This window comes from Labrus bergylta, chromosome 18 (assembly GCF_963930695.1).
Source record: "Labrus bergylta chromosome 18, fLabBer1.1, whole genome shotgun sequence".
Taxonomy (NCBI): Eukaryota; Metazoa; Chordata; class Actinopteri; order Labriformes; family Labridae; genus Labrus; species Labrus bergylta.
This window is the reverse complement of record NC_089212.1, coordinates 2847314-2990002: the sequence shown is the minus strand read 5'-3', so window position 1 is coordinate 2990002 and position 142689 is coordinate 2847314. Positions and strand designations below refer to the sequence as shown.

The 142689-nt window shown below is 39.6% G+C and overlaps 11 protein-coding genes across 21 annotated transcripts in view; 5 read left to right on the top strand and 6 right to left on the bottom strand.

Annotated features, from left to right (window-relative positions):
* Positions 1-7297, bottom strand: part of sobpa (sine oculis binding protein homolog (Drosophila) a) — a 48385-nt gene extending 41088 nt beyond the window's left edge. For 4 of the 5 annotated variants that reach the window (XM_065966432.1, XM_065966434.1, XM_065966433.1 and 1 more), the window contains exon 1: positions 6940-7295. In XM_065966432.1, the coding sequence (XP_065822504.1) occupies positions 6940-7035 (96 nt within the window). In that variant the 5' untranslated portion in view covers positions 7036-7295. Of the gene's footprint in view, positions 1-6939 lie in introns of all 5 variants that reach the window. The other variant, XM_065966435.1, reaches the window with a different exon arrangement.
* Positions 7298-12351: 5054 nt separating this feature from the next.
* pdss2 (prenyl (decaprenyl) diphosphate synthase, subunit 2) lies at positions 12352-45624 on the top strand. Its single transcript, XM_020643117.3, has 8 exons — positions 12352-12846; positions 20839-20973; positions 28742-28940; positions 37012-37086; positions 38523-38696; positions 41390-41521; positions 42792-42827; positions 45319-45624. Exons 1-8 carry the CDS (start codon positions 12599-12601, stop codon positions 45472-45474), a joined length of 1155 nt encoding a protein of 384 aa, XP_020498773.1. The 5' UTR covers positions 12352-12598; the 3' UTR covers positions 45475-45624.
* An 11325-nt stretch (positions 45625-56949) lies between these two features.
* bend3 (BEN domain containing 3) lies at positions 56950-62047 on the top strand. The gene is made up of 4 exons (XM_020643112.3): positions 56950-57104; positions 58170-58224; positions 58614-58783; positions 59320-62047. The coding sequence occupies exons 2-4, from the start codon at positions 58173-58175 to the stop codon at positions 61549-61551; spliced, it is 2454 nt and encodes an 817-aa protein (XP_020498768.1). The 5' UTR covers positions 56950-57104; positions 58170-58172; the 3' UTR covers positions 61552-62047.
* Positions 62048-62652: 605 nt separating this feature from the next.
* On the bottom strand, positions 62653-65396 carry mtres1 (mitochondrial transcription rescue factor 1). 4 transcript variants are annotated; one of them, XM_020643115.3, is made up of 4 exons: positions 65317-65396; positions 63930-64380; positions 63557-63629; positions 62653-63459 (listed from the first exon to the last, which is right to left on the bottom strand). In XM_020643115.3, exons 1-4 carry the CDS (start codon positions 65381-65383, stop codon positions 63277-63279), a joined length of 774 nt encoding a protein of 257 aa, XP_020498771.2. In that variant the 5' UTR covers positions 65384-65396; the 3' UTR covers positions 62653-63276. The 4 variants fall into 4 exon arrangements, with proteins under 4 accessions (XP_020498771.2, XP_020498770.1, XP_029135016.1 ...); XM_020643114.3 differs by lacking the exon at positions 65317-65396 and adding an exon at positions 65083-65293; XM_029279183.2 differs by lacking the exon at positions 65317-65396 and adding an exon at positions 64934-65056.
* A 756-nt stretch (positions 65397-66152) lies between these two features.
* tmem151bb (transmembrane protein 151Bb) lies at positions 66153-73418 on the bottom strand. Its single transcript, XM_065966380.1, has 3 exons — positions 72835-73418; positions 69313-71100; positions 66153-67008 (listed from the first exon to the last, which is right to left on the bottom strand). Exons 1-2 carry the CDS (start codon positions 72910-72912, stop codon positions 69703-69705), a joined length of 1476 nt encoding a protein of 491 aa, XP_065822452.1. The 5' UTR covers positions 72913-73418; the 3' UTR covers positions 66153-67008; positions 69313-69702.
* Positions 73419-75446: 2028 nt separating this feature from the next.
* On the bottom strand, positions 75447-77375 carry grxcr1b (glutaredoxin and cysteine rich domain containing 1 b). Its single transcript, XM_065947754.1, has 2 exons — positions 76847-77375; positions 75447-75813 (listed from the first exon to the last, which is right to left on the bottom strand). Exons 1-2 carry the CDS (start codon positions 77267-77269, stop codon positions 75769-75771), a joined length of 468 nt encoding a protein of 155 aa, XP_065803826.1. The 5' UTR covers positions 77270-77375; the 3' UTR covers positions 75447-75768.
* A 954-nt stretch (positions 77376-78329) lies between these two features.
* Positions 78330-87810, top strand: utp25 (UTP25 small subunit processor component). The gene is made up of 12 exons (XM_020643086.3): positions 78330-78467; positions 79426-79465; positions 79565-79757; positions 79836-80114; positions 80261-80349; positions 80448-80849; positions 81903-82119; positions 82209-82411; positions 83535-83717; positions 84067-84176; positions 85756-86001; positions 86801-87810. The coding sequence occupies exons 1-12, from the start codon at positions 78367-78369 to the stop codon at positions 87054-87056; spliced, it is 2319 nt and encodes a 772-aa protein (XP_020498742.2). The 5' UTR covers positions 78330-78366; the 3' UTR covers positions 87057-87810.
* Positions 87811-89278: 1468 nt separating this feature from the next.
* zmp:0000001267 (b(0,+)-type amino acid transporter 1) lies at positions 89279-100565 on the top strand. Of its 3 annotated transcripts, none has more exons than XM_020643101.3 (6): positions 89279-90014; positions 96181-96314; positions 97228-97357; positions 98327-98451; positions 98560-98647; positions 98772-100565. In XM_020643101.3, the coding sequence occupies exons 1-6, from the start codon at positions 89316-89318 to the stop codon at positions 99000-99002; spliced, it is 1407 nt and encodes a 468-aa protein (XP_020498757.1). In that variant the 5' UTR covers positions 89279-89315; the 3' UTR covers positions 99003-100565. The 3 variants fall into 3 exon arrangements, with proteins under 3 accessions (XP_020498757.1, XP_020498756.1, XP_029135019.1); XM_020643100.3 differs by lacking the exon at positions 89279-90014 and adding an exon at positions 92316-93504; XM_029279186.2 differs by lacking the exon at positions 89279-90014 and adding an exon at positions 93585-94738.
* adprs (ADP-ribosylserine hydrolase) lies at positions 100160-105686 on the bottom strand. 2 transcript variants are annotated; one of them, XM_029279187.2, is made up of 6 exons: positions 105567-105686; positions 102869-102965; positions 102557-102764; positions 101653-101840; positions 101148-101248; positions 100160-101026 (listed from the first exon to the last, which is right to left on the bottom strand). In XM_029279187.2, the coding sequence occupies exons 2-6, from the start codon at positions 102934-102936 to the stop codon at positions 100635-100637; spliced, it is 957 nt and encodes a 318-aa protein (XP_029135020.1). In that variant the 5' UTR covers positions 102937-102965; positions 105567-105686; the 3' UTR covers positions 100160-100634. The 2 variants fall into 2 exon arrangements, with proteins under 2 accessions (XP_029135020.1, XP_020498758.1); XM_020643102.3 differs by lacking the exon at positions 105567-105686 and adding an exon at positions 103443-103879.
* Positions 104714-138780, top strand: LOC109990850 (zinc finger MYM-type protein 4-like). Its single transcript, XM_020643092.3, has 29 exons — positions 104714-105288; positions 107030-107588; positions 108584-108636; positions 108721-108870; positions 109839-109902; positions 110107-110303; positions 110516-110640; positions 111736-111958; positions 112065-112280; positions 112484-112634; positions 117386-117501; positions 117607-117969; positions 118054-118204; positions 119917-120092; positions 120248-120425; positions 122308-122421; positions 122630-122673; positions 123182-123320; positions 128922-129067; positions 129166-129280; positions 129403-129654; positions 130581-130654; positions 131037-131151; positions 131264-131415; positions 131559-131673; positions 132557-132814; positions 134571-134682; positions 134793-134861; positions 136097-138780. The coding sequence occupies exons 1-29, from the start codon at positions 105250-105252 to the stop codon at positions 136209-136211; spliced, it is 4581 nt and encodes a 1526-aa protein (XP_020498748.1). The 5' UTR covers positions 104714-105249; the 3' UTR covers positions 136212-138780.
* Positions 138781-142583: 3803 nt separating this feature from the next.
* Positions 142584-142689, bottom strand: part of LOC109990851 (tubulin beta-4B chain) — a 3881-nt gene continuing 3775 nt past the window's right edge. Inside the window, exon 7 of the mRNA XM_020643093.3 lies at positions 142584-142689. This exon is cut by the window's right edge and continues 748 nt beyond it. The gene's annotated coding sequence lies outside the window, so the exon portion shown is untranslated.

The following is a 142689-nucleotide window of genomic DNA, read 5'->3' as shown; positions in this document are numbered from 1 at the left end:
CACTGTTAGACCCCACGTGGGCCAAGTCTGCTCTGATTGGTCTGCCGATCCGCTCTGTCGTTATTGGTCAGTTGCTCAGCACACACGTCTCTGAATTTCAACATGAGCTGCAGGGCTTGCCACAACGAGCCAATGGGCTTAGATCAGTGATCTCACTCTGACAATGACGTCGGACTGACACATTTTTATCGAGGGGGGCTAGAACCGAGCGTTCCATGCGGCTAATGCTACAGCTAACAGGAGGAGGTAGGAGAAGCTGCGTTTCCACGGACTTCGAATTTTTGCACATAGGTGTGCCTAAACATGCACAGGACACTTGGAAAACACACTAAAGGGAATATAAAACCAGAAAAAGAAGAATATGGGACCTTTAAATGGCAATAAATAGAATTTGGATTGAAACTCATTTCTAATTCATTGTACTGTATCTGTTAACTTTGATTTCAGTAAGATTGTTATAAGATCCTTCAAATCAAATCAAACAGAGAAAATTAAACGAATGAACTGAGAAAATGTTTGCTGTTGTTGCATTCACAGGCATCAGCTTCAGTTCATAATCAAGCAGAAATTGACAGTGATCTGACAGACTCTAATGTGCAAACCTTGGAAAGCATATCTGAAGCAATTAGCTGAACAACAACGAGGATAAAACCTTGAAACTAAAAAAAAAACTTGAAGGTGAAAATCTTCCTTTTGAAGGAATGATTTGAACCAACCTGAATATAGTCTTAAGTAAAAACGGATGTAGCTGTTAAATAACCACATCAACATCTGAGACAAAATCACAGCTTCTCTCTCTCTCTGTCTGGCTCTTTCAGTCCAACCATCCTGTCCTCTGTGTCACCCCACTACTTTGAGAAAGTGGGAGTAATATTAAGAGTGGAATCTAATCCTGGTTGGCGGCTGATGAAAGCATGCGGCACCAACTCTGGCTCTGGTGGAGCCGGGGAGGAAGAGGCGTTGGAGGCACAGAGACAGCTACAGATGTCTATATCTAACACTGGATGTAAAGCCTTTTGATCCAGTTTAACACAGACTACATCTCCTTTTAGCAGCTTTATTCATCCTTAAGTCTTCTAACAGCTTCTAACAGAACTGAGGTCAACCAAAAGGTCAGTTTATGTTTGAAACTGGAACATGAGACCCCCAAATCTTTTGTTTACTGCTACCATCAATGTCTCTTAAACCCCCTCAGAGAGAAGTACTTTAAAAAAACAAAAACACATGTGGTCTATACGAGCTGTTGTGAGTATTCATATCCCCAGAGAATAGATTCCAATTTTACGGTTTGTTGACTTGTTCAACTTTTTTTCTAAGTAATCAGTCCTTCACAATGAACGCATACATCTTAAAAAGCTGATGGAGTTAAATTCCACTTTCTATTTGGTCGCAGTAAAAGTACAATAGAAGATAAAGGGTGCTTAGTGGTGTCAGCCTTCATTGGGGCGTACATATATGCCCCTTCTTGTCCAAATATTCTCACTTCCACCTTAAAAATGTTGTATAGCCAAAATACCAAAACAGATAGCTTCAATAGCTTCAGAGCAATAGTCCTTAAAGGAGAAAATCACAGTGACTAGGTCAACTTTTATTTATAGAAGAAACTTTCAATTGTTTAACCCCACAATAAGACTGTTAACAGGTCAATACTTTGTCCTGTGAGGTTTTAGAGAGACTGCAGTAGACACGTTAGGCTTCTCACAGGTTTCGTCAATAACACATGTAGCATTGAAATCAGTCAATGCAATGATTCAAAAATATGGAAGAATACAGTATGGTTGAAAATATCTCTCATTATCTTCAGCTTCTGTTTTAGCCAGAGTAGCTATTGTTTATGCAACACATATATAACCCTGCTTTCAAATCCCTGCAGCCCTGTTAAGAATAAGGGGTAGATGAATGCAGTTATATTTTATGATGCACATGATAATATTTTTATATATCTAACTTCTGCATGGATATGAGATGCCAAATGTTGGCTTTTAATGTTTTAGAAGTACACTGCAAGAGTTTTTACAAGTAAAACAGACTGAAAGTCACACTGATGCCACTGTGTGACCTACAAAAGCAAACAAGACCATCAGCAACAAGATTGACTATTTCTACATGATCATTTTTTATTACTTTAACTGCTCCAGCCTGGGTAGGTGTCAGACCAAGGGCTTACCAGCACTCTGCAGGAAACATCCTGTTTTTATGTTTTCCACAGTGAGTGATGCATTTACTTTTTGAAGAAAGCGAGAAACCAATTCTACTTCTTACACATGAAGAGGACAAGATCAGCAGAAGGATAAGAAGTACAGCTTTCAAAATGTCCTGAGAGGAGCTTTAAGTAATACTGCTCCAGCACTTTGCCTCAACCGTAAGAGACTAAGCATGTCCAATAAAAGTATCTGTTTAAACCACTGACAGTTCAAAGTGTTATCCTAACTGTCTTACAACTTTATGTTAAGGATCCCTACAGAGATGGACATTACATTTAAAGACTCAGATGTTATTTTTGAAACCAGAACAAGTTGATCACACAACTCTCATCAGAGCCCCCAGACCTCATAGACAAAATGATCAATTTTATGCAGCAGAAATTTGGGAGTTGCTTAAGATTAACTTTATTGTCCCAGTGGGAGATTTGTCTTGGACTTCACAGAGCTTTGATGCATTAGCAAAATAACAAAATACATTCATTCATCAGCAAAACATGTCAGTTAAATAATCATTAAATTCCATACAAGTGATTTACTAAAACCATAAATATGTAATAGTTAAGAAAAGTGATAAAAAGTGCAGGTACATCTACACATCTTCACACACACGCTCACACCACCTCATACATGCACACATATACACACACATTACAGCTTAGGTACTGTACTATTTCACAAAGGAACAAAGGTATTTGCTTGGGTAAAACTGCACTATTGGGAAGTCTTTTTGTGTTATTGTGTGTCACAAAAGATATTGTGTTGGATATGAACTGAGCATTGGATCCATCAAAATCACTTTGTCACTATGTCAGAGAGGTTTTTAAAACAACGTCAAGGTCAATTTAAATGGTGGAGCTGTTGAATTGTACATTGACCATTTCAGCCATCCACATACAGTATGCATGTTTTGGATTGCATTAGTAGCCTTTATCTGGCATACAAACGTATACAATAGTGTATATTCTTTTAAGTTTATTGTTTACAATTAAAGCTTTTGGTGCAATCACTGATTTTATTGAATCATTTATTGCATGATTGCTTTAACTTTTGATCAATCTGGTATTTTGTTTTCATCTTTACTGTCAGGAATAAAAAAGCTTGACTATTTCCCCTGTTCCTCTTTAGTTTTACCCAGAAACACAGTTCCACACACAAAGCACACAGAGCTGGTTGTTTTGGTCTTCACAGGATAATTAGTGATAATACTCAGAACAGATTCACAGCTGGCACTTCTGCAACAGATTCAGCAGCTCATAATGATAAAATACATTTAAAATCCTGCCTCTCCCTCCAGTAAGACCCCTTCATGGTCAGTGGGGCCTGTGGTAAATGATGGTGGTGGGAATCAGATACCTTGCGGGTAGAAACCAGAGCAGGTCACTGTACACCGTGATAACATTCCCCAATCCACAGGCCAAGTTTCCCTTCGCCTCCTCCTCCTCCTCCTCTTTCTCCACTTTTCCACTCCCCTGCTCTCTCTCTCTCTCTCTTCTCCTCTGCCTCTCCCTCTCCTCTGCTTTCATTTCCCTCTACTTTCCTTGATATCTGATCCAGCAGAGACACTCAGATTACAGTTTTTACAGCTTAGCCAGCCCCGCGCTGTATACATTCCTTTCTCCACTGTTTCTTAGCCCACTCTGCAGCCTCTCATATCCCCTCCATGCCCACTCCCTCTTCTCCTTGATTACTCACCGGGGCTTATTTTACCATGGCACACATTAAGCAGCCAGATGAAGGAAACACTGTCAGACTGTTTGGTTTTTCAGAGTATGATCCTTCACAAGGGCACATTGTGCGTCTGTGTGTGTGTGTCTGTGTGTGTGTGTGTGTGTGTGTGTGTCTGTGTGTGTGAGTGTGTGTCTGAGTGTATGTGTGTATGAGTGTGTGTGTGTGTGTGTGTGTGTGTGTGTGTGTGTGAGTGTCTGTGTGTCTGTGTGTGTGTGTGTGTGTGTGTGTGAGTGTGTGTGTATGTGTGTGTGAGTGTGTGTGTCTGTGTGTGTGTGTGTGTGTGTGTGTGTGTGTGTGTGTGTGTGTGTGTGTGTGTGTGTGTGTGTGTGTGTGTGTGTGTGTCTGTGTGTGTGTGTTTTTTTTCCTCCGGCTATGGTCTGAAATATTGAAGATGAGAGAGGGGAACAAACTGGAGGTTTTTGTCCTTAAGAGGACAAGTTTTTTTTTCTAAATAGAAAAACAGTAAAGTAAACTTAGTTTACTGCAACAATGGCGTCCTTTTAAAAAACCTTCTTTTGTAGGTAGAAATGATGTTGTCAAATGTATAGTTTTATTAGTATCTACTCAACAGTAACTTCATGTTTTATCATGTTGAATCTTCTTAACTTGATTCAATTTGAGCTGCAATAACATGACATTAACAATGAAGGTGTTTAAGGAGAAGCTGCAGCTCGCTGTACTCCCGTACTTTCTATTTCTGTATCAGTGTTCTCCTAAATTAAATTTGCAGACAGACATTTATGTGTGGGAATATGTGCGTGTGTGCAATAGGAGATGAAATCTAAGGTTGTGTAATGAGCTACAATCGAACTTGTTTAGCCTATTAGAGTGCTTTGACACCATAACCACATCTGCTGCACCATTCAGTATCTTCTGCTGGTATTGATGAGGAGATACTAGAGTTGTCATGGGACTGATTAAACTTACGCACCATCGATATCACACTATGTCTGTATTTTGTATTGACATTTCTTAAAATGAAAACGAGCATCATTTGGTCTGGTGAAGCTTGTCTTAACTGTTGGTGTAACCACACAGTGCTTTACAAATGAAGTTATGAATGAAGAGGCTTTTATTAAATGAGATGTTTAACATATTGGCAGAGAAGTCAATCCACTGAAACATGAATAATGACCCTTGTCACTGTATATATCATCTACCAATAAAACTAACTGACCTGCAAATAAAACATCATTTTTGACTGATGAGTGACATCTTTTTTTAATCATCTGATGAATTACAGCCCAAATACATTTACAGTTGTTTTATTTCTAAAATATAAAAACCTGAATATGTGCTAAAATGTGCCCAGAGAACACTTTAAAATGACATTCATAAAGATTTCCTTTATTCTGAATGCTCCACTGAGACCACCTCAAGTGCTCCCCTGATAAAGAGAAATGTGGAAATGTCTCGCTGGAGAGACCCTGACTGATGCCCCCCCATAACCCTGCACCCCTCCCTTGTGTCAGCAGGGCCACACAGCAGCAGGATGGATATGCTGTAACTCATCACAAAATGAACACCAGGACAAATATTCTTTTTTCACCAAATCTAACGAGAAAAAATCCACTCCAATCAGAACTCTCTTTTCATGAAAGAAATTCTCATTCCGCAGACATTCAGTGCATTTTCATGAAACAAGGACAACTCTGAAAAGCATCTGTTCAAGCAGCAACATGTGGACTAAACGAGTTAATAGAAAATCAGTGCTATGCAGCTTTTTAATAGGCTACATTATAATGCAACAACACTGGAGTTTCCTGTTTTCCCAAAAGCTCTATGACAATAAATGCATCTTCTGCAGCGAAGATCACTAACAAAGCACCTACATTTTCATCAATAAAACGAGCAATACTTTTTCTATATTACTGTGAAATACAACAAGCAGAACACACATTGTATTTTGGACAGGTCTAAATACAAATAGGCTTTATTCCAGGGTTGTTTCAGGACTCTGCCTCCATCGCTTTTTTTTTTTCTTCTAAAAGCCTGAAATCACAATTTCCACTCTCCTCGTCGATGTGATCACCTGCATTTCCACCCATAACAGCCTAACACTCGGTGTCCCCGGCCAAATGTGTACAAACAATGACGAGATGAAGACAAAGCGGACACACAGCCTGTGCCTCACACACACACACACACACACACACACACACACACACACACACACACCAATGTCAGGAACACTTTTCTCTTTCTCCACAATGAACCGCGCGGAGCTCAAATATCACAATGTGCACCGAGCAGGAAAAAAAACACGAATAGAAACAACATGTGTGTAATTATCACAGGGGAGAACCGTGCAGTCCGAGACAATGTGCTCTTGTCGAGTGCGTAAAGCTCACAGACGCACATCTGGATCACACGCCTCTGGGCAGCTGGGGCAAAACACACACATATAGGCTACACATTACACACACGTTCACACATACACACATAAACACAAATCCACGCAGAAGGCATATTGGATAGGCGAGTGTTCCCCCATTGATTCATACTAATTATGCACATAGGCTGTTTTCCGCTGCGCCGTACTGTAACAGTATAAATAGTAATAGTAGAGGCACTGTTGACGCCTTCACTGACGCACCGGATTTTCCATTAACTCTGGGCAAGCCATGAAAGGCAGGGCACACAAACGGAGAAATTATGACATGAAGCGTCAGGGACGTGCACTGTTTTTTTTTTCTTCTCAGACTGATCCAAAACTTACAAGTACAACAGCAGCAGTGAATGGGTGCCGCATCCATTGTGCAGGCGGCGTTTTGGCAGGGTGCGCTGCTGAGGCTGGCACTCAGCGTGGATACATGACAATAGAACTTGAGTAGAAAAATCATAAATCAAAGTTTGACTATCATGCAGCCTATTTCACCTGAGTGCATCATATATTTCAACTGAGGACGCCTTCTCAGTGCTTCCACAGACCTGCATGCTCCTCAGTCACAACCACTCTGTTTCCACGCGTAATCACATGCAGCCGGGCACACGGAGCTCTTTTTACCTTCATCTCTTCATTTATTTCCCTCTTCACCGGGTGAGCTGGTTTTCGGCTCCTTTTATTTTCCGGAGGTCTGCCCTCTTTTTCCACCTCTGCCATGTTTTCTCTGTGATACTTCTGTCAATATTTGCGGTGAGGTGGGGGGGGAGGAGGGGGTGAGAGAGGCAGCTGTTTACAGTCGCCAGACAGCGGATGTCTTGCAGCTTTTCAGCGGCCCGAGTGACGCTGGTGATGCCGCCGAGGGCTCGTGGTGCCCGGCTAAGTCAGCCATCTTCTGCCCGTATCTTCCACGGTCCGTGCACCAGTGGTGAGCCGCCTCTGAGAGTCAAAGGAGAGGTTGAGTGAGGGGGGAAAAAACGAGACAGGGGGAGGGGCGTGCGCTGAAACATTATATGACGCGTTGATGATCAGAGGTAGGCTATTTCTTCTCGCTTTCCAATGGGGTGCAATCAGAGCAGTCACATCCACTTAACGCTGCTTTCTCATGGTGACAGTCTGCAAACAGGTGCCCACACAGTCTGCCAGACCCACTTTTGTTCTTAAGGGGAGTCTAACTACCTGTCGATGTTGGGGAAACATGACGTGAAGTTTCTTTGTCAGTTTCAGACTTCATTGCTTCAGTTTGTGAATACTGCACACTCAAAACTCCAGTCTGGAAGTTTCATTTAGATGAGCTGCATGTGCAAAAAGACATTTAGCCATTCAGAGCAACCGTGCATGTGCGGTATAGGTGAAGTGCCTTGCTCAAGGACAGCTCAGTGTCAGTAAATGTTGCAGGAATTATAATTTGTCTTGCAAATAGAAACTGCATTTGTACCTCAGCATGGTAATGCAGTCTTCTGTAGAAAGGGGAAATCTGTGTAATCTAAAAAGAAGAGCAGGCTAAGACAAATACAACGCAGTAAGAAAAGAGCTCTCACTGTAGACAAAGGAGACTTTTCTATATGTTTTGGTTGTGTAATTACTGGGCCATTGTGTTTCAAATTAAGATTTAGTTTACCCTAAAGCCTCTTCTCCATGAGATTGTTCCCTCAGGTTACAATATGACATGGAAACTAATAAGCCTCCAGGTGTCTTACTTTTCTTTCTTTTTCAAATTTCTTCTAATTAAATATGTTAGCAATGCAGTTTGTTTTTTTCATTCTTAGACTTAGGAAAGACAGGCAGGAACGATGTAGGCCAAACACCCACATCACCTCAAACTTTTATAAGTGAAGCAGTTAGTAATTTGATACCAACATCTTCACAAATATACCCAAATAGATGTATAAAAAAATATACAAAACCTGTTATCATCATCATGTGACAGATCAATGAGCATCTCCCACCCTTACTCAGTGTAAGATTGTAAGAAAAGAACTTCAGTTTCAACACAATTTTGGAAAAAAAACTTTAAAATGATGATAATTAAGTAGGTTAAATAGAAACAATTGTTATTTTGTCATTTGAGGAATCCTGCACATACACAAGGAAAACAGACTTATCAATGCTACAAGCCCTTTCATGCAGGACATTTCATTAAAATTTGATTTTCATAAAAATTGACTGCAAACCATTCAGTTTATATTTTATCATGGCCCTTGTGAAAGCATGCTGGTTGACTATTATTGCATAATGCACATAAACACTTGATGGAACATCATACACAATGGGGATGCTGGGCTGTGGCTCAGTGGTAGAGTCTGCCATCTCTCAACCGGAAGGTCAGGGGTTTGATCCCCAGCTCCTGCACAAGTGTGTTACATGTGTCCTTGGGCAAGACACTGACCCCCACATTGCAAATTGCTCCTAAGTGGCACAGCCAATGTTGTGTTAATGGTAAGTGGACTTGAGCTTGTAAAGCACTTTTCTAGTCTTCAGCCTACTCAAAGCTCTTTTATACCGCAGGTCATTAACACTCATTCACACACTGATCGTAGGGGTTTATATGTAAAGTGTCCATCAGTATTAGCTAATCCCATTCAGACATATGAATAATAAGAGTCTTGCCCAAGGACACAACGGACAAGTGGCTGCAGGAGCTGGGGATCAAACCGTGTGACGTGTGAGTTTATATGAATTGGATTCTAGAAACTTTTACCATTAAAAGAAAAATTCACCTGATCGACGATGTGTAAAGGTCTTTACTTTGTATGTACATGTCACAAATGCATATATAGACTCATTCGTATCTCAGCATACACTGACATACAAATGCATTCAGACATGTGTTTTAATTTTCTCTTATTGTTGAAAAGCTTGTTAAAAATATTAAAATTACATGTTTTAAAATGAACACAGGGATATTTCCTCATATAGGGGCTCCATTAACTGTTGATAAAGTATTTAATATGAAACAGATCCAGATCCTATTAATAAATATTTTTGCTCTTGTTATGAGTTTACCTGTTTGAGCTGTGTGCTGTCCTCTTACTTCCATTGGAATAGCAATGAGTTGGCAGGTAGAAAGCCATGGTGAGTGCTCATGGCATTGTGACGCCCATTTGAGCTGGAAAATCAGTGGAGGGACAGGAGCTGTGAACCGTGATGGAGGGTCAGGGTGAGACGGCTTGTGTGTTACAGTGTTGCTCTTTCCATGCCTTCCAAACCAGGAGCTCACCTGACCAGCCCAGTTTCCTTCTCTAAGCGCCCCCCCCCCCCCCCCCCCCCCCAACTACAGCAGGTTGGTTTAGTGTACCTGTAATACTTGATGATTCCCTAAAATCAGCAGCTCTGTGGATAAGAAAATCCTCAGAAAATAATGGCTGTTCCATTATATGACTGGAGTAGCATTCTAAAATATATAATTCAAATTAATCTGTAGCATTTTGGTGTGATTGCTTGCAGTATGTAATTCTGTAACAGAATAAATCCTGAGGATGTTATGTCTATCTTTAACAGCATGGTTTACTGATAATGGATAAATGGAGTTTTTGTATATCATATAGGCTAACAAATGGATACAGCATGTGTTTGTGCTCTACTCAGCAGCTCCATGTTACCTTTTTGTCCTTGAAAGACTTTCACTGCAGTTCAGTAATAAGCAGATGGATTCAATGAAAGCATTGTTACAGTAAACCTGACTCTGAAGGGGCATTCTCTTTTCATACAGTGGAACTGTCATATCGTCACAAGGGTTGCATTACAAACATAAAACATGGCATGCTTGTTTTTAATTTAATAGTATTTGCTTTTCTTCTACCTGGTATTCCAATCTTCTATCTTTTATCTTAGCACAAGAGTTACAGTGAGTTCAAATCTGTGGTTTTGTGATGATGTTTGCCATTAAAGAAACACATTCACATCAGAACAAAGTAAGACTTTCTCCCACATTAGTGTTAAAGGTCAGGTATTATTCTCCATTTCAACAAGTTTAAATAAGTCTCAGAGCTCCCCAAAACATGTCTGTGAAGTTGTTCATGACTTTAAACCCCTCTATTTCAGCCCTGCTCAGAACAGGCTGTTTCTGTGTCTGTACCTTTAAATGTAAATGAGCTGTGTTTGACCACACCCCCTCTCTGGAAGGAGATGTGGCTTGGGCTGTCTCGCACCATGCCCAATCGTTTACAGTGAGAAGGCAAACTCAGAGGGCAGAACAAACACCTAGCTGTGGGAGTGTCACCCACCTGGGGGAGGGGCTACTGCCCTTTGTGATTTCACAAAGGGAAAATATCCAAACGGCCTTGTTGAGCACACATTTTCTGAAAAGTGGAAAAGGGCAAAAGACAGAGAGGATGTAACTAGACAGGCAAATATTAAATACATCACATGTGCCCTTTAAGTCAAACATAATATGATACACCTATTGTCTTGTTATTTAGAATTATTAAAAAAAAAAAAAAGATACAAACTGCTTCAGTGTTAATTGAATGAAAAACAAAACGGTGAGTTAGTACTGGCTGTTCAACCATCAGAAAGAGAATAATGGAGTAAAAGATCAACATAACATTAAGGGGTTTCTCCTCAATGACTATGGGACTATAAATGAACATCACTAATGCATCAGGTTGCATTCAGCAGCTTTGCAAATGTGAAAATAATAACAGCAAATGGAAAGCAGCTGTGACCTCACATTACTTTAGCAGAGATGCTGAGTAACTCCACTCATAAAAGCTCCCTCCTTGATAGCATATTCATCAGGCTGTGCCCTTCTTTACGATATCAGTCCTACATCTCCATGTCAGAATCAGAATCATCTTTATAGGCAAGGTGGCTGTTTCAGTATGAGAGCATATGGTCCTTAACACTTATATAACCAAATTCTTAGTTTGCCCTTTCTATATTGACAAATACAAACTGAGCAGCACTTTATATATATATATATATATATATATATATATATATATATATATATATATATATATTAAATGAGAACTTCAATTTGAATTTAGACTTTTAATAGAGCTTGAAGCTATTTGTTTATCTGTCTCAATTTGTATTGTATAGCCAACCCTTTAATTTGGCCTTTAGGCTTAAATCTCAGCGTATTCATGTTATGTTGAATGTGTTTTAATTTATGGTAGACTATATGTGGGTATATACCAAGACATTCTTTTAATAGGGCTGTTTCTAAAAACTGCCTCTGATGTTTCCTTGCTGTAAATTCAATCACTTTTTAATCAATCAGTATGTATTTTTTTAATACCAATTCATAACAAATGCTATCTGTAGACAAAAAAGCAGGGAAAAGACCTTATCTTTGTTATATTATATTACAAAGACCTAATATTAATCCCTAATGAACACAGCACTAAGCAACATTTAGCAAAGTTACAGTGGCAAGGAAGAACTTGATTAGTGTCTTAATAATTTACAAAAATAAATCAAGTCTGATTGGTTGATGAATGGATTAAAACTCATTTAATCCGTTTAATGCAAATCAAAGACATTGTGAGACCACAAAGTCAAAAGATATTGTAAGGAGCTGCAGGTAGGCTACTATGTGTATTGGACATGAATATCACCCCTGGATGGCATCTCAGTGTTGATCAGTGAACATTTCTGTGGATTCACACCTGAGACGTCTAAAAGAATAAAAACTGTTGCTCCTAATGGCCGAGCATTCCCACAACATTCTGCCCTCCGTTTTTTTATAGTGGACCATGATGATGGATGTGACACAACCACCAGGTTGTATAAGATAAAGTCAAAGTTTGATGTTCTCCAGATGAAGCTATGGAAATAAAAAAAAAGTTTAAATGACTACATGTCACTTTATATTAGGGCTGAGCCTTGACAAACAACAAGAGGACGTAAATCTATCTGACTTCCGGGCGCTGCACTATTTCTTCCCTCTCTTTATTATAATATTTGTATTTAACAAACATGACCGACTAATTTCATTTAATTAATTCCATTAACGCTGAAGGGGCTTTTCCCTCACAGCACGGCGTTGGAATTTAGCGTCAAACGTCATTACGTTTTACAACGTCACGTATTACGTTTTCAAAGATGGCGGCCCGCAGTGTCAGGTCGTGTGTTGTGAAACATCTAATAACTCTGTAAATGACCGAATGAACGAGTTTTTAGGCTAGTAAATACTTGTTTTATGTAAAGAGTAAACATGTGGCACTGTAACGCTAGCTTTGCAATCTGTTGATATAATTTTAAGATGTTAGTTATTACCTGAATGGCTTTTACAGTAACTGTATCATTTTAAAAAGACAAGATACAGTCAGAGAAAATGCTGCCAGCTACATGGTCACGACTGACATGCAAGTATGTGTCCAGCCGGGGACAGAGGACGCTGAGTCTGTTCTCCAGCTCCGTCCCTTCAAACTGGAGTAAAGTGGTGTCTGACGCAGAGAAGATAGTGGGATATCCAACCTCCTTCATGAGTCTGCGCTGCCTGCTCAGTGATGAACTCAGTAATGTCGCCATGCATGTGAGGAAGCTGGTCGGGACTCAACACCCTTTACTCAACACTGCAAGGTAAGAGCAATGATCCTGCTTTCCTCTTTCCTCTTTCTTTCTATACGCCAAATCAAACTGTATTCAAAAACCTGACAAAACACATATCTGTTAGGAAACCCTTTAAAAAGAGGATGCATTTCAAAAACAATATTTAGATTAGAATAGATGTTTATTGCCATTTGCACAGGAACAGGACAGTACAGGTACATTGGCATTCTTGTGCGTTTCTCCCTGAGTCAGCTTCTACAAATAAAAGTTAAAATTATATATAAAATAGAATAGCATTATAAGAATAAGAAAAAAAGAGTAGAAAAGTACAAAAAAAAAATAATAATAAGTTGTAGTAACAGCTGAGTAAATTAAAATAAACTGTACAGAAGCTATACACTGTATTAAAGCAAAGATATAATAGAAATAAATAACAAACGGGAACACTGTACAATGAAATGAAAATATAAATGTGTTTTCTCATTGCACTTATTATCTCTTATTGCACCTGAGGTTATTGCACACATATTTTTCACATTATAGAATTACACAGTTTTTTGTTTTTAAGGTTAATATTGCACACTTGTATTGCACTTGTAAATCACTGTGTTTTTGGATGACTATAATAACCTCAGTTCATTCTAAGACTCTCCACACACACACACACACACACACACACACACACACACACACACACACACACACACACACACAAACCTAAACTTGACCCCGTCTGCAGACGCATAAATATCCCATTTCATCGACACATGAATGTTGGTCAACAACAACTGTGCGAAATCAATAAATCCTTACCACTGCGGTTGTCTGGGTTTCACAGTTTTCAAATAATTTCTGTTAAATAATTTTTGGGTGACCATCTAAACTTGCATTATAGGTTATTTCACCTACGACCGAAATATTCTTTTTTTTTTTAAATTGGAAATAGTGAAGAATGCCCCCTCATCATGAAACTGTATGTTTGTTTCCTGAGTGCGGCTCATGTGTTCACAGTTCAGTTGTAAACATGTCATTTCATAATCGCCCTCTTATACAGCATTACCCTTATTTTTCTAAATAATGTTGTTTCCTGAGCTGAAGGTGATTAACTTGGCAATAAAGATGCACTAATAAACTGATGTTCAAAGGTATTACTCTGATATCTTAAACATTGGACTTACGGCTGAACTGTATTGGAAAAAAGTGACACTACAATACTTTTTTTACTGTGAAATAAGAAGAAACCGGGGAGAGAGAGAGTTGGAGGAATTTGAGCAATTGAGGAATGAGAAGCTGTATAGGAACCATTGGTCAGATTTAAACCCAGATCTGCCTGCTCTTGAGGACCACCGCCTCTGTACATCGGGCAAGCGCACCAGGACCAGGGGTTCCCTGCATGTCAATTTACCTGAAATCTAGAAACACAGTTAAGCAGTGAGTACAGTATGTTATTCTTCTTTTCTCTAGTCCCTCAATTAAACAACTTTTATTCACAAGGGGAGGAGTCAGCCGGCCGTCCCAACGATGTAAACAAAGTGAAGATAGGACTCTGAAAACTCTGAAAACATCACAGACAGTGGGACTCGGGTGTTACACCCATTGTAGACAGTCATGACTCACAGAGTTATTTTCAGAGGATATACTTGATTTCTATTATATTTAAGTGTGAAAAATCACATATTAAGACTTTAAAGCTGTTTGTTGGCCCTTAAGGAAGTTGTTTCCTCTTCTAGATCCTTGCTTGTTTTTGCTCTGATGTATGTCTCTTTGGACAAAAGCATCTGCTAAATGAATCAGAATTGTAGAGAGGCAGAGTTCACCCTGGACACCTGTCCAGTCTATCACAAAACTGACAAAGACAACCGTTAGAATAACGCCTACGGGCAATTTAGAGTCCCCAGTTAACCTAACGAGCATGTCTTTGGACAGTGGGAGGTAGCTTGAGTATTCGGAGAGAACCAACACCAGTATGGGGAGAATGTAATTGGCTCTGCTGGGGGGTTTTCTGAACAAAAGAAGTGCTCATATCCAGTGAGTCTAACCAAAACGTATTGTCTGTACACCTCCAGACTTTACCACAGTTCTCTCTCAATAAAACAGCTGCAAAGAAATATATATATTTTTTTAAATCCATAATCTTTTTTATTGATATTAACTACCGTGCTGTTTGTTCTTCCCTGTCTCTGTTTTTAACTGGAGACCCCTCTGTCCCCCCTGAAACAAAAGTAAATCATTAACATCAATGAGATCTTTAATTATGAGATTTACTAAAAACATTTTCTAAAAACAATCCTACATAAACATGAAAAATGGACCCTCCCACATTTGAGTAGATTTGGGTATTTGACATAATTTAATCCATATTTGTAAGCTCATTTGCATATCAGGCACACTCTTAGGCATGTGCACAACTCATGAATGGGGAACTGCTCATAGGTAAAAACAAGCTAATCTCTCTCTCTCCTGAGACCAACAATTCCACAGACACCATTCAACAAAGGCACTTGTAAACGTCAATCAAGTGCTAGAGCACTCAGCCTTCAGAAATCGAGTTTTCATGAAAAGTATTCCAAGAAACTGTGCCGGAGAAACGAGCTTTCATGGAATATGTTTGAAATAATGGGTCTGAGAATGAAGTGTGTTATCTGTGAATATTTTAAGGCCCCCTGAGGCAGATTTATGAAATTAGACCATGCAGATAAGTTTGAATTGACTTGACAAGGAAGCGATGAACAAAACGCTTCCAGACAGTGGTGATGTTTTACTGTGCAGTGAAAGGCATATTTAAAAGATGTGAATCAGACTAAATGCATGCTGACACTAATTAATTCCCAATTAATTTAATTGAGAAGATTAGATTTCTGGACATCTGGACCTAAATTTCATCTTGCAGAATTATAAAATCTTTAGTCCCTGTCTGAATGCTTTTACTCAACAATATTTTTATTAGTTTTTATACAGATAATTACAGTACAATGAGCTCTTGGAATGAGCAAAAGACACAAAAGGATCAGCAACCCCCTCTCTCATTCCCTCACATCCCTGTCTACTGCTGGATGTTCATATCACTGTGCTTAAATATCAAAATCTGCAGTTAAAGATCAAGTAAGTGCTGGAATTCGGGTTTTATAGACCATGAAATAAAAAGAATGACATGGAGAAACAAAAAAATAAAAAGGACATAAATTAAATAACATACTGTGAGTTGGGAAAAATACAAAAGTAGACAAGTAGCAGAAAAGTACAGAAGAAAGACAATAAGGATTCAAATTGTATGATTATAATATATCACAGATGTATATTCAAAAAGAAAAAGACAAGGAGAGGAGAGTGCTTCTTTAAATTGATGGGAGTTTCTGAATGTGGTCCAGGAAAGGTCCCCACATAGTCGCAGCATCCCTCCACCTCAGAAGCACCACGAGCCTGGCTAGGAGAGAGGCAAAGGACAGAGTTCAGCATTTAATAGGAGTAAGTTTTGCCTCTCTCTCGCAGCTGTTTGAATGTTTTAACATGAGAGAACACTTCAAATATAAAGCAGCCAAAGAGCGATGCTTATTCAAGTGCATCACTTAATGTTACTACTGCCTGTCCCTGTGTGGTCGATAAATCCTGTTTTTCTCTGAAGTAAATACCAGGATTAAGGGAAATGCTCTACATTGATTTCTCCTTCAGGCCAGGGCATAATACACGACAGTTTACTGGGTTACAGCCATGAAGAGACCTGTTTTTTAATATCCAGTATTTGTAACTGCACAAAGTCAATAGAGTGGATTTGGGATGCTGAAGTTGTGTAGTGATGAAGGAGGACCTATACAACAGGTCAAATCTGCCAGATGTAATCTCTTCCATCACTTTATCTGCCCGGGCTGTTTTTGTTTTATCAAAGAAATCAGGAACTTGGAGAACCAAAGAAAGAGAAGAAGAAGAGAGTCCTCAAACTAAACACCGCCATGCAGACGGGTGTGTTGGAAACAGGAGCCCAAGGGTGTAATAACCTATACACCTAAATCTGATATGACAATCCATTTGGGTGTTGTAGCATGGGGGGTGGTGGTGAGGGGGTGACGCAGACCTCTTGACAGTCTGACTCCTCTCTGTCAGCTTGGGTTGGCTGGTTCGTATTTCCCACTGTGTCTCCGCCATAGACACGCTGCCGATAAAAATATCCACAATAGCAGACAGGCAGACCCTCGTGGAGTTGGGTTTCGGTTTTTCCTTTCCTTTCATTCTCAAAAACTGCAGCTCAGCTAACTTTGCCCCAAAGTCTGGAGTTACACCGAGGGGACTGCAGCCCCGGAGAGGAAACTTTACTTGCTTTAAGGACAGTCCTTGAGACTTTGTCTCAGTCTTGTATTTCCTTCTATGGTTATCTTACCTTTTGTATCTGCAGTTACGAGCTCCACTTTCAAAAGCTTCCTCAATGAGATGCGTTTAAACGGACCAGTCTGCATTGGAAGAAGTGTGGAAATCAATTCATATTATTAATAAGATCCTCTCCTACAGAAATGTTTCAAGACATAAAAATCAAAAGAATGGGATATATTCAGGCTTATATGAATAAAATTGAACTTGTTAAAATTTGAAGAGAGTAAAAAAGTGCTTTGTTGCTTTTCTGATTGAGGAACGGATGGGACATCAAACAAGTTCTGCATGGGGCGCCGTATAGCCTGGCGGTTATTTCATCTACCTCATAAATGGAGGCTGTGGTCCGACCTCGGCCCCTTTGCTGCAAGTCGTTCCCAACTGTCTCTTCCCAACATTTCCCGTCTCTCTTCAGCTGTCCTTTCAAATGATCAAATCAAATACTTTTTTTTATCAAAAATTCAAAAGAGTTTGCCTTGGTATCCCTGAAGCCTAGAAGAATGTTATATTTTCACAAATGAACCTTTATAGAAAGATCGCGGCTCCTTGTATATGGATATACTTTTTTAAGTCATGTTTTTATTGATTAAGGTCAATTAAGTCAACTAACACTGTTAAAACCAAGCAGAAAACTTAAGCGTTGAAGCAAGAAGCCAATGCAGAAGTACAAAAAACTGCAGTTCTTGGAGTGTCCACTTGAGCCTGGTGGCAAAAGCCGAGGAATCCCCATCTGTTCCATGTGAAAATGCCGCTCTTTACGGAAGCAATACATACGTTTGAAACCTGGCTCGAAAAACAGATATGGTATCTATAGCTCATTTCTTACTTTTAAAACTAATCCGGTTTGATTCTTCAGCCTAAAAGTTATTCATGAATTTGCATAATCAGATGAGTTGATCAGCCATCAGCCATTACTGGGCTTCATTACTCCTCTTCTGAAACCAATGGGTGATGTCACATAGACTGTGATATTTAGTTACATCTAGTGGGAAGAGCATGCAGAAAAGCATGATGCACAGAAATCTGAAAGCGACATAACCATTACTGTCAAACGTTAACTTGAGAAAATGGTGATGCATACGTTCTCATAGTGAGAATGTAAATAAAATATGTTCTCAGTGTCTTGAAAGCCAGTTTCATGTCTTATCAGGATGCAAGTTTTTAAGGGCAAGCTCAGACCATAAAACACTTTTCTCGGAAACAAACTCTTTGTTGATTTTTCTAAACATATGGACAAATGCATAAATCACATTTATTATGTCCATGTCAGGCATATTCATTCTTTCCTTTTTGCTTCAGGGGTAAAAAGGCAGAAAAGGGATCAATATGTTGCATGCGGTCGTACATTTGCATGCATTCATTCCAGCCCCTGCATAGCTGAAGTCCCCAAATTCCTGCGCTGCAGTTGCAGAGCAGAAGGTGTGGTGACCTGTTCACAACCCTTTAAAAATGACAGCAGCTCATTTTTCTCTCTCTCTCTCTCTCTCTCTCTCTCTCTCTCTCTCTCTCTCTCTCTCTCTCTCTCTCGCTCTCTCTCTCTCTCTCTCTCTCCCACTCTGTAGCACCCACTATCTCTCCTTTTCCACATCATCCTCGTCCCACCCCTTTGCGGGAGGGCGGTTGTGATTGATTGATGTATGCTGGTGTGGGTAGTGACATAAATATTAATCATCTGCCACCCTCAGGCCACTAGCTTACCCGGACTCCCCAAGAGGAGAGCAGCTTCATCATTTTGCCTCTGTAGTCGTTTTGTGTTGAATGGGTGATGCTTCAGCGTTCATGAGTGCACCAGGGAAGACTAGTTCCTACGATTTAGTCGATTTTACAGTGACCACAAACAAATCTCATGAGCTTTCATTATGTTATAGGTAACAACCTTTTTGGGGGGGCTTTGTATAGATTTTCCTCTCAGCACCAGAACACTGTGAACCACTGGGGTATTTCTTCTGTAATCTTTTCTTGCATTCTTATTTCTGCCTGGCCTCCATTCCCTCCATCTCTCTCTAACCCCTCCCTCTTCTTCATGCTTTATCTCCCACATACACTCTCTGTCTCGGGTTCCTCCACCTCCCTCTGTGGTGCAGGGGTGGGTCAGAGAGGGTGGGGGGGAGGTGGAGGTGGGGACTCGGGGCTGGCGGTGGGCTGGTGAAGCTGGTGTCTGGGCATCGAGCGGAGGGGGGGCGTGGCTGCTTGTCTGCCTCGGAGCCCCTAACGAGAGCGTGATTCATGGCACACAGTGCTCCCATAGGGACAGGATTAGAGGTGCTCTGTCTAACTGCTCCCTGGAGAGAGTAAAAAGATATTTAATCTGTGCACCACGCAGGCAGCTCTGTGTGTGTGTGTGTGTGTGTGTGTGTGTGTGTGTGTGTGTGTGTGTGTGTGTGTGTGTGTGTGTGTGTGTGTGTGTGTGTGTGTGTGTGTGTGTGTGTGTGTGTGTGTGTGTGTGTGTGTGTGTGTGTGTGTGTGTGTGTGTGTGTGTGTGTGTGTGTGTGTGTGTGTGTGTGTGTGTGTGTGTGTGTGTGTGTGTGTGTGTGTGTGTGTGTGTGTGTGAATTTGTCAGAAGGTTGTTGGCAAGGGGGCGGGTCTGAACCCTCCCAAACTGAAAAGAAAAATACAGTCCTGCAGCAAAACTGATCAATTATATTCCTGTAATGTATTCTTTTACCATGCACAATGAACACGTTAACAATCCTCTAAAAGAATGGCGTTGTGTTGCAATTCTCTTGTTTTGTTTCATCATTTGTTCAATAGAAAGAAAATGGTCTGCAAGAATAAATCCAAAGATATAAGGAACATTTAGAAAAAAACAAAATAGTATTAGTCAATGTGAATCACTAAGCTTCACCCGTTTAAACAGTGTTTGTAACATCTTTTAATGCCATTCAAATAATACATTTTTTATTCCAACCTTCTTCTCCTTCTTTTTCTTTTTTTTTTTACCAAAGTTCCCCTTGAAGTGCCAAATTGTGAGCCCACCTCACAATTATTTCAACTTTGCTGTAGCACCCCAAATAGAACAACGCCTGTATATTTTGCCCATGTGTATGAATTTAACAGCAAGATCCCATCCCAGAAGCAAACAGGTGACATGGTGTATGACATAACGGCAGGGCAGCAACTTTGCTTTCGAGTCAATTTAAGTTTACAGTGCTGTTACACAATCTTATTGCTTAGAGGGTAAGACCCTATAGGACCTAGTTTTCTCATAAAGTCACTGACATCTCTGGTTGTTTTAGGTTAGCCTTTTACTTTTTCTTGCCTTGAATAGTTTGTGTAAAAGGAGCAGTTCAAATGACTAATCATCAGGGATCCTTCATATACAGAATATGGAGATAAAGTACATGTGTATGTTGGCTGGTCCAGGTTAAACTGGTTTAAAACCAGTATAACAAAGCAATGAATAACCACCTCTAACCTTCAGGGAGGTACTAAGGCTAACGGTGCTAGCACTAACGGTAGCCACACTCGGCAAACTAATGTGACATGGTTCACAGCTAACACCGTTATCCCGTGTTTAGCCGCGTTAAGTAATTGATTAGTTTGATTTTAAATTTGCTTTTAACTGAGTTTTAAATTAGCCGGTAGGAACAGCCATAAATATACTGTTGAATAGATTATCTTTTTCTATTGGTATTTTAATCTGCTGTGTTTGTTTCTTTGCAGGGGCTTTGTCTATGACAGCAAGAACAACCTGCAGATGAGAGGACTGGTTGTACTGCTGTTGTCAAAAGCAGCAGGGCCGAGCCACGCAGCCTCCGATCTCCTGTCTCAGGACATGGTCAGCGGCATCTACCCCAGGTAAACTACCTGCAGCAGCTGTTCCCAGGTTGGGTGTTCAAGAAAACTGTTTCCATTGTTTTTCATGTTTTTTGAGTCACAGCATGGGCAGTAAGGGAATACTGCACTGCTGGTTTACTGATTGGCTCCATTAGATATCCATTAAAGCAGCAGCAGTCCAGTAGGAAGTTCTTCTGGCTTTCCTCTTGTTTGGATTGTTATATCTCACTTCCTGACATCTTTTTCACTTCCAAGACAGTTTGCTTGACTTTACAGCTCAAAGTTGTAAAGTCAAAGTTGATGCTTTGGGTAGCCATATCCAATGATAATTGGAAGCCTTTTTAAACCATTTAAAGGGGACATAGAATGAAAAATCCTCTTCTACAGTGTTTTTGAACATATATTTGGGTAACCTGAGTGTCTACTGACCCACAAAATGTGAAATAAACCCATCCAGTCCTTTGTTTGTGGTCTGCATACATCTTACAACACAGAGAAAAATGCTCTGTTTCAAATTTGTTCAACTTGTGGCATCACAAGTTGGATTCTGGTAAAAAATAAATCCCCCCCGCCCCCTGATATATCCACCCATAGACTCCACCCCCAGCCTTGAACAAAACTTTCAGACCGCCATCTTTATTCTCGCTTGCGAAGGAGTGATGTCTACCAGGAAAACTCTGGGGGGGATTTAAAGGATTTAAAGAGACACACACACCAAAACGGAGCGTTCTGAGAGAGCTGGTTTATACAGGGTCACAAACCTCCTCTGGTGCTTGATTCATGTTATATTTTGACCAAAGCACAGCACAGATGTTTCATTTAGACCACAGGGGACTGTTTGAAAAGGTGGAGAAGGGGGGTAATATGTCCTCTTTAAGGTGTCCGAACCACCAGGTAGTGTATCAGGAAGCATTGCCTGGAGTTTAGGAAATAAATTGTGTTGCTGTTGAGGTGTTTCAGGTCAAATTGAACATAGTTCATGGATTAAATGGTAAAATGGTGTGAGTCCTAACATCAGCATGATGCTCAGTTGAATCTTTCTCCTTTCAAGGGGATTCCCAAAAGTCTGTCTAACTACGCACCACGTTTAATTGGTTGCTATTGCTTTTGTGGTAATTTAGGGAGCTAATTGGCAAAACAATGTATTCAAAGATATTATCCCCTTGAGTCCACCACCAACCTTAATCACAGACACAGAGCGTCATCCTAGGAATAATGGCCATATTGTACCACACTAGTATCCACTAAGCAACTTTTAGTCTTTAATATACAAGCTGGTAATTGAAATCCCCAGCTGTCTGTCCAAACTGCAACCACACACAAATCTCTTCGGCTTCCACATATTTCCATTCTCATGTGTGTGCTGCCTGGGAGAAAACATTGGGCAGTAAACATGGATACAATTGCTTTGTAGAGCCATAAATGTGCACGGCAAGCAGACCATGAAAGGCGATTCCATTTGTGCCCCTGTTACATGGCTCCTGAAGGATAAATATTGAAATCAAATCTTTGCGTCAGGTAATTCTATCTTGTCCTCTGTGGTTATTGTCCATATCAATTCCTGTAAAGGAAGCACTGCATCATCTCGTGAATAAAGAATATGGAGGGAAATACAGACATAGTTTCAAGAGTGGATGATTGTACGACTATATAGAAAGATTGTTGTTAATTGGGAACCAGGCTTTTTATTGGTCCCTTCTATACCCCCTTTGAGGGCACTCTCAAGATGCTGATCTGCATTTAAACTGCTGAGTACTTTTGTGAAAAAGAGGCTGCATTAATCTGAAAAATGGCCATAAAGATATTAAATTTAAACTTACTTAACCAACTTGCCATCATCTGCCCAGGGACAACAGATGGAAATTAGCTAGCTAGCTAAATCTGGTACAAAGCATCTCTTCTCTTCTGAGACTAATGGGGTTTTTTTGTACTCTGTCTCTGATTCAAATAAACGATTAAACTTAAAAACTAACCGCCTGAACTTGTGTTGACTTGTGTCCTTTACAAGACAAAAATGTATACATCCAATCAGCTGAAATACATCAGCCTGACAGTATTATCCTTATTTGGCTGAATGAACTTTGACTTTATACTGTTTATGTATCATCACTTAAGACATGCTATGAGCAGGAATGCATCCCTTTAACATATCAGATATGAAACAGCTACTGTATCTGAGATTTATGTAATTAACTTTTATATGTTCATTTTTGTTGTTGTCTGTTTTTCTGCTTGTGTGCTTCAATTTCTTCTTCATGCTCTGTAATATTATAAAGTTCCTTAAAATGCTCATTTAAAGAAAGACATGCCGGGAGCATTAGACCTGGCAGTGGCAGGTTTTTCAACAAGTTTGAAGTATGTATATTTTAAAAAAAAATGGATGGATGCATTAATTTCCCCCCTTTACAGATCCCGCCCTCAATGTGCTGTGACTGGCTAGTAGCCAAAGGGTTATAGGCAAACATTTAGCTTAACAGTAAACTGAACTTTGGTGACCCCCTTTCATTACATCTTGCCTCATTGTAAGCTCAAAATAGCATTGATCACATCATGTTCAGGTGCATGACTTTAAGGGGCAGTTTTGGTGTTTTTAAGCCTAGAGACTGGTTTTACAAACTTCGGGGTCTAATGTCCTGTTGTCCTGTCGCTGCAGTATATTGCTTTAGCTGGCAGTCTGTTGAATAATAAAACAGGGCGAGGTTTAGAACAACCAGGATTCCCCTTTAACAGTAGCACTACATTTGGCATTCTCATCAGCCTCAGCTTTCATTTGTCATCCGTGCGAGCAGAAGTGTTATTTGTTGAATTTAAATTGAAACTATTGTGTAATTTATCCTAACGTGTTAGTATGCAAATGACAAATTTTACTCATCAGTTTCTGCTGGTAGAAGGTTTCAGGTAGCACCTCAAGGTCCTCTCTGGCTTTCTCACATGTGTTAACTACCAGCATGCAGCTCTGAACAGGGATGTGGGTGTGTGCCAAGCTGTTTCCAGAAGTGACTGCTGTGTTTGGCGGGGCTGTGTGCCGGGTGCCTGAAAGGTTTTCTTTCTTGCTGCTGGCTGGCACGGGGCATATGTGTGTAGTGGAGCCGCGTCTGAGCAAAACCAATCCTAATATTAGAATTAATTGGAGTAAACCCGGGCGCCATGGAAGACACGATCTTGCTCCTCCTCAGGCTGCGGGGCCGAGCCGTGTCGGCAGGTTGTGTGAGTCACTACAGGACGAGTCATTACACACTCACCTCCTGTCACAACCTGGCGTTCACATCACTGTGACACCGGATCACTGAGTCCAACATGTAGCATTCCCTCACTTGTGTGATGGATGGTCCAAACCCAAACACACACACAGGCACGCACACACACACACACACACAGCATGACTTGGATCACCTCATTTGCACTACCTTGCTCGCTCTGTCTCTCCCCTCAGCAATACCCCCTCCTCTCCTGGGCTCATTAGCACCTCTGATGGAAGAGATGGAGAGACGGAGGGAGTGAGGGTGGAGCGGGGTTGGGGGGGGGTGATTGAAACCTCCGGGGGATGGTCTCCTCCCTTCTGACAGGCAGCATTTGTAAAACATTTCCCACTCCGCTGCCTGACACTGATGATTCACCAGAGCACCACCATGATGGATAGATGGATAGATAGATAGATAGATAGATAGATAGATAGATAGATAGATAGATAGATAAGCATACAGACTCATAATTGAACTTGTACACAGCACACCTCTTAATTCCTTGTTGAAAAATGAAACACCATGTCTTTGAACACATCCTGCAGGCCCCTGTGACAGACAGGTCCCCTCTTTAAATCACACACAGGGACACACTCAGATCTGCAAAGGCTGTGTTTGATGGCGAGGCAGACTGCGGAGGGAGGAAAATGGAACAGAACAGTCAGGACAAGGGGCGTGGCGAGGGGCGTTACACCTCGGCGAGATGGCATCGGTTGCTATGCAACTGGGCACCAAAGCTATTTATACACCGGCCCCCTTGTCCCCCTTTTTTTTTTCCTCCCCAAGCTCCACTGCTGCTGATCAGGATTGCTAGATTGGAGGCACAGCTTTTGGGATGTGGATTGCACGGGAGCTCCATTAATTTGTTTTTAATTTCTGGCACTGGGAAATTGTTCAGTACTTTTAGATGCAGTTATTACCTTAACTCTTTGAATGCCAGCTGGGAGCAGCAGGTGTAAGAAAGGACTGTAAAATTATCCATCCTAAGACATTTTGACACAAAAGAAATGCTCTTTTTGATACCACAGATATCCCTCTGATACCATTTTGTTGTGAAGGCCCCTCTGAGATAGATTGATGTCGAGGACTGCTTTACGATAACGTTTGATTTCTAAAGATCTTTGGTTGATGAAGTGCCTTGATTTAGTAGATTTGAACATGTTTATCAGGTTATTTTTTTTAATCAACAGTTTCTTGGTTTTCCTGGAAATATATCACAATATTGTTTATCAATATTACAGAGTATAGCTATTCAATGCTTTATCGCTAAAAGCCATCATGGCCATTCATAGTTATCTTCGATAGCGATGCACTGATTTCAATTTCTTTGGCCAATTACAACTTCAAAATTCAATTTAACGCACGTAATAGAAATCTTCTAAACTGCACCAGGTTATATAGTGCTCTTCTCACCTTGCTCTAGTCCCCCCCCCCCCCCCCCCAAAATCCACCTCACTATACACACACATACACTTGCATACATCTATCCTTTCTTCATAAACACCAGCCGGCTGCCCCGCCTCTTTCTGTTCCTTCCTCACCGGTTGTGTCTGGAAACTTAGTTCATCAGCAGCTTTTTTCACATCGCCTTCAAAGAGAACTTGTTGTAAATTACATGGTGATGCCGAATCAAAACAATCAAACCCAACATGCTAACATACTAACATTACATTGAATACAAACAGCTAACAATGGCATATATGTTGACATTTAACAGGAGAGGTGTAAAAGAACTACTGCATGTACATTTAACTTGAGCGGGAGGGGCAGAGCGAGCGGACACTGTACACTTCTGTGTGTGGCTGACATGTTACTGTTTGTGACGCTGTTGTACATGGTATGAAACCTGCGGCTCAAGCTTGTGAATCTGAGATTGGCACAGAATTGGTTTTATTAGAGAGGACCAGCCGGTCACATATCACAGTCAAACAGGCAGAAAATCTGCCAAAACATCTGTTGCATCTTCTTTAACTCAGTGTGAGATCAAAGCTAACAGGCTACCTTATCTGCTCCTGGCATTACTCATCCAAATCAAAAAACAAATGTTTGTTTCGGATAAGAAAGAAGCCCTCGTTCATAGAGAGGAAAATATCTCTGTATTGTTTGTTAGCTTACGTTTTTAATTTAACCCCAAACCCAGGAAAGCTCATATGAAGATTTTAGCTTGTTCAGGGCATTTTTAGCTTATTTTCTTTACCTCTTGCTGTTAAGGGTTTCATATGCGATTTTTTGATCCAGCAGATGTCGCCCTTGAGCACCAGCATGAAACCAAGACAACTCACGCTGCATTGTTGTGTTAGCATGCTAATGCTAGTGATCTTTATTATGCTGGTATCTTCACACTGCATGTAAATTTACCTGAAATGAGCATGATCTAGAAACACAGTTAAGCAGTGAGTACAGTATGTTATTCTTCTTTTCTCTAGTCCCTCAATTAAACAACTTTTATACACGAGGGGAGGAGTCAGCCGGCCGTCCTGGCGATGTAAACAAAGTGAAGATAGGACTCTGAAAACTCTGAAAACATCACAGACAGTGGGACTCGGGTGTTACACCCATTGTAGACAGTCATGACTCACAGAGTTATTTTCAGAGGAGATACTTCATTTCTATTATATTTAAGTGTGAAAAATCACATAAGACTTTAAGTCACGTTACCTGTCTTATTTTAGTTTGGGCACTGTACATTATTATCATTTTGATCAAAATGTAACTATTTCCCAAGCCTCTATAGCTTAAGCAGAGGGAGCAATGCGGGGTTAAGTGTCTTGCCCAAGGACACATCGGACATGTTGCTCGGTTGGGGATCAAACCCTCAACCTTTCGGTTGAGAGGCAACGACTCTACCAACTGAGCCACAGCTGCCCATATGTATGAAGAACAAACAGAGCCAATGTCGAAGGTTTGACTCTATGGTTTGAGTTGTTATCAACAAAGAAACTTTATTGTAAAAGGCGTGAGTGTTTAAGACATTGTACACAAATTATGTATTGATGAAGCCATTATGTGCGTCTTTAAATTGCATTGTCTGTGCGTCTTTCCACATGGGAGCATGAAGAGAACTGCTTTCATCTCATTGTCATGGCTCAGTGAGATGGCTTCTGGCTACTGTTTACTTTTCTGACTTGCAGTTACATTGTTTCCACCAAGATTGATTGTTCCAACATTTCTTTTTTTTATTGGAAACCAATATGAATGAGGAAATTATGTTTTATTGCTGATTTCTTTTTTCTTGACCTTTGTTTCAGACGATCCCCAGCAGGCCGACATTGGACTTGGCTTTAAATCTAAAATAGCATTCATGACGTCCAATCAGCCTCCGCTCTTTCTCGTCTTCCTCGTCGTCTTGGAACAATGAGTTCTCCTCTTGAAATTTGTCACGCGTGTCCATCACTCCAAGGCACCTTGAGCACACACACAAGTGTCAATCTGTTAATGTCTTTTTATTTAAACTCCTGAACTTATTCACGACCATTCGGGTCGCCCGTGTTGTTGCTCTGCGTCAGCGAGCAAAGAAGCCAACCAGACAATGGGTGTGATTGAGAGGCGAAATAGATGACATTATTGAATTTTAATCACATCTTTTCCACGCCGACATCGAACATGGCAATTACCTAGCTACAAGACCTGTGTGTGTGTGTGTGTGTGTGTGTGTGTGTGTGTGTGTGTGTGTGTGTGTGTGTTTGGAGCGCAAGGCAGACGACTGGCTCATCAGGTTCTCAAAGCGGCTGAAAGAAGGTCGTAAGTGGCTATCAGCGCACCCATCCCCGTCTGGATGGATCCCTCCTGTCGCAGCGTGGCGAGCTGCTTCCATATGGAGAGGGGCCTAATTATCCCCAACCAATGGCTGAATCAACATTTGATTATATCCTCCCTAAGGCTGCGTTGAAAGGCTCTATTCAAAGACCACTTTTATGTCTTTTCTCTCATAATCAAGAATGGCTGTTATTTCCTAATGATAAGTTTAATTTCTTCTTTTACACGACCCCCTGACATGCTGAGAGGAATGCAGCTAACAAATCTTACTTTGAGTGCGCTGATTTTGACTTCAAGTTGTTGTTTTTTAATTATAGCTTTATAAAGATCTTTATCATTTCAACATCAATGGTTATTCCTTCTCTAGTCACTTGAAGTTTCAGTTAGCAGTTTAATTAAGTGTGATAATCCCAGCAGGCTTTGTTTGCTGTAGTGTTGCATGTTCAAATCAAATAAAAGACAAGGCTCCGCTGTCTGAATGCTGCCGTTTCTTAAACTAATTAAAGGTCTTTTCCTTTTTGCTAAAGGGTTATAATGATGCCGACAATTTGGTTTTGTTTTGTCGATTCCCTTCTAGTAGGCATGCAGAACATGTTACTCTGAATGAGTCTCCAAACTGGCCAAACCTGAATATTTCAGCAGCATAAAGACAATGAAAAGGGTTCTGTCAAAAAGCTCTCTAACTGTCAGGCCTCTGGAACGCCTCTCTTAAAAGCTGTTGCCAAAAAAAAAAAAAAGCTGTGATTTTCAAATATATTTCTTCTCTTTTTTTTCTTCTTCCTGTTTCACAGCCAGAGGAACTTGGCAGAAATCACTGAGTTGATCCACACAGCCTTCCTGGTGCATCGCGGGATTGTCGATCTGAAGGAATGGACGGTTTCAGACGGCCCGCTGAAGGACATGCAGTTCGGGAACAAGATGGCTGTCCTGAGTGGGGACTTCCTCCTGGCAAATGCTTGTACGGGACTTGCCGAGCTGAATAACACTAAGGTAACAGGCCTGTCAGTAACTCATTCCCTGTGGAATATCTGACCTGACACAAGAGGTTTTCATCATGTGAGCCAAATTGCCCAAATCTTAATTTAAATCTTTGTTTGCTCATTATGCATCAGTGTGATGGTTTCTACTTTCTATTCTCCCTCCCGCCCATTACACTCTGCCAAAAAAAGGCGTCTGATCCGACCTTCTCAACAGGACCCTAACTCTCTAGCTAGACCCCTTTCCTCTGTCGCCCTCCAGTGGTGGAACGAACTACCATTCAATTTATAGAGTCCCTTTGCACCTTTAAGTAAAAGCTAAAGACCCAGCTCTTTATGAACACCTGCGCACTTATTGACAATGATGATAACGATGACGATATTTAGGATGGTTTTGATGCTGATCAGAGAACATGTGTCTCCAGACAGCTGTCAATGTTGTTAATGGCGATATATTAACTTAAATTTAAAAAAGTGCTCTGCCTCATGTGCACTGCCTGCCAGCACCTGTGTGTCACACTTAAATCTGTTATTTTGCATTTTTGCTTGTGTTTGACTTACTCCCTGATGTTCTTTGCTTTGGATAAAAGCGTCTGCTAAATTAAATGTAGAATTGTAGATTTTTTCAAAATGATGAACGACGTTGGCTGGACTTGAGACCTCTGAATTGCCTCACTTGTTTCAGATTGGCTCAGTATTTATAAAACTCTGATGTTGTCAGTAGTAATGACTATTCCACCCCAGCTGACACTCAGGCTGCTGTCAAAGACATATCGGCTAGATTAGATGTCACTTCTTTCTGATTGGTCCGTGCAAAGCAAAACAACTGAACTTCTCTCCCTACATGTTGTACCGCTGAGCTTTGTCTCCTTACTTTTTATTTTTTAAATTGACATGTTCTCTTTAACATCACCGAGTCTGTAAGTTATTGAAGGCATGTTTTTGAAACTTACCCCAGAGGGGATCCAAACACCATCCAAAATAACAGTGTAAGATTTTATCTACATCCTAATACTTATTATCTCTTTCTTTCTTTCTTTCTTTCTTTCTCTCAATTATTCATTCATTTCCACTCCTCTTCCACCTCTCTCTCTCTCTCTCTGGTGGATGAACCACTGCTGGCTGATAAATGATGCTTTAGAAATAAAGCCTCAGACTCAATCCCCATTTAAATAATTAATTCAGCAAAAGATTATTATTCTAACTTCTTTAAATCCTTTTTTCAGCTTGTGTTTAAGTGTCCTATCTCAAGCAGAAGTGAATGAATAGAGTAACAAGTCAGAACATGTGGCTTTAGTTGGTACTGTGAGTTTTTTTCTTTGGAATCACTTCATGGTACCTGACATTTCACCAGGTAGTAGATTTGTCATCTAGTTAGTCATCCAAAACCAGAATTTTAAACTAAGAAACTATACTAGTAAACGTCAAACGCTATAGATTCCTATTTTTGGTAATTTCTTTGCAAATTTCAAACAAACTTCTGCATACTGTCTAAATTGCACAATTGCATTTGCAACATTTCGGTTGAAAAGTATGCTTTTGTTTAAATATGATTGAAGATCTGTAGTTGTTTTAAAGCTTTGGTACTTTTTGATACAAGAAATCATTAAAATAATGACGATTGTGTTTTTTTAAAGAGGACATATTACCCCCCTTCTCCACTTTTTCTAACAGTCCCCTGTGGTCTAAATTAAACATCTGTGCTGTGCTTTGGTCAAAATATAACATGAATCAAGCACCAGAGGAGTTTTGTGACCCTGTATAAACCAGCTCTCTCAGATTCAATTCAATTCAAAAAACTTTATTTGTCCCCGGGGGGCAATTCAAATTGGCACGCTCCGTTTTGGTGTGTGTGTCTCTTTAAATGCAATGGGGATACTTTTTACCAGAATCCCACTGTGACATCACAAGGAGAGCACATTTGAAACAGAGCATTTTTCTCTGTGTTATAAGACTTATGCAGACCACAAACAAAGAACTGGATTGGTTTATTTCACATTTTGTGGGTCAGTAGACACTCAGGTTACCCAAATATATGTTCAAAAACACTGTAGAAGTGGATTCTTCATAATATGTCCCCTTTTAAACATGTGGTATCTTAAAGGATCAAAGTATGGAACATTTTGACAACCCTATAGGTAGCTCTCTTTACTTTCCAACTCGGCCACAGTGATCGTTTAAATCATCCTTCACAGACACACACACACGTTGGTGTGTTTGATGGCCTTCAGCCTGTGATGTGTGGACGAGAATGTGGTCAGAGCACAATAGACATGGGAATCCTTATTGAGTTTTCACTTTTTTGATGTGTGTGTGTGTGTGTGTGTGTTCGTATCTTTATGTGTGTGGTTGTTGGTGGTCTTGTAAGTTCACCACAGATCATATCTACTGTGTATCCTGGTAACCCCCCGCTGACAGATACTGTCACCACGCTGCTCCGTCAGAATGCGGTTGCCTGAGTGGATCAAAATAACCGTCTGTGCCCCCCCTGTGCCAGTCGGACCAGACCTTATCACCTTCCTGGCTGCTTCTTGTTCAGCACACAGTCTGGTTCAGGTCGGATCTATGGGACGCCCTCTTAGATGTTAAGCAGTATTAATGGTGGTGCATGGATAGGAGTAATAAGGTACACACATTTGCATTATAAATTAAAGTTATTTTAAAGGTCTAGTATTTCCTTTACAAGTGCAGGTAGGCTTTTATTAAGATATGTCACTGCACAATGACTCCTGCTGTTTGTGTGAAGTTTACCTAGGAAATTGAAAAGACATCGCAAAGGTCTGAATTTATTGCAATAAATAAGATGTGTCTGTATGCAAGCACTGATTTCTAACTCAGCATGCATACATTGTATACACTCTAACACCATATTCATGCAGTTTCATGAAACTCAAGCTCGCTATCAGCTACCCTCAGAGAATTTATTAACAAGAGACGATGCCAACAGCTATAACTAAAGCTAGTATGGATTCTTTAGTATTAGTCTATCACACTTCATACAATTATCACAACATCAACAAATAGTATCCTGTTTCACAGTTTCCCCTCATATATATAATAAAAAATAGAGTATAGGGGTTATATGTAACTCTGACACCTAGGGTTTATAATGTGTACTGCAGTCCAAATTCAAACATTGGAGAGAGTTTTCTCCCCCCGCCCCCTCCTCCCTACAGTTGATGTACATGCAGATTATCATGTTGCAGACACTGAAGCTTCAGTGTTTAGCCAGCTCTGCCCTAGTCTTGAAAGCTTTCTGCGCAAAAGCATCTCCAATATTTATCCTCGTTTGACCACAACACACCAAACACACGCAGAGGCTCTTTTCTGTCGGGTAAAATCAGTTTTATCTGAACCAGTTCTCTTGCCCGCTTCCATCGCTGCAACACCTGTTGGTTTGCCGTCTGCCTGGCAAACCGAGTGGCGTCCAAAACAGCTGTGTGGAAATGCCACCTACCCAAAACAAAACAAAAAAACATTCCACACTGGAATCTAAAGTTAGAAAGAGGACATACTGGCTGCTGCATTGTTGTCAGAGAAGCCAGCACTTCAACATAGTATGTTTCCTTAATGTCTGATCATAAAGTAAGCTCACTTTATCATTTCATTCAGTTGATAGCTTACATATTGGACCTTTAAAATTCAAAATGATTAAATTATGATTGTCAGATTCAGGTTTTAATCGCCATATTTAAGCCTGTTGAAACTTTCTGCATTTGTTTGGAATACCTTCTTTTATCTTTCCATATCACTGAAGGAAAAGATATCACCTTGTCACTTCTCTCCAATATTGTTCAGCCAGATTTTGGAGTACCTTTAACTTTGTTCTATCTTTCCAAGGGTTACTGCAAAGTTTAGAAAAATACTGATCACACTCAGGCAGTGAAGTACCGCAGAGAAATGCTCCAAATAAAGCAAGTGTACATGTAATCTGAGCAACAAGAGGAAATACACCAAAGGAAGTTTTTAGTATGTTAAGGAGATGGACGTTCGATATTCATCAGTTCCTCATGTTTGAAAAGGTTAGCAAAACAAAGTAAACCAAGGGCAAACCAGAGTGTGCTCATATTCAGCTGTGTTTTTCTAAAGCTGTCCTTTACTCATTAATGAACAAGATGGAAATTAGATTACTGAAAAACATGAATAATGAGGTCATTGAGCTGAGAAAAAGGGGAGTTTGTTTTGACCAAAGTTTGTAAACTGGTGGAAAGAGTTGGACCAAAACACTTCTAATTCTAACTCCTGTTTTTTGTAAAACCCAATCTAAATATGTCAACAACAACAAAAACATTTGCATTGAAGAAAACCCAAGATGGATTTAAAAGTCTGCAACAATAACATTTGTCTGTTCTGAAGTTCTGATAAGAATAACCTCAAACAAGACTCCTGCATGTAACTGTTTTTGTTCTCTGTGTGCGAGTTTTTCTCTGTTGTCCCTTTTTCTTGTTCCTGACTACCGCACCAGAGAAGAAGGTTAATCAATTTTTTTCTCAGGTGCAGCTCAACTTCTGTGGACCTTTTAAACACATTTCTTTTTTTTTTTTCTTTTTTTTTTTACCTAAAATATGTTTTTTAAAGATGATCAAAAAAGAGATTGTTCTGCATGAATTACTTTCCTGTAAACGAATCAACCAAAAGTCAAGGTCAACTTTTCCCACTTTCTGGAGCTTCCAGTTTTCAATTAATGCACAAACAAAGTGTGAGTGCTCGGAGAGGTAGGTAGGTTTATAGACAGGCCGGGAATCCATATTTTATTTGGTCCAAATGAAATGATAGATGGACTTCTTCTCACAGGCTGTTATAGCCTCAAACAACAGATTTTTCTTTTTTCTTTGTGTCACAACACTAACTTGATTGATGTATCGTTAAGTATATACAAATACTGCTTGAATAAATTGTCTATTTTACTTTAAGTACTAAGAGACAAATTGGGTCATGCAAGTGTTATTTAATTAAACACAAACATTGTGTGACCATGAACGTGTCAGTCTGTAGAGATTCACTAAATTTTAACATTTGTCTCTATGTGCTAAACATGGAGGGGTTTAGCTATTAATAGAGATCAGGTTCAGTAAAACTGAAGGATTGGTTAGACTTGTGATTCCCAAAGTGGGGCCCTTGGACCCTAGGAGGGGGCCCAGAGTTATGACAGGGGGGCCTGGCATGAAAGTGAATATATAATCTAGCATTGGAATTAAAACTTAATTTGGCTGAGAACTGTAAAGACATTTCCTGTTGTTTTCTTCTGTATCCATCACTTTGTTATGAAACTCAAAAAGAGACAGAAAGATCAAAACTCAAACTCTGAGATATCCTCACTTCTACTCTTTAGTTTAGGTTCAACAAGCTGTGCTCACACATCCTGAATATTCTAGAAGATTTCAGGACAGTCTACCCCTGAAATCTTCCTGAGTGGATTATTCACACGTGTCCCTCACAGCATGAAGTGTTCCCTGTCTGAGGGGAGGCGGGGGTCTCTGGAGGCAGGACGTGGCGTGAAAAAGATCATGAGGAAATCAGATTTGGCAGGTGAAGGGACAGAGTCTGACACTCTGGTGACGTGTGATGAGATGTATTCAGTATCAACAAACAAGTGGGGGGAAAAAGCGTATGACGCAGTTTCATGACATGAATGTAGATCACACTGGTAGCATGATGTAAACAAGATCAGCCTGGCCCGCTCACTCCAATTCACACAGAAATCTCAGGAAATCATCAGGAGACTTTCATTAGTTTTGTGTAAAAATCAGAGGCCTTAAACATGTGACACCTTGTTCTCTTCTTGGGGCCGTTATTTTGGTGATTATGGTGTTCCCATATGTAGATGTTCTGATAATGATATCAGACATCCAGGCCAGGCCAGGACTTCCTCTTCCTTCCTCTGGTTATTTACAGTACCAGAAGCAAGTTGTTAAGCAGGAGTCAAGTTGAATTTGGGAGGAGTAATTTATGAACAGATATGCAGATATCAACCAATAGAAAGTGATCAATAGTTTGATCTGATGACTTCCAGGAATGCATTTAAAACAACAGGTTATGCCTTGACTCACACAGACAGTTTTCCTGCGTACACATAGAGCCTGACCAAACATGTCAAGACTTCTAGGACATCACATGAAACCAAAACTTTTCTCTTCTCCTGTAGAGAATAGTCTGGGACAAGTCCTTGATTTCCTACAATTCAATGGAAAAGATAACTCATTAGACGCTGCTCTCTCATAAATGCCCCCTTTTTTCAAACCCACTCTGCCTCACTTAGTGTAAAGATAACTCCTGATGATGATCATGCATTCAAGTGAAGCTCTTAAAGAAGTAAAAAAAATAAAAAATGAAGTCGTTGCAAGTTTAAAGTCCCCTCAGGGTCTGAACCATGCTAATACTTTCTGTTTGTTGATTGGCTCTTCTTTTCTTCTTAGAGCTTTTTTTTGCTCATCTATTTTCATAAACACAGGATGGCAAAGCTTTCGAAGTTTTCCTCATAAAACATCTTTTTTTTTCTTGAAGACACTCAAGAGCAGTGGAGATAATGTGTCGTGGCCTTGAGAAGAAACCTATGCTGCTACTTGTATAAACTGTAAAATAATCTCACCATGAGGCTCCGGTTTCTCCCCCCCCTCGCAGACCTGTCGGCAAAACACGATCTGGCTGGATTTGGGAATGGAGTAAGGGGGGGGGGGGGGGCAGGGGGAGGGCTTATCTGATACTTTCCTAAAAAAGACCCCCACTGGCCCCCACTTCCCAAGGCAGGCAGAGACACCACATCTGGTAATACTGTAGGCACATTGTCCTTCCAGGTCTGTGGGCGCGGCTCGGGTTTCCTCAATATTTTCCCCCGGTGGATTCAGTTACCCAAAGGGCACTGCGAGGCTGACGGAGCAGGACAGCGTCACCAGACTTTCCTGATGAACCAAGGATGTCTGGGATGAGCTGAAGGAGCTCTAAATTTAACCTCATTCATCTGAACTGTACAGGCATTGCCCCTTTGCACGCTCGTCCACACAGTTCTCAGGCAGTGAATGGAGGACAGAGAGAACCACGTTTTACTCATTCATCAAAGCAGAACTAAAATAATCAATAGAAAAAGGCCTCCTCTAAGCAAGTGGTGGATAAGGGGCGAGGAGTGTTACTGTAGGCTGAAACGTAGTCATGCATGCCCCCTGTAAGAGGAATCGGGCAACTGCAGCCTTTAAAAGAAAAACTGACTGAAGCATCATCAAAGCACTCTGGACCATTTGTTCCTGTTTTTTGTTGTAGTTGCTTTAAAGGAAAATTGCCATATGATAGATTCCTAAAAGTTGCACAGTTTTACCTCTGTGAAGCCTTTAAAGGAGACGTTTATCTTGCTCATTTACATATTTTCATAGTTTAGATCTTAAATTATTCCATGCAAGTATTACATAAACCCCCTAATAGATCAATATTTTGACTATCAACAGCATAAGGATACGAGGCTGCCATGCCCAAAGGCACTGAATGAAACAAATATTCAATTTAGTGGTGTAAAAGGAGACTATGAAGGACCCTGAAGTGGGATCATCACTCCTAAACCTTGTTAACCCCTCTCCGCTCTCTGGACACAGTCTTAATTATTCTTCTCACCATCTGCCTTGTAGCTCTGTTTCAGCCGGTCAGACCAGACAGACAGTCTCTCATCAGCTGGACTCCTCTAGAAACTCAAAGTATTCTGCAGCCTTCATCTGTTTTTATTAAATCAACAGGCGCGCCCCTACAGCCCCGTAATGAGCAGCTGAGTTTACAGCAGTTCACCTGTGTTCCCGACCCTTCATCTCACCTCCGATTTATTCACTGAACCAGCTGTTCACATGAGAGCGCTGTTAGCTAGTGCTTCAATCGGGGGGGGGAAATTATGGTTTTTAATTACAAATGTCACAGGTGAACCGAGGAGTGTGTCAGTTTTGATCAACCTCATTTACATCTACATTTTAGGCAGATTGATTTATAATGAGCGAGTAGGTTATCGATACAACGACATGATGACTGCAGATCAAACTCATCAAGCCTCGTCTCTCTCTCATAATGGAATTTTAACCCATATCTCACGTTATCTTTCTCTCTGTTTGCAGGTTGTCGAACTGATTTCTAGTGCCATTGGGGATTTGGTTCAAGGAATCTACTACGAGAATTCCAGTAATCCGGAGGTAAAACTTGTTTTTTTTTTCCCACTCTGCTGTCTAACTTTGATGTCTGATAGTAAAGCTAAATAATCTGTAAGAAGTGTTTATGGAGAGGAAAGAGCAGGAAATATCCCCGAGTCAGTTTGAGTGCAAATGTGTAGTCTGAGTCTAAGTTAAGACTCAGAATGAAGGAAGGCAAATCTGTTTTTGTGCACAAAGAAGATAAATGAATAATAGAAGAGATGTTAAAAAATAAAAAGACAAAAAGGAAATACACCAAAAATGATTCTAATATTGAGAAATCCAACACTCTATATTGTCCCCAACAAATGCACTATTTACTTAGCATAAAGGAGTCTAAGTATGTAAGCACATTCTGCTTATACTTAGTATACAGTAAGTAGCATTCCCAAGGGAAAATAGTTAAACTGTTTGAAAATGTATCTTTTTATTTGTGGCCCCTTTTTTAAAGATTGGGCGGGGATGAACAGATGGTTTTAGTCTCTTTATAAAACATGTTGATAAAACATAATACAAAATGTACACTGCAAACAGTATTCTTTCACTGGTGAGACTTCTGGGTCCTGTCGCTGGCTACCCGGTTAGTGTCTGGGATTAACAGCTGGATTGTCGTCATGTGATGATGAATCCTAGTTCTCAAGCACTTTTCTTATTTACAGCTTAAAGTCCTGTAGAGTAAAATAATCAGTAACCATTTAGTCAAGTCCCTTTAATCATCACTCTGAAGTAGTTAAGAGTAAATGTCAAGTGTGATGTCTGCTTCTGCTCTTGAGCGTGCATTCATTGTCAAAGTTAAAACTCTTTTTAAATAGTTTGTTATGTCTTAACGGTATCCTGGGGATAAAATAATAATAATAATACAATTTATTTATAAGCGCTTTTCAAAAACTCAAAGACACTGTACAATAGTTAAAAACAGAAAGAACAGCACAGTAAGGACAGACTAACAGACATTGCAATATTACACACAAATCATTAAGATAACAACAATAAAGGTAAAACTACAGGAAATACATCACAAGTCGAGCGTGCATTCATTGTCAAAGTTAAAACTCTTTTAAATAGTTTGTTATGTCTTAACGGTATCCCAGAGATATAAACATGTAAGAATAAAAAAGACCTGGCTTCATTTGACATTGCATTTATAAAGTCAGAAATGTTTTTCTAGCTGTGAATTCAACTTGACAACAGTCACAGTGCAGTTCATTTATTAACAGAAATGTTCAGTCAGTGTCACCAGATAAATCTCAGTTTTGTGTTTATTTTCTTTTTTTATTATCAAAGTTTAACTCAATTGTAATATATTGGGTTTTTTTTTTAAACAAATTCCAAGAATATGTATAGCACATCAGTTCAGAGATGTTAAGTTTTAATGTTCACTAAAGGAAAGGTTAAAGTTTCTGCTTTTGAAGCGTCTCTGCCTCTTGTGCACACAACAGGAGAACAGTCTCAGTGTCGGTGTGGACGTGGCGTCCTGGGAGGAGCAGACGTTCCTGTCCCATGGGGCCCTGCTGGCCAAGAGCTGTCAAGCTGCGATGGAGCTCGCCCAACACGACAAGGAGTCCCAAAGACTGGCCTACAAGTACGGAAAGCACCTGTCGCTGGGCCACAAAGTAAGTGTGAGCTGACCATCATCACACGCAGCCAATCAGTAAATACAAGTCCACAACTTTTGTTCGGCTTTATTCAGTCAAGTGTGGGGGTATAAAATCACCATAAATCATCCTGTCAGAGTTGTTAATGTTTTGATTATTTCCCTTGAGAACATGTTCCATCACTTTTTTCTCTTGGGTTGAAGTGGACGAGCTTTATTGAAAACTTGTGATGTCACTTTCTTCTGTACACTCATAAGAGAGAAAGCAACATTTAAATCAATGTTTCATGGTACTGAAACATGACCTGCATGATGTCAGGGCTCACTAAATAGTGTTAAGGCTGATTGAAGTAAATGTACTGTATAAATAGGCTGGAAGAAACTAGCAAGGATATCAACATTAAAGCTTTAACCAACCAGTGATGCAACAATCTTTGCATGATCCACAGTAACACTGTGTCTCTCTCTCTCCACACAACAAAAAACACCTCTCCTTGAACAAAAACACCTTATTGACTAATGGTGATCTAGATGTTTTACCATGGCTATTTTGGGGCTTTAAAGAAAGACATTTAACACATAAATATAGCAGAAATCAAGTATATCCTCTGTAAATGTCTCTCTGAGTCATGACTGTCTCAGAACGGGACGGCCAGCTCCTCTCCCTCCGTATAAAGCTGTTTTAGTCAAGGATTAGAAAAAAAAATGATAATATACTCACTGCTTATTTGGATGTCATGTAAGCCTTTTTAGATCACGCTCATTTTGTGTAAATTTGCATGCAATGTGAAGCTATGAGCTATCTAAGGTGTGCTAACTTTAGCATGCTAACAGTACAATGCAGGACACAGGCAGTTGCAGCTCAAGCAAAGGACAATTTTGTCTGCTGCTTGTGCTTGACTCCCTCATGTGAATGCGAGAGGAGGGGAGTTGGAGGTGTGTCTCTGTAGGAGAGCGGAGGCTTCAGTATGGGGGAGTTTTAGCCCAACAGCAGTTTGTTTTGGTTTAATGCTGGTGCTCAAGGGCGACATCTACTGGATCACAAAGTAGCACTTGTTCCTTTAATACATTTGTAAGTCTTCCTCCCTTCTACAACTTGTCCTTCCTGACCGCCATACATTGTCCATTTGACTTTTTTCTCTTCCGTCTTCTGTCTGGTTTGATAGCGTGCTATTAAATTGTTATTGTTTTATTTTAATTTTTAGTCAAACACTTCACACCTAACCTAAATTTAAAAAATAGGATTAAGAAACTACATTTTTAATTGAATAAATTCCTTTCAAGATGGATCAGTCCTTTTGTTATCCTGATTCACATTTGATTTAAAGGGATACTTCACCCATTTGCATTAATCGTTGTATCATTAGAAACCTGGTAGTATTTTTGAATGGTCGTGCATCCCGCCCTCATTTTCTCCTGAGATGGGAAATCTTTGTATTTCTGAGTCTGAAAAGGAGCTTCCAGTGACGCAAAATGATGATTTTGCGTCACTGGAAGCTGTTGTGGTTAGCGGGGTGAAACTAAAACGCTACTTCCTCATATTTTCAACCACTGAAGCTACAGACCAATCACAGATCAGTGGGTGGGAACTCACTCCCAGAATCAAAACTTAACGTCCGCCGTATTGCTTGGAAGCTATGCTAACAGGCTCTACGGAGAAAGCTGATAATGGCGAAAATATATAAATATAGCGGTGAGACGGCTGCTGCTGACAGGCTGGTCTTGGTCTTGTCGGCCGCCGGGGCCAGCACTGGCCACAGCAGCCGAGAAACAAGTCCGGCCTGTCGGCAGCAGCCATCTCGCCACTATATCGCTAGCCGCCCGCTTCCAGCTCAGCAGCAGAGACATGATGCCTACCTGTCGGCGGAGGTGAGGACGAGGAGCTGGGGCTGGCTCGAGCTGGGGTGGACTGGTAGTGTCGGTGCTCTCACTGTTTGCCTATGGACACAGACATAGAGTCTGTTTTCTGACAGGAATTTCCAAGATCAATTCTGGAAGAAATCTCTGAATCAGTTGAGGAAACAGCAGTATGTGTTGAAGTAAATATGTCTGTAAATAGAGGACCTTAGTGGGAGTGGCCTGTGGTGCTGTGCATTCTGGGATTTGGTGTCTTTCATCCACATGAGCCAAAAAGACACTTTCTACCTTTTCTCGGCCAAGAAGGCACCAACTTCAAAATGTATTTCACATTTCTACTACATATATGACCCAATGTCCATACAGATTCATGTTTCAACAGGTGAAGTATCCCTTTAAGTGTCATATTATTCGACCATGAGAAAATCATGTCAGTATAAAAAGTTAATTTTCCTCACAATGTGGGTGTTAAATCTTTTTTTCACTCAGGTTCTGAAGCTGAATGTTATTGGAGCGCCTCTAAAAGTCATTCATAATGGTCCCATTACATCACAGTGCTGTGTCAGTATGCCCTCTCCTGCTGTGGATCCCTGTAGCATCCTGTCTGCAGGCCTCTGCAGCTACAGGGAATCTCAGCATGGGAGGAAAGGAATGAGGTCTTTGAAGGAGAAGTATCCTCATCAGGCTAGCTCTGTCATTAAGTGTTCGTCAGTCTGCTCATTAACAGGGTCACTCAGAGTGTGGGTAATGGACACCTGTTCACCCCTTGTTTTTTTATCCCTGGCTTTGTCTTAATTGTTACCACAGTAAAACCTCTGCCTGTTTGATGTCTGAGTGACACTCTCCTTTCTGTAGCTGAACTCTGACCTGCAGCCCTTTGTGAAGAACAGCGTGGGGGAGCCTGTGACGTTCAGTTTGAGTGCCGCCCCCGTGGTTTTCCACCGTCAGATCGTTGGCCAGGCGAGATGGCATCAGCAGCTGCAGCAGGTACAAATGGACTATACAAACATCTACAGGCTTCTTTCTTTTTGGAATAGATTTTTCAGGTATTGGTGGGTTTTTTTATCATTCAATGAATATATCTCTCAGCTGAAATGTCCTGAGGTGTATTATCACAGGTTTTCCAAAAAACTGGGATAAGCAACTTTGGAGAGCAGAAACAAAATGAGTTTGGTTATGAAAGATTCCAGCCAGAATGCTGAAACTAGCTGGTTAGGGTTAGCTTGTTAAGGAGACCCACAATGATTTGAAAGAAATGATTTAGGACTCATCGCAGGCTTATGCCAGACATAGAGCCCCATGTTTTTTTAATTTCTTGATTCCTTTTGAGATCAAATGAGAATTTCAACGAGTATAACAAAAATCGGTTCTATAGTGAATTGCCTACCAAAGGGTTTTCTAGTGATATATCTCTAACTTTGGTCCAGACTGAAAATGTTTGATAATGATTGGATTCAATTAGATGAACTTTGGTGCAACCATTCATTGTCTCAAGGGGATGAAACCTACTGACTGAGCCATTATGAGGTTAACATATTTGTTTTTGATTGATCTTTATGGAATTTGTAAAAGCTCTTGATGTTAATTTCTTCTGTTTTTAAAAAAAACTGTGATTACATTAGTAATTCGCTCACCTTTTCTTTAGCGCCATAATCAAAAAGAATGTCAGATATTGTAGTCATTCAAATGCCTAGTACAAATATTAGCCTGTAGTAGGTTAACATTATATCTGATAAACATCAGGATGTACTAAATATCGTTGGGAGTATGTGTCCAGCATTGACGTGAATACACCTCTGTGCTTCCAAACAGCAGCCAACAAGGCTCTGAGACTCCTGGTTAGAAGATAGTTCAATTATGAGAGTGCCTCAACCGAAAGATTTCATTACATTTATTCAGTAGATATTTTGGCCTTGAAATGTGGAAAATATGTATTTATGTATTTTTGTGTGAATGCATAGTTTCCCTAAAAAACTACTTTTTTTATGTACCTCTTCATTCACTTGAACTTTTGGCTTTTCTCCATTATTTTACCCATTTATGCTGAGGGAAAGTCCCGGAGCAGCAGGGTTTAAACATGTGTTTTAAGGAGTTCTTGACTTCACAAATCAAATGATTTCTACTTAGCGTCAATTATTTCAAGGTCTGTAATTTCATTAAATTCTTCCTTTGAGAATAAAAAGAAAAACTGTCCACAGTGTTTTCAGAAACCAGGGAAACTTTGATAACTTACCCTCTTTTCTCTAATCTCTGCAAGGTACAAACACAGAGAAACCAACTAGACTACTCAAAGGTAAGCTCACTTCTTTGAATACTTAATCTTCCCCCTCCTGTGAGCTATGGAGTTATTATCCAAAATTCTGACACAAGTTTGTAAAAAGCGTCACTTCTCTTTGTCTTATCTTTTCGAATTCACCTGTTTACTCACCGGCACAATATCTGATGAAGCCATGGAGAGAAACAGGATGTCTTTCCACTGTAACCTATATCAAAGTTGAGAGATGAGCTTTCCAAAGTCAATGAGTGAGAGAAGAGGGGGGCAGATAGGGGTGCAAGAAGAGACTGGAGCTACAGAGTAGGGGTCTGATGGTGTTGGGGGGTTATCTGGCCCAGTCTGAAACCAGAGCAGGAAGGATAAGTTACAGAGGCCTATTTGTGGAGGAGACACTGAGGCTCTGAGACATTGTGAGAGAATCTCCTTCAGCAGACCTGACAAGAAGGGGACATGGGGAGAAGTTTGAAGGAAAGGACAGATGAGGGGACACGATGAGGAAAGATGAGATAGGAGAGAGCGAGGGATAAAAAACATTCAGAGAGGAAAACAAAGACCTTGAGCTGAAGAGTTGTAAACTGCTCTAAGTTTTCAGAAACATGAAACTGGCATCCATAAATTGTCTCAATGATTAAGCACATGCTTTTATTGGTTAATTTGGATACAGAATGATAAATAATTACAGAAACTACCCTTTTTATACTGCTTTGCATTTAGCACTTGATTTAAAACATCATAGAAAAAATAAGTTTTAGATCGCGTGACTAGCTTCAAATTATCATCATAAACAGCTTCAACACAAAATGACCTGTCTCAGCATTTTATTTGTTTTAATTTAAGTACATGTGTTTACTATTTAACAAATGAACTGAATTGATTATAAACATAAAACAATGATAGCAAATGTTAAAACACTGAAAACATTATAAAAACAAAACTCATTGTACCACTGTTATTCTGTACTCTCCCACCTTATCAAAAGTGACAACAAATAAGAGTCAAAGTTATTCTGAATGAAGTTATGCAAGACTAAAAGTAAAACTTGATCATTTTTGGCTAACAATGCTGTATATTAAAGCTTCTTTTGAAGTTAGCTGGCTAGGCGTGTTAGCTTGGTTTAGCACTGAGCATCAAAATAAAGTTCAAGAGTTCACAGAAAAAAATATTTTAAAATTCCCTTTGGTTGTCAGGACAACATAAGCTAGCTACATTGCTAGCTTAGCAGTTGCTGGGGGTACCATGGGCGATACATCTAAGGAGGGACGGTGAATGTTAAAAGTGAAATTGTTATGAAAGGTCATCGGGGGGGAAAGCCTTAATAACACAAAAAATAACATTTTCAAATAAAAAAAAAAAAGTAAACAATAAAAAGAGAAAGTTATTTCACCATGATTAAGTCAATATTTTATATTCTGAAGATACTTAAGTGTTTACACAAATGGCTGCTAATTCAGCTGTAAATACAATACTACTGTTTGAATATTATTGAAGAAAAAAGGTTCAAATTCATTTGATTTGATTTTGAAATGCCACAGCTAGAGTACTCTCTAAGTCTGATATGCTGAACCTGAATATTGAAGGAAACCGATTCAGAAGATGGAAATTGAAGCTGAAATGAAGCTGGATATGCATGTAGAAAGAAAAGTTGAGGGAACAATACATTTTATAGGATAAACAAATAAGATGGGGTGAAATGAGGGTGAATATAAATCTTTTATTTTTTTTAAATTGAAAAAGCGGCCTGGTTGATGCCAAGCTCGACACTCGCAGTTTCTTTAGAGAAGAAAGGCCTGCGGGGCTTTCCACCTCCAGAATTTATGAGGTAAAACGCCCTCAGCAAAAAGATGTCCCAACACACCAGCAGAAGACACCCACATTCACTTTTTGTCTGTTATGTTAAGCTGTTGTTTAGGGCTGATTTAATGTGATATTTTCAACTTCCTGTCATAGTAATCGTGCACCGTATGAGATAAGTCACAGCAACATGCATGTTCTTCAAATGATCAAACTGTTCTGTTGAATGGGATCTAAAAATGAAAAATATCTTTGGGTTTCCTATCAGTAACTTTAATCAGTCATGATGTAAGATGAAATGCTGACATTTTGAAGACTGCAGACGCCTTAGTGAACGGCATACTCCCACAACCGGATGGACCAGGATAGTCGGACAGAGGGAGAGGCAAGAGACTCGGGAGCTTTGAAAATAAATTCAGTGCATTTTCTCATTGTCAAAGAAAGGAAAAGCTTTTCTTTTTTTTTTTTTTTTTAATTTCAACTCAGATTGATGAGCCTGAATTTTCCCCTCCAGATAAATGTAGTAATCTGCCTCTTGCTGGTACCAGGGTTTGCATGCAAACTTGGTTTTCTGTCACAGAAAGAAACAACTTACTTCCCGTTTTTATTGGTACTTAAAAGTAACTTCCTCTGGCTCCTCACAGTTTGTTGAGTTGACAGCTGGATGGAGTGACACAAACATGGCAAACTTAACGTGTGTTTTTCATCCCTCCGACAGCTTTTGGCAGCAGTTAAGTCGGAGAAAGGCATCAGCACAGCGGTGGACTTATGCTGTTACCATGGCAACAGGGCTCTAGAGGCCATCCAGGCTTTCCCCTCCTCCGAGGCTAGATCTGCCTTGGAGAACATCGCCTCCGCCATCACCAAATTCTGACCTGGACTCACACATACACACACACACACACACACACACACACACACACACACACACACACACACACACACACACACACACACACACACACACACACACACACACACACACACACACACACACACACACACACACACACACACACACACACACACACACTCCTTCTAAAAACCCGGTGTGTGTGTCTGCAAAGGCTGCAGGATGAGATCCAGTGAACACACGACACTTTGGGGACAAATGAACTTCTTCTGAGCCTGGTGCTGACTTACGTCTGAAGAAACTGCTCTGCAATGTTTTGATTATAATTTAAGAAATTAAATGACTCAATCTATAAATGGTTATCATTGAAAAAAATCAAAAACACATTACTGCATCATGTCATGTGTTGTGTTGGCTCTAAATCGTCCCCTTCCTCTCCTGTGTAGAGAAAATATCACCCCAAAGCTGCATTTTAAATCCTGGCACTTTATTGTTACCTCGCTTATCAGCAAAGGCACATACCAGGCAGAACGTAATTTAAGATGTTCTGAGGAATTGTTATTGTCATCTGGAAAATGTGCCATGAAGTGCAAATGATGCACCAAGCAGCACTTATTCTAACTAAATTTCATTTTTTAGAATCACCCAGGTTCACCCTGCTCGTTACTGCACACCTCAGATGGCGCTGAAATCGTAGCTGCCGGATGTAGTGGATGTCTGCCAAATTGAAGAGCAGCTCTAAAACCAGTTGTGAAAATGTCTCAAAGTCTTGTTATACCACGTATGCACCCCCGCTGATAAGCACAGCTGCAAAATGATGTTTTTTTTGTGGTGTTTGGCGCAGCTTCCTCTCCACATAGGGGGAGGCGGCTGGGCTCAGGAGTCATGTCATCTATGTTGCCTTATTATGTCTGTCCCCACGCCTGTGTATTTGATCCCAGTCGAGCCAGGGGCGGGGAAAGGTCACACAGCCTCTCCCCTCGGCCCAGCCAGCGAGCGCATTGAAGCTCCGCCAAGCAGTAATAATTAATGAAGAGACCTGAGCAAATGGACAGGAAATGCAGAGGTATTGATTGGGCCGGCTGCCCTGCTCTAAGCCGTACAGGCTGGCGCCAGCCTGGTGGCCTGTGGTTTCCCAGGCTGCTGTCTGCGGAGGGGGGGGCAGCCAAGGTGTGAAACCGTGCCACCGCTTGCAGCTGTCTGTCACATCCAGGCCACACCTGAAGGACAGCACTCAGGAGACAGCAGGGACAAGAGGGGTCAGTGTAGGTCCAGAGAACAGAGGTACATGTTGGCACCACATCAGAACATCTTTTTCAGACTTTAAATTTGACAGTTTGACTCAGACAAGTGTCATGAGATGGAATGCCAATATGAAAGCAGTTAGTTAATATTTGCTGTAGAAAGCAGTGTCTTACTTTGGGAGTAAACATATAGTTTCAATTATTTTTAGGTTTCAGTTGTGAACTTTTCAGCCTTGTTAATGAAGAGGGTATTGAGAATTGCAATGTGTTTATCATTGACCTTTACAATATCGTATAACATAGTTATGGCTCCCTGATGATGAGTCATTAAAACATTGTTGATTCATTCACTTTCCATTAGCTTTTATGATTTTTGATGAAATGTCTCAAAAACTATTGGATTGATATCTATGGAGTTTTAGCATGTAGCCTCCACAAAGAAGATTCAGATTGTCAATCAGTAAGACTCCGGTGTGATAAATAAGCACTGCATTTATGGAAAAGAAATCAGTAATGAGATCAAAGAAACTAATTCATCTACATTGGGTGTCAGAATCAGTCAAACTGAAAGTTCCTCACAGGAGCTTTAACATCAGCATGCTTTTAGCAGGCGGACACAACAAACTCAAAACACCTCTAACTAACAGTTTAACAGACCCGATAGCAGGATTGTGTTTTAAATTAGGGATCTGTGGAAAAACTCAGTTTCACCATGTTAAGCTTATGTTACTCCTGTCTTGTCTGTAAATCAAGGAGTCATGGCATAAAACAAATGTTTGATATTTAAATTTCAAAAACTAGATGCGCTTTATTTAAGGTTTCTTGTTGAGATGCCAGTGAGAATTTCCTGATGAGCTACATGTGTGAGAAACATTTTGAAAGCTTGAGGCAGCAGCAGCAGCAGCAGCAGTGAAGTAGGGGACTGTGGGGGTAAAAAAGGATCCAAAGAAAAAAAAATTAGGGCGAAATGACACATCTAAAGAGTTTTGGGCTGAAGTGCATGAGACAGTGATGCTAAGTGAACTATTCCAAAAAAAAACAAGCTCCTGTCTGTTGCAGGGCTGTAGGTCCACTTCATCTGTTCTTTTTCCACTGCTTGAGCTTCCTGGGTACAGCGAGGTACAGCGTGTGCCAGGGAACGCCTCAGGCTCTCCATGAAATATTTATCCTCGCCGTGAGGAGACATGAGGAAAGTTACATGGAAAGTTAAAAGGACCAAACATGGAAGAAGGCTGGGGCACTGCCAGAATGACAAATATAGTTACTAAACAGAACTTTTTCAAAAGACCAGGTCTGACCTGAGCAATGAAACTGTTGCATGGACAGTCCCAGTAGAAATCAACCGGCCCTCTGCAGAACCCGAGTTGATGGAATGAGCTTTTTCTTGTTTTTGCCTTCAAGAGGAAAACAGCATTTTTCCAGTTGTAAAGCTAAATGTTTAAACTAGAACAGAGATTTTAGACTTCTTTTTCTCTCATGCCAACATGGCTGTTGCCTGTATTTAGAGCCCAAAAGAAGTGAAGAAGAGGAGAGAGAGAGAGAGAGGTTTTCAGCTTCATGTCCTGCACAGCTAAACCTGACTTATGCTTTCAGAGTCTTGGGCGTCATTAAAGCAAGAAGTGACAAAATTCAAAACATGATGTGGGTATCAGTTTAGTGAGCTTGGCCTGACTAAGAGCTCTGTAATTACAGCCGTTGGAGAAAGTTTAGATTCCATTATAACCATTCACACACACCAATGTGGATACAGAGTGTCTGTTTTTTTTGTTCTCATTACAAAGAATTCAATTTTTTAAAGTTCAATGATAAACGGTGTGAAACAGCATGACTGCTTTAATTTATCACTCAACTTTACACATGTTAATCAGATTATTGACCAGTCTATCTCTCTTATATAGCCTTTTTTTAATACACATTCAACGTTACCTCTGTACAATAGCAACCCCTCCCCCCAAGTCTTCAATTAATTTATAACTTTGAACTTTAGTGTCATAGTTGTCAAATGAAAAATCCTGGATTATAAGAAAAAACTGCAAACTAATGACAAAAGTGTAGTTGAAAGTCTGAAACTGAAGATTCTTACAACAATTATGACTGCATCATTAACAAAACAAAGTTGCAAAACTGGACTTTTTCAAACATTCAACCCAAGATTTTACATTATTACTTATTCCTGACTTATAAAACATTTTGTAATATATTTATTTTCTATTAAGTTACTTTTTTATAATCACTCCATATAGGGCTTTTTTGAAAACTGTAGTGTTGGTCATCTCTTAACTGGAAGGTCAGGGGTTCAATCCCCAGCTCCTGCAGCCACATGTCACATGACTTTGGGCATGACACTTAACCCCAAGTTGCTCCTGCTGCTTCGTTGACGTTCCTCTACCATCAGTGTGTGAATGTGTTGGTCTGACCTGTGGTGTAAAAGCGCTTTGAGTAGTCAGAAGACTGGAAAAGGATTATACACTCTCAGGTCCATTGCACTTCCACTAACTGTAAGACTATCTCAAAATCATGATCTACCCAGTGTGTGTCTTTGCTGATCAGCTGTCACATGCATCAATCAGTAACAACATCAAGACATGTTTCCAGCACCTCCACAATTTAGCATGGGGTCTTTAAAAAAACATGCAAGATTCAAGATTCAAAAAACGTTATTGTCCATCACATTGTGACAGAAAATGACCTTGTGTTGAGGCTCAACATGAAAACATACAAACATTCACACTAACACTCACATTAGGTCATAAAAAGCTAAAAGTACCCTAAATAGGTAAAAACACATATGCACAGCATTTAAAAAACATTGCTTATTTAGCCTTGTTTAAAATGCGTATTGCAGTGATAGAGCCTGCAAACCATGAGTCGCTCAGACAGAGGAGCGCCCCACCAAAAACAATCAATCCAAGTGATGTCCCAAGTATAAGCAAGTATAAAAATGCTCTTTGTAGGTTTTACACTAACAGTGTTTCTTTGCATAGCTGCTTTGGGCTCCATTCTTTACCATGTGTGAACTAGAAGTTGTGACAGTGTGTGGACACACCAGTCATTTTAATGTATAGTTTGTGCATGACCAGGATTTTCTGTCTGTGTTAAATAAAGTGAGGAACTGATGCTTGGGGTTTCTCTGCCTACCGTCCTAGTGCATGCTGGGACAGATTCCAAGCACGTCCTGTGACCTTATTAGGAAAGAGCCAGTAAGTAAAACGACTGAGTGAGTATGAGTGTGGAAAGATATTAGAGCCTCCATTAGTCTTCCTCTGAATGGCCTATCAGTAAACACCTGCTAATATCATCATATAGCTGACGCTGATGGATGAAAGTCATTCTCCTACGATGGGAACAGTATGGCTGATTGGCCTCCGAGACTCAGACGAGCATATTGGCCAAAAATGACACTTTAACGAGCTCTTCCCGGTGTTAAGTGCTGCATGCCGGCCCCCTCGTCTCAAGCCGTCGCCTGGCTGACCCCGGGGCCGTGCTTCCCCCCTGCACAGGCCCTGCTCGCTCCATTGGCTGACAGATCAGACTGCCATGGAGACAGCTCATTAGTCGAATAATGAGAAGCACAGCAGCCACACGTTGTTATATCATCTCTGAAACGACATATTTGTGGAGGAGAACAGAACATTGGGTGCCAGTGTGGGCATGAAAAAGCAAATAATTAAGATGGAATTATGGCACTGTGGGGTCCTCGGTTCATTTCTTACTGAAATTTCTGTTCATCAGAGGAAACCAGCTCTACAGGTAACATGCTCTGCTGAATGGCTGCTGCCCATTACACATCAAAATTAGCCACTAATGGCAACAATATGGTGGAGCTTTAAATGTTCTCTTATTCATCATTTCCCTGAGTTGTATATCAGCCGCCACAAGCTCCAAAGTTTGTTTTTTGTACAGCTTTGCATTTTTTAAAGTTCTCACTATATAATCCCCAAACCTGGGATGTCAAGTGACGCTTTGATTATGGACGTTCAGTCTGTCAGCTGTAATCTGAGAATATTAGAAGACAAAATCCCTTACATCAGAGCCTTTTTCTGCACAGCACAGTTTTATGCCAAACCACATGCATAACCTCTGACTTCACAGTTATACAATTCCTATTCAAATGTTCTTGGTTAAGAATATTTTTAAGTATTACCGTTTTTTGTAAAAGGTTGAGTCACCTGTATATGAATCTTTTGGTGTATTTTATAGAAAATATCAGAGGCACTATCAACAACACAATATAAAATTTTAAGGTACACTGTGTGAAGATAGAAACAATGAAAGAAAACATTAATAATGTAAGATATTATTTAAAAAAAGATTCTGTCTGAATAAATTTGGAAGTTTTGATAAAAGTTGTATAATGTTTTATTTAAACTTTCTGGTTAATGTCTTTGTTTGGTCAATAGAATTAAAATAATCTTTGTAATGGTAGACTATAATTTATGTTTGGAAATCTTTTATATTTGATTGACAGACAACCCAGGTTTGATTGGTGCAGCATACAGATATGGTCATATAGCGCATGTCTCATGTAATTTCAGTCTCTGTCCACTTGAGGGCGATGCTGCCCACATAATGTCAGCCTGTACAGTTCAAAGTAAAGAGATTTCCTTCCCCTGAACCCATTTCTGTTTGTGCCTTACCAAACAACTTTATTAGGAGACAAAAAAGATATATATTTAAAAATCAGATCTATCTGTACAGATATTTATAATTAATAAAAAATAATACTGGTTGTATTTTAAAAACGTAGGCTAATTGTTATTATTACTACTGCATTGACATGTAAACTAAATTGTATTGCTTTAGTTTCTGGGGCAGCGGAGCATTGTTTTCCTTTTAACAATACATCTTATTGCACACGCTTATTGCAGGTTTTTTTTAATCTTTATATTCACAGATATTACAATCAGATTTATGATGAAGTTATCATATAGAGCATATCGAGTATAAGCAAGCCTACTTGGCTGTTGGTCTTGATTTAGGGGATCTTGTTGGCATTATCAATCAATCATAAGTAGCCTAGAGTTTCTGACCCCCCCCCCCCCCCCCCCCCAAAAAAAAGTCAAATTGCTTTCTTTTAAAAGTAAATTGTATAATTCATTGTGAATACGCTTATCCTTTTCATATTTTTGTCGGATAAATTATCTCACGTGACACCTACTCTATGGCAACAGTTACACGAATAAAAAAAAACTATAGAACTATTTAACTATAGACATACTATAGAAATGGTCAGTGTTGTCGCCAATAATCTTCTTTGGTTTTAAAGCTGATGATAAGGATTCATTTCAGTCTGTTTCTTAAGCAGTTAAAAACTCCTCATGGGAACTTTAAGCAAAGTAGACCACAAAAATGGTAAATGGTAAATGGACTTGAGCTTATATAGCGCTTTTCTAGTCTTCTGACTACTCAAAGCGCTTTTACACTGCAGGTCACACCCACCCATTCACACCCTTTCACACACTGATGGCAGTGATCGCTATGTAGTATCATCCATCAGAAGTAACTAATCCCATTCATACACCACCACTGAAGCGGTTGGAGCAATTCAGGGTTAAGTGTCTTGCCCAAGGACACATCGGACATGTTGCCCAGCTGGGGATTGAGCCCTTGACCTTCTGGTTGAGAGGCGACGACTATACCAACTGAGCCGCAGCCGCCCAAAAGCCTACTAGGCCTTTAGCATTTAGTAAGTAAATATAGCCTTCTTAGTTGCTGATTAAATAAACAGGCTTATGAATTTAAGAGAAAATTAGATATGGTGAAAATGAGTTTTGGAGAAACAAATGCACACACAAAATACAGGGTAGTTGTTAAGTTTGTTTATTTTTGGTGATCTGTAACTAAGCAACAAAAACAGCAGCTGGGTCACTCAAGCCATTCATATGATGCTCAACATAAATGCAGGTGTAATTCAGTAAGTACCCTATGAAGAAAATGTCTGTTTTGTATGGCATGTTGGTTTGTTTTTCCCCATATACTGTAAATATTACAGCTTATTTGTTTTTCCCGCCATAGACTGTAAATATTACAATTTGTTTTGTTTTTCTGCCAGACTGTAAATATTACAGATTATTTGTTTCCCCATAAACTGTAAATATTACAGTTTCTCTGTTTTTCCCGCCATAGACTGTAAATATTAGTTTATTTGTTTCACCATAAACTGTAAATATTACAGTTTATATTGTTTTCCCCATAGACTGTAAATATTACAGTTTATTTGTTTATATTAGTTTATTTGCTTTACCCCCATAGACTGTACATTTTAGTTTGTTTTGTTTTTCTGCCATAGACTGTAATTATTACAGTTTGTTTTGTTTTTCTGCCATAGACTGTAAATATTAGTTTATTTGTTTCCCCATAAACTGTAAATATTACAGTTTATTTGTTTTTCTCGCCATAGACTGTTAATATTACAGTTTATTTGTTTTTCCCCCATAGACTGTAAATATTACAGTTTATTAGTTTTTCCCGCCATAGACTGTAAATATTTGTTTATTTGTTTTTCCCGCCATAAACTGTAAATATTACAGTTTATTTCTTTTTCCCACTATAGACTGTAAATATTACAGTTTATTTTGTTTTTCCCCATAGACTGTAAATATTACAGTTTATTATTTTTTCCCGCCATAGACTGTGAATATTAGTTTATTTGTTTCCCCATTAACTGTAAATATTACAGTTTGTTTTCCCCCCACAGACTGTAAATATTACAGTTTATTTGTTTCCCCACAAACTGTAAATATTACAGTTTATTTTTTCCCCTATAGACTGTAAATATTACAGTTTATTTGTTTCCCCATAAACTGTAAATATTACAGTTAATTTGTTTCACCCCATAGACTGTAAATTTTACAGTTTGTTTTGTTTTTCTGCCATAGACTGTAATTATTACAGTTTGTTTTGTTTTTCTGCCATAGACTGTAAATATTACAGTTTATTTGTTTCCCCATAAACTGTAAATATTACAGTTTATTTGTTTCCCCATTAACTGTAAATATTACAGTTTGTTTTGTTTTTCCGCCAGACTGTAAATATTAGTTTATTTGTTTTTCCCGCCATAGACTGTAAATATTTGTTTATTTGTTTTTCCCGCCATAAACTGTAAATATTACAGTTTATTTCTTTTTCCCACTATAGACTGTAAATATTACAGTTTATTTTGTTTTTCCCCATAGACTGTAAATATTACAGTTTATTATTTTTTCCCGCCATAGACTGTGAATATTAGTTTATTTGTTTCCCCATTAACTGTAAATATTACAGTTTGTTTTCCCCCCACAGACTGTAAATATTACAGTTTATTTGTTTCCCCACAAACTGTAAATATTACAGTTTATTTTTTCCCCTATAGACTGTAAATATTACAGTTTATTTGTTTCCCCATAAACTGTAAATATTACAGTTAATTTGTTTCACCCCATAGACTGTAAATTTTACAGTTTGTTTTGTTTTTCTGCCATAGACTGTAATTATTACAGTTTGTTTTGTTTTTCTGCCATAGACTGTAAATATTACAGTTTATTTGTTTCCCCATAAACTGTAAATATTACAGTTTATTTGTTTCCCCATTAACTGTAAATATTACAGTTTGTTTTGTTTTTCCGCCAGACTGTAAATATTAGTTTATTTGTTTTTCCCGCCATAGACTGTAAATATTACAGTTTATTTGTTTCCCCATAAACTGTAAATATTACAGTTTATTTGTTTTTCCCCATAGACTGTAAATATTACAGTTAATTTGTTTTTCCCGCCATAGACTTTAAATATTACAGTTTATTTGTTTCCCCATAAACTGTAAATATTACAGTTTATTTGTTTTCCCCCATAGACTGTAAATATTAGTTTATTTGTTTCCCCATAAACTGTAGATATTAGTTTATTTGTTTTTTCCCCATAGACTGTAAATATTACAGTTTATTTGTTTTTCCCACCATAGACTGTAAATATTACAGTTAATTTATTTCCCCACAAACTGTAATTATTAGTTTATTTGTTTCCCCATAAACTGTAAATATTACAGTTTATATTGTTTTCCCCATAGACTGTAAATATTACAGTTTATTTGTTTATATTAGTTTATTTGCTTTACCCCATAGACTGTAAATTTTACAGTTTTTTTTGTTTTTCCCGCCATAGACTGTAAATATTACAGTTTGTTTTGTTTTTCTGCCATAGACTGTAAATATTACAGTTTATTTGTTTCCCCATAAACTGTAAATATTACAGTTTGTTTTGTTTTTCTGCCATAAACTGTAAATATTACAGATTATTTGTTTCCCCATAAACTGCAAATATTACAGTTTATATTGTTTTCCCCATAGACTGTAAATATTACAGTTTATTTGTTTATATTAGTTTATTTGCTTTACCCCCATAGACTGTAAATTTTACAGTTTTTTTTGTTTTTCCCGCCATAGACTGTAAATATTACAGTTTATTTCTTTTTCCCACCATAGACTGTAAATATTACAGTTTATTTTGTTTTTCCCCATAGACTGTAAATATTACAGTTTATTATTTTTTCTCGCCATAGACTGTGAATATTAGTTTATTTGTTTCCCCATTAACTGTAAATATTACAGTTTGTTTTCCCCCCATAGACTGTAAATATTACAGTTAATTTGTTTTTCCCGCCATAGACTTTAAATATTACAGTTTATTTGTTTCCCCATAAACTGTAAATATTACAGTTTATTTGTTTTCCCCCATAGACTGTAAATATTAGTTTATTTGTTTCCCCATAAACTGTAGATATTAGTTTATTTGTTTTTCCCCATAGACTGTAAATATTACAGTTTATTTGTTTTTCCCACCATAGACTGTAAATATTACAGTTAATTTATTTCCCCACAAACTGTAATTATTAGTTTATTTGTTTCCCCATAAACTGTAAATATTACAGTTTATATTGTTTTCCCCATAGACTGTAAATATTACAGTTTATTTGTTTATATTAGTTTATTTGCTTTACCCCCATAGACTGTAAATTTTACAGTTTGTTTTGTTTTTCTGCCATAGACTGTAATTATTACAGTTTGTTTTGTTTTTCTGCCATAGACTGTAAATATTACAGATTATTTGTTTCCCCATAAACTGTAAATATTACAGTTTGTTTTGTTTTTCCGCCAGACTGTAAATATTACAGATTATTTGTTTCCCCATAAACTGTAAATATTACAGTTTATATTGTTTTCCCCATAGACTGTAAATATTACAGTTTATTTGTTTATATTAGTTTATTTGCTTTACCCCCATAGACTGTAAATTTTACAGTTTTTTTTGTTTTTCCCGCCATAGACTGTAAATATTACAGTTTATTTCTTTTTCCCACCATAGACTGTAAATATTACAGTTTATTTTGTTTTTCCCCATAGACTGTAAATATTACAGTTTATTATTTTTTCCCGCCATAGACTGTGAATATTAGTTTATTTGTTTCCCCATTAACTGTAAATATTACAGTTTGTTTTCCCCCCACAGACTGTAAATATTACAGTTTATTTGTTTCCCCACAAACTGTAAATATTACAGTTTATTTTTTCCCCTATAGACTGTAAATATTACAGTTTATTTGTTTCCCCATAAACTGTAAATATTACAGTTAATTTGTTTCACCCCATAGACTGTAAATTTTACAGTTTGTTTTGTTTTTCTGCCATAGACTGTAATTATTACAGTTTGTTTTGTTTTTCTGCCATAGACTGTAAATATTACAGTTTATTTGTTTCCCCATAAACTGTAAATATTACAGTTTATTTGTTTCCCCATTAACTGTAAATATTACAGTTTGTTTTGTTTTTCCGCCAGACTGTAAATATTAGTTTATTTGTTTTTCCCGCCATAGACTGTAAATATTACAGTTTATTTGTTTCCCCATAAACTGTAAATATTACAGTTTATTTGTTTTTCCCGCCATAGACTGTAAATATTACAGTTTATTTGTTTCCCCATAAACTGTAGATATTAGTTTATTTGTTTTTTCCCCATAGACTGTAAATATTACAGTTAATTTATTTCCCCACAAACTGTAATTATTACAGTTTATTTGTTTCCCCATAAACTGTAAATATTAGTTTATTTGTTTTCCCCATAGACTGTAAATATTACAGTTTATTTGTTTTTCCCGCCATAGACTGTAAATATTAGTTCATTTGTTTCCCCATAAACTGTAAATATTACAGTTTATTTGTTTTTCCCGCCCTCTCCACAGCTGTGCGGAAGTGACACAGCAGGCCGTCACGTCACGCGAGAAAGTAGAGAAGCCGAGCGAGAAAAAAAAAAACATCAACAAGCAGAAGAAGAAGCAGAGTAACAATGAGAGTAACCTGCAGATAAACCTCCGTGACAGTGCGCAGACATGTCCAGCACGTCGTTACCAGTCCTACAGGATCGCATGGACTCGTAAAGGTGAGCGCGTTACCGTTAATTTACCAAGAGGAGGGGGGGGGGGGGGGGGGGTTCGTCCACGCAAACATTGCCGCGTCATTAAAATTCACAAACGATATGTAGCAATACTAAAGCAACGAGGTGCAATGATATTCATTATTACCTGTAGGGATGTTGAAAAGACAGGCTTGTGTCGGGGCTTCGTGCAGCTGGTTTGTCTTGTGTTGTGGTTCAAAGGTTCATGGGCGGAAGAATGAGGAAGTAGCTGCTTAATAAGAGCTAGCAACTCAATGTACGACGGCATGCACAGAAGCATCTGGCCAAAATGTAAAAATGTAAAAAAATAAATTAAAAATAAATAAATAAATAAATAATGAGTTTGTGTTTTATGGGTTTTACCTTGTTGGTTGCACACAAGCTGAAGAAGCAAACCGCCTGCAGCTGATCACATGCTGTCGGTCATAACGGGAGCATACAAGCCACCACAACTATCCCATAACAAATAGTTTACACATTTGTTCACTCGCTATTAATGAAGCAAAGTAGGTCTGTCCATCTTTTAAAGTTAATTAAATAAAAACATAATTGATCAAATGTTGTTGATTTCTTGGTGATTTTTAATGTATTTTCTAGAAATGTCCTAATATTGAAACTTTGGATTATTTGCGGATTTTTTTTGTCTTGAAACGTCTGGTCTCTAAACTGTCAAATATTTAAAACTTCATAAATCAAGGTCCTAGGGCACATTGTGAGGTCTTGCCTTTCCAATATATTTTTTCGCTGTCATGATGATTTTGATGTCTTGTGTTCGAGCACGTTGAATTGCCTTGTTGCTAATATGTGCTATATAAACTAAACCCAGAAGATGTTCATTTTACATCATTGAAGACTAATAAAAACATATCCAGCTGAAGAAATGCAACTTGGTGATTCTTATGAAATGAAACTACTTTTTGTCAGTCAGTTTTCTAACAAGTTATGAATCCATTTATTACTATGAAGAATTACTCTGGTGTTACAAAATGTATAGTGACGCGTTCAAGGATTTTCAACTAATTCAAATGCTTTGTGTTTATTTTTTTCTAGGCTATGAGTTCCTCTGAGCATGGAGCAGTTTCAGATGAAGCGATGCTTGAGAAAGGTAAACTTTGCATCCTACATGTCTGTGTATGTGCAAGAGCAGAAACAGCCCTTTAAGATATGTTTACATTTTAAAAAGTAAAGATGTATGAGCATAGCAGCATTAGACCCGTTTGAATATTTAAAAGCCTGAAGTTAAGAATTGTATTGTAGTTGAAAAAAACAATTAATTAGTGTATTTAATCAGACAAAATACGACAAAATCAGACGCTTTATGTTGTTTATGGTTATATGTCGCTATGTCGTTACATGCCAAACGTATGGCTACATGAATAACTGCTGATCTTCAGAGACATGCTTTACTTTTGTCATTGTTTTTAAAGTCATGTGCATTCCTTAATGTGAACCAGAAAACAAATATTTAACTCAGAAAATGTGTGTACTCTGCAGAGCACAAGCATGCCCAGGACTTTAAAGAGGAAACGGATGACTTTGCTATATGCGAGCCATCTGAAGGACATGGAGGGGGATTTCCTGAAGCTGGTAAACGCTCCTCTGCAGAGATGGGCTCAAACACGACTCAGTCCACCGGCAGTAAGAGAATCAGAGTCTCTTGCGAGGTAAGCGTGACACTGTAAAGGCTTTATATGTGATTTTTTGATCCAGCAGATGTCGCCCTTGAGCACCAGCATGAAACAAAAACAACTCGCGCTGCATTGTTGTGTTAGCATGCTAATGCTAGCGATCTTTATTATGCTGGTATCTTCACACTGCATGTAAATTTACCTGAAATGAGCGTGATCTAGAAACACAGTTAAGCAGTGAGTACAGTATGTTATTCTTCTTTTCTCTAGTCCCTCAATTAAACAACTTTTATACACGAGGGGAGGAGTCAGCCGGCCGTCCTGGCGATGTAAACAAAGTGAAGATAGGACTCTGAAAACTCTGAAAACATCACAGACAGTGGGACTCGGGTGTTACACCCATTGTAGACAGTCATGACTCAGAGTTATTTTCAGAGGAGATACTTGATTTATATTATATTTAAGTGTGAAAAATCACATATAAAGACTTTAATATACAACAGGGGTAACTAAGTTCAAGGTCTGTTTTACAGCATATATATTGGTTTTTAAACGTTGTTTCCTCTGTCTAGATGAGGCGGCACTTGATGGAGGAGAGCAGCAGACTTGAGCCTCTTTGCCTCACCACAACTGGAGAGAAGAGGGAACGGGCCCCGCAGAAATCCAGAGTCTCCTACAGGAAACCTCTCTTCAGTATCTCTCACAGGATATCCGAGAAGAGGAACACACCGAGCCTGGAGCAGCATGCCAGCCACGGTGCCGGGAATCCCATAAACTACAGCACCATCTTCTCATCCAAGCTCCAAAGTTCAGAGGATAACGGCCCATTAGAGACCTTTGGCACCACAGAATCTTTGAGCCAAGCATCCTCTACAAACTCGAGCCTTTATCCACTTATTGAGAAAATGTTTCTCATTCTCAACACCCTCAATTCAAGCATGACACAACTACATAGCAAAGTGGATTTGCTGACGCTGGAGGTCATGCGAATAAAGAAGCAGATCAAACCCGCTGAGATGGTCACAGAGTTCCAGCCTCCGCCTGAATATCTGCTAACGAGTGAAGAATTGAATCAGCTGATGGAGCAGACGTCCGGCGCTGGGGAGCTTGGATGTAGGCTGCTCGCGCATCTCTTCCCGGAGCTCTTCAAAGCGAGAGAGTGCTCTCATGAGTGCATGGCAAGCAAGAGGACACTGGAGTCTCTACATCTGCAGCTGATCCGTAACTATGTAGAGGTGTGCTACCCTTCAGTCAAGAACAACAGTGTGTGGCAGGAAGAATGCCTCCTTCAGATTAATGACTTGTTTAATCGTTTCTGGGCTCAGAGGGACATGGAGGGCGCTCGACTGCTCAGGAAGCAGACAATCACAGGTGCTGGGATAAAGACCGAGCATCCTCAAACCTACCGTTTCATTAACGAGCAGGGCCGGGAGGAGCCTCTCTGTTTAGACAACCAGCAGAGCAGCCTGGCCGTGTCAGACCTCGCCTTTGATACACAAGCCACAGAGGAGCTGGACGAGTTCTCCTCCCCCGAGGACTTTGTTATTTTTCTTATGCACCGTCTCTTCCCTGAGGTTTTTGAAGAGGGGAAATTGCCAGAAGGCTTCGGCAATTTTAGCAGTGTGGGGCAGCTCATTCTGGACTCTGACAAGATGGAGATAATACGAAAGTATATGGAAGCAAATTTTCCTGACGTGCCCGAGGACAGCTGGCTTCAGGTGTGCATTCAGCATATGGAGGATGCACTCGAGGGTCCTCACAGTAATGGCAATGGAAGTGAGCCTGACAATATCAATGAAGAAAGCTATGACCTGGCCAGCCTTCCTGAAGATGTCTCCATAATTAAGGTCCCCGAGGTGGGGGACTGTGAAAGGCCCGGTCGTAAGTCCAAAAAGTCCCTGCTCACACCGGTGGATTTTGACAATCTTGAGATCCCTCTTCCTGACTTCACTGTTTCCCCGGAGTACCTCTTATCCAGGGAGCAGATGAAGAGCAACTATGATTGTAGCTTGTCCATTGGAAACTTTGCCTCCCGGCTGCTGGTGCTCATGTTCCCCGAGCTCTTCACCCACGAGAACGTGCGGAAGCAGTACAACTGCAGTGGCTCTCTTGGAAAAAAACAGCTCGACCCCACCCGGGTCAACCTGATCCGTCATTACGTGCAGTTAGTCTATCCTCGGGCAAAGAACGACAGGGTGTGGATGCTGGAATTTGTGGGCAAACTGGACGAGCGGTGCAGGAGGCGGGACACGGAGCAGAGGAGGTCTTATCTGCAGCAGCGTAAAGTGTACGGTCAGGAGCCGGAACAAGACTTTCTCTGCCAGATGAACCAGTTTAATCCAGACAGCATGAGGGAGGATCATGAAATACCCACTTTACCCCCAGAAAAAAGTAGCAAAGACTTCTGTAAAATCCCCCTGGATGAGCTGACTGTGTCCACACCTGACTTCCCCGTGCCTCTCGTCTACCTGCTCTCTGACGCCGAGGTGCGGGAAATCGTCCAGCAGAGCCTTTCTGTTGGGAACTTTGCCGCCCGCCTGTTGGTGCGCCTCTTCCCCGAGCTCTTCACGCCGGAGAACCTGCGGCTGCAGTACAACCACTCGGGAGCCTGCAACAAGAAGCAGCTGGACCCGGTGCGCCTGAGGTTGATCCGTCACTATGTGGAGGCGGTGTATCCTGTGGATAAGATGGAGGAGGTGTGGCACTACGAGTGTGTCCCGAGTATCGACGAACGCTGCCGGCGTCCCAATCGCAAGAAGTGTGACATTCTTAAGAAGGCCAAGAGGTCGAGCACTGTGTCCTAGTTACTGTTCAGTTCAGTTAGGTTACACTTTTTTTTTGTCATGAAATAATTGCACAGTAAATAAGCTGAACTCGCATTATTGAACTTTTACAACTGTCCAGCCACGCTGTTATGAGTTTCCATTCTTAGTGATGTTTTACTTTCTGACTACCACAGTAGATCGTAGTCTATGTAGTCTCATTGTCAACTGCTTCTATTTATAAGCCAAAACTAGCTTATCTAACATACTTTGTTGATCAATGTCGTAGCCTTAAAAACAATAACAATGATAGTAGCTTGTAGCATAGATCACACACTTGCTCTTTGGATAGAAATGAATCACAATGATGATGTGATATGTTTCCTTTGCAGTTACTGATGTAGCATTGTGCCACCACTGTTTTAATAACAATGTGCTTATGTTAAGCCTTCTTATAGAACTTTATATTATAAAGACAATTTAACATGACAATGGATCATGATAGCCTATTTCTAATAAAATCACAAATATTAATGTGGTATAAGATCAAACTGTTTTTTTTATTATTGCACTCAGCTGTTTCTATTAAGGCAACTAACTTGTACCTATTGGATACTCACAGCAGGTAACATGGGAGTGAACCCTGTCCTCAATACTTCCAGTTGAGCTCTGTACTGTCACATGAACATTGCTACTGCGAGTGCTAACAATTTCATTATTGTTTCTACCACAGAAGAAATATCTAAACACTGATGGTACGGGTCTCTGAACATTAAGGAATTTGATGAAATCTTAAGAACTTAAAAGAAATGGGACTGTGTCTATCAGGACTTGATTTCCATGTATCAAAACTTGAAAGTGCAGGGACTCACAGTAAAGAGGAAAACATTCAAAAAATGTTCCCTCAACAAACTGTTTCAGGGGTAACCTGGTCCCATTGTTTTTATATTTTAGGGACCATATCAAAAAGGGGACCAATAGATTATTTTAGTTGCTTCAATAGTTTTCCTCTGTTGGAAGCTGCCAAATGGCCAGAATGGTTAAATGCATTTTTTTTTGTAAGGAAATGTAAAGTTGTTATTGCAACTAACAGGCTCAAAAATAAATTACTGTTATTTTATTTCAAGGACGGCCACAGAAATAAACCTTTATGCAAAGGTACAATGCCACTTTATTCCAGAAATACAGAAGCTCCCTTCAAAACCACCAAACAGCAATTTAGCCATTCACAATACAGCCTTCACCACATTTGTTTGTATTGTTGTGAGTTTTTTTGTTTTAAGGATAGCTCGTATTCAGCACAACATAACCTGAACAAACTTACAGGTTGAGACAGCTGCACTGTGAGTTCTGAGGTGAGCCGTGTTATCAACTGTTAGAATAAACTATCAAATCTTAAAATAAAAGACAAATGGCAGTATAAGCCTGTCAGTGGAAAAAAACAGATGTTTTACTTATTGCACTGTGATTGGGTGCATTTGCCTTGAATAGATTTGTTCCAGACAGTATAGCCCATCTCTCATGCCCATAGTTTGGCAATTTCAAAATGTCTTGAGCTAGTGAATTATTTTGTCACAAAAAAGACAAATCTTTAGACAAAGACAAAAATGTAGTCCTTGTTTCAAATTCCCCTTAAATGTCTACAATCTATAACCACTGTCAATGTTAGGAAATACGTCGTTATCTATTATTATTCAGACTCTGCAGACAGATGTTGTCCCCTTCCCTTACAAATGGTATCACAGTCAATACTGTCCAGTTCCAAGTTTATGGCTTAATGGCCTCATCCTTGGGAAGCTCTAAATTTATCCAGCGCCTAAGGGAAACTTTTTGCTTTTCTGTCTTACTAGTTTCAACTAAAACCTTGAGGAGGATGACTCTCATGAGAGTGACAGTGTTCGTTTCTCGGTTCTCCGACAGCACCAGGTCCAATCGGTCTCCAACTTTCACCTTAAAATAGAAATAGATAGATAAAAGATATTAGGACAAAGAAATGAGTGACAAGTTTTGCGCAGATTTGTGACACTTGTAATCAGATATCACTCACCGTTTTACTTTTCTTAACTAGCTTCTGTCCATTTAACATGAGCTTGTTGTGATAGTAGGCGTCCTCAATTTTACTGTTGTAAAGACACAAAAAAAAGTTAGTCTGGGTTCCTGTGTTAGGGGTCCTCATGTTAAACATGAACATCTTGTTCAAATTCCATAAAACATTTACCACTCAAAGCACAGGCAGCTAAAACAATTTTAACATATTTTGCAAGAACAGCATCCTTTTTTATCTTGGACATCATTCGCTGGCCGAGATTTGTTAGTTTGAAAATTGATTGAAAGGTTCCCACCCCACTCTGATTTTCTTTACATTTAGCAAGCTTTGAGAAAAGAAGACAAATGTACAAGAAAAGCCAACAGTGACTCACTTGCGTGCCAGATTTAGACCAGCCTTCATGATGACATCGAAACGAAATGACTGCACATATTTCTCCAAGTCTCTATAGTCTTTAGGGACATTTGGGTCCTCAGTGACCTCATCCTCATAATCACTGTCCTCAGGGTCTTTTTCATCCTCATCTTCCTCCTCATCCTCCTGTGCAGCCCGGGCGTCATTTTTCTTCCTGTTGCTTTTCAACCTCAGATGATGGACGGACCAACCTCTGACAGAATCCCTGCCACAGAAAGGTCTGTGACAGCCGAGAGCAGGGAAAGCTGAGCAGCCCCACACCTGCCGTGTGTGGATTGCCCTGGGGCACCATTCAGTCTGGCTGGGTCCATATCTGGCTGCCAGCAGGTGGCGCGGGTTCAATCTGCCGAGTTGCCTCATCACAAGGGACTGCACCACCAAACTCTGCATGTTGGTGCTCCACCCAGTCACTAGCAAAATAACATGGACAGACAGACGCTGAGAGATGCCAATATTTTAAAACAAACATGCATAAAGAGTAAAAGGACCTGGAAAAGAAAAACCTTTTACTCTTTGTCAACAGTTATTTACAAAGTCACTAGTTTCTAGTAGTGTATGACTTCTTTTTACAAGTGTTGTCACAATACCACATTTTTAGACTTTGATACTTTTCCAGAAGAAATCAAAAGATATTGATGCCTGTTTTGATACCACAGTTACAGAAAACATAAGTCATGGGCATCCAATACTAGGTAACTTCTTGTTTGTTTATCAAATTCCCACACTGAATAATTGAACAAATACTTTGCCAACATATTTGTGCAATTAAGACAGTTCTCTCTCTCTCTCTCTCTCTCTCTCTCTCTCTCTCTAATAAAAGTCTCACCTTATACACCTCATTGACCTTAGCTAAGGTTTACAACATCGCTCGTGTAAAAAGTGATTTAAAATTTAAGATAGCACAATAATCGTTTTGTAAGACAACTATTGCCAAAGAGACACAAGCTGGGTTTAATGACTTACTTCTAAACTGCTTTGTTTGACCTCAGGAAGTGCTTTATGCTAATACTCGACACCATCCCACAACAAACCACGGCTGACCTTAAAGACACAATATTTGGTATTTTCATAACACCTACTGCTTTGTAAAATGAACTATCGTTTGTTCTTACTCTATTTATTGGCTTTCATTTCTTGAATAAGCTTGACATCTCTCCAGAAGTTAAAACGAAGCTGAAACACACAGTTAGCTAGCTTTATTTATCATCAGTACAGTCTTTAAATTATTCCAGTCCACATGCAGCTCTGTAACCACCAAACATAGTAAAGCCAATCCCTTTTTTTATATTTATAAATACTGAGTGTACAGTTGCTAATACCGAGCAATTAGCTGCTACCCTACTCACCTTGTTTCTGCACTTCGTCTCCACTTGTGTGTGTGTGTGTGTGTGTGTGTGTACAGTTGTGAACCATCTGATGATGTGCTGCCACCTAGCGGACTGGAGGATAATGACTTCAAACTTCGATGGGATTTATTTTCCCTCTTATAGCAAACCTCCTCAGTTCATCAATGAGTCCTTGTACCGACACTGTTAATAACAATTATTTAAATGCAAAAGCACAAAATGAAGATTTCATTCTGTGTCATACAATATATTAGAATCACATTTTATTTTAAGGTTGTTTTTTTTATCAAAGGTTAATATATATAATATTTCTTTTTCTCTTAGAAGTACATTACTTATTGTATTAAAGTGTTTGCTAATGTCAAAAAGATCACACCACCATCTACATGTCTTTTTCAAATGTATTCAAACCAACATCTTTTATATTATTTTTTTATGAATGAATGTACAGTCTGCCATATTTCTTTTAGAAAGGATTTTGTATGTTTAGGGATATGTCCTAAGTAGGCCTATGTGTGTAAACTCACCATAGAGAAAACAATAAAATATGTACCTTATCCTTTAAATAGATTTTGATTTTTTTCTTGTTCAAAGAATCTTACTTAAATCTAAAATTATTCTTTATTACAATCCAGATGTACCAGCGTGCAACAACAGAGTGGCTCAATGCAAATTACCAGAAACCCTCAGAGACCTAAGCAAAGAAATGAAACTGAAATATGTCAATGTCAGTGAAAATCATTCATATGGTCCCATTAAGAAACTCTCTTTTTCTGGTGAGTTTGAGGATCGAAGCCTGCGAATGTTTTCAAATACACACAAATTTCCCCCAGACATTTATTGCACCTTTTATTTATTTTTCCAGCATAAGATAAAGTTGAATACATATTTTAAAAGGTAATCAAGTTATTTAAACAGCCCATTTGGTTATAATGACAACAGGAAGGTTTGAACACTTTACAAGAAGCTTTAACTGGTTGTGTATTATTTCATATCTCAGCAGTTATGTGTCAATATATCAGCTTCTATAATTTACTTCTTTAAGGGGATTTACATCAACATTCAGCTTCACTACATTTCATGATGTCTAGTGTCACTTTAAGTGCATAATACGGGTGCCACTACATTTTGCAAACGATTTAAGAACAAAACGTTGTTTTCTAGGATGCATATAATAAATACCTGTAAGATGTTGTACAAAACTGTATTATAAAGTTTGTAAGATGTCCATGTGAAAACACAGATGTATTTATATCCTTGCATATGTAAACTTTACTCCAAAGATCTTTCTGATAAATCAAACATTATCATTCAAAGTCTCTTCAGGAAACAGACTGACCCTCTCTGGGCAAACTCAAGAGCGTAATCACTGTTTTACAGATGAAGAAATGAGACATATTTTACTACACACTCATAATGGACACATACTAACAGTATATCATGTATGCTGGTGGTTTACATTCAGGTATGTGTTATGATCCATAACACAAAGGTTATCATGCAAATGTGAGCATGGATTTAATGACATTAGGAATTTTCTTTTTTTTGCAGATTAATCCTGTAAGTTGAATGTAGAGTCGATGTAAACCTGTCCTTGTCTTTTCCGACCACAGGACGAATGTAGAGACATGTAAATGTGTCCGTAGCACAGTAGCCGGCATGTGTTCTCGTGGCAGTAGGTAGAAAAACAGTCTAAAACGGACGAAATGATCTGGCTTAATTCATAACATGTAATGTAAAATGTGGCTCATCTGATCAGTGTAAGTGCTCCATAAGAAGAAAAGTTCAAGCAAGAATCCAACCTTAAAGAAATTAACATTATCAAAAGTTATTCTTTTTCTTTTTAGCTCCTCCTCATTTCCTCATCATAGTGTGATCATTTTGACATCTACACCGGAGGTGTTATAGGACAAAATATTTCAAAAACATTGACTGTACACAGCAGGCTTAGACTGAAGACTATTAGATCATAATTTAAAAAATATAGAACTTCAGTATCAGGTATCTGACAGTCAATAATCAGAGGAAAATGTTGTTGTTTATGTTTTTGGAATAAAGTCAAAAGGTAAAAAGATATTTTTGCTTTGATTTAAAATACCCATTTCAGTGTGTGTGTGTGTTTTTTTAATGATACCTAGCTATCTACCTTTAGTACATTTACCTGTCTGTAACAATTTATTATCATGTTTATTTTAGCATCCTTTGCACCCTTCACCACTGCTCTATTTCCTTATACAGGCTTGTCATTGTAGTTTCATATTTAATTTAATGCTTGTACATAAAGAGTGTGCATTCTGATATGATTCTTATTTTATACTACAAGTTCAATTTAATTTCTGCCATTTGTCTTCATTCTCAAAATATGTAATAACAAATGTAAAAAATGAATTCCTCCTCTAGTTTTTACGCTCAGCCCTCATACTTTTTTTATAGGACTAAGTGTTAATCCATCAACATCAAAACAAAGTCATGTTTCTCTCTGAAGTTGATATTTAGCACCAACAGTCGAATCCATTGTAGAAGCAGCAATACAAGCCTCAATAGTAAACCAGTCAAGAAGTGATGAAGACACATCTATACTGAGTAAGGGTACAAGGTCTTAAATAATAAGATAAGATGTTTTTATCATAGACTGTATATTAGAAGTTGGTGTAGCCTTAACCTTGTATTCTCTTTAAAGGAAAGCAAGAGGCAACCCCACTGTATGTAAAAGAAATCAGATTGTATGAAAACCAAGCAGCAACATCTGGTGTTCGAAAATGAAGCCAATGCGGGAGTGCAAAAAGCTGAATTTCCTCGGGTGTCAAAAGCACCAGAAGTCACATACAAACCCTTTCAACAAAGCCATTTTTTAGAGCAGAAAAAAAATGGTTTACAGCTGGGTTCAAATACAGATTTGGTCCAAATAGCTCATGGGTTCATTGGTATATGCTGTATGTGGGTAAATCTCATCCATTTGATTTTTCAAATTTTTTTTTAAGAGTCATATTAATGGCCGTGGCTGATCTGACTAAAAGTCAGGCGCGTCTGTCAGCAGGCTAGAGGCCCCTCTCAGCTCCACCTCTTTACCTGTTACTAGGTTCACTGAAAGTTAGTCTGAGATAGCAATTCCAATATGGCAGCCACCATTGATGGACTTCAAAAGTGGGCATCAAAAACCAGTGGGTGACGTCACTGAGACTACGTCCATGTTTTATACAGTCTATGATGAAAACAGATGGGGAAAAGGACCACATTCTTTTTCCAATACGCATATGGATCCAATCTGTAGATTCAAGTCATCTTGACACTCAAGCAGGATTACAGTACAGCAAACATGGACTGACAGGTCACTACAACAAAACTTGTCAACCAGTTGGATGTTAAGCAACATCCGCCATGTTGCCCAAATGTAGTTGTTTCCGATGTTAAAATAAAAACGCACACCATGATAGGAAAAATGCCCAAATCATGAATTAGAAAAGGCAAATTCCAAAGTCAGTGGGTGACACCAAGGCAACTACATCCACCTCCATTACACAGTCAATGATATTTATGGTTTTATGTCACTTAGCACTGAAACATAAAACCTACACTGAAACATAAATGTATACCTGTGTTCTGCAGGTGTCAAAAGGCTCGTTTTAAACATTCACTCAGGTAGAACTAAATGAGGCCTGTTAATAAAACATGTATGTACATGAGAATTCATTTACACTGCTTCAAATTAGTAAAGAAAATGTTTCAACATCACTGACTGGTGTTATCAACTGTGAGAACATCCATGAGTGAAGTGTCTCTTTTTGACTGGAGGTTTGGTTTCTGACGTATCTTTGTGATATGTTTCGAGAGGATTGTTTTTATTTTCACAGTTTATTGCTGTAATAAAAAAGACTTTAAACGTATCCACCTAACCTTTTCTGATGATGATCACAAACAGCTCTGACTTTGTTTCACTGCTCAGCTCTGATGTGTTTGTGTTACTGACATTTCACTGAATGAATGAGATGATTAAACCTGCCTGTCTGGTCCGTGGCCTCAGAAAGGTCTTTTGAGGTAACTGCAGCTCCAGTTTCACTCTCATCTATACGGTACGCTTATGAGCTCTTCTTGGCAATGTTGTATATTGTAACAGTCATTGTCTGCTTGCTTTTAATTGCAAGCAAGGCAGATACATTTTGTATCTGTGAGTGTATCCAAAAAGGTTCACATATTTCTGATGCTTTCGTCTCAGTTCACCACTGTTATTGCTTTGGTGATTCACACATTCAGACTTCAGGCATTTGTTTCAGACAACACAGCCACAGATCTGTGTATCTCACATTAAGACTCATTTACACACTTCTGATGTGCAAATTGATTTTACGCTACAGAAATGCCACTGTTGTTCTGTCAGTGACTGCATAGTCATAAGGAAGTCTCCACACACGAGCCATTTCTGTGGAACGATCTGTGGTTGTGGCAATTCTCGCTGCAATGCACGATGAGCACCGGGTAGCATAGTGCGTCCTCATAGTCCGGGGGCTCCTCTTCATCCGTGGCGAGTCGCTCTGAGAGGCAGCGGGTGTTTTCACTGGGACTCTCCTGGTCATCCAAGCTGCCGCTCCTCCAGAAGAAGCTGCGCTGGGAGCCGTAGCGGCGCGCCAAGGAGAAGCGACTGCCGCTGAAGGGGATGCGGGAGCCGGCGCCGGTGCAGATGCTGAGGGCGCTCCGGGAGAACACCGAGGAGCAGCTGACGGCTCTGTGGCAGCGCTCGCAATTTTGACGTGTCCCGCTGAAACTGGACGGGCACTGAGCCAGATCCATGAGGCCCGCCTCTGAGTAACTGGGCACCAGCTGCTGGTTGGACCGAATGTGCCACTCCAGCTCTGTACTGTCAATGGTGTTAACGCGGGGGATGCGGCGCCAATATGGCCGCTCTTCACACGGGGTCACGGGGAGGTAATCGTGCCCGAAGAGCTTCTCGACGCGATAGTGGACGTACGCGGTGTGATACTCTGAGAAGACTCGGAGAGGCCAGGAGAAAGTGAGGAAAGAGGCAAACCAGAAGACATAGTGGGACAGATACCAGGGGTGGCGCTCCGGGTCGGACATCACGATGACATACTCCTTCAGGTCGATGTTCTTCAGATGCATGCCCTCCCTGGCTTCCATGTAGTCGTCCAGGCCCTCGTTGTCAGTGAAGAACCTCGCTCGCTGCGTGAGGTAGGAATTCTCAGACTCCACGTTGGCGAAACTGAAACACTTTGTGAAGCGCATTTTTGTGAGCGCGCACTTCTCCAAGCCCAGCAGCTGCTTGGAAACATCCTTCACACCACAATGACTGTAGTCAAATTCAGCTTCTGCCACGTGGGTGTTGACTCGTTCATGGTAAACCTGGGTGCTGGTGTAAGCGTCTCCGTTGCGGTAGCGGGTGACTTGTCGTGTTCTGCGGACGTAGTGATAGCTGATGGCCTTCCACCAGATGCACGGTTTGGCCTGCTGCATTCTTTGGATGCGCTCGTAGATGCCCTCCACGTCCACTTTGTGCTGCAGCTCGTTCTTTACATGACAGTGCCAGCACTCCACCAGGTAGACCAAGTAGAGCATCCCCAGCAAGGCCAGAGGGATGTAGATGTAGCCGTCGGAGCAGGGGCTGTCGTGGTACATCATGGATTTCCTGTCAAAGGTGAAGCGGGTCACCTTGGTGACATGACACCAAACCATCGCTCCCATGCAGCCGTACATGAGAACAGACAGCAGCAGGCATTTCCAGAAACTCTCCCGGCACAGTGACTTGCTCAGAGACTGCTTCAGGGGTTTTTGCTGTGGAGCAAAAATACAAAAGAGTAAGTGATGAAAACAGTCATTGTGTTATAACTTATTTATCAATCTGTGTGTTGCAGTGTACGTCCCTGCTGATCAATTCTCTCTGTATTTCAAACTTACACACTCAATGTAAAACAGCTTACATATTCCCAAATAAACTGTATATTAACCCTCAGGCATCAGTTTAATTTACTACCCTCTTAAGTCACTAAGGACAAAAATGTCCACTTACAAAAAACTGATATAAAAATAGAACAGATTGATATTTATTTCTATTTTTTTCTGTATAAATCTCTTAAACAACTTCAACCCTGCTCAAAACTACCAAACATTAAATATTTTTTAGGAATTTAACCCTTTAAATGCCAGTTTGATTACTTGATGTCACTGTTGTTATTTATGAAAAAAAAAAAAAAAAAAAGAGTTATTTTCCATATAAAAAATATTTGGTGGCTGGGGGATTTTTTTTTTTAATCAGTCTTGGATATATCAAAGATTATCCAAAATACTGACTTTGATGCATTGTTAGTTTTTGTGTAGCATCAGATTTAAAATGTAGTTCATTGTTTGGAGGACAAAAATGTCCATTTACAAAAAATGCTATAAAAATAGAACAGATTGATATTTTTTTTTCATAAATCTCTTAAACAACTTCAGCCCTGCTCGAAACTATCAAATAATTAATAATTATCAGGAATTTAACCCTTTAAATGCCAGGTTGATTACATGATTCTGGCATTTAAAGGGTTAAACTCCTAAAAATGATTGAATATTTGATAGTTTTGAGCAGGGCTGGAGTTGTTTAAGAGATTTATGCAAAAAAAGTAGAAAAAAATATCAATCTGTTCTATTTTTGTAGCAGTTTTTTGTAAGTGGACATTTTTGTCCTTAATGACTTAAGAGGGTAGTAAACATGTTTCACAGTGTTCTATTGATATATTAAAATAATAAAATCCAAAATGTGTCAAGAGAGAGTCTTTCTTGCAAAAATGTGTGTCATATGCACTAACACAGACAAAATGATGGACAGATGAAGAGGAAACATTTCACCAAATGGACAAACATGTCCATAGTGATGCATGAGGGTTAAACTCTCATAACACTTTAAAACTGCTGTTTACTTGATTTCTAAGTTTCTTGTAATGCACCAAAACACCAAGATGAACTCCTTGTGTATCATAAATTATTTTCTGATTGTGAATAATCACAGCAGCTGCACCATGTTTTAACTTGGACTTTAACTAGATTTGGACTTGAGTGTAATGAGCGGGTCATGCAGCTATATTAGTAACACCCTTACATTGGATACTCCCTTTGGTTCCCAGACAATCAATGTGCAAGCAGAGGATAACAAGTTCATTTTTTCAGCTCTGTAGAACATTTCATGCCGTTTTATAGATGTCTGTTGGAGAGATATTTACAACAGATTAAATCAGAGGTGGTTAGATGGAAGGTGGTTAAGGATGCTAATATTGCCAATCACATGTGTCCAACCATTTTCTAATCTGAAATTGTGAATGCAGGCTGAAATACTCTAGATTTGTATTGCTACTGATGTGAAGCTGTAACCAAGGAGTTCTTTTGTAAATCCCTGGTAAGTGATGTTACCTGCAGTGTGTCACATTGTGCTCCCTGTGCTCACGGGTCAATAGGAGCTCTGCGCCAGGATCCAACAAACACATCAGTACACAACATGCATTCGCTCCTGTGAGAGATGTTAGGGGATAATACCTCCTCTCTGGTGTCCTCCTCCAGAACGGTGGTCGTACTGCTGTCAGTCACTGTCGCAGCCGATGCTGGGGGGGACATGGTTGCCAGGGCAGCTATTGATGATAATGACAGGGCGTGGAGTGGGTAGGGGAAGAGATTTCACTACCTTGCTCTGCAGAGTCCCTCAAGCAAGACGAGCTACTTGCATCGCATCTGTTCTCGTTTAGAATCCCTCCACCCTGAGAAAAGCCCGAGACGAGTCGACGGAGGCATGTTTGATCGGTGCAGCTCAAATTAAAGGGATGTTTCCGGTGGCTAAAAAAAATAAATAAATACGGGTGGGTGTCTAATGGGAAGCCCGCATCCTACCGTCTGTTGTAGCAGTCAGTGCCGCAGTGTGATGGTAGATTAGTAGTTGGTACTCATTACAACAAAAAGCATGTCCTGCCCCTCTGAGCCCGCTGTGTTTGGATGTGTGTGTGCGGGAGGTGACGGTACCGTGAACAGTACCGTGAACGGTCTGGTAGCCTATAAGCTGACTGAGGCAGGTGAGATGGAGATGCAGAAATCTGTCAGTTAAAGGGAAAGTCCTCTCCAAAACTCACTGTGTGCTGTGTCAATGAAAACCATAATCTACAATAACAAACAGACAACCCATAAGATTTTTGACACATTTGACAATCCTCAAAATAATAAAATCTAATTAATGCTCCTAAAATCCTAAAATCGTACAATTAGTTTACAAATGTTATAGTCTGCTTATTTAGTGCTTAATTAATGCTTTAGTAATGTATGACTCTTGTAATGTAATGCATGAAATACTATAGGATTAATTCCTGGCGCTCGCCGTTAACTAATGATGACGTCACTGTGACGTAATTTAAAGAGTTTCATAAAACAATACACACAGACACTTAATTCATACTTTAGTCTCTTTTAAAATCAAAATAAACACATTTCTATGAATATTCACTGTGTTTTTACATTGTTTACAGTCTTGCCAAACCTGATCTTTTTGTTAGACTGTGTGTGTTATGATAGAGGAAAGGAGTTAAGTAACTTTAACTAAATCATTATTTTCATTATCTGTGTCAAATTGCTGAATTAATCCCAGTGAAAAATAATGATAATGACAGGAGGAGGACATACCTGCAGAATAAGAGAACCTGCAGGATCCAGCAGTCTGATAAGGAAAGGTCCCGCCTGCTTGGAGAGCAAAAGGAGACAACCTGCAGGATGAAGGCTGCCCTGTACCAAGCCCAAGAGGACCAGAGATGGTAAATGGACTTACACTTCTGTACTGATTTTCAAGTCTTGATGGTTGCCATGTAAAGTGACCATGAAGTGGAAAAAACTTGGGGTTGGGAGACTTGCCTACAGGACACACATCAGACATGTGGCTGCAGGAACTGGGGATCGAATCCCCAGCCTTCCAGTCGAGAGAAGACCGCGTCTACCACCTGAGCCACAGCCAACCCAGAGACACCACTGGGACAACAACGGCACGTCTCAGCTTTTGTCTGAACTCAAGGAAGAGGCTCTAAGGAACAGGCCCAAAAGGAGCTAGTGACACAGGTGACAGTGGGAGATGGACAGGTGTCAGCTCCTAGAGAACAAAAAAGATAAAGAAGAGGCAATTGGGCTGCAGAAAGCACCGGAGCCCGCCCAAAAGGACCTGGCAAACAAGAAATAGAAATGTCAGTGGGCCAGAGGCAGCTCCTTGCAGACACCTGCAGGATGAAGGCCTTCCTGAACCATGCCAAAGAGGACCTGGAAAAACAGCAGCTCCAGTGGAGAAAGCCAGCCTCCTGAAGTCTATCATCATCATCATTATAAAGCAGACTCTCGAGAAGAAGGAAGGAATAAAATAATAATTCTTTGAGGAAAAGGTTCTTGAGTCTTTTTTAAAAGCGAAACAGAAACCCCTTCTCCAACGACATCTGCCATGGCCGTTCAACCCCTCCTCCCCTGACACCTTGTTAAACCCCCACATTTCCTTCCCTAGCTCCTAGCCCTCTCTAAACCTCACAACTCCTTTTCTTTTCCTCTAGGGTTTCTAGTGGGTGAGCAGGGAAAGGGGACATACCCTTTTCCTTACTCTCCCATCCATCCATTCTCCCAAATGATAAACTGGCTTCAATACATTGCCAAAGGAATTTTTGTGATTTTAGTGTAATTTAAGATGTAAAATACACCTTATGAGTCAGTTTAAGTCTGTCTTCAGTCTGTGATACTGAAACATGGAGGGTATTTAATAGAATAGGGTAGTAAGAGGAAAGTACAAAGGTCAAAATTCCTCTAAATGCAAAATAAAAGTTCATATTTTCACTCTTTATAAATTGAACGATGGAAAATATGGAGCACATGGGGCGCTGGTGGCGCAGTGGTTGGTGCGCGCATCCCATGTATGGAGGCTGTGGTATTCCAGGCGGGCAGCCCGGGTTTGAATCCAACCTGTGGCTTCTTTCCCGCATGTCATTCCCCACTCTCTCTCTCCCTGATTTCCAACTCTATCCACTGTCCTAGCTCTCCATTAAAGGCACAAAAAGCCAAAAAATAAATCTTATTAAATATGAAGCACACCACATCCACAACATGGACATCATTAAAAATATTCATGTTTTACAGAATTCTCTTTAATGCAATGAACAACACTCCACCAAATATCAAAATCATATGAAATTCAGGGCACATGAATACAATGTCTAAAAAAATGTAAGATCATAATCAGTAACTCAAAGTCTCAGAAGGTCCAGTAAAGTAACTTTCGTAGTTTGTTTGGTTAGTCCTTTAAATAACAACTTGTGATAAAGAAAGATAAGAATGAACCAGATATAATAAAGCTGTATAACTGAAGTAATGAGGTCTAGTTTTGGACCAAATGCAACAAAATCTTCAGCAAAACGGTTTCTTCTTGTCGCTCAAAATGATGTGAAACTGCTTCTTCCAAACTGTTCACTCCTTTTCCCAAGGTCTCCTTTTCTGATGACGAAGGGAACCCTTCAAGGAAAAAGAGAACAAAAGTTGTTTACTGACTGGAGAGGAGACACAGAAGAAAAATGATAAGAACACTGACGTACTATAAAGTTACAGGCTCCACGTAGGTACTTCATAATCATGTGCAAAACTTCACTTGACCTCCAGCAGCAAAACTTTAAGCACTTTAACTCTGAATGTCACTTGGTCACTCCAACTGTTTGTTTTTCTGCCACTTTAATGCTTGTATAAATGTATCACTGTCAACTATTGTGCAGTTTATGTTGTTTGCTTCCGCTTGTCATTGTGGTTTTATGTAAATGTGTACACATGCCTGCAGAGGGACTACAGATGGAAATATGCCGAACGCTACAATCTGGCATATTTACATGTTTATATGCATTAATGTGCACTGTCCCTAATTTAAATACATAAATAAAAAAGTAGGAAGACACATGACAAATATTTTTTTTTGATAGCTCACACTCTTTATCTTGAGAATTTATTGATGGTTATTATTTATCCAAGGAAATATATTTAAAAATTATCTCTTTCCATTGTCTGCAATAGTAACAGTAGAAAAAATTCTGCAAATATGATGTTTTAAGACAACATTATGAAAATTCTGCATTTCCTGTTCCTGTCACGTATTTCCCTGTTGGAGATTCATTCAGCAAAGTTACAAGAGCAGTTAAATGTAGGCTTTTGTTTACAGAAAAACTATTTGATGCACTGTTGATTTCAATTTGCAATAAATGAAAACATCTGGTTCAATCATTTTTGTCTGCAAAATCATTTTGTCTGGAGATGCAGTGAAACATCAAATGATCATAAGGAACATTTTTGCAGCTTAAAGCATCTGAGCATTTCTGCCCACTTGGTCTACATTTTTGTATAAATCACACTGGACTGAACCTGCCTGCAAAGTTGATTTATTTGTTGCATAGAAATGTGATGAAGAAGAAAATGAAGAAAAAAGGAGAATTGAAGAATTTTGAATGACAAAAAGTAAATCTGTAACTTGATGTTGACATCCTTTTTTGCCCTGTCTACTTACTGAGTACATGTTGGAGAGGTTGTTGAAGAGAACTTGGCCTGCGCTCACTTTGTTCCTCACTCCTCGTATGGTCCCATTCTTGCTGCAGATATTGATCCGCTTGTTGCTGAAGAGCATATCTCTCTTGGCACTGGCGTAAAGAAGCAGGTCATCAGGTTCAGCGCCGTTCTCCTCCTGCGCAGATCCCACCACCACAAGACCGTTCAGGTGGCTGTTGGCCTCACTGGTGGGTGGTGAGCTCCCCTGTTCTGTCTCCGGGCTGCTGGTGTTGTCAGAGTCCACAGAGTCCGACACTGAGCTGCTCCAGAGTGTTTCATCCTTGAACACCTCCGTCAGGACCCGGCCGCTGTTGGCAGAAGCTACCCTGAACCGAACAGTTTTCCCAGCCTTTTCTTTCTCTTCTTTCACCTTTGGCCTCTCCATTGATATAGAAAATGTCTCACATGTTTCCCATCAGAATAGCCAAACAGGCTCTGTCAGTCTAAGCCATAGTAGTGTGTGATCATCAATCAATAATATCCCCATTGACGGCTACAAAATGAGCTGAAAATACCCGGAGTACAAAAACTAGACACCAATATGGTGAATAATAGATGAGCTTCTGCCATGGTAACAGCTAAAACAGGCAAACAGTAAAATGATATTACTATGTTCAATTATTGATCAAGGTTTAACAGCAGACTGCAGACCTGTCTGCTCATTAAAAGATACAGACTCCGAATGTGTTGCAAGCAATTACTTACAATTACTCTAAAAGGAGTATACAGAATACCTTTTGTGCACAACATTAACCCTTTCTCGCCTGACAAAAGAAACAATAATTTAACAAAAACTCACCAGCCTGCTGTAATAATGATATATAAGATTTATTGCTAAACTAACTACTTCTGATATAGAATAATTAGTGGAATAGCAGTGTGAGGAAATGCATTTCAGATCAAATATTATCATCCGTTTACAGAGGTTACTGTAGCCTATGCTTATGTGGATAATGAATCAATTTTAAAGCTAGCATGGCATTTGAAACATTCATTTACTATTGAGTGTTTCATATTTGACATTATCAGACTTTTTAAGTTTGTCCCTTTGACTGCACATAAGGAAAATAAGTAATAATAGATAATAAGACTAATCCATGAATCCAAGACTGATTTGTCCTTAGTTATCTTATAAAGCTACTTTTTAATAAAAGTGAAAATTTTTGGGTGAATTAATAAATCATTAATTCCAAAATAATTTAAACTGTTGGAAGTTCATGATGTCAATAACTTTATATTAAATATAGAACGATTTCAGCAAAAACAGGACCCAGCAGCCCACGTATTTATCTTTGAATTATCTATCTCTTCTTTTTTTCATCATATATTTGTGTTTAGACTGCGTTGAAATTGCTCAAACAAAACTGCACAACCTGTAGTTCCCCTCCGGACCTGTAGGCGGTGATACCTCTCCTACTCATTCACAACAACCAGCGAAGAAGAAGCTGGAGCGACACCACACGTGTGCAGCATAGTGTCAACATGGGCAGAAGAAGACAGAATACGCAACTATTTACAAGTTTATCCAAGAAACAGAAGAAACATTTGAAGGAGTTTGGAGAGGAGCATCCATTCCACGATGTGTAAGCAGCACAGCACATCCGGCCTGTCGTAAAGACTATTTAAGATACTTTAGCTATGTTTATGTTAGCCAACTAGCTACGTTTCATTCAGAAAACTTATAGTGGGTAGCTATGCCAGCTATATTTGTGTTTTATTCGTATGAAGCCGAAATTGTTCAAATGAACCCGATATCGTAATTGTAATTGTTAATTCATACCAGAACTAGAAGTATTTACTCAGACATAGCATCATTTAAAAACAAAAACATAGCATCATTTTTCGAATTTCGTTTGAGAAATAACAGTGTGGGATAATGTTTAAATAACTGAAAACCAGCTTATTACAGGAAATTAGCACAACAATTTGAATATAATTTACAAACAGTCTGTATTTGGCAATCATCATGTTAGCACCCATACAAAGTGAAAAACAAAAACAAACAAATAATACCAAAAATCCTCACCATGTGTACAACCTATCCCACCAGTTTTATTTTACATCATTTTGTTACTATACTGCCCCCATGTTTGTCTTTGTCCTGTTTGCTCATTTACTTATTTTGTCCCTCTTTCTAATTCATTCATTTTATTTACTGACCCTTTTCCTTTTGTTTTGTTTGTTTGTTTGTTTTTGTCTAAATCTGCTTGCAGAACTGTATCGTACCACAGTTCCCCTCATGTTTGTATCTCTTTTCTTTACTGTGTGAGTGTGTGTATGCATGTTTTGGTGAATAAAAGTAAAAAAAAGAAAACCAGCTTACACATAAAGAGAAACAACCAAATGTTCCTTACAGTAGCTTAAAGTTGCATTGTGTACGTAATGGAAACTCCCATTAGACGGCTTGCAGGGATTGATTTCTGGGTCACAGGTGGGAGGAGGCACAAATAGAGAAATGAGAAAAGACCTATTTTCTGTGTCCTAAAATATGCACGCTGTCCAAGTTGCATAGCTACATGTTTCTTGTTGTGTTTTTCACAGAGTCAGTGAGGGTCCTGAAAGAACTGAAATAGTTAAACTGGTGAGTAGTTCTTCACAAAGAATGTGTGGACCATCCAGCCATTGTTTGACTCTGGACTGTTTTATAATATTATGAATGAACTATTCCATGTTGGGACAGCCTGCAAGCCCAGAGCACTCTGACGTTGAGCCTGATGAGCTGGAGGAGGACGAGGAGGAAGAACCAGAGCAGAAAACAGCCTATCAGAAACTTCTTTCAACGCTCGGCAAACCCACCGGCAATGAGCAGAGTGACGAGGAGAGCAGTGATGATGATGAGGAAGAGGAAGGAGAAGAAGAGCTTCTGGAGGAAGGTGAGCTGTTTATCTCCAGCATGTTGAGTAAAAGTATAGAAGAAGCCTTCACAGTTGACTAAATGTTTCTTTTAATAGAAGGGGACAGTGATGATGATGTCGGTGATGAGAGTGAGGATGGTGAAGAAGATGAGGATGGTGAAGAAGATGACGTCGGAGAGGAAGAACCCCAGGATGCCGATATGGCTCTGACTGAAGCAGCAGAAGGAGAGGAGATGGTGGAGACAGAGGAGGCAGGAGGTGAAGAATTTGAAGACAAGGAGAATGAATCCCATTTCTGTTTGGAGACCAACTTCATTGAAGAAGATGGAGGAGCGGAGGATACAAAAACAACTGCAGAGCAAGAAGACTACAAAGGTAACAAAAGAGTAAATCTTATCTGGATACATGTAAGAGATGCTTCATGTGTTACCTGTATTCTGTTTTCAAAGTAAGTAAACATTTTGTTCAGCTAGGACGATTGAGAAAGAAAGATTAAGGAGTGTTTTTTTTTCTGTTCACAGACATGTTTTCAGATCATTTGGACACAGAACTAGGTGAAGAGGACGTGAAGAGGATAACATCTGGCAGCAAGGCAAAGGCACAGATCACGGTATTACTTTCATTTTTTGGCACGATTGACACACTTTTATTTATTCAAAAAAGCTGTAAACAAACTTCACGTATGTCAATGTCTTTCCCCATATTTAGTGGCCAAAATTGGGCACATTACTCTGCACCAATCCGCTGGAGAAGTTTGGATCGATCGGACAACAGAAAGACACAAATCTCCCTGTTTTCCACAAACTTTTGGAGTCTAACTGGAAGAACTTAAACCAGACCTCAGAGCCCAAAGGGGAGGTCGGCTCACTGCAGCTTGAGCTGTTGGCTCTCATGGGCTCCTACAAGGACCTCTACTACCCAGAGACTTGCCCTCTGAACCAGGGCCCTCAGGTCCGCAGTGCATACTGCCTCCACGTGCTCAACCATGTGCTGAAAGCAAACTCTCAGGTCCTGGCTCATAACGCACAGCTGAGAGAGCAGAAGACTCAGACTAAAGCTGGAGCCGAGCCACAGGATGAACCCAGAGATCAAGGACTGACCAGGCCCAAGGTAAACTTACAATCAATCTTTATTTCTATAGCACATTTAAAACCACCTGGATTGACCAAAGTGCTGTACAAAAACACAATGTAAAAACAACAAATAAAATAACATTTAGAATGAAACACAATAAAAACACAATAAATAGGAGCATGAATAAAAAATTCAAAATTTCAAGCTCAAATTGTATTAAAAGCCAGAGCAAAGAGGTGAGTTTTAGACTAAGACTTAGACTTTCTTTATTGTCATTCAAACTTGTACTTTACAGTGCAGATAAGAACGAAATTTCGTTGCATTTGGCTCGTTGTAGTGCAGGATAAAAAAACAGCAGCATGTATTTACATAGAAAAAATAAGGTGCAGATAGAAAAAATAAGGTGCAGATATAAATAGATATAAAAAGAAAAGCTATGAGTAAAATTACTATACAGATAAATATATTGCACGTTATATTGTATTGTACAGTCCAGTGAGGTAGGCCTGTGTGGGGGTTTGAGGGATTCTTTTTTTGTGTTCAAAAGTCTTATGGCCTGTGGGAAGAAGCTGTTACAGAACCTGGAAGTTCTGCTTCATGAGCGAAAAACTGAGTCCAGCAACGAAAACAGTCCTTGGTGGGGGTGGGAGGTGTCTCTGCTGATTTTCTGAGCCCTGGTCGGGCAGCGGATCTTTGCAATCTCCTGGATGGGAGGAAGTGAAGTGAAGTTTTTTAAGCAAAGATTTGAAGTTTTTGATGGACTGAGCAGTTCTTATATTAACAGGTAGACTGTTCCACAGATTGGGAGCTTTGTCACCTCGGGTTTTTTAGCCTGCACCTTGGAACATCCTTACAGAAGTGTTATGAACAAAGCTCCTTACATTTCTAATTAAGGGTGAGACAAAATATATTGATTAGGCAATATGTTCTTGTCCTGACTCTTTGTTTGAAAGAAAAAAGTGCTAAAGTTCACTAGATTCACTTTTCCTCCAAGATTTTTTAATGCAGCTCATCATTCATCAATAAAACCAAATTTATGTCTTTACTGGCCAGCAGCTCCTTTTTAATGGCCGTCGTTCATTTTTTCAGGTCTTGATTCTGATTCCGTTCAGAGGCGGAGCTCTGAGAGTTGTCCAGACGCTCATCAGCCTGCTGGAAACGAAAGGTAAAAAAATCGTGGTGAACAACAAGAAGAGGTTCAAAGAAGAGTTTGGAGAGGAGGAAGATGAGAAACCATCCAAAACGCAGAGACCAGACGATTACCGCGCCATTTTCTCAGGCAACGTGGACGATCACTTCAGGATAGGTATGGCTGAGTATATAAATATAGTCAAAACAATTTACCATTATGTTTTTTCTGTCTGAGGCTTTGACTTGTTGTTATCTGCACAACAGGCGTCTCCATTGTGAGGAGCAGCATACGTCTCTACTCCCCGTTTTATTCATCGGACATCATCATTGCGTCTCCTCTGGGCCTCCGCACAGTGCTGGGAGCAGAAGGAGAGAGTAAGAGAGATTTTGATTTTCTCTCCTCCATCGAGCTGCTGGTGGTGGACCAGGCTGACGTCCTCCTCATGCAGAACTGGGAACATGTCTTGGTAAGAAGAACACACAACATTGAGGGATGTGATAATATGTGTTCAGCAGCGTAACGTTCCTCCTGCTGGGAGAGGATGTGGTGCCATCTGCTGTTCAAAAGATGTTGTGGAACACTTTGATCTAAACATATACGCTCAGACTACAGAAGTTTTGGTCCCCGTTTTTACTCAAGTCATATTTTGTGTGGGTGAATGGTCCATACGGTCAGTGCCAGAAAATATGGTTATGTTATGGGTTTATAGATCCAGTCTTAAAGGAGCAGTGTGTTTTCATCAGTGGTATCCAAATTAAAACCTCCACTCAGGGGCTAAAGCGTCTGCTGTAGAGCCAGCGTTTCTCTGTACATGGTAATTATCAAAACATGGCAGGGCACTTTGAACTTTTAACCTCGTGAACATTTTCAGACTTGTCGATGCCTCCTCACTTTGTAAGGCTTTATATGTGATTTTTCTCACCGAAATGTAATATAAATCAAGTATATCCTCTGAAAATAACTCTGTGAGTCATGACTGTCTACAATGGGTGTAACACCCGAGTCCCACTGTCTGTTGTTTTTGTTTCATGCTGGTGCTCAAGGGCGACATCTGCTGGATCAAGAAATCACATATATAGCCTTTAAGATGCTGTAAGGAGTTGTATGTGACGCACTGGAATTAATCACTACTGTATGTCTCTTTTTGAGCTACAATATAGCAAACAAGACCATCTGCATCAAGATGAAGAATTTATATAAAATACCTGAATCCATTGATGCAGAAAACATTTTGTCATTAGTGTTACCGATTTAAAGTCTGAATAAAAACATCAGCACATGTAGAGTTCACATGAAACATTGATCGATAGAGGTGAAAGGAAGTTAAATGTCACCTCCAGTTCCTACAGAAGAGTTTATATCTGTGTGAACCATGGTATAATGAGCTAACATTACATCCTTCCTAAGGGTTAGGGGTTGGTGCATTGTTCCCTCTGTCACACGATAATCCTACTAATATTTACAGTTTTAAAATGGTAAAATATTTTCATTAAGAGAAACCATTTCTTATGTGCATGTTAGTTCCAGATTTAGAATCTGAGCCTTCAGTCTTGAGTCTAGCCTTAATTTTGATGTCACCACCTCTACAGCACGTGATGAAGCACATGAACCTGCAGCCGCTGGACTCCCATGGAGTGGACTTCTCCAGGGTCAGGATGTGGAACCTAAACAACTGGGCCAGACACTACCGGCAGACTCTGGTGTTCAGCTCCATCCAGGACCCCCAGATCAACAACATCCTCACCAAGCAGTGTGCCAACTACCGAGGACAGGTACTTAACTTTAAGCACTTTACTGTTAACATTAGAACTGCCCCTGGGACTGAACATTAACCGCAGACTGCAATTTATTCAGACACATAACTAAGAGACTTAGATAAATGATGTCATAGCCTGAGGTCATCCCAGGTGGTTGCAGTATCCAGCTGTTTACTGAAGTCTGTGAGACAGGACAGCCCTGCTAGTTACTGTATCCTGCTGACTTTTTAAGTACAAGTGTGCACATTCTTTTTATTTTTAACAAAGTATCTTTCTTGTACTTTCTTGCTATCTGAAGATTTGCTGTATTTAAAAAAAATAAAAATAAAAAAAAAATTCAATTTACATTGTGGTTTTCCCTTAGATAGCCACAAAGAACATGCCAAAAACCGGCTCGATCAGCCTGGTGCTGGTTCAGGTACCTCATGTGTTTCAGATGTTCCCTTCTGACAGCTTCATGGACCACGATGCTCGGTAAGGCTTGTCTTTTCTAATGTTTCTGGGATGTTGCTTTACATTCAGATTCAGTCAGTCACAAGTCTTACATTTTCTTGGGTAATATAGAGGGGGTTTTTTTGGTGGGGGTTTAAGCAGAAAAATTCATGTTAAAACCAATCTGAGGGTGCACTCACACAAGGCAATCTGTGTCGTGCCCAATCACATTTGACCCCAAAGTCCAGTTTGTATGACTAGTGTTAGGGCTCTGTACCGTGCCGTACACTTCCTTGAGACTGGCATAGTAAGAGGTGGGCTTCCCCACAGAACAGATGCTCATGCACGAGCACAAGCACAGGTAAGCAACATGGACATGACATTTTTTCTTGTATTCAACATTTTATTGGTTTTTAAACATGGAATTACAAAAAAATCAAATTTCCCATATCGTACATAGAATCTTGTACTTAACATACAACGTGAGAGAAACGGACATAGACAAACAAAGCAAAAAACAAAAATAAAACAAATAAATAAATAAAATAAAATAATAGTGCACACACTGTTTCTCCAGGTTAAATACATCTGTCTAATATTAAAATGAATCAAATTACTAAATTGACCTCTTAAGTTACAAACACTGAAAGGACATGACCTTTAAACCATTGCTGGGTCGCCTCATTGAGAAATCCAGAAGTGTTATGACCAAAACAATACAAAAATATGCCACAAAGTCAGTAAAGTTGCAGTCAAGTTCTCTTTGTTGTTCCCATTATGCGGACCACTCTTCAAGCCATGCATGTGTCGGATTATGACGTAATGACAGTTGTACTAGAGGTAAGCATGCTCAGGCCTGATTGGGCCTGGAACAGTGTGAGTGTAGGTCAGGTGGAACATCCGTGCTTTGGCACAGTACAGGGCAACTGGGCCTAGTGTGAGTGTGTCTTTAAATATTTTTATTTGGGATTACATTCTCATGCCTCTTTTACTTCCCTTTAAAAACATAACATTAGTGTGTCAACTAAGGTTGTCATAATGTTTGACACTTTTTAATACCACACAGTCTCTGTTAATGTAATAATCAAATATACTGCGCTGTCTTAAACTGCACAATAACATTTTCAACTTTTTTGGCACCAAGATATTGCCAACACTGATATTTAAACAGTGTTTTGCCTAAAGTTTGGTAATTTATAAAAAGACAAAAATATTGGCTGCACAAGGAATTCTCTTTTTGCAGCCATGTTATTGAAACATGTATCAGTGTTGAATCATTTTAAAATCTTGTATTGCGTTAACCTGAGCACATTCTTTGCCTTCATATCTGCATGTCTTTAAAGACAATGCTTCATATATTGTAGATCATTTTTAATTGTCTGAAAATAAGTCACACGTGTAACTCTAACCCTTATTTAATTTCTTTTTTTTCCCTATGCAACTATTTTTGTTGTTGTTGTAAAAAAGCACACTGGCTTAGTCTCCTCCTCTGTGTTTTATTAATAGATTTTTTGTCTAGATTAAAAAACAGGTCACAGTATATGCAGCAGCTCAAGAGATCTTGACAAACGCATGGCTGCTTCTAAAACCATTTTTCTGTTCTGTCTCACTGAACCTGTAGGTTTCAGTTCTTCTTAGATAAGGTGCTGCCTCAGTACAGGGACTCTGTAATGTCCCACACTCTCATCTACATCCCGTCTTACTTCGACTACGTCCGCGTCCGCAACTTCATGAAGAAGGAGGAGATCAACTTCACCAGCATCTGCGAGTATTCCAGCAAGTCGGAGGTGTCCCGAGCAAGACACTTCTTCCAGAAAGGAGACAAACAGTTCCTGCTCTTTACTGAACGCTTCCACTTCTACAAGAGGTCAGTTCTTTAAAAAAAATGCATCTTAACTTTAAAAAAGTATCTGTAGGGAACTAACTGTGACTATAGTTTACAACACATTTTCAAACACTGTTTATATAATGGTAGACGCCTGGCAGTGCCAGAAAATGAGCAATTTATTTTATATATATATATATATATATATTCATTTTTCACATAACAAACACAGAACAAGACAGCACAGACGTAGCCAAATTAGTGAAGAAAAAACCCCAATAATAACATGCATGGGTTGTAATAACATATATCATATCAGATAGAGAGATAGATAGATACTTTATTGATCCCGAGGGAAATTCAAAGCATCCAGTAGCAGGTTACAAAGACGTACATGACATGAAACATTCATAAGATACAGGCTTATCTACCTAAATTACATGTCAAAGGGAAAAACAAAAGTGTGGGCACCCTTTCTGCAATAAGCCAACCAGATCAGTGGCAAGATAATCTATGAAGGGTTGCCAAATATTATAAAATAGGTTGTCATTGCCCTTTAATTTAGCACTGAGGTGTTCCATAGGAAAAACCTTAAATGTTTCTCTAAACAAGCAATTTTATTAGATGGGCTTCTGTGAAGCCAAAAAAGTTTATGTTGAAGCACTTTTAACCTTTCTAGCTCCTGCCAACTGAAATTTACTGGAGTAATACTAAAATCCTTTATACCCATCTGTCATTTAGACTGTAAAATATGAAAAACACAAGGCCCCATTTTTTAAACATTTGTAACTCATTCGATCATGAGCCCTGCAGAAATCCTGATCTCTGACTTCTTGTGTAGGTACGCCATTAAAGGGATCCAGAACCTGATCTTTTATGGACTGCCCTCCTTCCCCCACTTCTACAGCGAGGTGTGTAACATGCTGGCAACAGGTGATCAGGGGGAGAGTGCCAGCTGGACCTGCACTGCACTCTACTCCCGCTATGATGCCCAAAAGTTAGCCGCGATCACCGGAGCCCAGAGAGCCGGACAGATGCTGCACTCCAACAAGCCTGTTCACCTCTTTATCACAGGGGGTGAGGAAAAAGCCTCCTGATGAACATATGGCATAATTAAAGAGTCAACAGTGGTAGATGTTTCCCTCAGATTGAGTATCAGGAAAGACGTTGAATGCAGGTGTATAATATTTAATTGCCATGATACCCAAATATCAGAGTACATACTGGTTATATATTTGAACTATATTCATCTTTAAAATGAGGATAAAGAAGCTCTCCGTCATATTCAGACTGTCGTTCTCACATACAGGAGGACAGAGACATTTTTGAGTTGCTGTAAATAGAAACTAACCTCAAGACACAAAGCGAGGAGATGATAAAACCTTGTTTTGATAAGTTGTGGGTGGTTACTGGAATAAGTTGTTATGACTCTGCTTTCTATTTCAATTCCATGTAATTGTACATGTTAACACATTATCTTATCTTCTCTATTGTTGGATACTATTCTTAGTTCTATCTATACTTTTCCTAAAAGTGAAAAAAATAATGAAGGTTTTTACACTTTTTTGTATCTTGTCCTACCGAATATGAGACTTGAAAATTTAGTGGGTTTTTTTAGTAATTCTAAAACCAATCTGTTAATGTAATACACATTTGTGCTATTTAGAAAGTGTTTTGCCTAAAGTTTGGTCATTTATAAAAAATGAAAAATATTGGCTGCACAAGGAATTCTCTTTTTGCAGCCATGTTATTGAAACATGTATCAGTGTTGGTTGATTTGTACTGGAATCATTTTTAAAATATTGTATTGCCCAATTCTAAAACCAATCTAAAAGAAGTAATTTTCCCTCATGATGATCTTTATTTTAGATGAACTATTTATGGATAACACAAAACATGAAAATAAATGTGCTTTATGAAAGTCAAGTCAAATTAAATTCAATAGCATATGTCAGCAACAAGGCAATTCAAAGTGCATCACACATGACAGCAAGAGCATCAAGACAGACAGAGAGAGAGAAACATTCAAATAGATCATAGAACAAAATCACTACAACAAACAACTAACAATCACAGAGAAGATTAAATATGAACATATCAAATAAAATAAAGAGATCCAAAAGAAATACAGGAATATGATATTTAAGCGGGGAAAAAAAATACATTTAAATACAAAATACATAAATAACCCAAATTTGTAATGGTGATGTTATCTGCACTGTGCGGTTTTCAATGGTATATTCCCTGGACGCCATGTGTCACTAAACATACAACCGTCTTCAATAGCAATGAAGCAGAAACTATTGGTGTCCTCACTCAAAGGAGAACTACACTGAATAACCACCAGGTTGTTATAGGACCACCTTTGTGCAATCTCTGCTGTACCTAAGTACTATTTGTACCATCAGAGTACTTAAAGGCTGAACTGTTACCCCAATACCCGATGCTACACAGAGAGTATTTAAAAAGCCATTCAGGTGCAGACAAAGTCCTCCTATGATGTAATTCTTCTTATGACATTATAGTGATCAATCAATCAATTTTTATTTGTATAGCATCAACTCATAACAAGTGTTATCTCGAGACACTTTACAAAAAGCAGGTAATAGACCATACTCATTGTTATGTTACAGGAAACAGGTAAAAGACCTTACTCTTTGTCTGTTAACATTACAAAAGAGCAGGTAAAAGACCTTACTCATTGTTATGTTACAAAAAGCAGGTAAAAGACCTTACTCATTGTTATATTTCAAAGACCCGGCCTATCCATCATGAGCACTTTAGCAAAGCAGCAAAAGTTACAGTGGTAAGAAAAAACTGCCTTATTAAAAGGCAGAAATCTTCAGCCGGATCCCCGGCTCATGACGAAACAGTCTTCACAGGCCTAGACTGCGCCGGGCTTGAAAAGGGATAGGGGGAGAGATGGGATAAAATGCAGGAAGAGGGATATGGAGCAAGGGGGTGTGGGGGGTGTTGTTCAGGCAAGCCATCCATGATGTCCATGATGCAATCTCCATGAATATTATTCAATTTCATTGTCAAATACAGACTTAAAAAGCACAAAAATAACAAAGATTGTAAAGCAGGAGAATAGAGTTAGAGGATCTTTGAGGTCTCACTTCTAGGTTTCAGAGCCCAGCTTACCTGGGTGGACTGCGCCTTTGAACTTTTTTTAAAAACCAAAGGTAGCAGAGCCAAAAAGATTACGGCTAACCCAGATTCTAAAAAGATAAGGGAAAACAGGCTAATAAAACTGTCCATTGTGTGAGCAAAGCACATAATTATTAACTCCCTGAGTTGCTACAGAGTGACTCTGTTGGAAAAGGTTGTTTGACAGCAGACACTCTGCTGTGATCATGGAGGACAAGACGCAGAAGCTCACCCTGAAGCGGGAAGTAGGTCTGATGGGAGCCGTTTCCCTCATCGCAGGGACGATGATTGGATCTGGGATCTTCATGACCCCGCAGACTGTGCTGTCCACCATTGGCAGCCCCGGAGCCAGCCTAGTAGTGTGGGCCGCCTGTGGTGTACTGGTGATAATGATCTCTTTCTGCTACGCTGAGCTGGGCACCGTCATAACAGAATCTGGGGGGGAGTACATCTACATCCTCAGGACTTCCGGTCCAGTCGTCGCCTTTATGTTAATCTTCAGCTCTGTCCTATTTGTGAGACCTGCCGGTGTTGCTAGCGTGGCACTGGGATTTGCCCAGTATGTCGTGGCCCCTTTCTATTCAGACTGCCTGCCTCCAGTACTGGTGGTGAAGTGTGTGGCTGCTGCTGCCATTTTGGTGCTCGCCATTGTGAACTGCCTCAATGTACGCCTCTCCATGTCACTCCAAGTGTTTTTCATGGTAGCCAAGATTCTGTCCCTGGCTGTCATCATAGTGGGAGGTGTGGTGATGCTTATCAGAGGTCACACTGAGACCTTCGAGGACTCCTTTGAAAACACCAATGTTGGCATCAATCCAATTGGTATTGCTTTCTACCAGGGACTCTGGTCCTATGATGGCTGGAACAACCTCAATTATGTCACTGAAGAGCTAAAACGTCCAGAGGTAGGTGAAAGGGTATGTGGGGATTTAGTGTTATTGCACCGAAGGAGTTATTGAGTAACCAAGAAGAGGAAAGCTGGTCGACATCGTCCACCTGACCACCACACTAAAACAATAAAGTAATAAAAGTATCTTCAGAGGTCGAAGACAGTGATGCATAGATGATGGATTAATGTTTATAGCTACCAAGTGAATAATTGAAACCACCAGACCACCCACACAGAGATGATTCAATTCAATTATTGTTCACACTTTTCAAACTACTATCAACATGTTATAAAGTATGACTATTGGCCATAGAATAACAGTGAGGAGGAGACAACAAGGGGTGTTTGGAGAACATTTCTCCGCAGCTTGAGAAACTCTTCATCCTGTTAAAAGTCCTCCTCACAGTTTTACACCTTAGGAGCTCTCTTCAGGGCTAAGACACTTTGTGAATAACTTTTATCTTTACAAGGATCTAGTCCTAACTTTGAGGGAAAATTATTTCCTGATTCTAAGAATTTTCTTAAAATTTTGTCACTAAAGCAGCTCTTTGTGAATACGACCCCATGCTGAGGTGTAGTAGATGCGCATGAAAAAGTATGCATAACTTTTGGCCTTCATATGATTAAAATGGATGATTTATAAAAAAACAACCACCCCTGTGCAGTGTGTACCAAGAAAGAAATGATTCGTCTGGACCAAAATATTGGAGGTTGCCGCCTTGTCTTGACAACACTTGTAATATTTTAAGGTCAGTATTCTGTCCTCCATCAGGTTTCTTAACCAAACGGAGTAAGTTTTGCTCTTGATCATCTGCGGCATTATGCCTGTTCATTTGCTGTTAAACCAAAAAAGTAATAAATGTATGTGAATTTCATATCTTCCCACGATTGCTATTACTAAAGGGGACTTTAGTAACTGCTGCAACTATCCAAAACTGGTTGTGTGCGTGCTGCAGGAAGAGTGAGCAAACTGAGAATCTGCTTGAAAAACCCCATGATGGTATTTAATATGCCTAATAAACGCTGTCACTTCAGCAGTCCCTGTTATGCCACCTTCCCTGGTTAAACCGGCCACATGTAAACTTGTAAGAAGTAACTCTAGGAGGTTTCTTTACGACGTGACCTGCTGTTTCAGGCCAACAGAACTCTTTCATCACTTTCATTAGGGACTCTTTGTTAATCAAATGTTGTTACTTTTTATTTGATCAGTTAATGTAATTGATAGTTCATTAGTTCACTTTCTTATTCTGGTGCATAGTTATGCACTAGTTATTATGGGACCATGTGGTCGTGGGAGCATAGCACTGTTCAGTCTTCCTGAGGACATTTATAGCAGGGTGCTAGAAAATATTTTTTTTATTAATGATTCATTTATTTGGGGTGGACAAGAGCTAATCCAAGCTGACATTGGGAGAGAGGCAAGGCATGCGCCGGACAGGTTACCACTCAATCAGAGTGCTGACACATTTTGAGTGACCAGTTAAATTAGAAAAAGCTCTAGGTGCACAGGGTAGCTCTAGGTCCTAGTGAGAACCAAAGCATGCATAGAGAAAATGCAAACTCTACACTGAAAGAAATTTGATCCGAGAACTGACTTGCTGTGAGGCAGGTTCTAAACATCTCAATGCTGCCACAATTGCTGACTCTTCATGGTAATTCACCAGTGGACCATAACTTTCTTCTCGCAAAGCTACAAAGGATATTGGAGTTTACCCATCTAGTCAGGTGATTTGAGGACTTGAGCAACTGTATCTTCTGGGTTGTCTTGGGCCATTGCCACATTCTACAATTCTACAACTCACTTAGCAGACGCTTTTATCCAAAGCGACGTACATCAGAGAGTAAGTACAACACAAGCAAGGATCTAGAAAAAAGGGAACAATGTCAGTAAGAGCAAATGATCAGCTTTGAGTCTGATTGGACACACAGGTGCTGACAGGAAGTGACCAGAGGCAAAGCACAACATTGACGGCAGTTCTTGAGAGCTCTAATCAGTATAGAAACCATCTTATAAGTCATCGTTATCAAACAAAAACCATCGTCATTACCATCATCATCATCAATAATATGGAGACCATCATCATTAAGTTAGTAGGTATTCATGAAAGAGCTGGGTCTTTAGCTTTTTCTTAAAGGTGCAGAGGGACTCTGTTGCCCCACCACCGGGGGGGCAACAGAGGAGAAGAGTCTAGTCAGAGACTTAGGACCCTGTTGTGAAGGTTGGATCAGACGCCTTTCATTGGCAGAGCGTAGTGGGCGGGAGGGAGTGTAGACCTGGATCAGAGAGTTAAAGTAAGGAGGAGTTTTGTCGCTGTTTTGTAAGCGAGCAGCAGAGTTTTAAATCTGATGTGAGCAGTAACTGGGAGCCACTGTAAGGAGCTGAATAGCGGAGACATTCTTTGTGGTACTTGTGTAGCTGGACTAAAAACTGCTGTAGGTTCTGTAATATTGACATAAAGGTATCACGTTGGGTATGGAAACCTAGTTAACCAAGGTGAAGCTCAGGTGAAGGAGTTCAGATATCTTAGGATACTCTTGCTCACGAGTCGAGACGAGACGAATAAGATAGAGATTTACAGGTTTATTGATGGGGTGTCTGCAGTGATGTGGTCAAGAGTGTCATATCTTTGAGAAGGAAAAATGAATGTTTACCATTATGACAAGCACGCCTTGTTTAGCGGCTGTTGAAGGGTGATTTAGCCTTTTATTGAGGACATGGCTCTAATGTTACCCAACAGTTAATTGTTAATCTTTAGTCAGCTCCCTGCATGTCCAGTTTTCTTCAAAGAAGCAGATATCCTCAGACAATGGAGAGTGACAGACAAGGACTCAATTTGAAGAGAGAAGTGGGGATAGTTGGGGCTGTCTCATTCATCGCTGGAACCATGATGGGCTCTGGGATCTTCATCTCCCCCCAGTATGTTCTAATGACTATAGGCAGTCCTGGGGCCAGCCTTATTATATGGGCCTGCTGTGGGATAATTGCCATGCTTGGGGGGCTCTGCTATGCTGAACTGGGAACAGTGATACCAGAGTCTGGAGGAGAGTTCATCTACATCCTGCGGACGTCTGGGAGGGTGCTGGCCTTCACTTTTGTCTTCAGCTTCGTCATTGTCATGAGACCTGCCAGTGCCACAGGAATTGCCCTGAGCTTTGCAGAATATGTGGTGGCCCCCTTTTACAATGGCTGTACCCCTCCGACACTGGTGGTGAAGTGCGTGGCTGCAGGGAGTATCCTGGTGCTGGCCATAGTGAACTGTCTCAGTGTCCGCTTGGCCACCATCATCCAGGTGGTTTCCATGGCTGTCAAAGTGCTGACAATGGCGGTGATCATAATGGGAGGTATTGTGATGCTTTTCCAGGGACACAATGAAAATTTTGATAACTCTTTCAAGGGAACAAATACTGGTGTCAGCTCAATTGGAATTGCTTTCTACCAGGGCCTGTGGTCCTATGATGGCTGGAACACTCTGAATTATTTAACTGAGGAGTTGAAACATCCAGAAGTAAGAATTTCCCCGTTTACTTTCAACGAATGATCAAAATACAGTGATGCTGTTTGATTGATATATGTCTACTTTTACTCTGCAATCAAGTACTTACTATCTGCAAAGACTGTGGTTCATCATATAATGCTTATTGTTTACATTTGGTAAACAATCAGTAACTGAATAAAACAAGTAATCGATATTCTTTAGGTTACATCTAAAAGCAATGCTGGACAGTAGATCACAACGAGTACAAAGGCAGATGTTTGAGAAAAACTGCAGTCCATACGAGTGAACATGTTCAGAAAGTAGGGATATACAGATCATATCAAGTATACAGTATATGTTAATATTTAACATGTTTTTTTATGAGGCTCTTTTAGTGCCTCTTGGCCAGTAACTTTTTCAAAAATAGTTTATTACAGTATTTAGATTTGTATCGTCTTCCTTATCTTTCTTATTCCTGGGTGCTTCCACTGTCAGGGTGAAAAACAACTACAGTATCTTCATCTTGTGCTTGTTGATTAACGTCGCCATGGCTGACAAAGAACCCGAAGCCCTGAAAATGAAACGGGAAATAGGGCTGATTGGCGGTGTAGCACTTGTTTCAGGAACTATGATTGGATCTGGTATATTCATGTCACCACAGTTTGTACTGGGCTATGTGGGAAGCCCTGGTGCGAGTCTGGTGATCTGGGCTCTTGCAGGAGTTGTAGCCATGACTGCAGCCCTGTGCTACACCGAGATTGGGACCATCATTTCTGAATCTGGTGGGGACTTCATCTACATCTTGAGGATCTATGGACCATGCCCTGCCTTCTTTGCTGCGATCACTTTCATCCTGGTTGTGAGGCCATTCGGCATTGCAGCTATGGCAATAAGCATTGCAGAGTATGTCACAGCACCTTTTTATACAGATTGCCTTCCTCCTCAGATCGTAGTGAAGTGTGCTGCAGCTGTGGCTATTCTGGTTGTTGCCTTTGTAAACGTCTTAAATGTCCGTGTGGCCATTAAGATCCAGGTGGTCTTCTTGGTGGCCAAGGTGCTAGCGTTGACTTTTATTATAATTGGAGGCATAGTGAAGGCCATACAGAACAACAATGTCATTGTGGAAAATCTAAAAGTTGAGAACGCTTTTAAAGGCACTCGGTACTCTTTGAGCACTCTAGGAATGGCTTTTTATCAAGGTTTATGGTCTTATGCTGGATGGTACAACCTGAACTATGTAACTGAAGAGCTCAAAAGACCAGAGGTGAGACTGTGAGAAGCTGGATTTTACATGTTTGTGTCCACAAAAGATTTCTTTGCCAAAAAAAAATGTCCCTTTCGTGACCTGACATGGCACATTTCTTCATGCCAAACCGGGAGGATTAAAAAGGTTGTGGCTTTAATGCTAAATGCTGGGTTTGTAATGTCAATAATTGATCAATCTATTGACTGTCTACGAGTTCTGAACTGAAGTTAAAATGCTGAAATTATTCTCTAACTGAAGTGTCATTGCAACGTAACATATAAATACTCAGGGTTGAATTTAAAGAAGAAAACATTTTAATTGCCGCAATTGTGCTCTTATCTCACTGATGAAGGTGTTTCACCGCCAGTGTTGTTATCATGTGTGCAGAGATAGTAGAACATAAAGTTATATCAACAAGCAGCAGTTGAAAGATCACAAAAATACATTTCAACAATTGTAAAATAATGACAACACAAAGCTTCTTCAAGGCAAGCAAACTCTTCCAGGTATAGTTTAGTGAATTAAATACACACACTGACTGTAGAGGTGTACCAGGGAATTTATGCTACCTGCTAGAAGTTGAAGAAATAATAAACTACACTAAATTTAATTTTAGACATCTTTCCAAATATAAATTGCAAATGCATTAAGACTCTGCTTTAAAATATTGTGATCTACTAACCGCCTTGTTGTGGGAATTAGATACTTCATAAGAAATGGGACATAAAGCTTTTCATGATACTTGACATTTGTTAAACATTTTCAAGATAGCGCTTACTTTTACTGAAATTCAGAAGTTACAGTATCGTCAGCTTAATGTTTTAAACAACAGTGGTTGATCTAAAATGTTTGCATCTACTGTGCAGAATATTACTGACAGACTTTACAAACAGAGTTCATTATGCACCTAAAATCCCCTTTTGCTAAAATGTAAGCTCTTTAACTTTTGACTTAGTTATCTTTTATATTGATTAATCTCTTTTTGCAGGCGATGCAGTTCAACATCTACAAAATGTTCTTAAGATTGTAACTAATTGCCCCTTGTCAGGCTTTTTCATGGAGTTAAAAATATATAGCTGTAAGTGTTATAAACATACACAACAGATATAATATACAATATGTTATATCATAATAGACTAAAACACCTTTTAAGGAAAGTGCTGTATTATACAGGTCATAACCTTTTGTATGGAGAACTAGGAAACATTCAAATAAATGGAATATTTACTTGAAAGATCTTTTAATACATTTTTGAAGATGGTTGGATGTAATTAATCATTGGCATGCTCAAGTAAAGGTTGTGTTATTCAGTCCAAGTTTTTATTATTTCATTCTACTTGACCTGACTCCTGGCTCAATCCGTTACACAAGGGTGACTCTATCAAACATCCATCATGCAAGTGGGTACATATTGGCTAAAATATATGAACGATTTTGCCTTTTGCCTTTTTTTCTTCCAGGTGAATCTTCCCCGGGCGGTAATAATAGCCATTTCCCTGGTGACTGGTTTGTATCTGCTGGTGAATGTGAGCTACCTGACAGTAATGACGCCTAAAGAGCTCATGTCTTCCACTGCAGTAGCAGTGACCTGGGGGTAAGACTACGCCTGATGTTTACATCACAGGTTCAGGCAGAACGATCAGGGACTTGGTAGACATGTAGACAAGACTCTTCTGATATTAAAGCAGACAGCAAACCTAAAACCAAATAGCCTTCTAACTATGTAAGAAGTTTGCAAAGCCTGATGCTTACAACACCAAAGTAGCATCTAAGCTAACATTGCTAACTGTGTGTGCTAACTCTTACCCTCAGGAGTAATATGAGTTGCAAAGCATTTCTTAACTAACCATTTAGTGACCAATTAAATTGAATAATGGTCAGATGACAGAGATTCTTCTTTATATTCTAAATCTGAGAGATCCAACAACAAACCTTCACCATGCTGTCTTTCACATGCCCCCATGCTGTGTCCTACAGCCAGCGAATGTCAATCGAAGTGTGATGTAGCATGATCTTAATCCGAATAAATATTCTTAGCAAAATGGTTAGCGTCTTACATTTTCAGAATTTTTATTTTTAATGGAATATGAAGGCCATTTTAAAGAAAAGTGTCAGAGATTTCAAGAATAAAGTTGTAATATTATGAAAACGAAGTGGAAGAGATTAAAATCAGAATATTACCAGAATGAAGTTGCAATTTTATAATAAAAAATGTTGTATTATTATGTGAATAAATTCATAGTTATTTTGATTTTTGAATAAGTGAGTTACCCTTAAATCACATCTGTCACTGGCCTACAATAAGAGCAAATCAAAAGACTGTACCATGCAGGTAGGTTATTAAATACTTATTTGCACTGTTAACAAACAGAAAAGACACAAATTTGAAATCACTAAAAATTATGTTCAGCGGGGAAGGAAAAACTAATTAGATAGCCGAAGTGGATTTTAAAAGTTGGAAATGACTATGTGGGAGTATTTGTGAGCATGTTAAAATGTTTCAACAGGAATAAGGTGTTAGGCAGCTGGGGCTGGATCATGTCATTGGCTGCAGCACTTTCTGCTTTCGGTTCCTTGAATGGTACGTTCTTCAGCGGTGGCCGTGTGTGCTTCGTTGCTGCCAGGGAAGGACATATGGTGAGATTCCTCCTCCTTATGATTATACTGTGTTTCCTCAAATACTAGCTGGTGGTCCAAAAAGAAAAGTAAGGCCAACAAATAGTGTTCAAATTAACAAATGAAGGGTCAGTCTTAAAAAGCCTGTGGGAGGAAAAACACAGGGGGGAAAAATGTTAAATTCCAAAAGGTTGCTTTTTGTAACATGTCTTTAAGTAGCAGTAGCTACATTTGATAAGAAATTAAATGATTCTTTACATTGAAACTTAGCAGCAACCTCTGGTGCGGAAAAATGAGGCCAATGTGGAAGGGCATTTCCCAGTGTGTCTACTTAATGCTTCCTTCAAAAACCACGGATCCCTGTTTGATCCCATGTTAAAATGTCGCCTTTTACAGCAGAAATACGCTCCTACAGCCTGGTTCAAAATGTTTAGTGACTGAATAGCTAATTTCTGTATTGGTAAAACTGTACAGGGAGTGATTTTCTTCAAAAACCCATCCATTTTGGTGATATTTCAGCCCTAACCCATAATTAGGGAGCGTGGATGATTTGACTGCCAGGTAGGCGCGTCGTAGCTGTCTGCCAGGATGCTAAAAGCCTTCTTCCTCTCCACCCCTTTCCCTTTTGTTATACTGATCCAAAGTTAGAGCTAGATATTTCCAACATGCCAACCACCATTGTTGGTCTATATGAAACACCTCTTCAGAGGCCAGTGGGTGACATCCCTGACATAATGTCCATGTTTCAAACAGTCTATGGGTGAAACTCTAGAGGACTTTAAATATGAAACAGATGAAGGAAGAAATAGTTTTTACAATGGAAAACTCTCAAAGCAACACCTTTAACTAAAGGCTTTGTTCCCTCTGCAGTTGAGGTAAATAAATAAAAAATCTCTTGCTCACTGTATGAGGAAACACAGTACGATATATTGTGTAATTGTGCAGTATAAGAATTCAGAGATTCACCCTGACTCGTGTTTCTTTTTGTAGCCAGATATTCTGGCTATGGCTCACGTCCGCAGACTGACTCCGTCTCCAGCCCTGATCTTCACAACCATCGTCTCTCTCATCGTGCTGATCCCAGGAGACTTTCAGAGTATTGTCAACTTCTTCAGGTGAAAGCCCAGTCTTCTTTGTATAACCTTATTTGTAATGATTTCTGTATGTATTAGTTGTAAAAAAAATATTTACATGTTTGACATTCCTCTTATTTGTGATGTTAGTTTCACTGCTTGGTTTTTCTACGCCATCACCCTGTCGGGACTTCTCTATCTCAAGATTAAGAAGCCAGAGCTCCCGAGGCCGTATAAGGTCTGTGTCACACACACACACTCTCTCACAACACCATCATGAAACACCATCATGAAACACAAAGATTTTTAATTTGTTAACAGGGTGAGACTCAGTCTGTGTGTGTCTCTTCATCTCTCCATAGGTGCCGATTATCCTCCCCATATTGGTCCTCATCGCAGCAGTATTCCTGGTGCTGGCCCCTATCATAGACGACCCTCAGATTGAATACCTCTATGTAGCTTTGTTTGTCTTAAGTGGTGCTATATTATACGTACCGTTCATCCGTTACAAGCTCTGCCCAGGACTGCTCACAAAGTTAACTGTGTTCCTGCAGCTGTTCTTAGAGGTTGCCCCAGCAGAGAAAAACCTTTGATTTGGGCAGAAAAATCAAAAAAATAAGGAGTTTTTTCAGTTTTATTACTTTTCAAGTGCACCTGGGTTTGGCTAACTACCTCCCATTTCTACTATTACAGGGCGCACAGTTATAACAGTGGCAGAAGAGTGCAGGTAACCACAATCTGCCTGGAGAGTGCTTCAATAAGTATTGATAAGTTTGGTGTTACATAAAGGCTTTGTTTTTAATTTCAAGGATCACGTGGAAAGAAGCTACATTTTATTTGTGAAATCAAACGTTTCTGTCTGTGTTGTGTCTATTGTTTTTTTTGTAATAGATATTTGTTGCAATCGATTCAAGATTTAAGATATATGAAAATGGCATACTTGGTAAACACCTTTAAATGTTGCTCCTTGAATAGATAGACATTCTGATTTTAGGGAAACAAGAAGAGAATGCACCATGACAGGAGCTTCTGTCATGAAAATGCTGCTGTGCAACAAACTCACTGACATCACAAGCACTCCATGTTACACTGTAGTAACTCTGAGTGGATCCGTCACAACAACTATGTCAAAAGAAGCTTTTCTGCCTGTAGCAATTTCAAATAAAACATGTTTCAGTTAAAGAAATGTGTGAAATAATCAAATATATTACATCAATAACTGTGCTTCAGGAGACTGTATCAAAGGAAATACAGCTTGTTTTTTAAAATGTTGGACCGATGCAATTGGCACAACCTCATTTGTTATTGATTAACTGTTCTGTCTGTGCCAAAATTTCAGCACGTTCAGTTCTTCAGTTTTTAATTTTATTCTTGTGAAACTATCCCATCTGTACCCAGCTGCACTTTGTGTTCAAAACAGATCAACACATTGTGAGCTGACAACATGTAAAACAAAGATTGGGATCATGTTGGTGCGTTGGCATTACACATTTAATTTCTATATTTACATACAGCCTATGGTAAAGTCTAGAAGAGCTAGATTTTAATTTTAATTTTAAGCCTTTATTCAGGTAAGACAGTGTATTGAGTTGAAAACTTTGCAGAGATGAGCCGAGAATGAGTCAGAAGTTGTACACTTACTACTTCACCTTTAGTCAAAATTCCAAAACGTCTAAAACATCTCAATTGAGCTGAACCCCTCCTCCTTTTTGGATCTTGAATTTAAATAAATGATCATTAAAACAGAAAATGTGGATTAAAAAAAAAAGTTTATTAAATAATTGTTATCCAAAAGGATAGAACAAGACATGGCCAATTCATAGTGCAACTTTCACATGACAAAAGATGGTTCAACACAAGAAAAGGAATGGAGCACAGGCATGAGAGAAGTCAGCGTTTGTGTGTGTGCATAATGTACTGTGAATATAAAGTATAGGATCTGTGATAGTTATCAAACTGTCACTCTTCTCTGTCTGTTGTCACTCGGATGTTTTTAGCTTGTTCAGCTTCAATATTCTGTTTTCTAACAGAAGGGGATTTGTTTTATTTCATCACATGTTGATACATTTATGGAAAGGAAAAGCCTATGAGCTGTTTAGACAAATAAAATAACTTACTGTTGAGTTGATTGTTCTAGATAAAAGGTTCCCTGGTAACAGAGTGTGTGTCTGTGTGTAATTGGGGTTTGTGTTCAAGGGTCCTTTTGTCAAACTCCAGCTATAGAATCAGTCGGCTTCGGTTTTCTTTTCTGTGCCGTTAGAAGCCTTTGACCGCCTTTCGGATGAGTCCTCTCCGCTCCGTTCCCCCTTCCCGATCCCTCCGCCTTGTGACGACTGGAGGAACAGCATTTTAAGTCGTTTTGCATCCTCGTGTGCGTCCTCCGCCCCCTCGCAGCACTTTATCCACGACTGTGGGATAGCCTCGATGCCATAGTGGGCCCCGGCGATGGCCCCCGCCATACATGCTATGGTGTCTGTGTCCCCTCCCAGGGCCAGGCTGTATGCTATTGTCCTCTCAACACCGCCGTAGCTCTCTGGAAGGCATTCCCTCGGCTCCAGGCAGTGGAGGACGCAGAAGATGGCGGTCGGAACTGAGTGGAGAGCTGCTATGCCGTTACCTGGAAGAAAAGACAGAAAGTTTTGTCAGAAAAACCCAACAGGGCAGTGATGGATGGATGGATGGAAGAAAAAAAAAAAAGCCTGATGAAAAAGTCAGGATGAAGATAACCAGATACTGACCTAGCTCATTAATGACCTCCTCTATGCTGACCTTGCTCTTTCCCATCAGGTCTCTCACCCTGTGGAGGCGCTCACAGAACGGCTTCTCTGCTTCTTTAAGGCTGCACAAAAAAACACAAAGTACAAAATAAAGTAAGACATTCAGAACAACACTCCAACAGACACATTTCATAATATCTGTCAAAGGATGTGTATACATTCTTAATCGTTTCCTGAAAATGTTTTTTTAATACTATATAGATCAAACAGATGGAAGGGGTTTAGTCATTGAACATCTGGAAGTAAACAGAAGCAAACGAAGGTGCATGGTTCTACCAAACACAGTCAGAGAATCATTTTATGGTTGCCACTACTTCATTGAGTGTTTGACCAATTTTAATTACCAGGTGCTTTAATTTTAAAGATGAGGATACTTCTACAGATAATTCAGCTAGAAAAATGTTCAATAAAAACTGATTTGTACAGCAGCAATGAGGAAGCCAGGCTTGATTTCTGAAGTACTCACATTCTGGCATCGTTGCGTGTTGCCTCGTTGGCCTCCACCTCCTCCATTTCTGTGATCAGGCGGCTGATGAACTGCTGAGGAAGGTCTAACGCCCCCTGCAGGGAAAGGTGAACAGCTAATGCCTGCAGCACGGCTCCATTGTATCCCAGAGAGCAGGAATGGGTTAGCATGGCACCAAGGTGGGCGAACTGGAGAGAAAACAAAAAACAAATAAATTAACCTGTCAGTCATTAGTGATGTATTTTAATTTACTGAGCTAGTTTTACTCAAGATATTGAAAAGTTGAAATAATTACAAAGATAAAACTGTTGACTGCAGAGATGAAAATGCAATTCCTATAACTTGAAACTTTTTTTAGAGAAAATGCTGAAAAAAAGTCTTAAGTCCAGCTAAGGTTACTTGGTCTAGCAACACATTAATCTTCGGGCAAGTGAATTATTTTTTAGTGCCCCGTTCCTGTGATGGCCTAGGGGTCATGTCCCATCCTATACATGGATGCTATAGTCCTCCAAGCGGGTCGCCCGGCTTCAAGCCCGGCCTGCAGCTCCTTTGCCAAATGTCATTCCCCACTCTCTATCCCAGATTTCTTACTCTTGCCTCACTGTCCTATCTAAATAAATAAAGGCACCTGTGTTTGAAACTGTTGAACTTCTAATTATGCAGTGTGACACACAACTAAACTTCCCCCCCCAAAACGGTAAGCTCATAATTCACTAGTTACAAAACTACATTTATTCTTTTATGGTTGGAAAATGTGAAAGAGAAAAAAATGCTTACAGACATTTTCCAAAAGATGTGTAAATTCTTTGTTCACTGGTTACAAAAATGACGTCTAACCTTTCAGGTCAAAAGATGTGAAAGTGAAACAACACAATAGAGGTGGATGATTTGAAGCCACTCTCACCCTTTTGACATCATCCAGGTCAGGGAAAGCCAGTGCGAAGGGGGCCGCCCTCATGGCACCCCCATTCCCAAAGGAGCCTCGACCATTAAATTGGTCCCTGGCTGGCTGGTACACATCGCTGAGCTGAGGGGAGGACAGCTTCTTCAACACCTGGATCACTCCAGAACCATAACCACGACCTGGGGATGCACTGTACTCCTTGGCAAACCTAGAGTGGTGAGACATCAGGGTTTCAATCTGTGTGTTTTTAAGTGCTAACACAAGCCTTAATGAGAATATATACACTTAAACTGTACAAAGAAGCTCTCCTACCTGCGAGCCATGTCCTGCTCATCAAAGCCTGTACGAGTGAGTAGAGACTGGACCACACAGCGTGCCATAGCCGTGTCATCACTGTACTCCAGGACACCTTACACACACAGGAAGATGAAGATTCAATATTAACACTTTCTACAGGGATTCTGCACAGATTTTGAACTAAGGTCTATAAATTGGCACCCATGAGGCCTCCACTGATATATTGGTGATAGGACAAAAGGCCAATTAAAATAATCAGTCGGGCTCTAGTTTTGTCTGTAGATTAGAGATTTTTAGTATTAGTACGTTATGTCAACATTTCTTATCATATTGCAATACCTTATAGAGTTATTGATGTGAGTCATTCAGAATAAACACATTGTTTTAATAATCTAAAGGTTGGTCACCCACTTAACTGATAATGTGGTTTTAGACCTTTCAGGCTAAACCCTAACCCACATAGGAGAAGAGTAAAGTAGGTTAAATATTAGCGATTAGCATGTAACTGCATGTAAATCCCACCACTCCCCATCCGCATCGCAGTGGACTAATCTGGTATTATAGCCTTTCTCTTTCTGCTTTCTCTGACCATTTCCTTTGGTCTCGTCGTCCAGGCTGTTAAGATGCTGCAGCACACTCTCCATGGGAACCTCCTCTGCTCCTTCAAACTCCCCACCGACACAGTCTCCCAGCACAGCCGCCACTAGCGCTCCTCTAAACCGGGACAAAGACGCCGGGCCCCCCGCTGCCACCGCTCTCACTGCCGTCATTGCCATTCATCCGCTGGAGAGAAGACTTAAAACTACACCGAGAAAACACTCCGCCGGTCCGCTGACTAGACAGTCTTTCAGACAGGTAGCTGTCTGGATTCAGCCCAGGTGACAACAACAACAAATGTTAGCCCCAACTCCTCCCCACTTTTGCTTCCTGAAAACGTCTGGATGCCTGTTTGACCCCGATGAAAGCTCCGGGTCGCCGCACATAGAAATACACTCACATAGACGCTGTCTGTAATGTCAGACAGAAGGCTGGCAGCGCCGATGTGTCGGATTCTATACTAAGCATGCGCCAGATACCGAAATGGATACAATAAATGCGACCGATCTATTTGAAAAGCTATGTTGCGGTGCAGCCGTACATTCGGTAAGCTCGCCCTCTGCTGGCCTGGAGCTATTTACGATCTATGGTCAGGAGCTACTCTGGTATGAGGGACAAAAAATGACTAAAGTCTAAATAAATGAATGAATAAATGTTGGGGGAAATGCATACTATAATGTATAAATAAATTAATAATTTAATAAATGCATCAATAAATATATATAAATAAATGCAACAATTCATATAAAAATTAATATATAAACAAATATATTCATACATTTATTTATGTATTTCTGTGTCCATGTTGTACAAGGAAAAGTAAATATGTAAATTAAGTGGGCCGTTCTAACATTGCTGAAGTAGGATTGCTCAATTTTGAAAAACAGACAGAAGCAAATTTACATATATACTTTTCCTCTTACGACTGAAATAAATAGATGTGTAAATGTAAAAATACAAAAATAAATTAATAACTCAATTAATGTGGAAATGAATGCATTGACATATATAACTGTAGAAATATGCTAATAAATGAATAAATACATGTAAAAATATATAAATAGCCTTTTTCATTAACAAAGTGTATTTATTATTTATTCATTGATGTATTGTTTCCAGCATTTATATATTTATTTATATATTTATTGATGCATTTATTTAATTATTTATTAATTTATACATTATTGTATGCATTTCTCCCAACATTTATTTATTTAATTATACTTTAGTCATTTTTTGTCCCTCATACTCTGATGGAAATTACATATTTCCAACCACTGATTTTTCATTGAACTAAAATCAGTTTCATAATGGTGCTGAATAGAGAAACTCGTAAGTCCAAATGCGATGAAGTTACAAAAATTGATGTTCTTTTATTTTATTTAAATTCTATTTGGAATTACCGTACTGACCCATTTTTGCGCAGAATTTTTTCAGGAATTCCATTTCCCAAAGCAGGGATGTGTTGTTGCACTTGGAGTGCCATAAAATATAACGAGGTTTATTTAATTCATCGTCAGACTATGCATTCAAGGCACTCATTTCTGTGTCTTTTCCACAGACAGGAGTGGCTTTACGGCCGTCTTTACATTATTTAAACGCTTTGTTTATAGGATGGTTTCTTAGCTACAAAAAGTATCCAAATACCTAAGGGGATGCCTTGTTTAAAACTTGTCCTTCTCCGTCTGGCTTACCTTTTTCATTGAGTGTACAGAAGGTTATTGTTAGGGTTCTCCTGACCTTTAACCCCTGAGGTGGGTGGGTGTTTTGAAAGGCGGCGTTTGTAGCATAATTAAAACATGGCGGATTCAGAGGAATTTAGAATTAAAAGACAACAGGTAAGAATGCACTCATGATAAATGTTTAAAGCATCAATAGACGGCAAGTTGAACTGATAGACGTATGTAGCTATATAATACGACATGTTTTATAGAGTCAGCTTGTTTCCAGTCGAGATGTTCATATTTAAGCTAACGTTAGCTAGCTAGCTTAAAACCCCTAACGTTAGCTCGCTATTTAGCACGCCTGCATGCAAAACACCTTTTAACAACACCTCGACTTGATTACAAAGAAAAGAACATATTTAAAACAACATAATGCATGCATTCTTATGAACCTCAAAGGTCTTTTAATCCCAGTCCTGTACTTGTTTGTGTGAAGTTAATCCTGGTTGCACACAGTCTGCACCGCGGAGCCGCGAACAAGACAAAAGTCCAGATTTCCTTTTGGTTGTGTCTCGACTTAAGAGGCACAATGCTGTTTTTTATGCAAATAGTCTAGCACCTATCAACGTGTTTTTGATTGGTTTATGTGTGTGTCATTAGACGTGTAAATAAAATCTCTTGAAATGTATGAATTGAATGAGTTTGTTGGGACGCCCTATCCTGAGGCCTGCAGACATTATGATGCATCTGTTCATAACATCAAGTCTATTCAGATAAAGGGGCTTTTATCAGATCTATATGTTTTTTGATGCAATTGTTTGTTATTGCATTGCTTATGTCAACATTACATAGAGTCAATATTACAGTACGTGGTTCTAAAATTATTAATGGCAGTTTCACAAAAACAATAGACTGCACACAGTATGTTCAGACACATTTCCTTTTTCTTTATTGTTTATTTGCTCATTCATTCATTCAATGACCAAAACCCTGCCGTTTAGTTGGTGTAGATAGTATCGATTATTGCCCTTGGTGTTGTCCCTGTTGTGTTATAAATCTATACTTGTGCCCCCATTTGAAGGTTGGGGGGAAGTTGTATTGAACATTACACTGGGGGCTGGTTGTGTGTACACTAGGGGCCCCTGCTGGGCAGAACAACTACAACTATCAGTTTACAGTGGATGCAAACAGAGCTGGGATGTGTGCAGAAGTTAGACCAAAACATATATTGTCATGCAGGCATTTCAAAAACTGATGAGAAGTAAGGGGCATTTGTATTGAATAATATTTCTAACAGGGGCTTGCTTCCTGTTTGTTGAATAAACCATTGGCCCTCCTATTTTGCATAATTTTTCTCACTAGCACAGTGTTGAAATAGAGAAGAGCCATCATTTATTCTATATGTTATAAGATCAATATTAGCTTTAAATTGAACTATCAGTGTAACAACTGAAGTAGTACACGTGTTTTTGGGTTTACATTTTATCCTGCTGTTTGTTGTTGTTGGGTGGTTTTGGGAGATTGCATAAGGTGGAAGTTTTTGGCCTTGAAAATGTGGTTTAGTTACGGCTTAAGCTCATGAGATGAAGGAAATGTTTTTTGGGCAACTGTATTACATAGTACTGTTACAATGGTATCAGCGATTGAAATGATGATCGTGATTTTACTGGTCTGGATGACATCAATACTAGCTCAGTGAACTTTGATCTAATTTATTCAAATGAAGAGGAACAGATCATCAAGGTTGTTCAATTTGTATCTGGGAGAGGCTTCTTACACAACTTAGAATGTAATATAGAGAACTTTCAGCTCGATCTAACACGGTTTACTAACCACATATTAAGTTATCACTGTTGGTGAGAGTGATCATTTGCTTCTTGAAATCCCTTTTTAACCAAACTTTCTCTCCCCACAGCATGAGGAGCGCCTCTCCAGAGTGTTTGACGAAGTGATGGGGCTTGGAGAATTTGCCGACTCCTCCAGGGGCTCCGCCTCCTCCTCCCGGAGCGGAGGACAAAATGACACACAGGGTGTAGATGAAACTTCAGGAACCGGGGAGCACCCACCTGTTGAAGAAGATAATAGCAACGGCAGCAGACAAGAAGAGAAGACAAAAGAGAGGACGGGAGAGTCATCCTTTCCCGGCATATCCACCCCTTCATCTGACCGACCCTCCTCATTTACTATGAGATCCAATGAAGAAGGAGGAGGAGGAAGTGGAGGGGCGGCTTTTGATAATGCCCTAGATGGTCTTCCTTCATTTGAACCAGAAGATGAGGATGAAGATTGGCACTTTTCTCTGCCATTGGGCAGCCTAGAGGAAGCCAATGCAACTAAGGCAAAGAGAAAAGGAAGCCAGCCGTCAGCTGCCCCCCCGCCAAGAGAGGAGGAGGAAGAGCAAGACCAAGAAGGAAGCAGTGGGTCAGCTAATACCTCCCACTCCTCTCAGGACCCCACAACTGAAAACAGCAGAGGTAAAGCTGCATACGCATTAGAATTAGACAGTTGTATCAAAGATGCCGTTTCATATATGCACTCCTAAACATTTCTAGAGAGATTCAGGAGGACTGCCTCTGAAATCCTCCTGATCCGGTTGTTCATACATGACACACACACATCAAAAGAGCAGAGAATAACAAACAAGCGGAGGGAAATCATAATGCAGCCGCTTCGTTACATGCACAAAGACATGTCACATGCATACAGTCTATGGTTGTATAACGGCTGCATGGAATAAACTTAACCACGCTCGAGGTGAATTCTCAGGATAATATCCTGCTGCTTTCTCACATAAGCTCACTGGAATTTGCTGCGGGAAAAAAATACCAGGGGGCTAGCAGGACTAACACCGGATAAAGTAGAAGTTTGCGTTCACACATGCTGCTCATTCTGAAAACATCAGGAGTTTTTTGCAAGTGTGAAAGCATTAAGAATATTCTTCATACGGTTCTGACTTCTGACACACTGGGTGACTGCTTATGAGGCCTTCATTTATGGGAAAAACAACCAACACATAAGATTCAGAGACTTAATCACACGCTGTATTTTTCAGCTTGTTAACATTTTCCTCTTTGGCTCTGGAGACTTCAGTCATGTAGAGTAACTGCTAGCTTTGCTGGATTAGCCTTGTAGAAGCTTTACCTACACTGCTGGAGACTAAGGATGAAACCCTGTCCTGCATAATTAATCAACAGTGGTGTGCAGCAAAGCTTAATTGTCCCAGTTTCCCAGTTTTTAATGGACACATTTGCAGTTTTAGAGTTTAACTAGACAGTTTAACTAGATTTAAAGTGGCATTACATGAAAAAACTTTTCTTTTTGTTACTATATTTAATTGTGTTGCTTGTGTTTCTTTAAACATTGACATTCAGGCAATTGAGAGATGGACTGAACAGCATCTGGTGCTTTAAATTATTGAATTAAGTGTGTTCGACTTTTATTGAACTTTTTAATTCCGACTTTCTGTTAGATGCGGGTGCCCTGAACCAGACAGAGGAGACCGAAGACAGCCAGCAAGGAGAGGTAATGATCTCTAAAGATTATTAAGGAGGAACTGCATTGAAGATATTTTTTCAGTGGATAATTACCAATGCTCTATTGTTTCAGCAATCAGAAGCAGCTCCAGTGGAGGACAGTAATCCCCCCACGTCTCCAGCTGTTAATATAAAAGATGAACCCATCGATGAGGGCTACGATGCTGCTTTACTGCCTCAGAGCTCCATCAAGCAGATCAAAGAGGAGCTGGAGCAGCAGGAGGTGGGTGTCAGGAGACAGAGTCATCATCATGCACAAGCTGTTTTAGTGGAGTACTGTGTAGGGATGTTCAATATAAACTTGACACATCAAGGTGTATTTTGGGTCCAAAGTAGTCAAAAGATGTTTGAAACAATCTCTCTTGACCGCTTGAATCGGCACTGTATACTTTGCAATGTAATTGGTGACAGCGTTTGGTATTTCTTGCCATCTGTTGGCCTTCCTGTCATAAGGTACTCTTTTTTTTTTTTTGAATGACTCTCCCGAAGTATGCTGAGTGTGTTTTTGTTTTGCGCTACTCGGCTGTGGACGACCGCTCACTCCTGAAGCGTTTCATATTCGTTCATTATTTTGTGTGATTTGTAGGTCTTTTAAACACAATCTGCAGATTGGCGTCTTTTGAGCAACCTCTGTCTTTTCGTAGACAAACCATCTCCATGCGAGTGAGAAGGCTGATATCAACGTCGTTTGATTGAATTGCTAGGCGGGGATCATATAGCAATTCAATCTAAACGATGTTGATTCAGAGGCTGGAGATGTTTGTGTTCAACTTCAGCCATGCAGGTTTTTTTGTAACTTCAGCCATGCAGGTTTTTTTGTAACTTCAGCCATGCAGGTTTTTTTGTAACTTCAGCCATGCAGGTTTTTTTGTAACTTCAGCCATGCAGGTACCTGCTCTAGTTTGACTTGTGATGCGTGAACACTGCATGTGCTCTCAATGAACCTCAGTGACTGTTCAGTTTTTTGCTAAATGAGTGACATGCACAATAATGTCATTTCACACATCGTTAAAACAACAATTAAGATATAATCTTTGACATTAGGTTTTTTATTAACAATACAGACACATTATCTTACACCCCAAAATAACTTTTGTTTCTGAAATAAGTGGACCGTTTTGCCTGGACGGGTGAGGAAGGAATAATTAACAACTGAACAAAATCCAATTTGTTTTTATGTATTCATTTCAGGAGGAGCTCAGGATCAGCTCTGTTTACTCTGTGGGTGGTGGAAACACCTTTTCAACTCCTACTAGTGAGTTTATTTCTTTATTCACACTGACAATAGGAGTTCACTTTTCTGCAGTGTGTGTTAGTTGTTAGTAGTCTTTCCTTACTGAAACAAAATGCCCCATAGATTTGAGTGGCTTTAAAGATTTAAAATGTTCCCTGCATGTTTGCTATTATTAAAAGAGATCTGAATTTCTTTGCTCGACCTTTTCCCTCTCATCTACTGAAGTGCCAGCACCAGTCCAAGCCCATCCACCGCCAACCATTTTTATTCAGGGCAGAGGTGCTGTGCTTCAAGCTATGGCTCCTCTCCCCGTCAGAGCACCGGCTCCTGTCCCAACTTCACTTCATGCTCTGGCAGCGATGCCCCCACGTCCACCTCCGCCCGCAGTTCCTGGTAGTGTTCGCTGCAGTGGATGCTCTAAGGTACAGTGTTATCCCTCTCCTGCTAATGTTTGAGAAAGAAAAAACCTAACTACATAATGTGCATATTATTAAAGTTCAACACTGTTACTCTAAATGTGAAAGTTTAAACTAACCCTGCATTTAGGTCAACACGTCAGCAGAAATGATCATGTTGATGTAGCTTTGTTACATCTCTTCATTAATGTATGTCTTTGCTCTGAATGTGATTGTAGGTTCTGCTGAAAGGTCAAACAGCATTCCAAAGAAAAGGCTCGACTCAGCTTTTCTGCTCCACAGTCTGTTTGACCGGCCATCTGCCTCCAGCCCCCAAAAACCGATCCTGTTTCCAGTGCAACAGGTATATCTCAGTTTCCACTTCCTCAAACCTCCTGTTGTTTTTAAAAGTTTGTTCCTGGGAAATTAAGAACTTAAATATTAGCAGATCAATCATGCAGTAAAAGAACAATGATTACTCAGCTAAGGACAGCAGAATGTGTTTTTTTTTTCTTGGACATGAAACCCTGCAAAGTCCGATTACCACGGCTGGTTTTACTTTGAAAGAGAGAGAAATAATTCAATTTCAAATCATCACTGTCACGGTCAAGTAGAACCATGTCATCAATGCATACTCTCTATTGAGTTTTACCTTTGTGTTGTCTGTAATGTATTTGAGTAAATGAAATTACATTTGGTTGGATATTCATTCACATGATGGCAAAAAGTTAAAAAAGAAAAAACCTCACATACTGTGGCTTCACTTGCACATTTCCACTCTCTCTCCTCCTCTGATTGCTGCTGATGCTCCTGATAATGTTCAGCTAACTTAACACCTGGCAGCATTCAGATCCTATTGTTTTCTTTGTGCCGCCATGACGACCAATTAATTCGACGTGTGGCGTTTGATTCACAGTTAAAACACCAAATGCTTAATCTATGGTCAACAGGGTACCCTGTGCACAGCCTAAACACGCTCCCAGGTGATCACAGTTGCAGAATCAAATCATGACAAAAAAAAATAAAATCAATAACACCAAATGCTTCACCACACAGACCACCAGATGAGCAACTGATGTGAACAAACTCATGCTTTAGACAGGTGTTGATTTGTCCACACATGCAGCTGGTGAAAGGGACTTTCACCACATATTCTGCTTCTTATTGAAGTGCTCCTTTACATAATAAAAATTATTCAAAACATGTAATTGCTTTAGACATTAACTAATGAAAATATACTATAACACTCTTTCATGACTGGTAAAATAAATAGTTTCATGCCTACTTGTTACTCTTTGCTTAGGTTATAAACTAGAGCATTTTAAGCACCACAGGTGATAGATATAAGTACAAAACTGTTCTGCCACTTTGTTTGCTCAATCTCCTAACCTGCCACCATGATGTTATTACTAAATATAAATAATTTCTGTATTTATTCCCTGTGCAATCGTCTTTGCAGGGAGATAATTCAGCCCAGAGACATGATCACCATTCCAGCAGACGACAGCACCCTTATGCACTTTTGTGGCCAGTTCTGTCTGTCCGTCTTCAGACACAAGAGAAAACAAGTCGACATACTTCCTGATAAACGGCAGGAGAGGAAGCCCGAGAAGCCGCCCGAGAAGCCGGCCGAGCGGCAGCCCGACAAACCCTTTTGCAGTGTGTGCAAAGTCTCTAATCGGGTAACTGACAGACTTTTGTGTAAACGCCTGACTAGCTGAGTCAAAAATGTTTTGTCAGTTGAGTCTTTCTTTGTCCTTGTGATCATGATCTCTGTCATCTCTTAAGGGGATTGAACACGAGGTCACCCACCAAGGCCGTCTGCACAGACTCTGCAGCGATGCTTGCTTCGTGTCATGGCGCAAGATGCGACAGTTAGCCATGAACTGTTGTGAAGGCTGTGGACTTTACTGCAACAGCAAATCCGGCTCTTGTCAGAGCCTTACAATCGACAGATCTCAGCTGAACTTCTGTGGTCCCACCTGTATTGGCACCTACAAACAGGTATGTGTTAGGGTTGTTATTCAAGAAGTAATGGTGCCCCATTTATAACCAAAGTATTAGAAATATGTCCGGCTGTTTTTACATATTTATGGCTCAAACTTAACAACCTAATTAGGAGAAAAAAAAGCACCCACAAGTTTATCAACAAATGTCCCAAATGTTGCAAAAGTGAACTTCTACAATTCTTGTTTTTTTCCCTTCAGAACTGCAGAAAAACTATTGACTGTGCCCATTGTCGCAAATTGACCGTGGTGTCCTCCACAATCATGGAACGAGACCAGAAGGGCAAAGTTCAGCTTTACTGTTCACCTGCTTGTGTGGAACGGAGTCGACCTCCTCGACACACGCTCACTGGTAGGACAACCACGAGACGCACCCTCACTTACCAGGGTTAACTGGTACTGAATATAGAGCGCCACAGGAATTAGTCCTAAAACCAGGAAGTAAGTTAGCATTTGAGCGCCATGGGGTCTAACGTCTAAAAGTCAATGTGGATTTTGAATGGGTTTGTGGTTAGACGCCTGAAATAAGGTCTGTGGTTAACACAAGCTGAAGACATGTTGGTGTTTTGTTAGACCACATAAACTACGTTAGGTAATACCCCCACTTATGAATTTTGAAGTTTTTACACGTCTTTAAAAAGGCAGATGCTAACAAGTGGCTAAATGAGACTACAGTGGTTGTCGGGGACATTAAACGTCATCAGGCCGGACACAGAGGGCGGGAACTATCTCACTAGTCTGAGATGTCTCCTGTAGGTTTAATCTTTAGGTTAAGGTGAATATTATGTTAGTAAACTATTTATTAAACTACGTGGATTAGTTTATCAGAGATCGTCTGAAGCATAACGCTAGTGACGTCACATTCATCCGACCGTGGTGTAGTTAGCTTTAGCATGACGTTATCTTTTTACTTCTGTCAGCCGCATTAACTCTTCAAACATCATAAAAATGGTGTTCATCTGTAAAGATTATCCTGCTGAACAAAACGCCTACGCTTCAGAAACGTGTGTTTGCCACAGAGATTATTTTCTGCAATGATCCAAAATCCAATGAAAAAATCTCAGGAGAATTCTCATTAGACCCCATGGTGATGCTAAGTCAGGGTTGGCCTACAAAAATACGTCATATGGTTTGTTCTCTATACTGTATAAAATCTACAGCTTGGCCATCCGTCTTCTTACTTTGTCAGTGGCTGTGAAAATATCATGGTTTATATTCCTGGCACCTTACATCCTAATGAGGGGATATTACATTTGAGTTTTTCTTCACCTTAAATTTGTATTTAACTAAATGCCTGGTGCACACAAGATTTCCAGATCATAACTGGCTTTGAAAACATGGGCGACCACAGGCTTGCTGACCGATTTGACCAATTTATTTTTATGAATTATTAAATATAATCTTTAATTGTAGTTACTCACACTCCAGTGGGGATGGACGACCTCTTACTTGACGTTCATACTATTATACTGATTTCAGAGACAGGAATTTATAAGCACTTGAGATATCACAAAAAAAAATGGACGACCAAAAAAATCATGTAGGTGTTGTCGTCTGCAGGTTGCACCAATATTTGACGTACTTTGCACAAAAAAAACTAAAAGGAAAAAAAAAAGGTGTGGATGATGTCATTGCTGAAAATATGGAATCTGTGTGGCTTAAACATTATGCAGCTCAAGCTGGAGGTGAGTTATAAACAAGTTTTCATCAAGTACCAACATCTGGTTTGCAAAGCTTTTAGGTCAACACTCTGGTTAGGTGTTGTGGTTTCTGCTCACGGTTTCTTTGACAGGACAGGATGGTTACATTATGATCATTATGTTGATCGACCCCTCACACGACAGGAGACTTCTTTTTTAGGCGGATAAGTAGTTCAGGCCAGCCTTGCATCTGGAACACCCCTGTGTTTGTAAAGGGAGGCGAATCAGACCCAAACCTGCTGAGTAATCCTCTTGTGTTGGTCCAGCATCGATTTGTGTTGGGCGTTTTTTGTACCATCTAGTGATAGCACCATCTAGTGATAGCATAAGCCAGTTCACACATCATTGCAAAAACAAGATGGCAGCCATCATGTCATTCTACAACTGGTCCTGATGCAAAAGTGAACATCATGTCACAAAACATCATCAGACTTCCAGGGTTAAATGTTCTGTTCATGCTTGGTATTAAACAGTAGTTATGGTAAATATGGCAAACTAAATAAATAGATCTTATGAATATTACTTAGTAAGGACAATGCTGATCAGGAACAACTACATTTACTACTACAGTTAGGGAATTGGGACTTTCTTTTAAGCATAGCTTGGATAAAAAGGTCCCAGAAGAAATCAGCAGTTTACAAGTATATACAGAATTTTGCATGTGGTATTAATTAGTTTACAATGAATTTTATTTTTTATTCGTAGGTGGTTCAATTCCAGAGCATATTTCCTTGTCAAGAACAGAAAAAATGCTGAATGCAATAGTAGGAGACAACTCTGATGTGGAGGATATGTCTGATGAAGATGATGATCCCGGTGTGGAACAACTTAGCAGTGAAGATCCAATTCCACCTTATTCACCTGAATCTGATCAGCAGAGCTGTGATGATAGTAACGCTGAGTCACAACTCCACCTGCATGCATCTAAACGTCATTCTGGTGAAAGAGAGGAAGAAGCGTGCGAACGTGATGAACGTGATGACCATCTCTATGCAGTAAGACCTAAGCGTCGGCGTGGTGTTCCACGAGCCAGCAAAGATGGAGATAGAGAGTGCTGGGACTCTGCTCCTTTTATCCCAGACTTAGTGCAGTTTGAGGCTGCAGATAAAAGGCTGCATGAGCGAGAAGACTGGCAGCCACTGGACTATGTAGAGCAGTACATTGACACAGAATTGATTACACGCATAGCTAAATGCACAAACGCTATGTCAGCAGGCCACAGTGGTGGTTCTCTGCATTCTGACACTAATGAGATTTTTCATTTTTTTGGAGCATCGATTTTGTTGTCTTGTGTGCCTTACCCAGAAGTGAGGATTTTCTGGTCCAGCGCCTTAAGAATATCTGCAATCTGTGACAAATTTCCTCTCGAGCGATTTTTAGAACTGAGTCAACATTTAAAAGTAGTTGTTGATGATTACATTTTCTCGGACCAAAGAAGAGAAGACAAATTTTGGAAGATTAGGCCTTTCATGGACCGCATTCTCAAAGGCTGCTGGCGACAGGTTCGGCCAGAATATGTGTTGATCACTGAGCAAATAATCCCTTTTAAAGGAGCTTGTCCATTTCGACAGCATGTACCACTGAAGCCCCAAGCACTCGGCATGAGGACCTTTGTGCTCGCTTCACCTGACGGCATTGTACTGGACTTTGAAGTGTATCAAGGTGCTAATGCACACAGGAGTTCACAGGCACAGGACACAGAGGGTCTGGGTCTGGCAGCCTTAGTCATCAAACGTCTAGCTAAAGATCTGCAACCTGGTACCAAGTTGTACTGCGATTGTTTTTTCACCACTGTGAAAGCTGTGGATCAGATGTTGAAGAAGAAGGTATACCTGACCGGTCCAGTGATGGAGAGCCGGGTCAACAAAGCGCTGAAGAAGCTGCCAAGCAACCTTCACATGAAACAGGATAGAAGATGTGCCTCGGCGGTAGCCACGAGGAGTGATGGGAAGGTGTGTGTGGTTAAGTGGTATGACAACAAACCAAATCTGATGCTTTCTGCTGCTCACGCTGAACAGCCAGGAGACACAATCCAACAGTGGTCCAGGAAAGACAAACAATATCTGACTGTGACGCGTCCAAGCATCGTGCGCGAGTACCAATCAAAGATGAGCGGGGTGGAGTTGTTAAATAAGGTGATGGCTAACTACCCAATGACTCTCCGAACACAAAAGTGGACAATTCAAATACTGATGCACCTGACTGATCTGGCTTTAGCCAACAGCTGGCTCTTGTATTGCGCTGACCACACTGAACAAGGCACTCAAAGAGAGGACCTGATGCAATACATTGACTTCCGCGTGGCTGTGGCTCTGGCTTTCTTGGCCAAAGGTGAAACACCTCAGGTCACTCCGGTGCCCCACGTCTCAGCTGGCACAACTTCTGTCACACATCTTCCAGAGATGGTCACCCTGAAGAACGCAGCGTGGTGCAGAGCAACAGGCTGCACTGAGAAATCTTGTGTGCGGTGTGTCACATGCGATGCGTTCCTGTGCTTGAAACCTGAACGGAACTGTTACGCAGTGTTTCACACGGGTCGACAAGTATGACACACTGGACTTACTACAGACAGAAAAGGTCGCTCCAAGTTTTGTGTATGGAGCAGAGAAAATCCATACAGTAACAAAACAGACATTTCACAATAGTTTTAAAGAATGCTGCATTGTCTGCAATTTAAGTTTTTTTACGGCCATGTTCAAACATTGAGTTGAACTCTCTGAACAGTGACAATGAAAAATGAGCAGCTCTATTCTTTGTTAAACACTGATGACCTTTGTGGTGTTGTGTTTTTTTCAAACTCAAGAAATATGTTTGCTGCATTTCAGAAAGGTGTTAGTTGTGAAACACTACGTACAAAATGTCCCTCTAAGTATGAAGCGTGATGCAAAGAATGCAAAACTTTGCCAACAAAGCAACCATTGTTCAGCGCTGTGAAACAGTTTTGTGTTGGGCAATGTTCTGACACTGAAATGAATGGTTTTGTAAATTGTTACGTACTGGTGACTAATTTAAAAAACTTTCAGTATGTACACAAGTGCATCTGTCTTTTTTTCAAAAACCTACTCTTGTTTAAAATCAATGTTTGGGCTTTGAAATAAACCATTTTATGACCTCCATTTGTTACTTATTTGTGTTAAAAAGGTAATCGCTTTTTCTTTTCTAAAAAATGTACTTTCTTTTTTAAGAAAATCATTGTTTCCAAACCTATAAAAGATACAAACAAAAGCTTGGAGCTCAGGTTGCTAAATTACATTTTCTATCCTTGATCTTTAAACATGACATGTAGTATCTTGATAAATCCCTGCAGCTTGAATCACCGCCTGAGAAGTGTGCTTAATTCTAAATATTGAATATTCATGATATTCATAAACTATCAGTTGGTAATGTTACTATTTCCCTGCAGGTGCTGCATTCCCCTGCTGCCAGTGCAGTGTGTCAGCTGTTCCTCAGTATCACCTGGCCATGGTGGACGGCACCATCCGTAACTTCTGCTCCTATGACTGTGTGTCTATATACAGGGTAAAGGCAAAAGCATCAGAACTTTATTTAAATCTAACAAAGATTGTCGGTTGATAATTAGTGTTTTAGATTTCACTCTTTTTTTTTTTTTACATTTCCTAACAGAAATCGGGGCGCACCTCTCAACCAGATCCTATCAACGGGACCTCCTCTCTCAGGGACCCCTCCCATAGAGAAGTCCCCAAATGGGGGCCCTCTGCAGGAGCCAGCTCAGTCCTTCCAGTCCCTCAAGAACAACCATCTTCAGTCCCCCATCCGGGCCACCATCCCAGTAATACCTCAGTGCCCCCACTGGTGCCCTCTTACCCGACCATGTCATCCCCTTCTGTCCCCGGGCAGCCTCAGGCCAGAGCGACGGCTGGTCAGCTCCCGAAACCAGCAGAGGGCAGTCCTGGTGACACCTCCAAGCTGAGCTGCCATGAGTGCAGCAAACAGTTTAGCATCAAGCCGCTGCTTTACAGCTACAAAGTGAGGAGCCCAGCTCACACATACAGATGCTCAACATGATACTAAAGCTACCTACATGATACTAATGATGTTCTTTGCCCACAGGGTCGTATCTGTATGTTCTGCAGTAAAACATGCTCCGAGCAGTATAAAACAGAGAAAAACATCACAACGGTGTGTGAGCACTGTAAACAGGAGAAGGTGCTCTTTGACACGATCAGCTACAACCAGCGGGAGGTGTCGGTCTGCAGTGACAGTAAGTTAAACACAGAAATGTCTTTACCCTGTACCTCGTCGTCTGCTTTGTTTCCAAGTGTTTCTTAGACCTACTAGACAGTAACTCTATCCAATCGTGATTTCTGATTTAGGCTTGTAGAATTGATCACTTTTGTCCATACGCAATTTTTATTAAAACTGTTCTAAATGTATGACGAATAACAGTGCTGGCCTTCAGTACTTTTAAACAGAATTTGGTCTTCAATTTTAAGCCTGGACTATTTGTTCCCCTCTTTTTTTTCTATGCAGCATCTCTCAAATATTCTACATCAGCCCACAAAATCCTTCAGCATAAGTTCACTAGAGGATTCAGTTAGACACCATTTGTCATCTGGACATTTAGAAACACTTCTAGCTGACGACTTTCTTAGTTTCTCAAGTTCAAGACAGTTCATAAAGCTATCTCTTTTCTCGTGAAGGATTTAAGCCATCGGGAGTCTGTAATCAGAGAAACAGCCTGAGCTTAGGAAGGTAGCAGCTGAGCTCGTACTGCGCTTTGTCATATCTATTTGTGTAATGGTGATGCTAAGAAATCAAAAGTGCAGAGATTCAACTGGAAAAATGCAAAAGTCAAAAGGTGGTCTTGACAAAAGATTACTGGAATCTTTCAATTTCAGGGGAAAGAAGTAAAATAGTATACCCACCGTTCTGCTCGAGGTGACTGGATTTAACTGGGCCTCCTGTTAAAGTATAGTCTAGAACTGTACTATACAGTTGTACAGTAAGTGTTGTCAGGTAACTGATATATGAAGAAGTTGATTGATTAATATTGAGACTTATGTGAACTGGCTCAATCGATCAGTCCAGCTCAGCTTGGTCTAAAACAGTAGTTCTCAAACTATGGTACACATACCACCAGTGGTACGCAAAGTAATCTCCACAATATAAAAAAAAAGTTCAGCATAAAACAAAATTTTTTGTTGTTGTTTTCGTACTCTTATCTGTCTTGTATCTACTGGGTTCTCTCCCCTGCTCTCTCTCTCGCTCTCTCTCACGCAGAAATGTTATGAATAAATGAAAAATTAAATAAGAACAGGTCTGAATTATACTTGGGCCCAGGTATCGTCTTTGTGTAGGAAACACTGGAGACTAAATATTTTCAAACAGGTTGTTGGTATAAAGTTGTCATTTTTATTGTTCTGCACTTATTTTTGATTTGGGCAAATGTCAGAGTTGTGTGGAGTTTAAGTTGCAGTTCTAGCGCTAGCCCTTAGTAGTCCTATAGCATGGCTGCCAACAGTCAATAATAAATAATATTATTGTGTTTAACGTTATAGTGTTTAACGTCTACCATAATGGTGGTACTTGGAGAGGTAGTACGGCTACGGCTCAGTTGGTAGAGTCGTCACCTCTCAACCAGAAGGTCGAGGGTTCAATCCCCTGGGCAACATGTCTGATGTGTCCTTGGGCAAGACACTTCACCCTGAATTGCTCCCTCCGCTTCAGTGGTGGTGTATGAATGGATTAGTTACTTCTGATGGATGATACTACATAGCGATCACTACCATCAGTGTGTGAATGGGTGGGTGTGACATGTGGTGTAAAAGTGCTTTGAGTAGTCGGAAGACTAGAAAAGCGCTATATAAACTCAAGTTCATTTAGTACACAGTCTAAAAAGTTTGAGAACCACTGGTCTAAAATGTTTTTTTCTCTTATTCTTAATTAATTTGCTTCATCCATTTTGTGTTCCAGGCTGTAAGCTTTACTTCAAAGCAGAAATGCAATCTCGTAACAGAGATCACCCCTGGCGATCCTGCACCTACTGCTGCGGCATCAGCCACAAGATGCTGCACAGCCACTACGGGGGCAGGATGGAGGAGTTCTGTAGACCCCACTGCATGTCCCAATACACTGTACTCTACTACGGGGTAAGCAAATAGATGTATCACTATACTGTATGCCATTGGTCACAGATGAATGTCTTACTGTAGGTTCAAAGTGGTTTGGTTAATCTTTCTAAAATCTTACTTTGTCCCCCCCTCACCCGCTGTGTTTTCTTCCCTCCCTCTCCTCCTCTCTCCAGATGGGTCGATGTGACAGTTGTAGGAAGCAGGGCTACATGAATGAGAAGCTGCAGTGTTTGGGTTCAGTCCGTAATTTCTGCAACCTGCCTTGTCTGATGCAGTACTGCTACCTGCACTTTGAGACAAGCCAACAGAGCAGCAGTAACGGTACTGAACCAACCCCAGAGAGACCCGATTGTAAGTTTTATTATCAGCCAAATGTTCAGACTGGTGCACACAGCTAACACCTCAAATGAAGTTATCCACATCTTTTAAATAGCAGAGAAGTAGATGTGACTGTGTAACATATCACTGACAACTTATTGTCCTTCAGTAACATGTTTTTATTTGCTTGAATTGTCTTATCAAGATACTAAAAATGCTTTATGAAAACTTAAATATCTCTATAAAAAACAGCCGACATGATAACCCTTCATGACCCCTAATCGGAGATTGTTGATTAACATGATCTTATCAAAAAGTAAAAACTGTAATAGCATGGGCCTGTTTTTCCTGAAAACTTCCAGCTTTCACATCTTTCATTTTACTGTGAGTACATTTTCTGATGATGTCATTTCATGTAGAGTTTGAAGGTGGAGATGACCAGCAGGTGGAATACATTGGGACATTTTAATCATGTACATGTCACTGCTGCAATTCAAATGAGAAAATTCACCTGTACAGCCTACACAGTTTCTAATTTATGTTCATTCATATTCCTGCATAGGATTTTCTACATTTGGTTACATTGTGCATTAAACGTTAGTACGCTGTCCCCCTCCCCCATCCTAAACCACTAGTTGCCCTGTATGCCACACAGAAACCCAGAACTCAGAAACTCAGAACACATGGCACAGAAACTCCCTTTAAAGCCTAACACTTGTGAAAAACAAAACATTTAGTCAAATACATATTGAACTCTTTGTAGTTCTGTATATATGCATAATCCTGATTAAATGTATCTATAGATTTTAACCAAAATAGCATGAATGTAATGTTCATCAAGTTTAGTGTTTACACATATAGTCACAGTGTTAATGTTGAAAAAATTACAACCTTTATAAATAACTAGTGCAGTGTAAAAATGATTTTGTGTTTGACAAAAAAAAAAAAGAATTCATAAATGGTATGGTTTGATTTCTTGTATAACCTTTCAGACTCAGTTTTACAGACTTGTGATATTAAACAAATATAAATACTCAAAAAGAAGGCTTATGGGGGCGCACTGGTGGCGCAATGGTTGGGGCACGCGTCCCATGTGTTGAGATTCTCGTCTCGAGCGGTAGGCCCGGGTACGCTTCCACCCGTGGCCCCTTTCCGCATGTCGTTCCCCGCTCTCTCTCCCTGGTTTCCGACTCTATCCACTGTCCTCTCTCTGCATTAAAGGCACGAAAAGCCCAAAATAAATTTTAAAAGAACAAGAAAAAAAGAAGGCTTATGTTGGATCTGACAATAAACTGATCCATCATAAACTCAGCTGGTCAGCTTCATGAAGGATGTGTTGTGATGTTTATAATCAGTTTTTATAATTAGAATCTGACTCGATCCTGATTAATGTCCAGAGCTAAAGAATATTACCCGCCTAATTCAAATTAGGAGCATCTCTCCAGTTGTGTTCAGAGTGGTAGCATTGTAACTTAGCCACAGGGACCGAACAGGTGTTTGATTGAATCTCTGTTTAATAATAATCATTCAAGTTGTACCAATGATGTGGCCCGCCCCCCCGAAGGTCAAGTAAAACAAAATTTTAAAAAATATTGTTATTATTATTTTATTTTTTAAAAGATTTTTCTGGGGCTTTTTGTGCCTTTATTGTAGAGATATGATAGTGGATAGAGTCGGAAATCAGGGAAAGAAGTCATTTAAGGATACCTTTCTGATAGAAAAGGACAGCTGTCATTAAAAGTAACAGATGAACACCAAGATTCCTTCAAGTGTTTGTGTCAGCATGTCGGCTTGTCCCCACCCCCCCAACGCTGTAAACCTAGGGGAAACACTGGTATCTGTATGACAATCAGAATTCTAAGATGTCATGTTTACAACACTTAACTAATTTTCTAAAGTTTCTCTCTTCTCCCAGCTCCAACCCAGCCTCAGCACTCCTCAAAGACCAATCCTGTTATAGCTGGTGTTGTGTCACTGGCCAATGGCTCTGCCACTCAGCCCAGTGTGACGGCAGATACTGCTCTGACTGGTTAGTGTTTACACACACATACCTCTGTATGGCTGTTGATACATCCCCAATAAGCTCAGTCGTTTGTCAACAAAACAGCCCACATCCAAAGCTGTCTATCCCTCACTGTCTTGGTCAATGATTGTTTAAAAGGAAAGAAAAATGTTTGGTATTCTTTCCTCATAGTGGGTTTTTAACACACTTTGTAATATTTGTCTTCCTCTTTTAGGGGCTCTTCCAACCTCCAACATTGAGAGCAAGAATCTAGACCATGTATGTACTCTCTCTCTCTGTGTGTGTGTGTGTGTGTGTGTGTGTGTGTGTGTGTGTGTGTGTGTGTGTGTGTGTGTGTGTGTGTGTGTGTGTGTGTGTGTGTGTGTGTGTGTGTGTGTGTGTGTGTGTGTGTGTGTGTGTGTGTGTGTGTGTGTGTGTGTGTGTGTGTGTGTGTGTGTGTGTGTGTGTGTGTGTGTGTGTGTGTGTGTGTGTGTGTGTGTGGTCCTCCAGTAGTATATCCAGTTCTTCTAGAGGCAGTCGCACTCGGAGTTCTTTTTCTGTCATCAGATCTACACAATGACAGAGAGCAAGAGAATTGAACAGTTTTAGTGCAATGAAAAAACGATGTGTGTGTGGTTTTGTTACACTTAACATACAACTGTAGATTTTTAAATATGTATATTTTTTTAAAGTTCAGCTTGTTAAGAATAGTATTAAATTCAGTACCCATCAATATCTTGATCTTTATTTTTCTTATTGCTGTTTTACTTGGGATGTTTATGTCCAGGCCAGTACTCAGACTGATGCCATGCGAGTGCCTGTGCCGCGTCGGCGTCAGATGAAGAACAAGTCTGTGATGTGTCGGCCGTTCACTCTGGACCAAGAGAGCATGTGCCAGCTGCCAACATCGTCCTCTGAATCATCAGGTAACTACCAAACATTTAGCAGTACTTTTTTTTTTGGAATTGCTCACACAGGAAACAAAAATGGCTGAAAATTAGGTGTCAAGTTGTGACTCTAGCAGCTTCTTGACAGTAAAATGCCAGACTTACTGTTTATGCAGACATCTCACACATCTTGTACCCCTCCACCATGACTTCTTCTCTATTTTACATACAATCTTTGATGAATCTTCTGTCCTGCTGGGTGTAAAAACATCTCTTCAAAATATTTCCTCATGTTTTCTTGTCAAACTAAACAGCTGATGGTAGCAGAGTAATCAACTATTGGACAGTTTCTGTATTTAATAAGTAAAATCATCTGTTTGCACAGTGCTTTGTAGAATATTATTTTCCACACAAGGTGCGCAGTGATACACCGGGAAACTATTGACCGTACGTCAAACATTTCAGGATATCCTGCCAAGACAATGACTGACCACAAAAATGACCAATCAACAGTTATAACCTGAGCAAACAGCAACAACAGTTATGTTGTGTAGCACTGATAGAAATAGCCTTTCTCCTTCAGGCCCTGCTGGGTGTTACCTTTGTGTTTATTGTCACAGCCCTATTCACCATCTAATTCATTGTTTTTTTTGGCTTACTTATTGATTCGTTGTTCACAACCAGCTGTTTCAATAATTACACCAGCTTTGCTGGATAGCTCGACGCAACCTGACCAGCCGTCTGCTGAAACTTCCACATCTCCAGCGCCATCACCAAAACCTCAGGGGGAAACTCAGCCTTGTAACGGCTTGCCGGCACGCCTTACTGGACGCCATTTCCTGGGCAAAAGAGAGACTGACTCTGACTGCAAGGTCTGCTCACAGCACAAGAGGAAGAGGGTGGAGGAAGAAGAGCAGGAGAGGAAGAAGAAGAAGATGGAGGAGGAGGATGAGGAGTCAGAGGGGAAAACTGAGGAAGTGGCAGAGGAGGGTGTGAGCTTGCATGATGACAATGACGGGGAGAGAAAGGAGGAGGAGCCTTGTGAAATGAAGAGTTGCAAGACATTGAAGAGACAGACTACATATTACTGTAAGACATGTTCAGGAGAGCCCAGCCTCTGTCCTGTGCCATGTTTTGAACTCTTCCACACCAGACTGATCTACAAAACAGCTCCTGAACTGGAAGCATAAGGTGAGCCCTCAGAACAACACAAAAGAGTCAATCAGTAAAACTCCCACATTCATACATTCATAATAGCAGAATTCAAATAAAATAAAATAAAAGTAAATGTTTTTAACCACAGCTGTATCTGTTAACCCTTCATAGCGTGTTTAGTAGAATAATAAATTTGCTTTTCCACATAAATTCAACTTCTTAAAAGGGTCGAGTTTGTCACCCTGGGTTTTTCTCTCCACAGCTTCCTGACCTGCTGAAACCAGAAGTTTATCTTCTACCCTGGACAGCTACAGAGACAGTTTTCAGAACTACACTACTTCAGTGACCTTTAACCCCCAATGTGTGGTCGTCTTTTTAACTTGAATAAGCCAACATGATCATGTTACTAACAGCATAGGTAGAATGACAATACGTTTACAGAAGCTGCATGGATGTGTATTTGCAAAGAGAGCACAGTGCCGTTCTGCACTTAAAGGAGTGTTTTGATATTTTTTAACAATTAGCTAAAGAAAGCAGTATTTAAGATCGGGACTTCCTAAAGAAACAAGGTGTTTCATCCTAATCTTTGTGTTTCTGCATAAAGTAGTCATGTATGCTCACAGTAAAGCTGATTTTCTCTCACCCAGGAGACCCTTTTGACCCCTGGGAAACAAAAACACAACAAAACATGACCAACAAAATGATTCTGTTGGGTTCTGGAAGCAAGTCGTTAATGCTAAGTTATTCTATTATACATCCAATGATGAGAAAACAGATCCCAGTACAGATATTTTTCCTGTTGAACACACTTAAGTGGACTGACCGGTGGTGCAGTAGTTAGCACTTTTGCCTCATAGTGAGAAAGTTAAGGGTTTGAATTCCCATCGGACAGGAGCCTTTCTCTGGGCTCCTCCCACAGTCCAAAAACATGCTCGTTAGGTTAACTGGTGACTCCTCTTTGCCTGTAGGTGTGAATGTGAGTGTGACTGGTTGTCTGTCTCTATACTGTATATCTGACCTGTGATTGGCGACCAGTCCAGGGTGAAACCCCCCCCCCCCCATGACAAGGCTCCAGACCCAAGAAAAGCGGTATATATAAAGGATGGATGGATATTTTCCAGTATTCAAGGGCTGAGATTGGACTCATCACCCCTGCAGATTTTCATATAATTTTCTGTGACAAAGGACATAAGGCATCACCCCCCCACCACCACACACACACACACACACACACACACACACACACACACACACACACACACACACACACACACACACACACACACACACACACACACACACAGAGTGAAGTACCATGTTCTTAGGGAGTCCCATTTATGATCCACGCTGCACAACAGATTCACATTGCTGTCTGTATTCTCTACCCTTTAAGATTATTTCTGATTTAAAGTTGTATAAGTGGTCTTTAACAGGCTGAGATAACTTCCTGAAGTGCTTCACTGACCTGCACAAGGTGCTGTAACATGTCCCTAAAATACCTCATCAATGAGTCTCTCTCAGTACATTCAAACGCCATTAAAGCTGAACTCAATCATCGGTGTGTTGTACAAATCTGACGTTGCGTTCACTTGATTTGTGTGTTGTGTAACTTGTGCCAAATTCTTTTCTAGTGGGTTGTTCTACTTTAAAGGCACACACTCGTGCTTCAACTACTCATATCACTTTCTGTTATACAGGCTGAAGATGCATTTGCAGTTTGAATAGCTTCTTAACCTGATTCTCACTGTCATCAGGGTTATTTGAGCTAACCTGCATGCACAGATGAAGCCCATGGAAAAATATGTCACACACATACTTTTATTTTATGCTTGTTCCAACGAGGTCCTACCTCAAAATGGTTTCTAGAAGTTTAAAATGGTTTATTAACTACTGATACATACAACAGTTAAACACATTTTTACTGAAGTTGACTGAAAATGTGCTCGACATGCAGCTGGATCCAGGCTACTGTGATGCTCCATACACTTCCTTCGTTTGAATAAAATACTTTTAAGTATAGAATTCCTGTTACGTCACATGTTGTGTTATTTGAACCCATTGTTAAACTTCAGCACACTTTCATAAAATAGTTTTTTTTTTCCTCTAGATAACACGCCATACTAGATTAGATATTCTCCTCAAAGAAACGTTCTATCCAGCTTGAATTTGAGATGTGATTGGTTGAATAAATGCAGCGTGGATCTGTTGTTCAGAGCAAAATGGGTAAAGTAGAAGAAATGTGACGCGGCTCAGGTCCTGCAGAGACCTCCCTCTGAAGGCCACTAAGACAAGTTGGAGGTCTGAAGTTTGGGTTTGCTCTCACTGCCATCCTGATAGAGGTTTCACTTTCTCAATAAACCCCCCCCCCCCCCCCCCCCCCAAACACTTGAGTATTGAAGCGTCATGTTGAAGACAACAGCATTGATTTGTTGAGTGGTGATCTGACTTGTACTGTTAAACTACATTTTAGTATTTTATGAATGTTTGATGTATAAACATGACTTTGCTGCACCTCATAACTGAACCACGGTTGACTTTAGTTCATCCACCTGCAGTCAGACGAGCGGACTCCAGCTGTGTTGAATCCATCATGTTTACTTTTTACCTGATTACTTCATGTCTGCCACATTTTTTTTGTTTGTTTCAACTGTATCAGCAAAATGTTTCTACTTTTCCCTTATTAAGATCACACTGACATGGACCACATTTTAAAGTCATATTTCATTTTTCTACACTTTTGTTTTAAATGACTCGTGTAATGACCTAAAAGTGATGCTGTGTGTGTTTCTGTCAAAGAAGAACAAAAAGACAATAAATGTCATTTGAGAGCGAAATGTTGTTTCTGGGTTTTTTTCTCAATGTTCTCACACAGTGGTTACCTGCATGTGACCACAAATAATCACTGAATTAGAAGTGATGCTGTTTAAAATGTACAAAGGATTTTCAACATTTAATGTATTATAAATGCAGATGAGAAAAGATTTTCACAGACTGAAAATGATTTAAGTCACAGAAAAGTCTCCTGACTGCCTCTGGACAGAGAAATCAAAAGCCTAATGCAGAGAGTTGACACGGGGTATTATGACTCCTCTAAGTGAAGCTCAACTCCAGTGATAAAAGGATGAAGATGATGCAGTAGATGTTAAAACAATCAAGCTGGGCTTTTACAGAAAAAAATCAGGCTCAGCACTTAAATTGTCTGGACTCCGTATGACAGTGCACTCTGCTTTGTCACAGGTCAAATATCTAATCATTGCATCTTGTATAAAAAGCAGGGACGATACATCTTTCGTTTAAAAAGGCTCCCTTGAAGAAAAAAATATATGATCAAATACTGCAATCTCTCGTACATAGATGTTCTAATGTCTAATTCCATGTCTGCAACTGTGTTTGACATTTACAATATTTGAGAGAAACTTACTGTTTAAAGGGTTGGGTAGGGTTTTTGTTTTTAGTACGTAAAATGAATACATAAATGAGGGCTGGTTCAGATATCAATTGTATTGATAAATTGTATTTGTGGGAAAAACAAGATTTTCAAAAATGAAAATAAAAATCTTCTGTTTTTAATTTTGAAACTGCATAGTGCACTTTTAAAGAAATGTTTACAGCTTTCATTTTAACCTTATTCATCCTCCAAAGGAAATTCAGTTTTAACAATAGAAGTCGACAAATTAAGTTGACTTTTATTGATAAAGTAAAAAGAAAGTAAAAGCAAAACTTAATTTCTCCAGAGTTTTTAGAGGGGAAAAATGATTACAATTGTAAATCAGAGATTTAATTTTTAGGCCTTATCACCCAGCCCTAAAACAAATACATGACGTACATGTACAGTACATATATATAAATCTTTTAAATATTAACTTAACAATCTTTGTGATTTGATGATTATTATTATCAGGATCTTTAGTAGTTCAAGTGCTCCTCAAATAATAGATTCTTCTACTGCGATTTTCCTATAATTATTATGATTTATATTAAATTATAATTTCTTTAGTAGGTATTGCTGCTATCAGCCTTCTAAGAGGTTTATGTTTTATATTGATGTAGCATCACTCAGTCACAGCTGCACTTCTCAAGAGAACTAAAGGAAAAGATGCTTTTTGAACGTTTTATAGCAAATTATGAAAAAGATTTGGAAAAAATCTACTTCCTGAGCTAGAGTTAAATCATTTAAATTAAGCTCTCATATTAATGGAGATTTGTGATTGTGAGGATGATAGATATTAGACAGAGATCTTTTTAAAGACATATTTTAGTTTGACATTTTCAGTGTCAAAAAGAACTGTGACTGTTTTAGCAGCCTTAAAAGAAACGAGTGTTTGAATATAATCATGTTGATTGTGGGATGGTTAAATGATTTTGTCTTTTATTTTACTTTTTTCTTTTTCTATTTCACCAAGTAATCTGCTTAATAAATATTTATGAATTATAAAAGATCATAATTGTCTCTCTGTTTATTGATCCCTTCTTTATTTTCTCCAGCTCTGCCTCTGCCCTCCGTCAGCTCCTCAGCAGGAGAGGAGAGGGTGAAGGTCATAATGGTTCCAATACCAGTTCCAGTCTTCATCCCAGTGCCTATGAACATGTACTCCCAGCACACACCAGTCCCCATGGCTATGCCCATGCCTGTACGTCCCAATACATCTTAAACTCTACAGATTCAGAATCATGACGTTCATGCTTACAGGAAGTGAAATATGAATTATGCTCTTTAATTCCTGTACAGATTCCAGTACCCTTGATTGTGCCACAGAACAAGGAGATGAAGGATGCAGCTGTCCAGTACGAGCCTTTGACTGTAAATGAAGAAAAACAGAAAGATATACCTCTTCCCATCACAGGTGAGGGCTTAGATAAATCATACTCATTCAAGTCAGTGCCTTCATCCAAACTTTTGCTACATTCAAAAACCAATTTCAAATCATTAATGCAACAAATTCCTTCATGTAATTTCTCTTGACAGACCCGAGTAGTTCGTTTAGCGGGGACACAAAGTCAGAGGTGATCCCACCCACACTCCATGATGATGAGGAGACCCACAAAGCAGTGCAAGCCGAGCTGCCAATCAGCTCAGAGAAGAGCACAGAGTCAGCTCAGCCCAAACTGAACATCCAGCCAGAGGAAAGCACAGCGACATGTGAGGCACCTACCACCAGCGCCGAGGATCAACCGCCCTCCTCCCCACTGATGGACCTAGAGAGTGACTTCCCCTCTGGTGAGACACAATATTCTTTCAAATGAACCGCAAACTGAATCAGTTAAAGCTCCTGTTAGAGGTTTCTTTGTTGGTTATGGGAGAGACTGAAATGAATATTGAGGGGTCTAAAAATGACAAACAAGACGAGCCAATGAGCCAAAAACACAAACAGTTCACAACAGTTATTGTTGAAGTCTTTCTATGTGATTGTTCACACTTAAATATAATATAAATCAAGTATATCCTCTGAAAATAACTCTGTGAGTCATGACTGTCTACAATGGGTGTAACACCCGAGTCCCACTGTCTGTGATGTTTTCAGAGTTTTCAGAGTCCTATCTTCAGTTTGTTTACATCGCCAGGACGGCCGGCTGACTCCTCCCCTCATGTATAAAAGTTGTTTAATTGAGGGACTAGAGAAAAGAAGAATAACATACTGTACTCACTGCTTAACTGTGTTTCTAGATCACGCTCATTTCAGGTAAATTTACATGCAGTGTGAAGATACCAGCATAATAAAGATCACTAGCATTAGCATGCTAACACAACAATGCACCGTGAGTTGTTTTGGTTTCATGCTGGTGCTCAAGGGCGACATCTGCTGGATCAAAAAATCACATATAAAGACTTTAAGGTCACAAACTGCTGCCCTAGCTCTAAAAAAAAAAGGCAGAAAAAGCCCAAAAATAAGCCTTTTAAAAAAAACATATTTTTAACAAGATGGCTTTTTTACAAGACAACATCAGCAAAGACTGCTTTGCCCACATGGTTGGCCAGAAACGACCCAAACCACGGTGCACTGGTTGGCCAATCAGTGAGCTGATATCCTGAGTGGGCGGCCAGGGCTTTGACTAAAATAATATATTTTTTTGCTGAAGATGATTATCGATTAGAGATAAAAACAGCTCTTAAATATGTCGTTTTTTTGTGCCTTTGTTTTGCAGAAATGGATCCGAAGCCGCCTGCTCAACGGAGAGGAGTTAAGAGAGCAAGAGAAGCTTCTTTAGCTCGGAAACAGGTACGACTCCCCTAATAAAGTAGCAGGGTTTTTTTGGGCCAACAAATTTAATACATTGGCCTCAAACTTAAAAAAAAAAATCTTCTGCTTTGCAATCATTTACATCATGATGTGTTCAGGGGCTGTAGGAATCTGAGGAGGCTAACAGGGGAGGTTACTGTTCCATTTTAAATAGTGTTGACGACTGTTATGTATGGAAGCCCATTTCTGCCAGTTAAAAAAATAAAACTGAAAACTTTTTTTTTCGAAATTATGAAATAAAAATTTGATAGTGTGACATTCATATATTCATACATGTCAGAGTGTGTGTGCTGCCCACATGCAACTATTCAGCTGTTACAATCTACATACTCAAGCTTTAATTTAATTTCTTTCCATTAAGGGTCGAAGGCGATTGGTTGCCATGGTGACTCCAGCCACCCTCAAACTGAACCACGTTTATGGGGTGAAAGCCTGGAGGAGCTGGGTGCAGCAAAGAAACAAACAACAGGCAGAATGTGAGCCATTTTTTATTTGATCATTTCTTCATCTTCTCTGACACATCGAGTGGGTCAGTTGTGGCCTAACTTATTCCACACCAGTTTTAACTGACTGTCTTTCTCCTCGTAGCAAAACTAGTAGACATCAAAGAAGACATCACTCAGTGTGACTCTGCTGAGCTGAGCTTTGCCCTGTCTCACTTCATCAAAGAAGTGAAACGACCAAATGGAGAGAGGTACAGCCCAGACAGCATCTTCTACCTGTGTCTGGGGATACAACAGGTACACACACACACACACACACACACACACACACACACACACACACACACACACACAAAAACACTGTGTCACTGGTATTCATTAGATTTGTTGGTGTATCAGTTAATTCATTTCCTGTTTTCTGTCTCTATATTTTTTCACAGTATCTGTTCATGAAAGGACGAATAGAGAACATCTTCACTGACGGGCTGTACAGTCCGTTTGCTTCTGAGATCAGTGGGATGCTGCAGCTCTGGAGACCTAAACTCCTGCCTGATGGTATTCATTCATGTTCTGGATTCAGATTGTGTACAACTTTAAAGTGTACAGAGAATCATAACCGAAAAGTGCAACTCTATAAAGCACTTTAATAATTTGGTATTTAGGTATATTTCCTTGTTTTATCTGTGGTCAGCACTGTGCAGTGGAAAGAGATGAGAGAGAAACCTCTCTGACTTCAATGAGCTTAAGTTCAGATTTTATAACCAGCACTACAGGAAGCAAGAGGCCAAACAAAGAAGTGAAAAGCAACGAAGGGCAACACACACACACACACACACACACACACACACACACACACACACACACACACACACACACACACACACACACACCAAATAGGATACACTGTCATTGGTCACTTAAGGTTCAAATGAGCATCTCAAGGCCTGTGCAGTCTCATACATGAAATTTAAATGGTCTTATAGGTAGATGTTAACAACGGCTCTAAAGAAAGATCACTTTTTGGGATTCCTTGAGGATAACTTCAAAACCTTAAAGTTCCCCCACCTTGTAAGAAAATCAAAGACAAACAGTGTGATTCAATGTCCTGCTCTGAAATAACACGGCTGTGTAGATACATCAAGCTTAAAGCAGTACAATGAAGCCATAGCTTTAACACATTGGACAAATGAAGAATTACAGCCATAATTATGTTTACACCATATCAGCCTTTGCAGCATTTCTTTGCTTCCCCCTTGTGGCCAACCTTATGTTTTCACACAAGTTTGTCAACACTATTTTTTTTAGTTAGTTTCAAACTTGTCTTTGTTGGGAAAGAAACTTGAATTATACAATATTGTCCCTACTCTTTTCTGTCGTCATATTTAAACTTAAAAGGAGTTCTAAACTAAAAGGTTCTTTGCTTGTCTTCCTCTCAAAGGTCGTATTTATCCTTCCCGTGTTGCCGAGTCCTACCTCTGGGAGTGTAAGCAGCTGGGAGCCTACTCCCCCATGGTGCTGCTCAACACGCTGCTCTTCTTCTGCGCCAAGAACTTCCGCTTCAACACACTGGCACAGCACCAGAGCCTCTCCTTCACCAACTTCTTTAGATGCTCCGGAGCGTACAACAAAGCGGGCACAGTCCACTTCCTCCGACACCAGAGAAGCAGCACTCCCACGCCCCCCCGGGAGGAAAGAGGTGGGTGTATGAAAGTAATACAAGTACCTCTTTTAAAGTTTAGATATGAGAATCAGGGTTTATTACCAAGTACACATACAAGGAATTTGACTTGGTGTATTAGTGCTAAACAATTAACAAGGAAATAAAGCAGAACTAGCAACAACTTAAATAATACAGTATAAGAAGATATTACAAGATATAAAATAGAATTTAAAAATGTAAAATATAAATTATAAAATATAAAAATATAAAAATGTACAAAAGGTGTAATGTAGGAGCTGTGCAGTGGACTCACAGAGTGCATGTAAGGAAGATACTGAAATATCAATTATTTATGTTTTAATGTACTCAATAAGAATTGAAGGTCATTCAGAATTCTCTGAAATATTATCCAGAGAATGTCTTTCATCTTCTCTATCATTAGCACTGCAGATGGTTTTAGATGAAAATACCTGCCAATGCTTTTTTTTTTTTTTTCTTTGAAGGGACATATTTCTCATTTACAAGTCACCTGTTATTGGCAGCTCGGCTTACAGTACCTGATGAAGGTCGGTTAGACAGAAACGTTGTACTCTCTAATAAATATCTCTGCATAGAGAGAGACAGTGTGCCTGGAGCCTTTCTCTCTGTCTTTAACAAAAAAAAACAAAGGAAGCTCGTTGTATATTTTTCATCATCTCATTCCGTTAAAGATTCAGACATATTTCAAAGAGAATTCACCAAACGGAGAACCATTTATGGATCTGTCTTTGCATTGCTACTTGTTGAAAAGTTTTTCAAGTTAGATTTTTTCTGAAACTAGAATTAGATTTAAAATATTCTATTCTTTATTTACTGAATGCTTTATGCCAGTGGTTCTTAAACTTTTAATGAGTACCACCACAGAAAATATTTGGCTCTCTGAGTATCACAGTTATGACCAACATTAAATTACAGCAGCAGAGGGCTACTTAACTACCATTTTATTCCTGATTTTATTTAGTATTGACGGCCCACACTCTGTGACCTGAGCTCGTTGTCTGTGCCTTTCTAAATCCAGACGGGTTTTTGAGCGGGTGCTGAAGCGTCACTGGCACTGCTAACGTCTCCACTTGTGCTGGGTTCACTGTTGTTGACTTCAGCTCCTGCTGTTCTGCTCGATGTTTACACCGCCCAATATCGTATCGAGCCACAAATGTGGAAAATGTTAACTTGTCATATTTGCTTCCTCCATTTGCCATCACAGCTATGCTTGTCAACCAGAGAACCACAAAGAAGTATCCGGCACACCACTCAGACCACAGTTTGAGAAAAAAATGCTTTATGCTATCCCTGATCTTCAAACAGATCTGTAAACAAAATGATGACTTTTTATTACCATGACATACTTTGCTTTTCTTTGTTACAAGACTGTAACAATGTTTGCAGTTTGAAGAGAAGTAACAAAAACATCACAGAATGTCAAAATAAGAAAACAGGACAGAACGCCAGTCGTCTTTGAAAGAAGTCAACAGGTTTGTCTTTAGAAGCGGAGTCAGTGTTTCCTTTATAATGCTGACTCACACTTTCATGTCCCAGCACTTCAAACATCACACTGAGGTCTTTGTCGTTCCTTTTTTGTCCTCAATGTAAAAAAACAACAACATTATTTTGGTTTCATATTGTCATATTGCCACTCTCACTGGCAGCAGAAAAAAACAAACTTTATACTTCCTCTTCTTGTTATGTGGTGTAGTGGCAGATGACCAGCGTATCATCATGCTGGCTGTTGTTTTGGTTCTCTTACTTCATTTAGAGCGATTGAGAAAAAGGAAAGGGGAGGAAGAGGGAGACCTGTTGATGCTTGAAAGTGCCCCCAACCCTCTGCGCTGTCCTGTCCGGATCTACGAGTTCTACCTCTCTAGATGGTGAGACAGAGAGACACCTTCAGTGTTGATGGAACAATATATGGAACAATATTTTTCAAAAACTGAAACAAATGCTTCATCTGCTTTGTCCTTGTCCTTTTCTTTAACAGCCCAGAGTCTGTGAAGAGGAGAACTGATGTGTTTTACCTCCAGCCTGAACAGAATGTGCACACAAACAGGTCAGAGTCGAACACATTTTTTTACTTATTAATTTACTGACAGGATTTCAGACTTAAATGATCCTTTTCACAAGCAGACATTTCCCCCTGATTTGAAGCTCAAATGCTACAAAGGTAAGGATGGTGGATTGTTAACATCTGCAGGCACATGAGGTACTTGCTAGTCCATTACCTCCCCTTAGACCACACCTCATGTTAACATTCAAGATATTTGTATGTAGAAATAGGGTTTGATCATTTTACTTGATAGAAGTAGTATACATTTTTCATCAGTAACGTCTAGTAATTTAAGCCTTTTCTATCAATACGTTTAATGGAGGCTGTATGGTGGTGCAGTGGTAAGCGCTGTTGCCTCACAGCGAGGAGGTTCCTGGTTCAAATCCGTGTTGGACAGGGCTCCTTTCATGTCACTCAAGGTCACCTTACAGAGAAAGAAAACAGGTGATAAAAACAAGAACACAATCAACTACATAAAAACAAAAACAGCAATAGAAAGAAAGGTGTGGTCAGACAGAGTAAGCTATTCTGAAAATATGTTTTGAGGTGTGATTTGAAGGTGGGGAGAGAGTTAATGTCACGGATGGTTAGTGGGAGAGAGTTCCAGAGACGGGGGGGCTGTGCGGCTGAAGGCGTAGGTGTGAATGTGAGTGTGTCTGGTTGTCTGTCTCTATATCCTGATATTGACCGACGACCAGTCCAGGGTGTACCCCGCCTCTCACCCAATAACAGCTGGGGTAAAAAAGCGGTATAGATAATTGATGGATGGATGTTTAATGGAAACCTTAGTTCACCTGCCTTGTTGGTAAGCTAGTCTGTTTACCTGGTGGTTGCTAATGGTAATATGAGCTGGAAATGTACACCTTTCTCATTGCATTGAGTTACAGTTGCAAATAGAAATGTTAGCTTGAAAGTGGTTGAATGTGAACAGGATTCTAACGGGAGCCTTTATGTTATCATATATGTTTAACTTTGAAATAAGATTTTCCTCCAGATTTGTACTACCTATTGTCTTTTAAGTTTCCATTAAGTTTGGAAACAACAAAGATTTTTAAGATCCCTAAATTAAAATAACAAACCAGAAATACAGCAGAGCAGAATTATAGCATAGTTAGAGCTTTCCAGCCTTAGCCTGATATCAGAGGAAATGTAAATGTGTATCTCCAGTGCTATTGGTGGACAGCAACATGCACTGGTGTTACATACATGTATTAATGTTCAATGTCTTGTCTCAACAGCCCCTTTTGGTACACTTCTCAACCATTAGAGGCTTCCACTCTGCAGAGCATGCTCACACGCATCCTGAGTGTCAGAGAGGTTCACCTGCAGCAGGAGGATTCAGGTTTACAGTGATATGAAGCTCTGCTCATCACATCCTGCGGATCATCATCTACTCTGTAAAAAAGAAAAAGAAAAAACAAACACACTCTGATGTCGAGTGAATTACAGCTGACACCCATCACTCATTCAGACTGAGACTGTCAGTCCTTTGAAATGTGGAGGCGCTGGAAAGAAGGAAGACACGCACAAAAAGAAAGGACACTTGATAGAAAAGAGAGAGAAATTCAAAAAGGGTGGAATATATTTTGTTACCTCAGTTGCCAGCCCCTGCCATGATAAGTTAATGATGACTTCAAGAAACCAGATACTCTCACACATCAAGTGTTCAAGGATATCATAAACATGATCTTCTTTCTCTTTTTTCACACCCGTGTGAAACTCATGCCCATCATTCATCACTTGTGGCAGGATTATTTACAACAGAAATATCAATGCCTAGCCTGAACTTCTCAGTATCAGATAAGTATGAGCAACAGATTGTACGTGACAACAGGCAACACTTTTATTAAACGATCGCCTCCAGCAGACATCTTGTGCTTTTAAATCTCACCAAAACATAAACGATATATTCTCACATTTTGAGCAGGTTGTGTAAATTGACAGTGTTACAGAAAACTTAAAGATAATGTGTCTACAGTTCCAGTGAAGCACTCCCCTCAATGTTATTCTGATCAATGAGTCATTCAATGTGCAGTTTGTACAAACAGCTTCACATGGTTACTGATCGGCCTTGATCTTTTTAAACCAGTTTACTGTTCACCTGTGTAACCCATTTTGTAATAGTAGAGGAGACATCAGGTGCCTCTATTCTTCTGCAGTTTCATGTTATATAGTTACCTGATTTCATGTACATTTTATTTTATTTTTCTTCATCCTGTGTGGCCTTATTTCCCCCTCCCTCTCTGTGACCTTGTACGTCCATCTGGGTTCAATATACCATCACTTCTTCCTGTGAAGGTGAAATGAAGAGCTCACTATGTACACCCTGATTATCATCATTTACAGACTAAACCTTTCCATGAATGGAAATGTTAGCCTCCTTTTTAAAAAACGACAACGGGACCTCTGCTAGCTGTGTGTGTTGTGTGTACATATTTATATGTTTTTGTCTTTGTTTTTCACTTATAGTGCCATGATTGCTTTATTTTAATCTTCTATCCTCCACTGAGGTTTACTGTCTCTTGTAAAGGGTGTGTATGGAGTGCAGTATGGGATGTTTTGATCACACACAGTTAAAGACGTGTTATGACAGTGTGCCTAAGATATTTATGACTGTGTCAGCAGTTTCTTTTTTGCTTTGCTCTTGTGTTCTGAATTATTTGGAGAAGTTATTAGTCCATAAAACCAAAATGTCAAGAGAAAGTTGAAATAGAAAAATAAGTTCACACATTCAGTAGAAGTGCCTTCTATAAGAATTTTTTTTTTTTTAGCATTTTGAGAATTTCACTTTATTCTTGGAATGCAAATAAAAAGTATCCTTCTGTTATAATAATTATTATTTTAAATATCTGGCACCAATACTGAAGATATGAGCTTTTCCCAAACCTTGAACTTTTTCTCAACATTTGGTCTTCATTCAAAGATATGAAAAATAAAGAACATCTTTGTCTTTTGTCTGGCCGTTACACATTTCTGTATTGAATCATTTGAAAATCAATAGGACTTAAATTTGCATAAAGAGAGTCATGAGGGCTTCAAAATGGATAAAACTCTGGACCATAGTGTCGGTGTTGTGTTACTGTGATAAAATGTCAAATCTAAACCTGAACCATAATTCAATGCTGGTCTCAGAGGTGTTAAAACATGTCAGGACATGATACTCATTTATTCTGTGCAAATGGACCCTTATCTGTTTTTGTGCTGTTTTCTGCTGTTTCAGGAAGTTTGGATTTTTTTTTTTATCTTCTGTGAGAGGCTCTGAATTCAGCTGGTTTTCTGGAAAATTGTTCACACATTTTCAGCTTAATGAAAAAATATTAGCATTTCTTCTTCTACGTGGCAAAAAGAACTTCATTACCCAGTTTGGGTCACTCAAAGAGATGGTGTATCTTTTTGTCACACTGTTTTAGTGTCGTCATGGCTACTTGCATCCATTGTATCTGTCATGGAGGTCAATGTGCCTTTTCTTTTGGCTCATGTTTTTTTTATTATCTGTTCAAATATAAATGTGTTTTATACATTCAGATCCCACCAGTGATTATCTGAAGGTCATATGTCTATTTAGCCCTTAATGCTAACATTAAGCATTCACATTCTGGACTGATGCTAAGCTATCAGCTTTATTATTGAAACATTTCTTAAATAACATGCTACGTCACACCATCACCACTGCCAGTACAAATGAAATATTACTGTCTCTGAATATTATAAATATTAATACAAACATTTGAAGATTGTAAAAAAATGAAAAGGCCCAAAGACAGTCACTCTTTTTATTGATCTGTACAAAATGTTTCCAACTGCATATTAAAATCGTGTCTTATTTCTTTCTTTTTAAATTTTAGGCAAAGCTAAAATGTAATGTGGAGTGTATCAGAAATTTGTGCTTTGAAAGTATGATTGATAAAATGTGTACATTTCTTTTGGTGCGTGTGTTTGACTTTGTTCACGATCAGTTTATCCTCTCACTTCTCGCTCAGAAATTTGTTTTGGTTTGTTGGGTTTAGTAGAAGCAGCGGGAGCAATTTGTCTCGCCCAAGAACACATCAGACATGTTGCTGCAGGGGCTGGGAATCAAACCCTCAACTCAACTGAGCCACAGCCGCCCTCATGAACACTACAGATAACATCCATGGTGACATCAGCCTCCTTAGGACTCAGTATGTAAATTAAATCCACATGTAGTTTAATCTGTTCAGAACCATTACTTCCATCCATTAGTAATTTGGGATAACAATAAAAAACACTTCAGCATGCACACGTCTTTGTCTGGGTGTATGGTTATATATGTCTGCAGTAAAGGGATTTTCACACACACATATGCATATAAGTACACAAGTCACATGTCATAAGTTCATGCCTGTCAACAGGCTATATGACGCACAAACTACCTCTTCAAACAGAGGATATATTCACATGAACCAGCCATGCCCCACCAATAAACAAAGAGAGACATTTCTGTTGAAGTACATTTGATGTTGGTTAATAATTGTTGACAATGGAAACCTTTGAGGCATGAGGACAGGGCTACTTGTTATCTAGACTGATTACATTAGAGAGACTAAATTACCCCTGATGGTATATGTCATGTTTCCTGAGGGCAGAGCCGTAGGTAGGAAGCAAATCCATTTACCACACACTGACTAGCAACCGGTTGCTATGGTGATAGAACAAACAAAGACTCAAACCATTCCTAAAGAAGAGTTAAGTCTTCTTCTGATGTAAGGAATGGCTGGTGATAAACATAATATGTGTATGGACAACATCATTTCTTTTTATTTACACACATAATGAGATTGTAATAAATCAGATTGTAAAAATATAAAATGTGTCGAAGAGGTCAAGAAGCCAACAGGCTTATAAAAGAGACATCAACTTTCTTAAGAGACAAAAAATAAAGCGATACAAATTAATAGCACGCTTTAAAGTGCGCTTTCTGTGCCCTTAAAGACACAGTACATATTTAAAAGTTCAAAAGGTCAAAACAACATGATATAAACTATCAGCTGGATCAGCTGACGGATGATTTTCTCATGAATTCAGTGGCTTGAAGAGACAGAAAATGTAAAGCTAAAGCACATCCTCCTTATCTAAGTGTGCAATAGTCATTGAACATTTATGACTGCATGTGAACAAAGGAAAAAAAGGAGGGGGGGGGTTATACTTACACCATGTAGCTGAAGGGCAAAAACAGTCTGAGGAAGAAGATAGGCTATGCTCGCACACTTGCTCAAATCATGGCACGTGAAAAAAAGTTTTTATTCCATCACAATCACAACGTTTCAACCAGAGGTCTTCTTCAGGTTATACTTTTTCTTTAACAAAGGGGGGAAGGCCACACCCATAGTTATAGATATCAACACCAATAGGCCGATGAGCACTATGATAGCAACGAAGGAAAGGGAACAGGAAATGTTATATAATGAGGCCTGTGTGTGGTTCTTTATTCAAATGTGCATGATCACGTTCTTCTGCTGAGTTGAAGGTTGTGCATGATGACTGATTAAAATCACACAATCAAAGGCTGTTACATTTGAAGACACCTGAACACATCTTAAAACATTCATCAGATACTCAAATTACTCAACTCAAGATTTGTGGTTGTGGCAATAATTCACAGTGGTTTAGTTTAATCTTAGGTCCTGCTCATGAATGCATCAAAGAGCTCATTCAATGTTAAGGGACAGTCCATTCTTTTCTCACGATGCACTCTGGTATTAACCTTTTTTAAGGAATGAATTATACAAACAATAAACGTGAGTTTAGGTGGCTGGGTAAAGTAAAGTGTTTCCCTTAAATGGGATGAGGATGTAGGATGTTATCAGATCTGCGGACTGTTCTGCTGAATAGCTTCCTGTGATCTGATGGAAAGGATCTTTACATAAAATATTCACATCAGATAAGAACCAAATCATCAGATACATATATACAACAGATGTAAAAACTACAGATATGATATCAAGAGTATGGGCCAGACCTTGGTAATAAAACCTCCTTCATATTTACTGTATTAAAGCTGTTAATGAAACCTAACAAAATAAACCTTCAGCTGATACATTGACCATTTATATACTAACATGTTTAATGTCTGAAACCACTTACATTGGGTTGGTGTCAGAAAAAGTGCTGACACTGTATTTTTTAAAAAACATTTTCAGAGGTAAATATTCTCAATAAGTGATATATATTTGTCTGTTAAAAAAATTCAGAAGAAAGAAAAAAACAGAACTTTGGGCGCCGGATGGCTCAGCGGTTTGCAGAGGATATAATCCTCACCACAGCAGCCGGGGGTTTTGGGGTCCTGCCTCGGCCCTGTCATCCCCACTCTCTCCTCCCAGCGTTTCCTGTCTCTCTTAAGCTGTTCTGTCTATAATCCAGGCAAAAGCATGATTTACAGACGTACAGTACATAATCAGCAAAGAGACAAGAGGTAACATTTTGTCAACATGAGTAGCCAAAGATGACTGAAACTTCCTCACAGGAGCTTTAAAATAACTGATTCCCTATAAATGTACTCGAACACCTAAATGTTTAACCATGCACTCAACCAATTCTGCATGAGACAAATAGTTACATCACAATTGGAAGAATCAGATGCTTTTTTGAACTCATTAAACATTTAGAATATATTTTTTAAAGCTTGTCTTTTTCTTCTTCCATTAATCTGTTTTTTTTTCATTCTATGGGGGAAGAAGATATCCTGTCTATATGTGGCTGCAGTAGGCCTGAAGTAAGTCTGTTAAGTCAATCTTCTCTTTTAACTAATTGAAATAATTGGATGACTTAACCTGCCTCTCTACTTACATAAGTGCTGCGTGCACTCAGTCAGTGCACCCACAGAACACAGGTCAACTCAAACACAACCTACCAAAGGAGGGTTGTTTGGGATTACTGGCAAGAAAACCTTCTGTTGTAGCTCATCCTGCAGCACCAGCAGTGAGGAGGTGGACTAGTCCAACCTGCTCTGAGGCTTTGTCTTTGTCTTTTTTTTTTTTTTACTAAGTGGTGCTCTTCAATACTAGTCAACTTGTTAGTTTCAACACATTTTGTCGACCACAGATGATGTGAGCAGGTGGAATTGTTTAACCCCCATCACATCAACACAAGTGTCCAAAAGACCTCATGTTCTGAAACTGTTCATTTAAATGGACATGGTTTACATGTGTGAATATGTGTTTCAGTGTCTAGATGCTATTATTAACTGTTAATATGTTTATATTTGTGCTGTTTTATTTATGTATTGCTGCAGCCCCCCCCCTCAATATATATATTTTTTAAGTGTTTTATGATCCTTCAACCTATTTTTTCTGTCAAACCTTAAAGGCGCCTGATTCATCATTACTTTTTTTGTTTATGATCATGTCAATCAACATGCTCCTCGTGTCTGCATCTCAATTGCTGTTTGTTTTAATAAGAGCTTGATGGAAAATAAAAATTACATTTAGCATTTGTCTGGATATATTTTTCCATAGACAAACGTTAATTGAAGCTGTGGTTTCCATGGGTCCATGAGTTGAGGACCTAAGTACACTGGTACAATCTGAAGTGCTTTACAAAAACTCTAGGATTGTTGTTTCTTGTGTTTAAGTCTTTAAGCTTGACATCCTTGTATGTTAAAGGCTGATCAAAATGAAATGAATATCATGTTAAGGCTTTATCGTTTATGATTAATAATAAGCTATCAGTGTTTGTAAGTAAACAAAAGAAGTACTAATTCACACAGCATAGCACCAATTCTTATGTCTTTATTGAAACCAATCGTTTACATGTCAACATCCAGTAACAAAAAATGGATCAGTGACCAGCTCAAGGCACTTTTATTTAAAACTTT

Bases quoted from the DNA above. Each gene is read 5' to 3' on its own strand.
- pdss2 (XM_020643117.3), top strand. From the start codon at position 12,599: ATGCTGCCAGCTACATGGTCACGACTGACATGCAAGTATGTGTCCAGC. The intron at 41,522-42,791 runs GTACAAATGGAC...AATCTCTGCAAG, and splicing joins GGCATCAGCAGCTGCAGCAG to GTACAAACACAGAGAAACCA. The intron at 42,828-45,318 runs GTAAGCTCACTT...TCCCTCCGACAG, and splicing joins ACCAACTAGACTACTCAAAG to CTTTTGGCAGCAGTTAAGTC.
- bend3 (XM_020643112.3), top strand. From the start codon at position 58,173: ATGAGTTCCTCTGAGCATGGAGCAGTTTCAGATGAAGCGATGCTTGAG. The intron at 58,225-58,613 runs GTAAACTTTGCA...TGTACTCTGCAG, and splicing joins TGAAGCGATGCTTGAGAAAG to AGCACAAGCATGCCCAGGAC. The intron at 58,784-59,319 runs GTAAGCGTGACA...TCCTCTGTCTAG, and splicing joins GAATCAGAGTCTCTTGCGAG to ATGAGGCGGCACTTGATGGA.
- mtres1 (XM_020643115.3), bottom strand. From the start codon at position 65,383: ATGGTTCACAACTGTACACACACACACACACACACACACACAAGTGGA. The intron at 64,381-65,316 runs GTGAGTAGGGTA...TTATTTTGCTAG, and splicing joins AGACGAAGTGCAGAAACAAG to TGACTGGGTGGAGCACCAAC. The intron at 63,460-63,556 runs GTGAGTGATATC...TTCTATTTTAAG, and splicing joins TAGTTAAGAAAAGTAAAACG to GTGAAAGTTGGAGACCGATT.
- tmem151bb (XM_065966380.1), bottom strand. From the start codon at position 72,912: ATGTCCCCCCCAGCATCGGCTGCGACAGTGACTGACAGCAGTACGACC. The intron at 71,101-72,834 runs GTATTATCCCCT...TTTGCTCCACAG, and splicing joins AGGAGGACACCAGAGAGGAG to CAAAAACCCCTGAAGCAGTC.
- grxcr1b (XM_065947754.1), bottom strand. From the start codon at position 77,269: ATGGAGAGGCCAAAGGTGAAAGAAGAGAAAGAAAAGGCTGGGAAAACT. The intron at 75,814-76,846 runs GTAAGTAGACAG...TTTTCCTTGAAG, and splicing joins ACCTCTCCAACATGTACTCA to GGTTCCCTTCGTCATCAGAA.
- utp25 (XM_020643086.3), top strand. From the start codon at position 78,367: ATGGGCAGAAGAAGACAGAATACGCAACTATTTACAAGTTTATCCAAG. The intron at 80,850-81,902 runs GTAAACTTACAA...TCATTTTTTCAG, and splicing joins AAGGACTGACCAGGCCCAAG to GTCTTGATTCTGATTCCGTT. The intron at 83,718-84,066 runs GTACTTAACTTT...GTTTTCCCTTAG, and splicing joins GTGCCAACTACCGAGGACAG to ATAGCCACAAAGAACATGCC.
- zmp:0000001267 (XM_020643100.3), top strand. From the start codon at position 92,767: ATGTCCAGTTTTCTTCAAAGAAGCAGATATCCTCAGACAATGGAGAGT. The intron at 93,505-96,180 runs GTAAGAATTTCC...TTTTTCTTCCAG, and splicing joins AGGAGTTGAAACATCCAGAA to GTGAATCTTCCCCGGGCGGT. The intron at 98,648-98,771 runs GTCTGTGTCACA...ATCTCTCCATAG, and splicing joins AGCTCCCGAGGCCGTATAAG to GTGCCGATTATCCTCCCCAT.
- adprs (XM_020643102.3), bottom strand. From the start codon at position 103,629: ATGGCAATGACGGCAGTGAGAGCGGTGGCAGCGGGGGGCCCGGCGTCT. The intron at 102,765-102,868 runs GTAGGAGAGCTT...TCACCACTCTAG, and splicing joins GAGCAGGACATGGCTCGCAG to GTTTGCCAAGGAGTACAGTG. The intron at 101,027-101,147 runs GTCAGTATCTGG...CTTTTCTTCCAG, and splicing joins GGAGGTCATTAATGAGCTAG to GTAACGGCATAGCAGCTCTC.
- LOC109990850 (XM_020643092.3), top strand. From the start codon at position 105,250: ATGGCGGATTCAGAGGAATTTAGAATTAAAAGACAACAG. The intron at 117,970-118,053 runs GTGAGGAGCCCA...CTTTGCCCACAG, and splicing joins CGCTGCTTTACAGCTACAAA to GGTCGTATCTGTATGTTCTG. The intron at 123,321-128,921 runs GTAACTACCAAA...TATTTTCTCCAG, and splicing joins ATCGTCCTCTGAATCATCAG to CTCTGCCTCTGCCCTCCGTC.